Here is a 144,179-nt window from a genome sequence, read left to right as displayed (position 1 = left end):
CTGACACACACCAAAATACTTCTGCCCATCTTTAACGACATCGACGCAAAAGATGTTTCTTAAAACGCCAAAAATTTTACTTCGAAAGTAAGAAAATACAAAATTGTCTGCCAAACAGGCATAACTTGACTCAACAAATCGAAACTAACATGGATTATGTGTTTTTATAAACTACATCACATGGTGGCAGTAAATATTTAAAAAACTCATCGAGATTTTAAAAAATGATAATTTTTCAACTAACCCCGCTTTCCAACTAACCCCACTCTCCCCTATGTGTACTTAAGAAGTGAAGTATGTTCGGAATAATACGTTTGTTTGATAGTATCAAAACTGGCAACATGCTCATGAGAATTGGACGTAACCATTGTCTCGAACTTGAAATCAGGAATAATAAAACTTCTTGATTTGCATTTCTGATTTAACCAGTTATTTCGAACGCATTTCAAAAGGTGTACAGTGTCGAAAATAAAAAATAGAGGACGTTCAGAATTAGCTGGGTGCGGATACACAACAGAAAGAGCAGGCGGATCAGCAAATAACGACATCGCTTTTCCATTAATGGAATTGTTATCTGTTATAACAGTGATTACCATGAATCCGATTTTTTCAAGCCCGACAATAATTTTTTTCAATAAGTCAAACAATAAACAGTGCGACATTTTGTTAGTTGGCAAAATATGAACAACATCTTTAAATTTAGAAAACATACCAGAGATCATGAAAGCAAAAGCTGTTCTTGCAGCATCAGTGCTGTTAAAAGCTGCACCTACAATGTTACCCCCTTTGTAATCATAAAAGGGTTTTATGTGAATTTCGTCCACAAGCAGCATTACAGTTTTTGAACGAGAGTCAAGTGTTTTGTATTTTAACTTGGTATACGAAAGAAATAAGTTTTCTTCTTGCTCAAGAGAAGGACACATAGCACAGGATAGAGTTAATCTTCGAATTGTTGAATAACTTGGCAAAAGGCAACTTCCTTGTTCGCGAATAAATCTGTAAGCTCGTGGTGAAACATTATGAAATAATGACGAAAATATTGAAAAGTCTGGTGAATAAACCGGTCGCTTTTGTGTCATTAAAGTTAACTGTTGACAAATAAACCAAATAACATTTTCATAATTTAAACAACCTTTAATAGACATTAAAATACTAATAACAAGCTTGCACTTTAAAATAAAATCACTTTCACTTGGAAAGGTACAATTTTCAGAAGACAATAACAACAATTTTAATACACTCTCCAATGTGGATATGGAATTTACATGCAATGGAAAAACGTAATCATCAATTTTTGGCAAATTCACTGAGCTTTTATATACGGTCATGTTTAAGTGCTCATCTAAAACTGCTGCACATGTAACAGCAGGCCCAGTTATATCATGGCTCTTTATTTCACAAATCAATATTTTATCACGTTTGTCTACAATCTGCCATGAAGAATCGAATTTGAACTTTTTTCTCACATCTTCAATTGAAGTCAAACTGTCTTTTTCCTGAGCAAGTGCAAACTCTTCTTTGCTGTTTGCGATTGCTTGAGAGAGCTGAGCGTTTTCAATTGTCTCAAGTTTGTCATGACGACTTGCTATTTTGGATGTCGAAGGTTTGCTCAAATATGATGCACAATTTAGTAATTGAGATGGTATGGCGCCAGGTACTAATTTCGAAACTTTCAAATCATAGGACAGCTGTTTTCCTGTTCTCTCATCAAATGCAGAAACAGTTTTGCTGATTTCATGTTTGTGAAAGTGAAGTTCACATAGCCTACCTAAAAATTACAAATATTTTTAAACAAAACCGACATTGCATCCAGACTCATTAATTTGTTTTTACTTGCTTTGTACATATACGGCATTTCACATTTTGCAGTACAAGCATTCGTGAAAGCTGTAATCCAGCTGACATCTCAGAAGTCTGCTAAGAGTAAACACTAAACAGCTAACAAGCATCTGACAATGTAAAAACGCTGCAAAAAGGGAAACATTTGCTCGCTCGAAAAGGCACACACTCTTTCGAACAATTAATCTATATCTAAACAAGCAGAACAACTCTATTCAAGCGTAAACTTAAAAGGGATTGTTTCTTTTGCCAATTCGCCCTTTTGAAACGCTATTTCTGTGCTGGCCTACAGGGAACATATCAATAGGTACATCGAAGACACGTTGGAATCTAGACAGGATTACAAGAAAATTTCGTAATATCTCAATCAGAGCAAAGAAAGCAATCCCTGAATAAAATTTATTTGAAACAGTAAAACTAAACGGTTCAGCAGTCAGACATTACTTCCCAGACAGCAAATCGATCGTTTTTTCACATTGATTTAACGTCTGCAGACATTTCATAAACGGACTGATTTTCTGTTAGTGTTGAAACAAGTCGACAAAATAAGTGGAAAGTACATACTCGACTGGACTTTGTTGGAACAAAATCGTTACGTTTGATAGCATGGAGCCACCTCTTTTTTAATTCCTCGTCTTTTGGAAAACTGAAAACTTGCACTTTTAATCCACCATGATAATTTCCATCGCAGTTGGGAACACAGCACATAGCCTACTGTATAAGGCATTGCAAACTTTTTCTTGCTTTCTCACCAAACTTACAGAATTTATTTAAAAATAAATTTGTAGATATTATTTAAAGATAAATTCTAGCAACTAAACAATCTTACAATTCCTTTCAGTTTGCATTTATAACTAAGTTATCTAGCATTCACAATAGCCTACCTTGCAATAAGGTAACAAAAAGAGCCTGATAAATGTGTGAAATAACCTAATTGTTTAGTTTTCAGAATTATTAACCTGCTAAATAAATACTGCTATAATTTCTGCTAGACATTAACTTCTCAGACCTCGTACACTAATCAACACATGACACTGGAGCACTGCATTTCTGGTTTTGCCATGTGGTTAGGAAAAGAAAGCCTGCTTAGTGAGGCGTAACGATCTACCAGTGATGACGTCAATAAGCAATGAAAGGGCCTTCTTCCTCTAGGTGGCGTTGGTTAGGGTGGGTCACAGCATCTACTTTGTCCAGAGCAAGAGAAAATGATGAACAGAGCAAGATCCCCGGATGGGCAGGATACAAGTCACTCATCTCATCTTGCCAACCACTCACTCACGTTGGTGCACTGCCCCTGCTACCTGAAGTTGCCACGAGTGGCCTACTATGCTGACTGTGATTCTACAAGTATCCCAGCTGAAGACGTTAGTCGTTGGTCAGGGGTACCCAACTGTGATAACCTTCGACATGGCTCTCTACGAAAAGGCAGTATAGTTGCTAGACGCACTGGTCGTTCTGAAAAGAGAAATTGTTTCCAGACTGGGTGAGCTGCATGCTGTGATGGCTGCACTAAGAGCTCTCGGAACTTCCATAGAGAACTCGGGGGTTGATGATGCCTAAATCGAAGCCGATGTGTATAGATCTGCGATCACAAGACAAATTCTCAAGTGTGCGCACTACAAGAGAACTCTTCGTGCACACATCCACACTTACATAGCTTTGTAAAACTGGCCTTGGATCAGTTTTTCACAGAGAAGCCACATCTGAAGATTATCTGCTCAAGATCAGCAGATAAGGTTCAGGAGGCATGTACATCGTTATCTGATAACAGAAACATTACTCTTGAATCCATCTCGACTGCTCATAACCATCTGGAACGAATCCTCATAAATGAAGATGTGATGCAGCAATCGAAAGCATGGGAAACGGAAAACTCCTCTAATGCGATGTTCAAGTCAATGATGAACTATGTTCACTGTGTGGAAACGATCTTATTCTTTGTCGAGGCATCCCGGAATGCAGAATTCAATCTCCATTTGCAAGTTGGTGAGGAACTGAATAAGCCCTATACCGGATAAAGTACAAGCGCATTTGGCCACGGTATATTGCAGATATGCATGACCTGAAGATCAACCACCCAGAGACTTGGTGTGAACTTCAAGAAGGCAATGTGTCTGTTACCAAGGGTGAGATCCCATTTGTGTCGATTGGTGCAGATCGTGCATGAGAGCAGTTCAACAAGATGATGAAAGTCCGCTCTGGACTAATTGGCATTTCTAACAACACGAATGCCCGGCAACGATTTTTCCTGGCTGCACCAAAGATGTCGCGCCTCTAAGAAAAGTTCAAAGAGCAGTTTGGAGACACTTCTTCCAAAAAAAAAGTCACCCTAAAGTACAACCAGCCATTGTCAGAAAAGAGCATGAAGCTGTTGACAAGATAAAAGCTACCATACTGAGTCACGGAAATCCATTTGCAGTTGAAGGTGATGAGTTGTATAACTTCATCACACACGCATGTGTTCCAAAAGAAAATGTCAAACAGATCCTGACCGTCGATGAGCAGGGACAACAGCTCTACAAAGAGTATGCTGCAGAACGCATTAATGGTGATGTCAGCTTATGGACACCAGTTAAGAAGCAGAACAGCCCCATGTACATGTCAAGAAACAAGTAGGAAACAGTCAAGGTTCGTGACCAGTCGGTCGATCTGAAAGAAACAAAAGATCTCTACCGGCGCTTCATGGTCTTATCCAGATCAGGTCGGGACATTGACCAGAAGAACGCTATCGGTAACTATGAGTTCACCCTCACACCGAGAGCACTATTCGCTCCAGATGGATCAGTTCTACCATGCACTGATAATTCAAAGCTCATCCATTGCCTGCAGCATCTGGTTGAAACTGATGGAACAGAGCATGATGCGCATGAACCAGCATCGGGTGGACAGAGAGTTGACACTGCTAATGTAGAACTGTTACCATTGGCATCGCACATGAGTCAGAAAATTGCCATTGTCAATCGCATGGTGGTCGTCCAGAAGATGACAAAGAATAAGGGGCCATCACAACAGTCAAAGATCTTAGCCAACACTTCAATGACAAGCTCATGACGTTGACAGCAGAGTTTGACGAGATTATTCTGGTGTTCGACACGTAGGCTACAAGTCTGACTCTTTGAAACAGAAAACTAGAGCAAGACGACGAAAAGACAAAGATCCTGCCTAATACCAAATCATGGATGACACCAGAATCAAGCACACATCCCACTGAGTAGGTTCCTGTCCCATGACCAAACGAAAGCAGATTGACACAGTATCTTGTGGAAGAATTAATCGGATACAACAAGCATTCTCCAAAGCTGGTGATAACTTCAGCGTCAGGCCACACCAGAAGCAATCGGAACATCACGTTTGAAGTGAACAATCACGAAGAAGCTGACACCTTGATAATCTGCCTCGCAGCATCACAGCGGAGTCTTGGTGCGCAGTTAGTCTTCTTCAGTCTGGACACAGACGTTCTTGCTGTTGCAAACTACGACCAACTCTGCAAACACTCGTCCATTTCCATGCTATCAGGTACACTAGTGATCGCACCAATATGGAGAGCTGTAGGACAAGAGAAGGCAAAAGCATTACCCGTATTTCATACTTTCAGTGGAGCTGATAATGTTGGCAGATTCTCAGGATTGGATAAAACCAAGCGGTTCCAACAGTACTCGAAGGCAGGAAAGGAAACAATCAGTGCACTAATACACTTACCTGAGGACAGCACACTATCTCCGAATGTTAAAGATATGCTGGTCAACTTTGTCTGCACGATGTACTGCCCAAAGGGTGTCCACATAAACAACAATCCAGAATTGAGATGGCACCTGTTTTGCAAGAACTTGGCGGAGAATCAAAACTTGCCTCCAACAATTGGTGCATTAGAGGAGCACGTTGAACGCGTGCGAGTTCAGAGTCGTGTCTGGTGCCACACCACTGTTATGTGGCAGCAGCTCCTTGATCCACTTCGGCATGGCTACCATCAGCCTGAAAGTGGGATTTCACCTAACCCACAAAGATTCTACCTGCACCACAAGCCATTATTTAGCCAGACCGATGCCAATTCAAAACCAACTGCTCAACCCAGAGATGTTCGTGTCGAAGGAACAACTTGACCTGCACCGACTTGTGCCTGTGTGGGATAGACTGCGAAAATGACGTTGACTGTAATGCTGGAAATAAGATTCAGGACAGCTGTTAGAAAATGTTTGTCCAAAATATGACAGTGGCGTGCAGGCTTGCTTCTAATGAATTCCTTAGTCAACATAACTTAGTACTAGCATGTTATTGCTGAATAAAGTCTATATCTCAACTAGTAAGTACTAATGTAACGAAATATAATTTCGGCGGCCGTTTTGAAAACCAATATGGCGAATAATTGCAAAGTGGTTAACGCTAGGTATCTAGGTATGCTTCTAATGGATTTCTTGACCCTTAAAACATAGAATTAGCATGTTTCATAAAGTTTCTAAGTTTATTAGGAGCCGAGATATATCAAAATATGTATTTTGCGGCGGCCATTTTAAAAATTCAAAATGGCGGCCATGAGGACATCTCTGCAAATGTAATCAACATTTTTCGGATTCCTCATGATCTAAGATTTCCGAAAATGTATAGGTTTGCTAATCTCCAAAAAATTTGAACGAAACTCTTTTTTTGACATAGTGAACCTGACTAGCTAGTCAATGGCATGAGCAGTGTTTTTTTAAGGTGTTTTGGGGTCCAAAACGGTCCCTCAAATTTCACCAGCGGTTTCCCAAAATTTAGACTTGCAACTACAGTAGAAAAGTAATGGTTGTTTCTCGCTATGTCTTGTCAATAATTCGAATATAGCCTACGATCAATATTTCACGTCCGGAAAAATGAATAAGTGGAGGTACAGCTAACAGCTGAATCAAAGAGTTATCACAAAAGAAGTCCACCTTCGATACTCGTCAATGTTTATTTCTGATTTATGGCGCATAATGATCAGTTTTTACGTGTGGAAACATAACAAGCAAAAGCCAACAAGCACACTTTGTTTGATTGTGCAGCAAACTTGTTTGGCGGCCGTGTTGGGCAGGCTGTTTGGTCGCTGTCACAATCATTTAAGCTGTGCCTTGTCGAATAATTCATTTTATGTTGCGCTGATTGTATGTAGTTTAAATGCCTAGGTTTGTACCGCATCTTTAGAGATTAATGTTTGTCCTAAAGTAACCTTTGAAATCAGAAATAACGTAATAATTGCTTTTCTTGCGAAACCTAGATTCGAGGTAATTCTATTCCTTCTGGACTCTTCTCTGACTTAAACTGAATATTATGAATTTCGTTGAAGCAAATATGGCTATTTTTTGGTATTTAAATGAAACACTTGCGGTCTCTTAAAAGTAGGGTAGTGCGGGGCAAGACTAGTCACATTTTGGTATTATTGTGTATATCTTCACATAAAGTTAAAAATGTCTCAATTTTTAGTGTTTAACAGTTGTACTAAGGCTTCCTTAAACAAGATAGCACAAAAAAGTGAAATTTATTTTTAAGTTATGTTAATACAACATCATTTTTACGACAGAGTCAAATGACTGGTTTTGCCCCTAAGTAAGGGTAAAACAGGTCAGTGTTTTTTTGATTAAGGAAAGAGTATATTTACACATAAAAAGTGTAGTTACACATACAAAGTGCACTACTGCAGCACATTTGTTCAGAACAGACATCAGCAAACATGCTGGATTTTATTTTATGACATTATTTGTTCAATTGCTGTGCCGAGTATCCATGGTTCTTTTGGACGACAAAACAAACTGAGCAAGGAAGATTATGACAAAATTTGCCATTTTGTTCACTGACAATGAGGTCCACATGGTAGGGGAAGGTATGGACCCATGACCCATACCTGACCCATGAACCACCCCCTTCCAAATTCAAATAAAACCTTATAGTAGATTTTTTATCAAATAAATAAGTTGCATTTAGTTCAATTGTATTTCTTGGAAAGTTCTGGATGGAATCTTTTAAAATTTTGCAAGTTAGAGGGTGGGGTGTGATTTTGAGGTGTTGTAGTAAAATTTCTCGTTTGCGTTTGGAGCTTTACAGAAACTTAAATACAGCTAGCATCGAGATATAAAATTCAGAAATTGTAATGGGCTATATAGTGCAGGATTTAGTACAGTTCATTTAGACTTTACTTCATTCTAATTAAGTAAATCTAAGATGGAACTTTGTCACCAACAGTTCTGACCGATGATCCACCAAAAGTGTTGTCCCTTGAACCACATAGTTCATGGGTTAGCACAATGCCTATGTGAGGCACAATAAACATATTTCATTTATTTTTCATTTTAGAAATTATTGTGTATTGTAAGTAGAGTGTAAAGTATTTTAAAATGACTAGCGAAGCTGGTGACGCCTTATCAATTGTTTTTGTCCTCCTCCCACCACTTGCAGGAACGACAAAACAAACAGTCGACATTAAAAAGTTTTGAACCGACTTTTCGCAGTTTAATATTGTTTAATCTATTTTTGCAAACTGTTAGCAATGTGCACATTTGACAGTGTATTTATTGTATCATAAAAGTTTGCTCTAAACATCTTTAAGGTCAAACTTACCAGAGTGGTTCAAGGGTCCAAAGCCGGTGGTTCAAGGGTCCAAACGCGTTTGCACCCTTGAACCACTCTGATCACCGTCAATGTTGTCAAATATTTTTGTTGATCTTATAATTATATGTGGTTGAATTTTTTACACAATATACTGAAGTGATCACACTATGTTGTGAGGAAGTTTCGTCATCATAGAGTGATTGGTTAATCAACTATAGCTTTCAATGTGAAAAAGTGGCTCATCAGTCCATACCTTTCCCTACATTACAGTTGTCAAATGTTAGAACAATTGCTTTATGAACGATAGAAACACAATCAAAAATACACTTCAAATGTTTTCTAGTATCCTATAGTTCAATATTGTTACATTTATTTTAAATCTTTCATTTGGGATTTTTTGCGTTTTTGTCCAAACTTTGACGCACACTTTCTATAAAAAAACATTGAAAACCATTGATAAATTTTGCATGGTAGACTTACCATATCTTAGTGAATAAGTGGACAAAATTAATTTCAGTGCAAATTTTCACTGGGGTCATGGGCAACCAAGATATTAAAAGGACCCCAGTTTTTGCTTTTTTTTCACTTCGACCCACGTTTCACATTAAATAAGCTCCCAAACCCTTTAATATTTTGTACTGATATTTTTTCAGTTCATTGAGAATCTTATAAACAACATTTCTACCAAATTTCAGCAAAACCAATCAAAAATGAGGTCTTGGCAAGGTTTTAAATTTTGGAAAATCTTAGCCGAGAGCTGGAAACGGCCAACTTTGGATGTCTATGACCTTTGACCTTTTAGAGTGACAATGTAAACGATGTTGTTTTTTCAATATTTGGCAGAAGTACTATCACCTGTAAAAAGTTTGGGTTGTTACCTAATTTGGTTTAGCAGTGATAGGGCCTCAAACATGGCCAAAAAACAAAAAAATCGTGCCCCCTTGGCATACCCCCCCCCCAAAACTAAATGCTTTGCTCACACTAGGATAAGCTGATTTTTGATTTAATAGGCAAATAATACCCTATGAACCAAATGCTAAATTCTTTGGTTAAAGAATTTAGCATTTTCACCAATTGAGGCAAAAATTTGGCACAGCACTTCGTGACTGACTTGTGTTGCCCCAACCAAAATGGCCATGACTGAACAAAATTAAATACCCAATAAAACTAATTTCCAAGGAAGAACTACAAAATGAGTAGTTTTGAGACAAAGTACAATAATTGTAATTTTGTTTAAACTAGAAAGTAGGGTGTAACACTCTTTGACTTTTTTTCTTAAATTTGTTTTGGTTAGTAATTTTCTAATGCCAAATGGTCTAACTAAAAAAGTGGCAAAAAAATTTTTGAAAAATTTGGTCGTTTTAGCAAGCCCCACGGCCTGTTTCCATGGCAATCGGGCCCGATTTCATGAATTTGGTCTAACTCTGGCTACAAATGCCCCAAAGAGCTAAAATTGGTATCAAAATAATCGGAATAGCCAAGTTTATATATCACTTCAAGAGAGACTATAGGTGTAATCCTTTTAGTTTTTGAGATATAGCCAAAATGTCAAATTTTCTCCATTTTTTAGTTACCAGCCCAAAAATACAGCAGTTATACCATCAAAATATGCTTAATTGGCATTATTAATGTTTCACAACACTTGAAAATTACTACGCAGTCTTCCAAATTTAGGAGAGGTTCTGCGTGGCTATTTCTGGCAACAACATCAGTTGCAAATAGGTAAAGGATCCTCATATCAATCTCCCAATCAAGAAGTTGCTAAGTTGCTTGAACTTGATATTAAGAAATCATGGATATTGCTAGTTTGGGGGACAATTTACTCTTTTCACGAAGAATTCAAGAAAAGATTCTATCTGCTGTCAAAAATTTGAAAAAATTTAAAGATCAAGACAAAAAAGGCCATGGCCCAATCATATTTAGACAAGCTTAAACTATTTGAACAGGATTGTGAAATGCTGTTCGACATATCATCATGTAAATGTGTGTTTCCCTTCGACAGCACTATTGAAGAATCGGCAATTCCATGTGCTGATCCTTGGAAATCTAAAGTTCTTTGTTCTTGCCCGATGGAAAGCAGAATAAATCCCAAGAGAACTAAAATTTCTCTTGGATAAGCAAACCATTTGAAAGATGAGAATAGGGGAAGTTGATATGCAGGTTTCATCAAGAAACACCCAAATTCTTCGCAATCGTCATACTGCAGGGCAAAGTCTAGAGGCATCTTTTTCATCTGATGATGACTAGCTGTCACTGTCGGAAGAATCATCAAATGGATTAGGAGGTGGTGACACAAGCAAGTCCAGCATGGAATTGGAGTATGAAGAAAAAGCCACTCAAAAATCGATCTTTAGCTCTGGTGCATGCAAGATAAGCGACAAGCCCAATATCAGTCTGCGATCAACGAGTGATATTTTAAATGATGCCGCTGAAAATCTGTCAAGGGTTGGTAATAAACGAAGCCACATGACACTCTATCGAAAAAAGAAGAAGTGGTGTCGTGAAGCTACTGAAAAAGGAGCGGACAAGCTGAAAAATGCACCTTTTCAAATTGCAATTAACGGCAAAAAGGTGCTCAGTAAAGAAAGATTTGCTGTTCTAGCAGTGTTCAAAGAAGGGGAAGTATTTTCTCAATATTATAATTATTATTATTAAATGGTTCATTATTTGAATAGCATTTTAGCTAATATTATGCTTTATAGATGTGATGTCACTCCAACAACAAAGGCAAGGGATTATTTGTCACATATTCTTGACTACACTCTTAATCAGACTACAAGAGACAACATGATTCGAGATGATCAGGCATGTCTATTGGTGCTTGCATGTGCTACATTTCGAAGTGTTCCAGAAAAAGCAACAGGCAAATGCAACATGAAGAAATATCTTTTCTATGCTCAGGAAACTATTGGCCATGCTAGATGGCTAACATCTGCAAATGGCTATTTAAGAATCAAGCTGTTTGGCATTCAAGACTTAAATGCTGAGCAAAAAATCTCATTGAACAACATTGTCCAGTTTATAGTGGATGTCTATGCTCCATCATTTTTTGAAATACATTTCAATCCAAGCGCCATTCAAGGACCAAAAGTGGTGTTGAACATCAGGGATTTCATGAAAGCATCAACAGCATCATCACCTGCAAATAACTGTTTCATTGACCATGCTGCTACTTGGCTAAATCCAAAAACAGCTGCACTTGGAGTTTTAGGAGCAGACATGGATATAACTCGTTTGGCTGCTCGTAACCTTGTCACCAACACTTTACTGTGGTCAAACCGACCACTTGCTGCATACCTGAATGCTTCGTCTGCAACTTCACTTTGTCTAACCAGAGGAATTAAAGCCGATTGGTTGGCTTTCCGCAACAACAATACTTGTTGTGAAAGATTAATTGGGTGTATGAAAGACGTCTTGGTTAAGAAAATGCTGCATGATGATCAAGACATAGATCACAAATTGCAAGGATATACAGTATATCAATCATGCTTATTACCTTGATTGACATTCTTTTGGTTATGCCATTTTTTGAAGTGTTGGTGCAAAAATGTTTTCGTTAAGTAAAATAAATGTTAAATAAAAATATGTTGCTATTTGTCTGGTCATACAAGGCAGAAATTGCAAATAAAAAGGTAAATGGGGGTTCCATACTTGATTCAAGTGTCGGGTATGAGAAGATAAGGTTCTCATTGTACTAAGCCTTCGGCACTAAGGAGAGTAGGGTGGCCAGTTCCTTTCTCTCGGCCGCCTTTACTTCAGCAACTACGCCCACCCAATTTATTACACCCTGGGTAGAGGTGAGCGGTGTTTTCAACAACCAGCTGAAGTCGGGAGTCGAACCAGGTTTGCATGATTGGAAAGCCAACACCTTATCCGTTGCGCCATCCCACCTTAAAATAGTGATAAACCATGGAAATATCACATTTTGGCTATTATCTCAAAAAATAAAAGGTTTAGACCCATAGTTCCTCTTGAAGTGATATATAAACTTGGTTATTCCGAGTGTTTTGACACTAATTTTAGCTCTTCACGACATTTGTAGCCAGAGTTAGACCGAATTCGTGAAATCGGGCCCGATTGCCATGGAAACGGGCTGTGGGGCTTGCTAAAACAACAAAAATTTTCAAAAAAATTTTTGTCATGCTTTTAGTTAGACCATTTGGCATTAGAAAATTGCTAACCAAACATAACTTTTTTTTTTTTGTTACACTCTCCTAGAAAGTCTTGGTTTAATTAACAATTTTCATAGCGTAATGCTCTGTTCAGTCGAAACCACAAAAAAAAGTTAGTCCAAAATATGTAGGTAAAATTTTACACCAACTTACGTTTCGCAGCCTAGACCGAGACAGCAAGCAAAAACTGCACATCAGTTGCTGTTGTCGCATCACAAAAGAACCACTAAGTGCTCTAAAGCATTTGTTTGAGTGTATTATTTCCAAAAAAAAGTTATGCTTGATTAAAATCAAACTGACCGGTTTTACCCGACGATTTGTTTTGCCCCGAACTACCCCTACTTAGCGGTCACCCAAACCACACCTTAAAAAAAAAACTGGGCATGAGTAATATAAAACAAGATTAACTGTCACTAAGTTTTGCAAGTGATGAACTGGTAAACCATTTAATAAACAAAAACATTGAACTAGCTTATTAGGAGTTTACCACAGTTTTTGTAAATAACATGTCAAATGTCATGATTTCGATTTATTACATGAGACGTTTGATTAATACACCAAGTTTCAGAAAATATTGTGTTTTCGAAATCACTTTAATTTTTTAGAATTGTAGCTTTTCTCCATAGTGTTTTTAAATCTGATGCAGTTTTACTTTCACTGACAGCATCCGTAATTAAGGATCACAAGATATCATAGAGCAATGCTACAAACTTTAGAGTCAAAAGTGATTAACAAAAAACAAATGTTCTTGAAAAATATATTTACTAAACAAAAGCCTTAAAAGGTGAAAGAAGTGGTGTCATTTTATTTTCTTCTGTTTATAATAACTACTTTAAAAGTCTGATGATACAATGCGAATTATTTACATTTGCAAAAATAAAATTTCATTATCATCATCATGTGCCGTCTCCGAACAGAAGGTTGGCTGTCAATTGCTTCCACACATCAGGTTTTTCCACTATACACTTTTTGTTTCTCCGATGCTTGACAAGTCAGCCCACTGTTTTACATCATTTCACAAGTTTTTCTCTATTAATTATATTGAACAGACGTGGATGGAATCTTTGTTACTTCGTCAAGTGGGAACTTGTCGCACACATTGGGGTCCAACACACAAGGAAGACACGTTTGTTCGAATCTACTATTATATTATTCTTTCGGCTGTTTAGGTAAACTATTGTTGTGTGAGCATAATTGGCAGCAATCTGTCACATTTCCCTATCTTACACATTAACCATTAATTCAAAATTTATTGTTGAGCACGTGCAATTTCACTCTAATGTCCAACAAACTTTGTCAGTTTTATTATGTGAACAAAATGTAGGCTTTAAGTGTCAGTTGAATTCATTCATGTTCTTTAAAAATGATAAAATATTTATTGCTAAAGTCATCTGGGTGTCGTTGTCGTGTGTGAAATGTGCATCGGAAAGTCAAATGTGTTTCAAATGTCAACAAGGGTTTAATGTGTTTAGATGTCAAGGAGTTTCTTAATTGTACCGACAGCTGCCATGCACAAGCGACTTGTAACAACACTGAAGGAAGCTTTACATGTTATTGTAACAAGGGATGGAAGGGAAACGGCTTATTGTGCCAAGGTGAGTTGCTGTTTGCTACAGCAAAGCATTGAAAATCACAAATGATTGTTTTAAATTTATCACATCTAGCAGCTATATGTAACGAGAGTAGTTGGAGATGGCTACTAGGACCCTCGAATGTATCACCGGATGTGGTATCACCACAGGTAGGGTATAGGTAGGGTATCACCGGATGTGGTATCACCACAGGTAGGGTATAGGTAGGGTAGCAACGGATGTGGTAACAACAAAGGTAGCACCACAGGTAGGGTAACAACAAAGGTGACAACATCTGATTTCGGTGCGTGACGTCACTCTATGAAAGTATATTTTATTAAATACGATAAACGATGATAGTTTTTAAAATACGTTTTCTGCAGCAAGGACATGTACTAATTTTTTGTTCACAAGTTCGGCAACAACATAAATGCCCGCACGGTAAAAGTATAATATTGGTTCGTTTAGTGTTTGATCAATTGTTGTTACTGTAGCATCAATTATATTTTGCACAAGTAGGTTACTACATGAGAGTAGAATATATATTTGGTAACAAGGTTCTTTAAATATAAATTTCATTTTGTCAAAAGTAATGAAGTCGTTTGGCTTTACACAGCTGGTGTAATGAATGTTGGTTGTTCGATACGAACATTAAATTAATGCAAAAAGATGTTGATTCACTAAACAGAGGCTTGCCTATAGTAAGCAGTAGCCTATATGTGTCAGGATATGAGTAGCTTGGTTTGCATCCTGTAGCAGAATTGTTTAAACTAGCCTAGTAAGCAGAATGCAGGCATAATGAATTCATAGCCAGTTCACATTTTCCAGTTTTTCCTTGTGTTGTTCATTGCCAGAGTGTGTCAGAGGTTAAATGTAATAAGTTGTACCGAAACATGTCAGAAAAGTTTAAGATTTAAGATTGAGTCGGTTATGGAGTGGACTAATTAAAGCTGAAACATACCCCCAAGTTGATTTTAATTAGATGTTGAATCTGATTGTAACGTTTTACAAAGCTTAATTACATTTTTTTTAAACACTTTAGCAAGGAAACAACCTATGTTTGCGGTTATTTAATGTTACAGGATACCTTTGTGTCATCGCTTCTGTTTCATGATACTGCGCATTGAATGTTTTAATCGCGTAATCGTTTTAATCTTGTAGGCGTTCATAATTGTCTACAATACAAGTCCTAAGCACACCTAAAGCATATGCTTAAAGATCATAAAGGTTTATTAACGTTATTTATATTTCTTGCTCAACCAACATAAAATATCAACCGCACAAATATTAGCTAATGTAGTGTTGCTGATTTAAACTGCAGATCTTTTGGTTCTAGGTATATAGAGCATCACGATTTAAATACCATATGCTAACGAATGTTTGTTTTTCTTCTCGTACAATACGTAGTGAGAACTGATCGCGTGTAAGTTAGCAAACTCTCTGTATGTATATGTTTTGTATATGTTCTGTATGTGTCTGTATGTTTTGTTAATTTTTTATCGGTTTGGTTGCAGCCATGTTTTTCGTGAAGCTGTTTGCCTGCAGGAATAGAGTTTTCACTATTGATTCTGGTAAGTAGGTCTACTGGTTCGATTCCAGGTCTTTCCGAATACTGTGTTTCATTCTTATGGGCAGTAGATCTTTCGAGTTTCATAACTTGTCATTGATTGGTGGGATCTTTTGGTAATTTTATTGGTATATGAGGTTTCACTGTTGTTTCGAATGTTTAGGTTGATTGAAGATTTCGTTGTACTTTGATGAGTTTTTTGATCTGTGGATCGGATTTAGTTCATAGTACGGCAAATGATCAAAGGGTTGGTTATAATTATTATAATCTATGACTTGTCCAAAAACCTTAATAAATACTACATTTAATCATCTTGAATAATAATAAATACTGCATTTTTTCATCTTTTCGGTTAATCTTCGTTTCGGTTTATGTTAGTTTCGGTAAACCTTTATTTCTTTAGGTCTACGTTTCGCTAAAACAGTGGTTTCAGCTAAACCTTTATAGTAACGTTTGATACATGTAACTAACCTGGAGTAATAGCTTGGTCAAAACAACGTAACTTTAGGCTTATCATGCAGGAATAAATTTTACATTTTTATTTTAGATGATGCTAATACCAGCTAAACAATCAACATTTCTTTTAAACAACGAGAACACCCAAATGAACAGCTATAGAACAAATTGTTGCAACATATACTTCTACAATCTGAGGACTGGAAAAAAATCAACAAACCTAGCGCAATCTACATCACAAATTGTTACCTTAAGACAAGCATAAAAAAATACAAACTCCAGCAGAATGAGAGTACAAATTTTGCAACACGTAATGACACCTGCTGATAAAAACACACAAACAAATCTCCAAACACAGATTTTAACGTTACAAATTTTGCAATACGTAATGACACCTGCTGATAAAAACATACAAACAAATCTCCAAACACAGATTTTAACGTTACAAATTATGCAACAGAAACTTGTGATATTTTGTTATAGTTTTTTAAGCTTGTAAAAATAAAATTGCAATTTGTTGAAAATATTTTTTAAGTTTGTAAAAGAAAACTTAAGTTTGTCACTTAACATAATTTTTCATGTGTATGTTTTCATGTGTTAAACTTTCAGATTATAATTTGTTAAAACTACTTTTTTATGTTCAGTTTGTAAGTTATGGAACTAATAAGTTTGTAGTTTGTTAAAACTAATTTTTAGTTGTAAATTATGGAACATAAAGTTTGCACCTCGTTAGTTAATGTTTTTTTTTTAAATTTATTAATCATACAAACTGAAAGTTTGTAGCTTGTTAAAAATATTTTTGGTTGTTGGTTTGTGCAATTAAAAGTTTGTGATTTGTTAAAACTATTTTTCAGTTTAATAAAAGTTGAGTTTGTGATTAATTTTTCGTGTTTATGTTATTAGAATAAAACTTTTAGTTTACGATTTGTCAAAACTACTTTTTAGTTTGTAAAACAAAACTTAACTATTTTTTTTATTTAAAATAATTTTTCATGTTTATGTTGTTAGAATAAAACTTTTTAGTTTACGATTTGTCAAAACTACTTTCTAGTTTGTAAAACAAAACTTAACAATTTTTTTTATTTAAAATAATTTTTCGTGTGTATCTTATTAGAATAAAACTTTATGATTTATTAAAATTATTTTATATTTTTTAGTTTTGTAAATTGCAGAACTAACATTTTTAATTTCTTATTTTTTTTTCGTGCTAATGTTTTAAAAAAGTTTTAGTTTACAGTTTGTTGAAATAATTTTGTTTTCAGTTTTAAATTATGGAACTTAAAAGTTTGTAGTTTGTTAAAAGTATTTTTTAGTTGTTGATTTTTGCAATGAAAAGTTTATGATTTATTAAAATTATTTTTTTTTCAGTTTTGTAAGTTACAGAACTAACATTTTTAATTTCTTAAAATAATGTTGTTGTTTTTTTCGTGTTAATGTTTTAAAAAGTTTTAGTGTACAGTTTGTTGAAATATTTTTTTTTATTTCTCTCAAGAATAATATATCCGCTTATTTATTCTTTTCTTTTTAAGATGAAGTATTTCCAGCAACCATAAGCTTACTCCCAGCAACCTTAAGCGTATTTCCAGCAACTTAAAGCACACTTATGATTTGCATACTCTTAAGTTGTTTTTATAATCTTCATCTAAAAATTATAAAACACTTTGGATGTGTCTCATGAGACTTTTAAATGACAACACTGTTTACTTAGGGTTTCACCTACATTCGATTCTGAAGGTTTTATTGTTGAGCTGTTGGATCCGTGATCGATTCCACGCTTACATTTGTAAAACGGATTAGTGTCTTGTTTATACTATGGTCACAAGTATTTTTTTTTCACATTTTCAACCCCTGTTATTTTTGTTAAACACACGCATGGTTTACTTTGTAGATGATAAAATTTTATACTAGTAGCCTAGTTTTATGAAGCATATTACTTTAAGTGATTTATATTTTCCACCTGCTACAACTACAATTTAATTTCACATTCATTCTTAGCGATTTAGAGATTACTTATGTATATTCTTCCTATTCCATAAGTACAATTCATCTGTAAAGATAATAATTATCTATAACTAACTGTTTTGAAATAACAACACATTGTTTTTGAATCGTGGTAAGTTGTATTGCATAAATCAGTCTTAATGCTGTTTTATTAAAAACGTCTTTGGTAGGCTTCATATGCGTTGCATTTTACAAACTCCAGAACCACTCCACAAGATTGTTTAAGAAACAGAAGAAGTCACGGAGTTGCATTGTTTTGATGAAATGCTTTGACGGGTAAAAAATTTGTAGTATTGACGTAAATTTACCATTCAAGGGTTGGTAGTTTATAAGTTTATAACACAAGATTCACTTTAGTTATAACTTAAGATTCACTTTAGCTTCCTTGTTGACTTGCATAAGTAACTAATCAATGTTGTTTTATGAACTTTCATAACAGGTTGCTGTTTCGTTAGGGTTCTTCAGTTTTATAACGCTCAGTGCTTAAACTGTTTTGTAATTATATCTTACCTAATATGTAACCTCTAACAAATATACCAAACTATTTTATCACATTGAAAGATGTTTTTCTAGTAACCCATTGTTTTATACGTTCTATATGCCTCTAACTTTATGTAATGATTTTTCCACATCTACTTATAACCTAATTTCAGTGAGGTAAGGTATATTTAAGCCAACAACTTTCTATGAGTATCAATCCACAACTAAATTTTTTCACTTCAATTCATTGCTGGGTGAAAGCACACAGGCAGATCTCGGAAACAAAAGATTATTTTATACCAGTCCTAATACATTGTCTTGTATTACATCCAAACTTCAAAATTTATCTGTTACACTGATTGATCTGTATAAAAACGAACCCATAGTTCCTTAATTCCTATCAAATTCGTCTAACGAAGTGGATCTTACAACTTAATCGCTTCCCTTAATTGGATGATACCCTTTAATACACTGCTAGCATTTCCTGTTTGAAAAGCTTAGGCACCTGCTATAGCACATAATTTCATGATCTCGAGTTTTCACAGTTGAATTATGACTTTAAACGTCTTTGTTTTATCATAGTCAAAACATTTTTTAAATGAAATTGCAATAAACTGTTTTATGTTGTTTAAAACAGACGTAATATAACAATTTTTAGTTTGGTCATGCGTACTGAACACTAAGTTAAGGTGTTGATCTTAAGAACCAATGAACTAAAGTCCGCGTGGGATCGAATCTCACATCTAGTATTTCGATTTTTGGGTTAATGTTTAGCACTTAATTCTGTTTGTTTTGTTTCTTAACCTCACGTCAGTTGCTTGTACACACGGTTGTGGTTTTTCTTAATCACAACAAGATTCACTTTTTCACATAAAAAACATAGAAATCTAAAAATTTGCCAATAAGTCCCTTTTGTTTGCTCAGATTCCAACATAAATAGATGAAAAATCGCTTCACCTTTGATCTATTTTACTATTTTCTGACAAACAATCAGGTTTTAGCAACACTTTTGCAACAACTTATTAGGTTTTACGTGTTTTCTAGCTACAATCTACTTATCACGAGTTTACTTATAATAAAAACGGTGGATAAAAATAAAGAAACTCAAGTTAGAATAATGTAACCTTCGTGATTTGCGATAATTTTGTGCCTACAAAATGTCAATTTTGAAACTGAATCAAAGTTAAACACATATAACGAATAACATTTTACTTGTTTATATACAGAAATACCAAAAGTATTAATTATTTCCAACCATATAACGCCATCCATTCGTTTAGAATCGGCATAACCCTTTTTTTTAAAACAAGTCTGAACACGATTTATATGAAATTAGCGGTTTATTTTAAATCGACTACAATATCGTTTCAAATTGATTTTGTGGCAAAAATGTTTATTTAATAACATCATGTAAACGTACGATTTTTTTTTTTTCATTGTGTTATTGTTTGGTAAATTTTTGTTAATATCTCCGCTTCTTGTGTAACTTTAAGTGTTTTACAAGATCTAAACAAAAATCAAGCAGTCTGATGCATTTCATGGTAACTTTTGAACAGGTCTAAACCGGTTTTGATGAAAATATGCTTGAAAACACATGATGATGCTTTATTAAATGATCCACGTTTATCACCACGAGCCAAACCAGTTGCAATAATTTTGTTTCACAACATCAAAAAACTTTGTGTTTGTAGATTTTAACAATTGTTTGGTCTGTAATCGACTTTACCGGTTTGTTTACCATCAACTTACGTTTAAACATAAGAAAATTACTTGAACGTTCTACTTGGATACATAGTACCATAGCATTTACGCGTGATGACTACTTTTAACAACTGCAAACCAATGACGCCAATTTATTCAACAGATCCATTAAGCAAAGATTTGTTTATCATTATCCGCAACTATTTCTATTGTCTTTTCACCATTGAATCAGTTCCTCAGACTTTCTTTTGTCGTATGTTGTGTAATGTTTAATTCTTAAAAATATGTTATTTGAACAATTTTCCGCTTTTATGCTTATCCTCATCTCAAACAGATTGCTTGTGAAGACCGTATATTTTAATAGTTTCCATATTTTAGTAAAGATTTCCATGTTTCATTTAACTCTTTTATCTTACCCCTACATCTAAACTTATTGTTTGGTTCCTCTTGAACTGTCTTTTGGTCACATGCTCCTGGTGCTTCATCTTTATTACCTTATCTCACTTAGAATACACTGGTTTGTGGTCAGTCTATGTAATACTGACATATACACCTGGTACTAATTATTACTTCCAGACAGTAGATTCATCCTCTTTATCTTCACTTAATCTTACAGTACAACGGCTTTAATCTCTTCCAAACTCCTCTTCTTTAGTCTTTCCCTGACCTTAATTGCTCAAAACGTAATAAGTTTACCAACTAGTCTTTCTGTCGTTACATATCCATGGTATTTTACCGCCACTTGTGTGTTTTTCAAATATAAATCCAAAGGTAAAGCTTTAATTTTGTGTAACATTTTCAAAATAACGTCAAACGATTTTTTAAGACATGTACAAAATATCATAAAATTGTGTTTAAACCTAGAAACAAATGGAAAAAAAATGTATATCTACGTAATACTTTTCACTAAACACAGATGCAAAATTGTTAAATCACTCAGTTTTGATGATCACTGTCTGTTACACAACAACAATCTATCTTTTGCTTGAGTAAACGTTTTTTTTTTCTTTTATTTAAGTCACAATATCTGTACACACCTTTCCACACTGATTGTCTACCAAAGTGGTGCTCCTTCCACAACACTTGTTCGAAATATTTGTGGTGACGTACTTGTATTTAATATGATTGTGATATGCTAACTGTAAGCTATCAAACAAAATCTAAGACACTGTAATTTATATATCAAAGAGTATTTGCAGAAAAACATATTATAACTAGATTATGCTATAAAATTATACCTTTCTATTATATTTTTTATTATATATATATATATCATATTATACCTATTAAAAATTATATAGAATATGTTAAAGTAGTTTTCTATTATAGTATATTCTAGTTTTTCTTGATAAATGCTCTTTGGTATATATTTTACAGTGTCTTAGATTTTGTTTGATAGCTTACAGTTAGCATATCACAATCATATTAAATACAAGTACGTCACCACAAATATTTCGAACAAGTGTTGTGGAAGGAGCACCACTTTGGTAGACAATCAGTGTGTAAAGGTGTGTACAGATATTGTGACTTATCTAAAAGAAAAAAAAAACGTTTACTCAAGCAAAAGATAGATTGTTGTTGTGTAACAGACAGTGATCATCACAACTGAGTGATTTAACAATTTTGCATCTGTGTTTAGTGAAAAGTATTACGTAGATATACATTTTTTTTCTATTTGTTTCTAGGTTTAAACACAATTTTATGATATTTTGTACATGTCTTAAAAAATCGTTTGACGTTATTTTGAAAATGTTACACAAAATTAAAGCTTTACCTTTGGATTTATATTTGAAAAACACACAAGTGGCGGTAAAATACCATGGATATGTAACGACAGAAAGACTAGTTGGTAAACTTATTACGTTTTGAGCCAATAAGGTCAGGGAAAGACTAAAGAAGAGGAGTTTGGAAGAGATTAAAGCCGTTGTACTGTAAGATTAAGTGAAGATAAAGAGGATGAATCTACTGTCTGGAAGTAATAATTAGTACCAGGTGTATATGTCAGTATTACATAGACTGACCACAAACCAGTGTATTCTAAGTGAGATAAGGTAATAAAGATGAAGCACCAGGAACATGTGACCAAAAGACAGTTCAAGAGGAACCAAACAATAAGTTTAGATGTAGGGGTAAGATAAAAGAGTTAAATGAAACATGGAAATCTTTACTAAAATATGGAAACTATTAAAATATACGGTCTTCACAAGCAATCTGTTTGAGATGAGGATAAGCATAAAAGCGGAAAATTGTTCAAATAACATATTTTTAAGAATTAAACATTACACAACATACGACAAAAGAAAGTCTGAGGAACTGATTCAATGGTGAAAAGACAATAGAAATAGTTGCGGATAATGATAAACAAATCTTTGCTTAATGGATCTGTTGAATAAATTGGCGTCATTGGTTTGCAGTTGTTAAAAGTAATCATCACGCGTAAATGCTATGGTACTATGTATCCAAGTAGAACGTTCAAGTAATTTTCTTATGTTTAAACGTAAGTTGATGGTAAACAAACCGGTAAAGTCGATTACAGACCAAACAATTGTTAAAATCTACGAACACAAAGTTTTTTGATGTTGTGAAACAAAATTATTGCAACTGGTTTGGCTCGTGGTGATAAACGTGGATCATTTAATAAAGCATCATCATGTGTTTTCAAGCATATTTTCATCAAAACCGGTTTAGACCTGTTCAAAAGTTACCATGAAATGCATCAGACTGCTTGATTTTTGTTTAGATCTTGTAAAACACTTAAAGTTACACAAGAAGCGGAGATATTAACAAAAATTTACCAAACAATAACACAATGAAAAAAAAAAAATCGTACGTTTACATGATGTAAATAAATAAACATTTTTGCCACAAAATCAATTTGAAACGATATTGTAGTCGATTTAAAATAAACCGCTAATTTCATATAAATTGTGTTCAGACTTGTTTTAAAAAAAAGGGTTATGCCGATTCTAAACGAATGGATGGCGTTATATGGTTGGAAATAATTAATACTTTTGGTATTTCTGTATATAAACAAGTAAAATGTTATTCGTTATATGTGTTTAACTTTGATTCAGTTTCAAAATTGACATTTTGTAGGCACAAAATTATCGCAAATCACGAAGGTTACATTATTCTAACTTGAGTTTCTTTATTTTTATCCACCGTTTTTATTATAAGTAAACTCGTGATAAGTAGATTGTAGCTAGAAAACACGTAAAACCTAATAAGTTGTTGCAAAAGTGTTGCTAAAACCTGATTGTTTGTCAGAAAATAGTAAAATAGATCAAAGGTGAAGCGATTTTTCATCTATTTATGTTGGAATCTGAGTAAACAAAAGGGACTTATTGGCAAATTTTTAGATTTCTATGTTTTTTATGTGAAAAAGTGAATCTTGTTGTGATTAAGAAAAACCACAACCGTGTGTACAAGCAACTGACGTGAGGTTAAGAAACAAAACAAACAGAATTAAGTGCTAAACATTAACCCAAAAATCGAAATACTAGATGTGGGATTCGATCCCACGCGGACTTTAGTTCATTGGTTCTTAAGATCAACACCTTAACTTAGTGTTCAGTACGCATGACCAAACTAAAAATTGTTATATTACGTCTGTTTTAAACAACATAAAACAGTTTATTGCAATTTCATTTAAAAAATGTTTTGACTATGATAAAACAAAGACGTTTAAAGTCATAATTCAACTGTGAAAACTCGTGATCATGAAATTATGTGCTATAGCAGGTGCCTAAGCTTTTCAAACAGGAAATGCTAGCAGTGTATTAAAGGGTATCATCCAATTAAGGGAAGCGATTAAGTTGTAAGATCCACTTCGTTAGACGAATTTGATAGGAATTAAGGAACTATGGGTTCGTTTTTATACAGATCAATCAGTGTAACAGAGAAATTTTGAAGTTTGGATGTAATACAAGACAATGTATTAGGACTGGTATAAAATAATCTTTTGTTTCCGAGATCTGCCTGTGTGCTTTCACCCAGCAATGAATTGAAGTGAAAAAATTTAGTTGTGGATTGATACTCATAGAAAGTTGTTGGCTTAAATATACCTTACCTCACTGAAATTAGGTTATAAGTAGATGTGGAAAAATCATTACATAAAGTTAGAGGCATATAGAACGTATAAAACAATGGGTTACTAGAAAAACATCTTTCAATGTGATAAAATAGTTTGGTATATTTGTTAGAGGTTACATATTAGGTAAGATATAATTACAAAACAGTTTAAGCACTGAGCGTTATAAAACTGAAGAACCCTAACGAAACAGCAACCTGTTATGAAAGTTCATAAAACAACATTGATTAGTTACTTATGCAAGTCAACAAGGAAGCTAAAGTGAATCTTAAGTTATAACTAAAGTGAATCTTGTGTTATAAACTTATAAACTACCAACCCTTGAATGGTAAATTTACGTCAATACTACAAATTTTTTACCCGTCAAAGCATTTCATCAAAACAATGCAACTCCGTGACTTCTTCTGTTTCTTAAACAATCTTGTGGAGTGGTTCTGGAGTTTGTAAAATGCAACGCATATGAAGCCTACCAAAGACGTTTTTAATAAAACAGCATTAAGACTGATTTATGCAATACAACTTACCACGATTCAAAAACAATGTGTTGTTATTTCAAAACAGTTAGTTATAGATAATTATTATCTTTACAGATGAATTGTACTTATGGAATAGGAAGAATATACATAAGTAATCTCTAAATCGCTAAGAATGAATGTGAAATTAAATTGTAGTTGTAGCAGGTGGAAAATATAAATCACTTAAAGTAATATGCTTCATAAAACTAGGCTACTAGTATAAAATTTTATCATCTACAAAGTAAACCATGCGTGTGTTTAACAAAAATAACAGGGGTTGAAAATGTGAAAAAAAAATACTTGTGACCATAGTATAAACAAGACACTAATCCGTTTTACAAATGTAAGCGTGGAATCGATCACGGATCCAACAGCTCAACAATAAAACCTTCAGAATCGAATGTAGGTGAAACCCTAAGTAAACAGTGTTGTCATTTAAAAGTCTCATGAGACACATCCAAAGTGTTTTATAATTTTTAGATGAAGATTATAAAAACAACTTAAGAGTATGCAAATCATAAGTGTGCTTTAAGTTGCTGGAAATACGCTTAAGGTTGCTGGGAGTAAGCTTATGGTTGCTGGAAATACTTCATCTTAAAAAGAAAAGAATAAATAAGCGGATATATTATTCTTGAGAGAAATAAAAAAAAATATTTCAACAAACTGTACACTAAAACTTTTTAAAACATTAACACGAAAAAAACAACAACATTATTTTAAGAAATTAAAAATGTTAGTTCTGTAACTTACAAAACTGAAAAAAAAATAATTTTAATAAATCATAAACTTTTCATTGCAAAAATCAACAACTAAAAAATACTTTTAACAAACTACAAACTTTTAAGTTCCATAATTTAAAACTGAAAACAAAATTATTTCAACAAACTGTAAACTAAAACTTTTTTAAAACATTAGCACGAAAAAAAAATAAGAAATTAAAAATGTTAGTTCTGCAATTTACAAAACTAAAAAATATAAAATAATTTTAATAAATCATAAAGTTTTATTCTAATAAGATACACACGAAAAATTATTTTAAATAAAAAAAATTGTTAAGTTTTGTTTTACAAACTAGAAAGTAGTTTTGACAAATCGTAAACTAAAAAGTTTTATTCTAACAACATAAACATGAAAAATTATTTTAAATAAAAAAAATAGTTAAGTTTTGTTTTACAAACTAAAAAGTAGTTTTGACAAATCGTAAACTAAAAGTTTTATTCTAATAACATAAACACGAAAAATTAATCACAAACTCAACTTTTATTAAACTGAAAAATAGTTTTAACAAATCACAAACTTTTAATTGCACAAACCAACAACCAAAAATATTTTTAACAAGCTACAAACTTTCAGTTTGTATGATTAATAAATTTAAAAAAAAAACATTAACTAACGAGGTGCAAACTTTATGTTCCATAATTTACAACTAAAAATTAGTTTTAACAAACTACAAACTTATTAGTTCCATAACTTACAAACTGAACATAAAAAAGTAGTTTTAACAAATTATAATCTGAAAGTTTAACACATGAAAACATACACATGAAAAATTATGTTAAGTGACAAACTTAAGTTTTCTTTTACAAACTTAAAAAATATTTTCAACAAATTGCAATTTTATTTTTACAAGCTTAAAAAACTATAACAAAATATCACAAGTTTCTGTTGCATAATTTGTAACGTTAAAATCTGTGTTTGGAGATTTGTTTGTATGTTTTTATCAGCAGGTGTCATTACGTATTGCAAAATTTGTAACGTTAAAATCTGTGTTTGGAGATTTGTTTGTGTGTTTTTATCAGCAGGTGTCATTACGTGTTGCAAAATTTGTACTCTCATTCTGCTGGAGTTTGTATTTTTTTATGCTTGTCTTAAGGTAACAATTTGTGATGTAGATTGCGCTAGGTTTGTTGATTTTTTTCCAGTCCTCAGATTGTAGAAGTATATGTTGCAACAATTTGTTCTATAGCTGTTCATTTGGGTGTTCTCGTTGTTTAAAAGAAATGTTGATTGTTTAGCTGGTATTAGCATCATCTAAAATAAAAATGTAAAATTTATTCCTGCATGATAAGCCTAAAGTTACGTTGTTTTGACCAAGCTATTACTCCAGGTTAGTTACATGTATCAAACGTTACTATAAAGGTTTAGCTGAAACCACTGTTTTAGCGAAACGTAGACCTAAAGAAATAAAGGTTTACCGAAACTAACATAAACCGAAACGAAGATTAACCGAAAAGATGAAAAAATGCAGTATTTATTATTATTCAAGATGATTAAATGTAGTATTTATTAAGGTTTTTGGACAAGTCATAGATTATAATAATTATAACCAACCCTTTGATCATTTGCCGTACTATGAACTAAATCCGATCCACAGATCAAAAAACTCATCAAAGTACAACGAAATCTTCAATCAACCTAAACATTCGAAACAACAGTGAAACCTCATATACCAATAAAATTACCAAAAGATCCCACCAATCAATGACAAGTTATGAAACTCGAAAGATCTACTGCCCATAAGAATGAAACACAGTATTCGGAAAGACCTGGAATCGAACCAGTAGACCTACTTACCAGAATCAATAGTGAAAACTCTATTCCTGCAGGCAAACAGCTTCACGAAAAACATGGCTGCAACCAAACCGATAAAAAATTAACAAAACATACAGACACATACAGAACATATACAAAACATATACAATATACAGAGAGTTTGCTAACTTACACGCGATCAGTTCTCACTACGTATTGTACGAGAAGAAAAACAAACATTCGTTGGCATATGGTATTTAAATCGTGATGCTCTATATACCTAGAACCAAAAGATCTGCAGTTTAAATCAGCAACACTACATTAGCTAATATTTGTGCGGTTGATATTTTATGTTGGTTGAGCAAGAAATATAAATAACGTTAATAAACCTTTATGATCTTTAAGCATATGCTTTAGGTGTGCTTAGGACTTGTATTGTAGACAATTATGAACGCCTACAAGATTAAAACGATTACGCGATTAAAACATTCAATGCGCAGTATCATGAAACAGAAGCGATGACACAAAGGTATCCTGTAACATTAAATAACCGCAAACATAGGTTGTTTCCTTGCTAAAGTGTTTAAAAAAAATGTAATTAAGCTTTGTAAAACGTTCCAATCAGATTCAACATCTAATTAAAATCAACTTGGGGGTATGTTTCAGCTTTAATTAGTCCACTCCATAACCGACTCAATCTTAAACTTTACTGACATGTTTCGGTACAACTTATTACATTTAACCTCTGACACACTCTGGCAATGAACAACACAAGGAAAAACTGGAAAATGTGAACTGGCTATGAATTCATTATGCCTGCATTCTGCTTACTAGGCTAGTTTAAACAATTCTGCTACAGGATGCAAACCAAGCTACTCATATCCTGACACATATAGGCTACTGCTTACTATAGGCAAGCCTCTGTTTAGTGAATCAACATCCTTTTGCATTAATTTAATGTTCGTATCGAACAACCAACATTCATTACACCAGCTGTGTAAAGCCAAACGACTTCATTACTTTTGACAAAATGAAATTTATATTTAAAGAACCTTGTTACCAAATATATATTCTACTCTCATGTAGTAACCTACTTGTGCAAAATATAATTGATGCTACAGTAACAACAATTGATCAAACACTAAACGAACCAATATTATACTTTTACCGTGCGGGCATTTATGTTGTTGCCGAATTTGTGAACAAAAAATTAGTACATGTCCTTGCTGCAGAAAACGTATTTTAAAAACTATCATCGTTTATCGTATTTAATAAAATATACTTTCATAGAGTGACGTCACGCACCGAAATCAGATGTTGTTACCTTTGTTGTTACCCTACCTGTGGTGCTACCTTTGTTGTTACCACATCCGTTGCTACCCTACCTATACCCTACCTGTGGTGATACCACATCCGGTGATACCCTACCTATACCCTACCTGTGGTGATACCACATCCGGTGATACATTCGAGGGTCCTAGTAGCCATCTCCAACTACTAACAAGGGATCGATTTTTTTTGCGGGTTTTCAAAAGCCCGGAAAAAAATAAACCCTTGAAGAACACTGACTTCAAAAAATGCCAATATCACCATTGCGATAAGGACACAATAAGTGAATAGGCAATGTGATTGTGATGTAACAACACGAGTTTTTCGCATGCAATAAAATGACGCGACAATTGCTAAAAAGTTGTGTGAAGTTTGATGGGCATTTTCAGATGTTTTGAGCGGTAGCCACTTTAATAAGTCGAAATTCTGCCACTGCGAATAACTACAATGCAACCGCCAATCAATCAGAACATGTTACAAGAGGCTGCCGTCCAATTGTGACCCTCCTAGCACTTAGCCAGAGAGTTAATGCTTGTTTTGAACTTTATTTGGTAATTACAGAAGAAAAAGAGCAATAGCAGTGGTGGGAATCGAACCCGCGTATGAAGTGACTACTTTCTAGCCCTAACCCTAACCCCTAAGCCAACCAGCTGACAAAAAATCCATCACTTTATTTGCTTTCTATCATCTTCTTTTCGCCATTTTTTACGTCACTTAAACCGTAGCTTATGATTGGTTGGCGGTTTCATTCTACTCATTTTCAGTGGCAGAATTTCGACTTGTTAAAGTGGCTACCGTTTTGAGCAGTTTTAGAGTGCATTTTATCTTTTCGAGTCCATAGAAAAATATGAAATATATATAAAATATGTATAAATATGTATAAAATATAAGAAATATGTATGAAATATATATAAAATATGTATATATGAAAAATATTATAAATAATATATAATATATAAGTAAATATAAATAATATAAAATATATAAAATATATAAAAATATATAAATATTTATATAATAATATAATATAATATAAATATATAATATAAATATATAATATAAATATATAATAAAAATATATAAAATATATAAATAATATATTATAAAAAATAAAATATTATATTATATGAAATATATATTATATATGAAAATATGAAATATATGAAAAATATGTATGGTAGAATAATTTCAAAGTTGAAAAATGCATCAAGGGCCGAGTGTTTGAGACCCTTGGTCTAGATCTAGAATGTCAGTTGCGTTTTAGCGAGTAATTGACAATTATGTGCTAGTTATTTGCAACCAATGACTGAAAGATATGCAACATTTGCCTACTGAATATTTTTTATTGTTATTACTTATCTACATTTTAAGCTACAATATTTGTCACCAAAGTCATATGCAATCTTTTGAGAGACATATAAGACACGCGCATAAATCTGCGTGGTTAAAATCAATATCCATTGCAGTTGTGGTAACATGACGCAACTCGCAAACCCATCAACAGCTAAAAAATAGCAAGAAACTTTTTCTCACTCCAAGTGAAGTAACACAAACAGTTCAATAGTTGATTAGTAGCCTAATATTCTCTCTTGTGTCTTGTCTTGCGAAACTTGAAAACAATCACGAAAATTTGTGTTTGGGACATTAAGTGTCATTTCAACAAAATAACAGATATCCATGAGTGTGTGGATGGTTTGGATAATTGTGACAAACACGCCATGTGTAGCAACACCCTTGGAAGTTTTACGTGTACGTGTTTGGATGGCTACACTGGAAACGGAACCCATTGTTCAGGTGAGACGTTGTGTTTGTAAATAGGCTTGAACTTATCACAAACGATTCCTAAGTTTTTTCAACACAATGTTTCTAATTTTTTTTCATTAAAATCGTTTTCATCATAATTAACGAGAAATCGATTTTAATATATGAAAGCACTCTTCTTGCAGTTCTTGCTCTCCATACTCTTTTTATCCTTTCTTTTCTCACTCTTCTTACTATTTCTACTGTATTTACTCTTTCTGCTCTTGCGGTCTTTCTGTGCTTCATGTTTTTTTGCTCTTACAGTAATACCTTGTCCTTACCTGCTTTTTTTGCTTTGTGCCTTACCCGATCTCTATGTTCTTCCTACCCTTTTCGCTCGCATCTTGTTTTACATGTTCTTTTTCTTGTTGCTGTTTTTAATATTCCTTCTCTTCCTGATTTTTCTGTTCTTCCTACTCTTCTTGCTCTTCATGCTTTTCTTGTTTAACTACCCTTCTTGCCTAATTCTGTGAAGATTTAACACTCAGTTTCCTCTTAGTCTAGGTTTTTCCCTTTTTGCACCACTCCACTTCTTATTCTCATGGCTTTATTACAGCCGACAATAAATTATATTACTCTTTCAGTAATAGTTTACGATTAAAATTAATCTTCTCATCACTATTATGTGTGTTTCGGATATTTAGTGTCATTTTAACAAAATTGACAGATATCGATGAGTGTGCGGATGGTTTGGACAATTGTGACACAGAACACGCCAAGTGTAAGAACACCCTTGGAAGTTTTACGTGTGCGTGTTTGGATGGTTACACTGGAAATGGATCCCATTGTTCAGGTGAGACGCTGAGTTTGTAAAACAGACATGGACTTGTCACAAAAGATGCTTACATTTTTTTAGTGACATGAGCTAAAAAAGTTATTTTCACTCGTTTTCGTCATCATATTTAACGAGAGTACGATTTTAACGCATACGACTCTAATTCTTTTTCTTCTTCATTTTTTTCTTCCAATTTTTTTTCTGTTTGCTCTTGTTTTTTTTTCTTCTCGTTCTTCTCGTTTTCAGTTGAGCTTCTGGGACCGAGCTACACTGAGTTGACAATGTCTGTGTAGCTCGGTCCCAGAAGCACAATCATCAGTTTTCGATTGAAATAAAGGTTTCAGGTCATGGTGAAACGAAGCTACATCCGCCCTTTGGCTTATGCGTCACACTAGAAAGGTTACGTTTTTTTCTGAATAACGCATTGTAATCCCGCATTTTAAAAACAACTATTCAAATTCCATAAACATTGTTATGAAATATCTGCAAACAGACTTTTGTAGTTTTTTGCAATGCGGTATCAGCAGCTTATACCACAGACTTTGCGAAGGTTTAGGCCAAGCTGCCGGACTGCAAAAACTGTAGCCTTACGTTTGACAAAAGAAAGTGATAAAGTTGGCAAAAGAAATAAATTAATCTAGAACTGTCCAAGCAGAAACCCAGACGTTTGTTTTTATAACTTTTTATGTGTGGTACAAAATTAAAAACTTAATGTCATCTTTCCACAAATATGACTTGCCTGAAAATTTTTTGATTTTATTAAAATTTAACAAGCAATTTGCTCCAAGTGCAGGCTTCAACCTTTTTCCTTCTACACCACTGGACTCATTCTCATAGTTTTATTGTAGCCGCCCATAAATTAGCTTACCCTTGTAGGATTTGTCTACAATCAAAATAAAATATTCTCATTACAATTTCTGTGTTTGAGACACTAAGTGCAAAAAATTAACAGATATCGATGAGTGTCTGGACAGTTTGCACAATTGTGACAAAAAAAGCGCCACGTGTAGTAACACCTTTGGAAGTTTTACGTGTACTTGTTTGGATGGTTACACTGGAAACGGATCCCAGTGTTCTGGTAAGATGCTGTGTTTGTAAAAGAGACATGTCATGGACTCATAACAAACGATTCTTATATTTGTTCAGCATAACTTGTTTGATTTGCTAGTGACCTACGCTAAAAAAGTTATTTTCATTCATTTGGTTCATCAATCATATCGAGTGTACGATTTCAATGCATACGATTGTGCTTCTTCTTATTTTGGTGAAAGAGATTCAACCACACTAAGTTAGCAATGTCTGTATCCAAGCCTACCAATGTTCGATTGAATTATAAGAATTTTAGAGTAGGGCGAAGCAAAACTACATCCTCTTTGACTTGTTTGCCACACTAGAAGGGTTACGTTAGTGTTAATGCTATGTTAAAACACAATGTAGTCTTTCCACAAATGTGACTTGGTTGGAATGTTTCTAATTTTGGTAAAACTGAACACGTAATTTCCTCCAAGTGTAGGTTTCAAACTTATTCCTTTTTACACCACTGAACTTACATCCTCATAGTTTTATTGCAGCCTCCAATAAGTTAACTTACTGTAGTAGTATTTATGTACAATCGAGATACAATCTTATTACTAATTCCGTGTGAATCATTCAGTGACATTTAATCAAAATCAACAGATATCCATGAGTGTCTAGAGGGTTTGGACAATTGTGACAAACAAAATGCCATGTGTAGCAACACTTTTGGAAGTTTTACATGTACGTGTTTGGATGGTTACACTGGAAACGGATCTCAGTGTTCTGGTAAGACACTGTGTTTGTAATACAAACATGGACTTATCACAAAAGATTCTTACATTTTTCTGGTGACATAAGCTGAAAAAGTTATTTTCACTCGTTTCGGTCATCCTATTTAACGAAAGTACGATTTCAACGCATACGACTCTGCTTCTTTTTCTTCTTCATTTTTTTCTTCTGATTTTTCTTCTTCTGTTTGCTCTTGTTCTTTTTCTTCTTGTTCTTCTCGTTCTTCTCTATCTACTCTTTCTTCTTTTTTTCTCTTTCTTCTCTTTTTCTCTTCTCGTTCTTCTCCTTCTTCTCTTTTTTCTCTTTCTTCTTTTTCTTCTCTTTCTTCTCTTTCTTCTTCATGTTCTTTTTTTACGTGTACGTGTTTGGATGGTTATATTGGAAACGGATCCGAGTGTTTTGGTAAGATGTTGTGTTTGTAATACAGACATGAACTTATCACAAACTACATTTTTTCACCATAACTTTGTTGATTTGCTAGCGACCTTTTGCTTCATCATACTTAACGAAAGTACGATTTCAATGCATACGATTCTGCTTCTTTTTATTTTGGGGAAGGAGATCCAATGTGCCACCCCACTAAGTTAGCAATGTCTGTGTCCAACCCTCCCAATGTGCGATTAAATTATAAGAATTTTATAGTAGGGTAAAGCAATACTACATCTTCTTTTGACTTGTCTGCCACACTAGAAGGGTTGCGTTAGTGTTAATGCTATGTTAAAACACAATGTAGTCTTTCCACAAATGTGACTTGGTTGCAATGTTTCTAATTTTGGTAAAACTGAACACGCAACTTCCTCCAAGTGCAGGCTTCAAACTTTTTTATTTTACACCGCTGAACTTGTTCTCATAGTTTTATTATATCAGCTTACTCTTGCAGCATTTGCCAACAATCAAGATACAATCTTATTACTATTACAAACGTTTTCGGCCGTACTCATGTTAGCCCTTTTCAAGTCACCAACTGACTGATGTTTGTCAAAAATTGACATTACAGATCTGATCTACATACACAAAAATTGAAAAAAGAAACGGATAAGCATGAAACGGCAAATCAGAGGAGAGGCAAAACCACATGATTTTGTTTTTTTCCTAGGCAATTAAACGTCATATTATTTTGCCTCTCCTCTGATTTTCTGTTTCATTCTAATGTGTTTCTTTTTTCGATTTTTGTGTATGTAGATCAGATCTGTAATTCAATTTTTGAAAAACATCTGTCAGTTGGTGACTTGAAAAGGGCTAACATGAGTATGGCCGAAAACGTTGGTAAATTTTAGTTTATTTTCGTGTTATTATGTTAAATACTGTCTGGTTGTTAGGCTTTATTTCTCTTAAGTTTAGCTTGCATCAAAAAAAAATTCAAGAAGAATGATCACAATATCACGTGCTGAGTCACATGACGAGGAATCGCAGGCTATGTTACGCATAATTGCGTTACTTCTTTCGCACAGTGGTATACGTTAAATGCAGTGGCGTATATTCAGGGTGTTCAAGGTGTGCACTGCACACCCCAAGAAATCCAGAAAAAAAGAAAATTTCCATCGGTTGTCGATGTTCTTTACTTTCATGATATTCTAACATCTTGCTGCATGCTGATTGCTTTCTTTTCAATTGCAAAACTCTTCCCCTTCTAATTTTAATACTCCAACGTTTGAGGTCAATGCCTTTAATTTTTTTCGGTCATTACCTTTAAGCTGGGTGTGCACTGACAGCTTTGCGAGTGCTATTTAAAATAAACAATTAAGAAAAATGACGTCACAAGGCAGCGAAAACAGCAATGGTTTTAGGTCAGCCAGGCTGTGCACTCGCTGATCTGCACACCTTGGCGCGTCATTGGGGGAATCCCAGGCAATAGCAAGTTTTAGCTTGTTGGATTAGAGTTTGAGGTGATCAGCGTTGGAAACAACTTTTGCTAGAACTGAAGCAAAAGCAAGCTTTCTACGCAAGCTTTCTATTTTTATTGCGCAAACAAGAAGAATCGAATTATGCTATAGATGAATTTTCCTTCTGTAGTCGAGGTGTTAAACATTTTCGTTTTTACTAAGTAGTACGGCGGATAAAAGTACAGCCGACCAACATAGCAATCGACTTTCTTTTCTTGTTTATCATCGAGTTGCTTTTCTATTGTTTTTTGTTTTAACTTTCACCTGTTTGTTTTTAATTCGCTTGTACATTTCTCAAGGTGTTGCGATCGTGCCTAATCCTTGCATGAAGTAGCCTAAATCATTTCCATCTCGAACACGCTTTAACTTTCGCGTTTTTTCGGACTCCTGCTGTGTTATGGCAAGTAATATTGTTCGTTTTGATGGTCGGAAATAAAAAGTGAACTGAAGTATGTGCATAGGCGTAGCCAGGGGGGGCGAACGGGGCCATGGCCCCCCCAAATTTTCAAAGTTTGGATTCCGAAGTTGAACCCTTTGTTGAAAATATAATATAATTTGTATAAATTTATATTGTTTTCCAAGATATCTGACTATTAACACCCCCCAGGACTTGTTTTAGACACACAAAAAGACACCAATAAATTTTGCAAATCGTAAATCGCGCAAAGTTTACGCGATTTACGCTTCTTTTAACTAATCTGTGGAAGCAATTTCAGAATCGCTTACTCTGTAGGGTTTTTGTGTAGCTGAGTTTTTTGTGTTCTCTAATTTTAGCCGCAGTTTTTGCCCGTTTGTGTGTAGATAAGAGCTACCTTTAATAAGTTAATAGCTGTTTATCTGCTAATAAGTTTCATACAAATATTACCCTGAAAGTGTTTCCAGAAAGCGTTATAATCCATTATTTAAGTGTAATTTTGCAAAAATTTTCCGGGGGAGCATGCCCCCGGACCCCCCTAGAATACGCGTGCCTTCGGCACGCTCTAACCCCCACCAGCTTAATTGCTTCCCTTGATTAACCCACCAGGATGCGCCACTGCACATCAGGTGGTGATGTCTTAAATCAAACATTTTGTCGTTCTCTTCAATTCATCAAATATTTGGCCCCCCCCAAATTTTTTTTCTGGCTACGCCACTGAGTATGTGACTTTAGAAATGCAACTTAATGTTTGATATTATTAAGTCTTTCATTCAATGCGCTGTCAAATAAATATCTATTTTGTATTCTTCTCCATTCCGACAACATTATTTTTGTCAGTTTTGTTCATGTTCAGAATTTGTGCTGAAAATGCTCTCAGAACGCACCAAACTCAATGGTAATTTTAAAAATTTTCTGGGGGAGGCCCCCCAGACCCCCCGCTGTTGCTTTGACGTCACTGAACACCCTGTCAAAGTGGTCACGGTACGCCACTGGTTAAATGCCTACCGTGCTGTTATTCATCGAAACAACATTGAAACTTCAGACCTTTTTTTTCGTGCGTTGCTCTGCAACTAATTGCCTCGATTGTCTGCAACTAGTTGCCTCAGTTGGTTAGCGCGCGACTTTGTGAACAAAAAACGCTTCCAAATCAAGTGGAGCTGGTTCGACATTTGCAGCATTTGTCAACAATCAAGACACAATCTTAATACTATTTCCGGGTAAAACATTCAGTGTCATTTAATCAAAATTAACAGATATTGATGAGTGTCTAGAGGGTTTGGACAATTTTGACAAACAAAATGCCACATGTAGCAACACCTTTAGAAGTTTTACGTGTAGCCTACGTGTTTCGATGGTTACACTGGAAACGGACTACAATGTTCTGATAAGACAATGTGTTTGTAATACAGACTTGGACTTATCACAAAAGATCCTTACGTTTTCTGGTGACATAAGCTAAAAAAGTTATTTTCATTCGTTTGCTTCATCTTATTTAACGAGAGTACGATTTCAATGCATACGATTTTGCTTCTTCTTCTTCTGCTACATTTGAGCTTCTGGGGCCGAAGGTTTCAATTTGTTGTCGCACCAAGTTGACAATGTGTGTGTCCAACGTCGCCAATATCCGATTGGGATATAGGGATTAGTGAAGCAAAACTACATCCGTTTTTGATTTTCTGCCACACTAGAAAGGTTGCCTTAATGTTGATGTTATGTTAAAACACCATGTACGGTACTGCTTCTACAACTGTGACTTTGCAAAAAAATCCCATTCTGTTAAAATTTAACACCTAAATTCCTCTCAGTACTGAAATCATTCTCATGGCTTCATTATAGCAGCCCATAAATTAGCTTACTTCCGCAGTATTTGTGTACGATTAAAACAAATCTTTTCATCACTATTGTGTGTGTTTGAGGCACTAAGTGTAATTTAAAAACAATTAACAGATATCGATGAGTGTCTGGAGAGTTTGGACAATTGTGACAAACAAAGCGCCATATGTAGCAACACCTTTGGAAGTTTTACGTGTACGTGTTTGGATGGTTACACTGGAAACGGATCCCAGTGTTCTGGTAAGACACTGTGATTGTGACACAGACTTGGACTTATCACAAAAGATTCTTACATTCTTTTAGTGTTATAAGCTAAACAAGTTATTTTCACTCGTTTCCGTCATCATATTTAACGAGAGTACGATTTTAACGCATACGACTCTAATTCTTTTTCTTCTTCTTTTCTTCTTCATTTTTTTCTTCTCATTTTTCTTCTGTTTGCTCTTTTTCCTTTTCTTGTTCCTCTCGTTCTTCTCGCTTTTTTTGTTCTTGTTCTTCTCTTTTTCTCTTCTCGTTCTTCTCGGTCTTCTCGTTCTTCTGGTTCTTCTCTTTCTTCTCGTCTTCTCGTTCTTCATGTTCTGCTTTTACGTGTACGTGTTTGGATGGTTACATTGGAAAGGGATCCCAGTGTTTTGGTAAGATGTTGTGCTTGTAAAAAATATATGGACTTATCACAAGCTACATTTTTTCAGCATAACTTTTTTGATTTGCTAGTGACCTATGCTAAAAAAGATTTTTTGACTCATTTGCTTCATCATATTTAACGAGAGAACGATTTTTTCTATACATACAATTTTGCTTCTTTTTGTTTTGGGGAAGGAGATCCAATTTGTCACCCCACTAAGTTAGCAATGTCTGTGTCCAACCCTTCCAATATTCAATTAAATTATCAGAATTTTAGAGTAGGGCGAAGCAAAACTACATGCTCTATTGGCTTGTTTGCCACACTAGAAGGGTTACGTTAGTGTTAATGCTATGTTAAAACACAATGTAGTCTTTCCACAAATGTGACTTGGTTGGAATGTTTCTGATTTTGGTAAAACTGAACACGCAATTTCCTCCAAATGTAGGCTTCAAACTTTTTCCTTTTTACGCCACTGAACTTGTTCTCATAGTTTTATTAGGCTACATCAGCTTACTCTTGCAGCATTTGCCAACAATCAAGATACAATCTTAATACTATTTCTGTGTGAAACATTGAGTGTCATTTAATCAAAATTAACAGATATCGATGAGTGTGTGGAGGGTTTGGACAATTGTGACAAACAAAATGCCATGTGTAGCAACACTTTTGGAAGTTTTACGTGTACGTGTTTGGATGGTTACACTGGAAACGGATTACAATGTTCAGGTGAGATGTTGTTTGTAATACGGACTACTAAATACCAAAAATACCGACTAAAAATTCTTACGTTTTTCTGGTGACATAAGCTAAAAAGTTAAAACGGGGCTTCCATATCATGCATCGCATTCAACCTGTTTCGACATTTTGTTTTGACAGCAAGTGGTGTTGAAAATGATGTTTCACACCCGTAAATAATTGTTGGAAATGGAATCAGCAGTTTTATAGTAGTGCCATCTTTGCGATATCAGGATAAGACTGCGCTATTTCAAATCAAATGTCATTGAACACATCTCACGGAAAATACGTTTTACCTCTCTATCATAAACTGTTCTTGAATAAAGTTGCCTCCAGAAAGCAGATTGTTAACATTAGTTTTGAACAAGTTGTTGATGAAACAACAGCAGCCTACCGTACTTTTGATGATCCTGTAAGCCCGGAAAGGAAAGGTAAATTCAATCTCCAAGAATGAAAACGTGGAATGGCGTGTCTTGAAAACTTTCTTTCATGTTCCTTATTCCAGCCTGTTATTTACCTACAGTAGGCCTCTGTCATAACAGCAAAAAGTGCTGCCCAGTGTTCACCGCTCAATCTAGCGCTCTGATGAAGAGACTAAAAATGAGCCTCTCCAGCGCAAGAGAAAGCATAGAATATTTCTAGCTTATATATATAGAAAATCATCTCAATAGTTTATTGAAGTAAAACTCACAGCGTTTTATGACAGTGCTTTTCGGTCTCAGAATATTGCTTCGCGAACCCCACTGACAACCACTGATCTACAAGTATGCAAAACTACCAAGAATAACCTAGTAAGGCTTTGTCAGTCCGAGGATAAAGATTCAAAACCAACCAACCAGCTGTGAACTATTTGACTTCACGGCTTTTGAGTCATATTCTATTGAGTAATAAATTATGTTTTGTAGAATTTCTTTCAAGATCTTCGCTGTGCTCAGCGACCAAAGACAATGTCACAGATGACACAAGAAATGGGACAGAATCTTGTTCTGCATTAATTGCAAAGGTGCATGTTCGCTTTTTATTAATTTTATTAAAGTAAAAGCATTAAACAAAAGACTTTTTCATAAAACTAGTCAAAAAAGACAAAGTTGTTCTTTCAAATATTGATGGGTGTGGCACATGACAAAAAAAGGATACACAATAAATACACGCTGGCTTGCAGAAGCCTTCAACTGAACAATAACAAAGCAACTTTTGGTTGGAATTTCTTTCAAAGACGCGCCATAGCGTTGATTGTTGTTCAATTGTAACTTAAAACTAACTGTCAGTAGAGTTGACGGTAGAGTTCAGGCGGTACTTTTGGGTAAGGGCCCTAGATATTTTAAAGGAATGGAACCTTTTCAAAAGACTTGCGTAGGCTATTTAAAAACACACCCTGCAGTTTTTGATACACAGTACTATATTTGCATCCAATCAGTGTTCTTTGAAGACAAATCCTGTAATCTTATAAACAAATAATATCAACCATCTCTTTCCTTTGCAATTTTATAGGTATGTTTTATTTTTTAAAGAAGCATTTGCTTGTAGAGGTGTGTTTTGGTGCCGGGTATCTCATCAGTACCCGAGCCAAATATTCTTCCCAACGGCCATACTATTACTAATCACATGAAAACTTACCCTAAAAACCAACAAGTATAGGTAAATTTACTACTTTAACTGTTTGTTGTATAGCTTACAGCAAATGCAAACACTACAGAAGGGTTTGAAGATGCTACCACAAGCATTGAGGTTATAACAATGGATTCGGAGGATCTTTCAAGCGAAGAAGTTGAGATTGTAATCGAATTTATTGAACAAGCAGCGGAAAACTTGGAAAATGGAGACATTGAAGTGAATACTTTTACAGATTAATTCAGTAGGCCGATTAACTAGTTTCCAGATATATATGTAGCCCACGTATGCTAATTATGTTGGAAAATGTAAGTTTAGTTTCGTTTTTATTCACTTGTCAATGCTTGAATAGTTTACTTTTTTCCTGTATGATTGTCTATCGAATATTTTTAGTCACTTAAACATTTCTACAGAGGTTTTACTTTTTAGATATAAACCAATAATTATTATCAGCAGACCTTTATTTTAGGTTGCCCAAACCCGGTCGGTTGTACAAACCCAGGCAAACCAATCTACTCTAACTGCTTGTAGTAGCCTATTTCTGTTTCGAAAATTGAGATCCAAAGTTTTGATGACCTTTTTTCATAGATTTAATTGGTCTATGGGCTAATAAAAAAAAGATGGGCATCCGCTACTTTGAAAGTAGCGCGCTATTGCTGCCGCTACAATATGCCAAAAAAGGCGTTATCACTACTCGGACCAAAGGTAACACGCGCTAATGCTATTTTTACGCGCTACATTTGCCTACTGACACTAGAAAGCTCTATTCAAGTACCTTGTGAAGCTAAAATGATCTTGAAAAGGAATGATATAACCTTTCAGCACCACATTCATTCACGTTGCTGTTTCAACGCTGTTATGGAAAACAAGTTCTAAGTGATATTCTATTCATATTCTCCGATGTTTCCATCAATAATTTCTAAAAACGATTAATTTCTTTCACTTTAAATTGGAAAGTAGCGGCTAGCAGAAATACTACTGAAACAAATGTAGCGCATCTCCACTACTGCTACTTCAGGAAAAAAGTAGAACGCCAAGAAAAAAAAATGTAACGCCCCTACTGCTATGGCTATCAAAAAACCGGCGCACTGTAGTAGCGCTGCTAAAAATGTAGCGCGCTACTGCCCACGTCTGGCTAATAATCATAAAATTACAAGATGGAATTAAAATTTAAAAATCTATTCAAAATTTTGTTTTTGATCTCTTCTTTATTTCCATTTAATTTCCTACAATGGTTTTTGAATGTTTTTGAATTTGCTGCTTCAGGTTTCTGTTGGTTCATTTCAATTGATTCTTGACATCACCAGCCAACTTAGCGAAGGGTATTTGAAGCAAGCATCATCAAATGACTCATCATCTTCGCTTGAGCAATCAAGAACGTTCGAGAACAAGTTAACGAGAACTTTACCGAAAGTTGCCTTACAAGTGGAGCTCAATGAAACGATTCCAACGTATTCGTTGAGCAATGATTTAGTCACCGCTGAGGTAGGCAATGGGTAAATTATATCAATGATAAATTATATCTTTGTTATTTTGTTTTTTTAATCTGTTAAGATACTTGCAATGCTATATTAAACCCTCTAGCGCCCTATGTTGGATACATGCAACAATGATTTTTGGGGAATAAAATGAATATTTGTGAAAATATGAAACAAAAAATTACTTTCAATTTATCCTTTATACCCAATGTTGCAAATTTGCAAGAAGTTGTGCTGCTGAGTAAGCTATGCTGTGTTGGCTGTACTACACATTCCAAAAAAAAATGTGAAAAAGAAATTTATTTTAGGAGCTACGGGGTTTGAAGGACAAATGTATAGGACACGTTCAAAATAAAAAAAATTAAAAAATAAGCTCAAGGGTGTGTAGCGTCAGCTTCACTTATTCTGCAATAAAATATTTATTGAAGTACTTTGGTCAAGATAACTACTAAGACATTTTGAAGCTAATTGTGTTGGCAAATCATGTATGGATGGCAGACTGGTAAAAAAAACTCAATCAGTTTTATTTAGTTGTCTATAATTCCAACACTGGCTAATCAGATTGAATTTTTCAACACTGAGCGTAGCCTATTTTAGCATGTCTTCATGATTATGAATTGCATGTGATTGTGATGTAAGCTTATTATGTATCAGGCAAATTATAGAATCTAATTGGTAAATGAAATAAATTTTCTCTTGCCTAGACAGAAAGGGCAAACGTTTTAATCGTTTTTACGCGTGTACGGAATATTTCGGCTCAACAAAATTAAGATCGATATCAATCGAGAATGATTTTTGTTAAAGTGCGACTGGACAATCAAACTAACATTGGCTGGAATCGATTGCCAAGACATCTGGTACCGGTTGAAAAACTCACTTCCTTACAATTGAGGCCCACAGCTAAGAAACCGACCTTTTTCCACCCACCTCTAGCGCTTCTCTCTCACTCTTCCTGGAAGTGGAAAACTCGTCAACGCTATAACGAGCCAAGATAGGCTTGGCATCAAAGCACGGAAAAATAACGAAATGACTTGTAAAACGATTGTCGCTTCGAGGTCTGTCTCGAACTGACGTTATAATCCGGTGTGTTGTGTAATACTATCCGCCATTGCAACAACGTGGCCAAAAATACAAGCGCGTGGACTGTAGAGCCATGGTTTTGATAATTTTTATTGAGATAAACATAGCCTTAAAATGTAACGGCGAGGTTGGTATTTATAGATTGAAACATGCTTTTTCACATAAAGTGCGATAAATCATCGTGCAGTTGCACTTTAAGGTTCTGTTCGTGTAGCGATGGAAAACGCTGACAAACAACAGCATCAGACTAAACATTAGTTGAAATGCAATGGCTTGTCTGTGAGGCTACGCAAAACATGTGTACACTGTAGTGGTAAACTGAAGGCCCTTTTGTCCCAGTTGCTCCAATTTAAAGATTTGAAACAATCTTTTTGGATTTTAATGTAAGTTTCCAACACAACACAACCATTTTTATTACCAGTAATTGATAAAGATATATCACATTTGTCTTCTTTTTTCAAAGGTGACGCTTTATTTGGAGATAGAAGAGATTGTGTCTTCCCATGGAGGAACAGAAGTAATAGTTCCAAAGAGTGCTGTCGAAAAAGCGTTTGGGAAAAGTAGTGAAAGCAGAAGAAAGAAAGGGGAAGACAGGATGCAAGGAAGAAGATCAGCTTTTCTGTACTACAATGATGATTCTTTGTTTTACTCGGACAAAAACGTCTCCAAGGTATCTTTTTTATTCAAAACGATAGATATGTTCTGTTCTACTTTTATTGATTGAGACTTACAGTCGATAACTCGGATTACAAGCCATTGTGACCCAGCTGTTTTTTTGTTTCATGCACATATTCATAAAGCGACATTTAATCACTAGCCAGTTAATAACTTATAGTCTTAGACATTGTTTTTTGACATAATCTGAAACCTCGTTCTTATTCGAGCTGCATCTTTACGCTCCGTTTGTTGCGCAATATTTGCTCAATTGTTTCTTTGTCTGTTGATACAAATAAATTTCTTGAAGCATATATCCTAATGTATAACTGCAGACAGTGCACACTAGGGAGGGCCGTCAATGCACTTTTTTTGTCAAATCACTTAGCTACTCAGGGACAAATAATCTGAAAACCTTTTTTAGATCGGGCCGCGGGAAAACACCGCACAAAAAAGTAAATATCACCCTAATAACATAAAAAATTAAATAATTAAAAAATAGAAAATACACAAAACAACGAAAACAGTCAAAAACAATCACAGAACGTAATCTTTCTTTGACTCAAAACGTAAACGCTGTGAGCGAGCAATAGTTCGCGTCAGAATAAGTTTATGTCTACTGTCATGGCCGATGACTTCATCGCTCACTTCGTGTAACATTTTCCATTTGTGGAACCTAAGCGCAAAAAATGGCACTACCGCCAACTTTGCCAAAGTGCTCTAACTGCAAGCAGTTAGCTTTGCTCTATGCACAGCAAGGTGCCTCCAGTAACGTGCTCAATCCGCATAAGCCAAGAGCGTCCATAACTGCAGACAGTGCGTGCCGTTTCGGCCTTATCGAAATTTATTTACAAGCGCCAGTTTATTTCGTGATACTATTTTTAAGTTTTTTGTCCACAAACAAAAGTGGATTTTTATGAAATTTTTTATCTTAAACCCTTTGCAAACAATTGCACATTTCAGTCGCTTGAACAATGGACGTAAAACATGGGTTTTTATTTGACTGCACATGCTTAGGTTGTATCTGCTGACGTGGGTTTGAATGGAACTGTCACTGATCTGATTGATCCAGTGAAGATTCAGTATTTCAATGAATCGTCTAAGCACGGAAAAGTTACGATCAATAGCGAAGCTTTAAAGGTAATTGATTGACATTTAAATAACATGATGCGTTTTCTGGTGCAAATTGAGCTAAACTATCACAAGATGGATAAAGTGGCAATCTGCTTTTAATCTGATAGACATTTAATTTCCAACATGTTGATTTTAGTTCAGCCGATTTAACATTTGTGTTAATGTTGTTATGTTTATAAATTTGGGTGATATCTCGGGATTTTATATCATCCGCAGTTGTATTTGTATGCATGAGATCGATCAACCAAAAATTGTTATTTTTAGCAGAAGAAATACTGTAAAAAGTTTTTAACGTTATCTTTATGAAATGTTTAGCATAGGCTACCTATAGTTTTAAGTTTTATTTCTACTTGAAAAAGCCCACGTTTCTCCTTTTGGAAATGGCAGCAGAGGGCTCAAGAAAATTTCCCAACCTGCACCTAATATTTATTTTTAGCCATTAAATCGTAACCTATACTTGGGTCTAAAGGTCATTGACTTGTTTTTAAATAGACATGGCTGTCTAATTCTTTCTATTGATTTTGTTTGTCACTGCTTTTAGTTGAGATATTTTATACATCAACGTTGACTTTCTATACCTTTCGCAATAACTTTTTTTTGCATAACTTTAACATTATTTCTTTCAAAATACTAGATTTAATTGTGTATGTAGTAAGATGGATATAAATCATATACTGTAAAATTATGCTGCAGGCTTTAAAAACCACACTCACCTGCGCATATTGGGATTACGATGTCGGCGATTGGCTCACGGAGGGTTGTTGTTTGAAAGTACAATCCAAGATCCCAGAATGTCTTTGTAATCACCTAACCAACTTTGCTCTGATTGTAGTACGTGGTAGATGCTAAGTTTGCAATGTCGATCGTTTAGTGCTATGATTTATTAAACTTTTATTAATTACTTATCGTGTACCGTGTGGTAATATTACTACAAAGGTTTGATAATTGCAATTTTTTTATTGCCCACTTCGGAAATCTGAAATGAATAAGTATGAGAACATATTGAGACTGGGAATGATTTAAAGTGATACTAAAATAAACTGCCTTTCGCATCTCAACTCAAAAGTGAAGATAAAGCTATGCAGACTCAAATCCAGTATACAAAAGTTTCCGTTTTTCTGACAGATATTAACATCCTTCAATTTGGTTAAACTAGTATAGTTTTAACTACAAGACACTCAACGAATATTTATTCTCGGACTGAAAATGGTATTTATTAACCTTAATCCTTCACCTAGTACAACCGAGAAAGGCGTTGATCTACTATTGGTCTTAAGAGGTTGACAGTGTAAAGTTTCTACTAGTAGAGCGTAGAGGTGTTATTAATCTGTAAACTAGTAAAGTTACATTGATCAGAGCGATGCGCAACTGCACTTCTCAGGAATTGAACCAATGTAAATGGATTGGCTGCCAAGTCGGTTGTTGCTTTCGAGATAATCAAATCCATCACTTTTCGAGGCAGCAAACGTTGCTCTTTTAACATAACTTTGATAATTTTAACACCATTTTAACATTATCATTTTCCAGACATAGCAGTGGTGTAAAAATGGCAACGTTGGCAAGCTGGTTTCATAATCCCAGACAGCAAAATCCGTCATTTTTTACATTGATTAAACATTTGCAGACGTTGAATTAAATCAATGTAAAAACAACGGATTTTTCTCGATGGAATTGTGCTCTGAATGCTAGCATACATGCATACGGTGTTGATTAGTAACTAACTTGTGTTATGTTGTTAGAAATCTGAGAACGTACCTGCTGATGTAGTTTTGAGCATAGTGAGCTATGTTGGCTGTGCATTGTCCATAGTTGGATTGATTTTGTCTTTGCTGATTCATCTTTTCACTCCGTAAGTTAATTTTATTGCAACTTTGTCTAGCCGATTGTCTGCTATATTATTGAGTTGTTAGAGCTGACTTAGCAAAAGTGCTTGAATGATGACATGACCCATACAATTTGTAACAAAAATTGGCTGGGTTTTCAACCGCTGTGTATCAGAACTTAGGTTTTCAAACTATTAATTGCAAGCGCACGTATATGGATGCAAGATTATTTTTACCCAGTGATGTACGCGCATACAAAAAATATTGACGCCGTCAGCGTAAACGCAAATGTTCGAAAAACCATACACCGTATGCGTCAACGTAACTTGTAAAAAAAGTTGGCGGCGTCAGCGCATACACTAGCGTAAACTCACTTTGTTTGCTAGGTGCCAAACATTCACACGGTATAAACCACTCGAAACAAACAAGTTTTATTTTGAATTTCCACGAAGATACACATAATTATTACACAAGCATCTGAAATTGTTCATCTGACATTTTGCTGTGGATTGGTTCCAATATGTCTTTGCCCATTGAAAACATTCTTTCAACTGCAGCGCTGGAAGGAATTGGCGTGTTGTAGCGGAAAAAAACATTAAAAAGTATGCGTTGACGCTATGCGCTAAAAAACCGCGAAAACTTTACGGTGCAGCCTCAAGCGCAAACTATCCAAAAAAATGTGGCCGCAAGCGTTAGCGTAAACAAAAAGTCTACGCCGCAAGTATGCGGCGTAGAATTTGCTGCGTATACGTGCATCTCTGTTTTTACCTAGATTTAAACTTATCATGATTTTTTTAGATTGCATGTTGGTATGTAAAATTTTTTTTCTTGTAATTTTGCTACATGTCAATATTTATACCCATTAAAATCTACAATATGATTATGTTTTTGGAACTTTACCCACGAAGTAATAAAACAACTTTGACAAAGAAATTATTAATCTCTTTCTTAACTAGACGTATAACGTTTTCCTGAAACTAGTTTATCTTATTGAAAATAAGGTCTTTTTTGCAGAGAATTGCGTAAAAAATGGCCTTCAAAAATGTTGATGCATGTTATGGGTAACCTTTGCATATCCTACGTCATATTTGTTGGGGGAACTACTCACGCCCTTGAAACTCTAAGCTGCCTCGTAGTGGTTTTTCTTCTGCATTACTTTCTCCTGGTCACATGGTTTTGGATGTCTGTCTACTCTTATGACATGTACATTGCTGTTATGCAGGTAATTTTGATTTTTTAATGTATATTGTATAATGTGAAGTAATTCTATCACTGTTCCTTTATAAAATCAAAATATTATGATAAACAGAAGCACAATATTGTTAGGACAAGTAGGTTACATAATAGATCAAGTTTCGCTTTTAGCAGCATGATCGTTGTTACAAATGACCTATTTTAGCCTGAGCTGCGGGTTCGCTATGGTTGTAGTGAATCGTCATTGCACATGACTCGGGAACTGTGTTCCGAAAGCTAGTGATAAACCTCTATTAGCACAGCAAACTCGCAGCTTCAGTCTAAACAGGTCGTTTGTACTTACACTTGTGAAACCAGTACATTCTATGGACAACAGAAAAATAATTAGCAACAAATTGAGCAAGAAGTTCTAAGCGCCTCTCTGACCGGGTGACGGTGGAAAAGCTGTGATCCAGGCTTGGTATGTATCAGCTTAACTGTTTATCCTGTAGAGGGGAGACGTAGGTGGGGGCTTGTTACTTTCAAAGCAATATTACTAAATAACTACGCGACCAACACCTTTGACATTTGTTTTTTGTCGTTTATGTCATTTGGAGGCTGGAGCAGCGTTGTTTGTTGGCTTAACCCTATTATCCCTAGGTTCTGAGTTCCACCGAATCCCCAGGTGGTGCTGATTCAGCACCCAGTTTAAGCGCTTATAACTCTTTTATTACGAATCTCATCATTATCATCTTTTGACAAAAGATAGAAAATTTATCTGAGGTTATGAAAATTGTAAAATTGTCATTCAATTGCTTAAAAAACTCTCGCTTCAAAGCAATACACAAACAGTGTTTTTTTACCACATTCAAAATAAAGAAACACTGCAATCAAGAAAAAGTGTTCGTTTTTTCCCACTCTTTGACGTCATCACGGTTTGCGGTTTCAATTATCTCGAGAGATTGATTGCCAACAAACGAATTTGAGATTTTACTGTTTGCGGTTTTTCCGCTTGAAGTATTTGACAGCGCTCAGGGTAATGGTCACGTGCTGTTGATTTTACAAAGTTTTAACGTCCGAAGACGTTAGTTTGACAGAAACAATTCAAGCCGTTTACTTTTTTTTTATAAAAACGTCTTGTAGTTCGTTCGCCTCACCAGAATGAAAATATTTGTTTTCGATTTTATTGAACGTTCTAACGACAACAATATTGGTCTGATGTGCATCACGGAAGTTTTTAAAAAATGCACGAATTAAAGCTCAAATAAGTTTTGAAGTCCATGCCGACTTGCCTAGCACTTCCCGGCAAGAAAAATTTGTGCTTTTTGCATTGATTCAATGTCTGTAGACTTTTTTCTCAGTACTGAAAAGACATTATTTTAGTAGCTGGGTAAATGTTCATAAAAACGGCAACGTCACAGCAACTATACATCGATTTCATAGTCCAGCCACTCTTATTTATTCAATCAAAAATAAGATCAGAAAATTATCAAATTTTGTATTGCAATGCAGCACAAGCAGTTTATAATATTGTGCATTTAAAATTTTCTATTGCATGCCTGTTTTACTTTGCATTGAAACAAACTGCCCAATGGCGACAAAATAAAATTCGGCTTGAGACTCGCGGCGGTTGAACATTGCGACTTTGGTATAGCGCCTGTATTGCGAAGTCCACGCAGAAGTTATTTTCAAATGCAGAGCTAACTGTCATCAAATTGTGGTGATATTTAGCAGGTGGAAATATGAAAAGCACTGTGATACCTCTGTACTGCTGCTGGGTATAATGTGTTGCCAAAAAGCAAACCTTGTCATTGTTTTGGTTTTGTTTGACTTTTCTTTAGTTAATAGAACTAAATCATATTCGATATTCTTGATTCGCCATGAATGTTCTAGAATAGATTTAATCGTCAACTATTCGAAAATGTTGATTCTGGGCTTGTTCGCAACTCTTTTCGCGTGAAATTGATCAGATAATACTGTATAACGCAGATGATTTTCATTGTTGATATTAATAAATTAGCCTAATATCAATCAACAGAATTTGTTACAAGGTGACTAGTGAATATTACTTGGTAAAAAAATATGTAAGTAAGTAATCACTAAAATATAAGCACTGTTTAACAAGAAGACAGTAACCAACAGCAACAGCAAGACAACTAACAACAAGACAATAACTAACCACTAAAAAAATATACACTAACAAGCCAAATTGTTTGTAGTGCATTGATGCTTAAAGTACAATCATGACAAACATAAAAATAAAATAACTGAAATGTTTGCACTTGAAAAAATACAATTAAATTTATGGCAGCATATATTAGGCTATGTATGCCTACACGATAAGCAGCATCGGAATGCAATGGCAGTGGGCCTACTAATCAAACAAATTTTCAATCTTTAGCTTGGTACAAAAGGTTTTGCAGACATTTACATTTAGTCCGAAAGCTCATGTGTAAAACAAAAACAACTTTGACACAATCTAGTAGAATGTATTTGGTATACCGAGTGGCCACATCTTTGGCTTTGACTACATGGTTTGCCGGCAGCTGCTTTCTTTTCTTTGCACCAACTTCCCCAGTAGCCCCTTGTAAGCATTGTTTACATCTTCGCCGATTTCAGATTTGAATGGTAGTAAACCTGACGATGAACTTGGTGGTATCGTTTTTTTTTCCTTATTACCGTTTCTATTTTTCGACGTATTGTCATCAAAAGACCCCGCAAGGGACGGGAGTCAATTTGCGGTCAAACTAACGACATCGCCAGGTCCCAATCAAAATTAAAAGAAGAAACTTTGTTTGGGTCGTTTTGCAGACTCAAAGCTAATATAGTTGAAGTATTAATTCTGCAGGCGTCCAGCAAATAAGCAAATGCTGTGACTGTCCAGCGACGAGATTTGGGCTTACATGAGTGAAATCCGATTCTCTGGTCGCCTATGTCTGTACCGTCTTTAGTGAAGTCGTACAGCTTATAGATTGCTGGTTTTTTCTTTCCATCGTCTTTTGTAACGCTCAGTAATGGCTGCATGGTCGATAGGAGCAACACATTGCGCTTACCCGTACTTTTAGTGTCCACTACGTATGAATGGAGATTAAGAATCTTTTGATTTGCTTCCCAAAACACTTCATTGGAAACCTTTTCCCGGTTCTCTATACTACTAATTTCAGTCGGAATCCCTTTTCTAGTAGCCTTTATAGTTCCGGTTGATGTTATGCTTCGCTCTAAAAGCCACTCGGCTAAATGTTGCGTCCCTGTAAATCCATGTTTTGTGTCCTTGGAAAAGACATTTTGAAGCCAAAGCGAGCTGGGCTTAGCGATCAACATTTTGAAATGCTGTTGTGTCTGAAAGGAAATTAATGTTGTGCCTCTTCGCTCATTTTAGATACCGGTATAAAAGTATTGATACGGCCTACTGCTTATAATTAGGCTACGGATTGTCTTTGGCATGTCGTTTTTTAAATTTTTTATATTTGGTAGGCGGACGTTTTGGGCTTCGATTGTGGATTTTTAGAAGCATTATAGTATGTGGACAGCTAGCAGAGTGGTCGCTGTTTTGTAGCTAGACAACAGCTACGAACAAAGTATCATCTTGCCCTTTATATCATGTATTTTTCAACTTGTACTTCATGCAAAGAAGAGTAGTTGTAGGTCAGTAGGCCTACACATCCATTTCTTTGAAAAGTAACTGTAACAAGTTACTTTTAAAAAATCGGTAACTGTAACTGAAACTAGTTACTTTTTGAGCGAATTATCTGTAACTCAATTACTTTGAAAGTAACTAGTGCCCACCACTGGAAGTTATGCTTCGCTCTAAAAGCCACTCGGCTGTCGTCACCTATGTATACAGTCTATTTTCTAAAGTATAGCCTAGTTATCTAAATTTTTAGAAAGTTAAAGGCATAAAATATGTTAGAAATTGTTGCCCACATTCGATAAATGGATTTATAATTATCAAACTAACTTATAAAATGAGACCCTGATTGTGACTTAAAAAAAAAAATTATTTACATGAACATGAAAGACCAGCCACCAAATCAATCCTTTTTGGCTTTGATTCAACGTCTGCAAATGTCTGTCTGGGCGCTGCTTAGGAAAAAGAGGGTAGCTTCATTCCTAATGAATATAGGCGTCAGCCCTCCGCGATTTACAAGAAGGTATTTACGCTCACTTCAAATGCTTCCTTCTCAGCACTTATGTAAAAGTTGTCGTCTTTTCGTTGACATAAATGTTTAATCAGTGGGAGAAAGGTTTAAAAATATTGACAAAGGTTTAAAAATATTTGGAAGATTTTACTATGATGGATTTTATAGCCGGTGCATTATGACGGCAACAAATTATGATTTTCTTTTAGTCACGTAACCTAAAGCAGGTGATCGATGCAAAAAATAATAATAACAAGTACGTACACAGCAAAGAGTGATCAATGTTCTGATCTAATACTTCGAAAACCGTGCGTTATTAGAGTAAATACTCGTTTTTTTTCTAGGTATGGCAGAGCCAACAAATTCGCTCTCATAACTTAGATTCATTGTCTACAAACGCAAATAAATGCAATTGCTGACTTGGTAGATTGACCGAATCGGCATTTGCGTTGAAACGATGAAACTCGCACCAAGCACTTTCATGAAAAATTGAGATCTGTCCAGAAAATGTGGATAGATTTTGCAGTGGCCTTTGAACATTTAGGCGACTGGAGAAAATTCAAGTTTGCAGTGATATGACGTTTTTGAATGAAACCTTTTTGTGTTGTCATCGCCACTTTCCAGTTTTGAAGGTAAAGCAGATAAATGTGTACAGTTTTGTTGTTAGAAAAGAAATTCATAGATTGCGTTTGAAAATCAAGAAATTGTGACGTCATAAGTTACAATTGCTATGAATCTCACAGCAAACAAAAAGATTTTTTATTTAGCAATTCAATTCAATTTATTTTTCATTGTTGGCGCAAACATGTAGAGAACGGCAAAGTAAACTCACGAATTTGGCACCAACAAAAGGGAAAGATGGCAAAACCAAGAGGTTTAAAATATGCAAAAACAGTGTTGGGATGTCACTATCTTTAATTTGCACAGCCATCAAACCTGGAAATGAGATAGAAAAGATAAAAAATTTTATGTGAAAACAGTACAAAAATAGGGCTACAATTACCATCAACACTTGTCAGTGCAACAAGGGCGATTATACAAGCTGAAGTAAATTGACTAAAGATCAGCCTTGCGTTCAAACGATGAAATTGGTAGCAAGTGTTTTGTTAAAAAAGTTGACATCTACCAAGAAAATTTACTTTGGTTTTGCACTAACTTTGGTTTACTTCTAAACGTTTCCTGGGGATGTTACGTTTACTGCAGCAATATGATGTTATTGGATGAAAGGTTTGTGTATGAAGTAAAATTCTCCTTCAGCACAAAATCTTTGATTGACCAGAGATATAAATACAGAGATAGGCAAAGTGGCCAATTCGTAAATCGATGTTGAAAAATGATGACGTCACCGTCACGGTGCGTGGATATGGATCAACAGCGATAAGGGAAAGGCTACGAGGCATTCAGTACAGTATTTTCGATTTCGGAGTTCACTTAGTTCACGTTTTGAAAACGAAGGTTATAAAAGCATACGATATATTTTAGGCTATAGGAAAATGGAAGTTTTATATGTTCCAATACGTCTTATATGTTATATGTTATATGTCATATGTCTTATGTCATATGTCATATGTTATATGTTATATGTTTGTTTGTTTGTTTGTTATATGTTCCAATAAGTCCGCCCCGATAGCTCAATTGGTTAGCGCGTCACTTCTGGAACGAAGAAGCTTCAAGATCAAGCGGCGCTGGTTCGACTCTCGGGGTGTGCGCTTGAGCAACGCACGTTAAGGACTGCTCTCCATTCAGCGGCGTCTAATGGATGGAATAATTCCCCGGCAACAAGACTTCAACAATCGGAAACTTCACTCCGTCAATCTCGGTGACCGGGCCTGCGTCAGTGATTCAAAGCCTCTACAAGTATGCGAAACTGCCAGGATTAAGCTCTGCAAGAAGCTTTCCCAGTCCGAGGATAAAGATTCAATCAATCAATCAATCAATCTTGGCTCACACGTTTTGTACAAACAAATGGCATGTTGTTTGACAAAAGAAAAGGCATTCGATAATTCCAATCATGACATTAACTGATAATTTCAATCATTTAAAGGTTTGGTCAGATATGAATTTCTTTTTTCTAATTTTCCTGGAAACTTGAGTGTCTGCATTTATCTGTTCATGCCAATTATTAAGATACGGCAAAAATACACCTTGCAATTGTTCAAGTCTGGCATCAGTAGTTGAATAATATGTTTTTTTCGGTTTCCGATTTGAATACTAAATTAGATCGTAGGCTACTTTCATTTCATCAAACGTTATATAAAGGTATTTCTCAAAATCTTTGCATGAATCACTTTGATTTTTTAATGCATCCAGAATATGATTGCTGAATGTCCCGGTTTGGTTTTGATGCACATGACGATAATCAAATAAAGTACGTTTTGATGGCAAGCGCAAAACTCCACGAAGTTGATCCGAGTTGATCATATGCAGAGGAACTTTTTAACTGCAGGCTGAGAGCAAATCGGATAATCTCAGGATGATATTTTGTTTTACAATTCTTTTGATTAACTTCAAGTTGACTTTTAAAAAATATTTATTGAAAATCAGTCAACATTGTAATACATTGTATCCTACTATGCAATTAGTGCCAATGACCGGCTTTGTTGTAATACCGGGACACATTTTTGCTGGAAGTCAGGGATACTGCTGGAAGTGCTTCTAATTCTGTGATTTGGGCACCAAGCTTGTTACAGAACATTGTGTCCTGACTGTCCTCAGACACTTTAAAATGAAAGTTAGACACACTAAATTTGTATTGTAATGTTGAGATATTTACAATAAGAACAAGGTCGTTCTTTTGAATTGAAATATAGGCTAATCTGCATGTTCTTGAAATTGCCACCCAATTCGTTTTATCCTGTTAAAAGATTTCTTGACATCTCCAATGTTTTCATGTATTGATGGTGTAATTCGGTCTCGGACCAGTGTTAGACGCATAGTGGATACAGCAGCTTATCACCGGTTCTCTGTGGCAAGTTTAAGCATGGGACGGCACCAAACTTCAAAGATTTAGCCTACTGCTACTTTTGGAATTTATTATTATGTCCTCTGCATTAAAGTGTTTCTCACAAATTCCAGCATTTCCTTTGTGAAGAACTTGTTTAATATTATCTCTTGGATCACGTTCATTTCTGTACTTAAGTATGACATTCTTCAAAACTTCATTATGCCACACTGTACTTCCCTTTCGCATAAACATTGACAGTTTAAATATGGAAAAACCTTTTACTTCTATCCGTGTGACATTGAGGGATTGGGCGATTCGAAGCTGGCATTTATAATCTAATAAATAACTGCAAATAAATAGCATAATGATAACATTCCTGAAATTATAAAACAAATATGAATGATTATAACAACAGAATTCATAACTGTAAAATACACCACAATTCATAACCTAATCTTGCAAATGGTGATAAGAACTACCATGCCCATGATTAAGTATTTAGCTAGTTAGTTTAAAAACTGAAACTCTTGCTAAACCTGCATGTTGCTTCCTACATATAGCCACGGGCGGATCCAGGGGGGGGCGATTGGGGCGATCGCCCCCCCTAAAATCTAAGAAAATAGCTTTATTCTTCATTTATAATGTATACGATTTGGAAAACAACATATCGAAAGCAATGCTGAATAAGTCTTTCGCCATGTTCAAAGGTTAGGTTAGGCTAAGGTAGGCTATAATAATAACATAGCATAAGGCTATTATTTCGTCACAGAGTCTAATTACCGAACGAAATTACTAAAATTTAAAACGTTTCTAAACCTTTTACCGCACTGTACAGCATAGCGATAAATCCCTTAGCCTAGATAAGTTGGTTGACAGAGCAGGTTATTGGCAACTTTGGCGGTCAGACGTGGAACTAAAACCACTAGAATTCTTACTTATGTTTTGGGGTTGAAAAAGTGTAGTTAATACTAATTATGCAAACATTATTGAAACATCATGCAAAATTCCACAACATTGAACTGAAAAAGAAACCAGCTCTGGCAGACTGCTTTGTCGTTATTTTCGCCGAACAACCCAGCAAACAATATTTAGACATCGCTGAAGATAAATGGCTACTGGCTACATAATATCAAAGCCACCATTAACATAGGCTACAGAAGTTGATTCGACCAACCACTTAGTCTGTTTTGGTTAATCCTATGTCATCAGCAACCTCCGACCCCTGTAGTGTAGATTATTCAACCACGTCCATTCACGCTTTATTTTTTTTGGCGTTATATCAATGTAAACTTATGGCAGTGGACTGTAAACTAAATTGCGTTTTTCTTTGTATTCGTCTTGTTGAACTGTTGTAATTTACTTGATGGATGATAATGTTCATGTATTTCTTGAATTTTGTACCAGTAAAGTGTTGAAAATCGTGGCAGAACACCAGTTTAAGATTTAGGCTTGCAGCTTTTGAGTTTAATTTATGTAACTCGGAGTTTGCTTTATTTATTCGTTTTACGTATTTTTTAAATTTTCTTTTTTACATGTGCTAGCTGAAGATGCTATTACTATAGCGAAATCGATTCTTAATAAATTACACAAAGAGGTTAGATTGTTGAGCAAATGCCAGCATTTGATGAATACAAAATAGCAGCACCACCTTATGCAAGGTTAATTTATTTATTTATAAGCTTATTTTTGTACAGCATCTAATATGATATCTCTCTTATAGGAGCTGAAGAGCGACACCGTTATGAAACTATTGCAGTAGGCTATTACAGATGCTTTAAAAGTTGTCAGCATAATGAAACGACGCAGATCGCAGGGAACCTTGGATTTTTATCTAAAAAAAGTGACAGGTTGTGTTTCGAAAGAACAGTTAGAGCATGGTTGTGATGCCAGTTTTGTTAGCACTGAAACTGAACTGACTGGAGAATGTTCTTCTTCCGTCACTAATGTCAGTGATACTGATAAGACTTCCATTATTCGACAGAATGACGTCGGATGCCACATTGATTCGATTTCTAATATTGATGACTTAACAAAATGCGAGTTACTAGAGAAACCCTGGAGACCTCCACATGATTTTAATCTGCCATTTTCTACTCATCATAAAAAAGGAAAGGATGAAAAAAGATACTTGAACCAGTCCCACTTGGATAAATTCCCGTGGTTGGTGTATTCTGATGCCAAAAAAGGACTATTTTGTAAGTATTGCAGCTTATTTGTTATTGGCCGTGTTGGAGGATCTCACAAGCACGTATCCCTTCAAAAACTTGTTACAAAGCCTTTGACTGTTTTTGCGAAGCTTCTTGGAAAAGATGGCGATCTAACAACTCACGAGAGACAGCAGTACCATAGAGATGCAGTGGAAGGGGGTAAAGATTTTCTGAAGACCTTCCACACACCAAGACAACACATCGCGAACCAGCTTAGCTCGCAGCGACTAAAGCAAGTCCAAGAAAACAGGGAACGATTGAAACCGATTGTAGAATCTATAATATTTTTAGGCAGACAAAATATTGCCTTTCGAGGGCATCGAGATGACGGTGCGTTAGAACGAGAGACAGCAATGCCTTTAATCAACGAAGGTAATTTCCGAGAGCTGCTGAGATACCGTGTCCTCAGTGGCGATTCTACCTTGAAACTGCATCTAGAAACAGCAAAGTCCAATGCTACATACATCAGCAAAACTACACAAAACGAACTTATTGACTGCTGTGGAGAAGAAATTAGAAGTATCATTCTCAAGCGCATAGAAGAAGCAAAATATTACTCTCTAATATTCGATGAAACAACAGATATCTCGCATTCTTCCCAATTAACACTTTGTGTGTCTTACGTTTACCAGAACAGGAGACATGAAGATTTTGTTGGATTTTTAAATGTTCATGATTCCTGTTTTAAAGGCATGTCATCATCTTATGAGCCAAAGGTCAGTGGAAAAGTTCTTGGAGAGTTAGTCCTGAACAAAATGAAGGAGTTACATTTAGATTTGTTAAACTGCGTTGGTGTTGGAACAGATGGGTGTGCGCTGATGGTATCGGAGCAGCTAGGAGCCGTGGCTGAAATTAAGAAGAAGGCATCAAATGCATCCAGGTGCCTCTGCTTCAACCATGCGCTTAATTTGTCTATGTCCAAGACGTCATCAGTTTCCAGTGTCCGTAATGCAATTGGAACAATTAAAGAAGTCATGTCCTTCTTTAACGCTTCTGCAAAGCGAAATCATGTTCTTTTAAATGTGGTTAAAGCTCAATTGCGGAGCATGTGCGAAACCAGGTGGGTTGAAAGAACAGAATCATTGGCGCAATTTCTCGACCAGTTGCAGAAGATAATTGAAGCCCTTGAATACATTTCGAACTGGAATGAAACGAAAAGTGCTTCTCAAGCTAGAAGTATGATTTCATCCATACGAAATGTGGAGTTCATCATCACACTCTTTTGTCAATTATCTGTGTTTATGCTGTGTCTACCACTTAGCAGGTTGTTTCAGAAGAAGAGTCTGGATTTATCTGCAGCTACAACACTTGTCAGAGATTTAAAAAGCATTCTCAAAGCCCGGCGTGAAAATTGTGATGATGAATTCTGTAGTTTATTCCAAAAAGCATCCCAAGTTTTGTCAAATTTGGACATTACCGTTACCTTACCTCGAATTAATCAACGACAAGTTCACAGGACAAACGTTCCATCTTCATCACCAGAGCAATACTACAAAAGGTCGATCTACACTCCAATGTTGGATTCCTTCATACTTGACTTGGAAACAAGATTTTCAGCTGAGACTTTAGCATCTTGTCACCTAACATCATTGCTACCACGAAATTGCTTAAGTATCGACCCGACAGCATTGACAAAAGTCATTTGCAATGCCTACAACGGCTTGCTACGACATATATATAGTGTGGAATCAGTGGAGTCTGCTCTATGTTCAGAGATCCAACTATGGAAGGAGAAGTGGGCAAATATAACTGTTCCGGCGACTGCTGCAGTCTTACCGATGACTGTGGAAGAAGCTTTACAACAGTGTGATGAAGATGTGTACACAATCGTACACTCTCTTCTAAAAATACTATTAACCTTGCCAGTCAGCGTAGCATCAGCCGAAAGAAGCTTTTCATCTCTTCGGTCGTTCAAAACCTGGCTGAGGAACAACATCGGCGAGGAAAGACTGAGTGGATTGGCCTTACTATACCAGCATCGGGACATTTTAATTGACACAGACTCCGTGATAAATCGATTTGCCAACAGTAGAAACCGCAAACTTGACTTTGTGTTGTAGTCAAAGGTACGACACCTGTTAGTATTACCCGTACCGGCAAAGTAGCCTTTTCATTTTCGTTTTATTTGTGAAGTCCACAGAAATAGTTGTTTCTGTTATTGTTAGTTTCTTCCTTTGTCTGGTGCAGCGACCGTGCATGACACGTTTTAAGGAAGACTATATCCTTTGGTCGTCATTTCACTATGTTTAACTGCCACTCTATAGTTTTAATGTACAAATTGTAGTGTTTCGCTGGTCCAAAATAAAAATTTACAATCGATAGGCTACCTAGCCTATAATAGCGATTCTACGGGGGTGGAGCATGACCCAGTGTTTTGACCTGGCCCTCACTTTTGTTGCTCATTATGTTGAATGTATGCATAATCTTTCCTCATTGCTCTTTATAACAATTCAAAACTTGTCAGAGGAATAAAACCTCGAAGCTATACAGTAAGCCCGTAACAACCTCAATGTCTGTATCAATATTAGGCTATGCTGTGACATTGTGAAGACAGAATTACCTGTTATTATGTTTCCGTGGTCAATTTTTAAATTGCTGTGAATCAATCAAGATTGAAACCTTCAGTCTCAACTGTAAATGCGGCTAGGTTGTTCAGGCTTCAACTTGACATGGCAAGGGCACATCAATTCTTCATCTCTCCCTTTGTTAAACACAGGCCCGGATTTAGGGGAGGGGGCAGTTGCCCCGGGCCCCCCGACTTTTGAAGGCCCCCCCTATGTGGAAAAAATGTGATTTTGTGTTATTTTATTCCTTTTGACCTTTAAAGTTTCTGCAAAATGCTGTGCAGTACTGGACTGATGCTACTGTAGACGTAGAGATGGTTTTTACGCGCCGTAGGCGCGAAAAATTTTTTTGCACGGGGCCCCCCGATCTAAAAGTGCCCCGGGCCCCCCATAAGCTAAATCCGGCCCTGGTTAAACAACAGCATTGTTGAGGGTTTTTTAAGTTATAGAATTTCTCATAATTTGTGTTTGAAATGCTCTCAGAACGCACCAAATTCAACCTAAATTTTCTAAGGGAGACCCCGTCGTTGTTTGTGCCGGGCTGATCACTTGCCTGAATCTCAATGACATCGCCCCCCCTAAAGTAAATGCCTGGATCCGCCCCTGCATATAGCCTACTCGCAAAATAATCAATAAATCCAAAAGGGCTACCGTAATCTGCTAGGTTTATTGCCGACTGGTCAATAATACATACGGTAACTTAGCTTGATAGCAATTAAGTTATCTACCATATTTAATTTTCCAATAGACGAATATTAATGCAAGCTCTACAAAACTGAATTGGAACCATCAAATTCCATGAAACTTCCTCACTAAACCTGTAATCCTCTGGTAAACTGCTTGAAATTATCACGTTTTGCAGTTTGCGGGCATCGAGAGCTGCCGCTTGATCCCTATCCAATCAACCGTGACCGCTTTTCAACATCGCCGCCTGTTTAAAGCGCACGCGGATTCTATTGCCTATCTCTTGTATTTATATCTCTGGATTGACAACGCTAAAGCAGAAACCGCCAACCAGAAAATGAGTCACACATTTTTGCGGTTTTGTTTTCAGACAGTTCTCGGCCAGAGCGACACTCCATATGACAAATGCATATGTTTGCATGAAAAGTATAAGACATTGGAGGCCCAAATTTACACACACTAAAATTCGATGATATTTAGGAAAAGTCAAAAAATCTGGATGTATGGAGTCAGTGGTTAAGCCGCGACAACACATTTGAAGTGCTTGGTGCTGATTCAGCACCACCTGGGCAATATAGGGTTAAAAGAAGCTGAAATTAATGCCTCATTTTTGTGACGTATCGTAACGTAATCTATCAGCCAGCAGCTCTTGTGCCTTTTTGTTTTCTAATAGATTTCGGTAACAAAAGACTGGCTTTTGTTGTTACGCCATCAACCGCGAAGTTGCATTCTCTGACTGCATGTAAAACGCTATTGTAGACTATAACATGTGACTCAAAAATAAATTGAAGCAGTTTTTGCGGTGGTTTAGCTTAATCTCATTCTCTGCAAATGTTGAGACAAAGCAAAAGATCTTTACAATGCCTTCGGCAAAACAACAAGCAAACGCAAGTCCGACGCTAATCACAATTTCATTGAGTGCAGCGTGGACGACGTCTACGCGTAAAAGATTAAAATCGAACCCAAAAGAATTGGCCTGTCACACTCAATTATAAGGTAATTAAGAAGCGATTTCTCTAGTCTAATAAAAATAAAAAAAAATAAGACCAACCATCAAATAATTTGACTCATCAAGTTGTGCTGTTCAACAAATTGCAAAAGGTGTTCATTGCTGTGTTGTCAGATAAATTATCTCTACCATGTGAAAATTTGATTGATCTATCTTGGGCAGTTTTTGAGTTACACGAGCTTGCAAACAAAGAAAGTGATTATCCATGATAACAACCCTCGAAAACGTGTTAAGAAGCGTCGGTTCGACAATGCCCAGGATGATCTGTGGCGACATTTCGTCTCGATCGACCTTCAGGATCGGGTGGCATGAAGATGCGACAGAGTAAAAATTTGTTGGCGTCCAACCCTCGTAATACGGGAAATAAGAGACGTTAAATAGTTACAAGGCAAGTGTAGCATTGCGAGATAACGTGAAGTGAAAATATTAAAAAAAATAAAAAAAACAGCAAACGACGTTATAAAATGATAAACAAACAAAATTTTAGTTCAGCATGTATGATGCCCCTTCAACGAACAACTACTTTTTAAGATTGAGATTTCATCTTGTGTTTGAAATTTCTCATGAATTTTGCTCCCAAATTCTGATTAAACAAATTCCAATGATTTCAAACGAATTTAGTGTAAAACTGATGTTACAACAAATAGGTTACAATCGTTGATATAGTCTTTAATTGCACTGTGTGACGTGTGTTAGTTAGTAGCGTTGACGGGGGGGTTCAAAGAATAGTTTTGGATTCGCACCAGGGATGATTCCAGGGGCTTGTAGCCTTTCTAAGAATCCACCTCGTTATGTTTGGATGTAGTGCGTTTGTCTTAGAAGTATCTTGATTTGGAACCAAGGAATTCCATAAGTACCAGGCCCAAATCATTTTCTCAACGGCCCAGGTGTTGGTATTTGTATGTTAATTTATTGTATTTTTTTAATACCGGCATTCACTCACATTAGTTTGTTGCTAATTAACTGTCTGTGGTATTTCAAAATTACTTTTCTTCCAAATCTCTACCATAGATACCTGTGTATTTTGCATTAAATCTTTTTATATTTACGCCATTTAGCTGTCAACTAACAATTACGAAGTTCATTTTTCTGTTAAAACTCCACGTTTTTATAGTAGGCTAGTGAGAAAATTTATACCAGAAAGTAACTACTTGTTAAATGGTATAAATTAATACATCCTGCTAGTTTGAAAGTAAGCAGTGTCGCACATTTTTGACTGTGAAAATCTTTTAAACTCGGTTTGTTAGTTATGATGGTTAGATATGAAAAAGTAGCTTGGTACTGAAGGTTCAGTATTTGTTGAAAATTATTGTCTAAATTTTCCTTATGTATACCAAGTTATAAAGCAGTGGCCATTTTGGAAACCGATGAATTGCGATTCTTTTTGCAAAAAACAGTTTGTGTTTTTATTTGTTTAAATATTTTGCAGGTCTTCAGAAGTGACAAGAGCAATTACTTTCAGAAGCTTGGGGCACTGGCTTACGGAGTACCACTACTAATAGCAGCACTTACAATGGCTGTAGCATTTGGTTATTACGACCAGCAACAGCCAAAGCTAGTTTGTGGAGAAGGTACATTCAAGCTGATAATGTTGCAAGCTAACTATTGTCAATTATTCATTATTTGATAGTATTTTTGGGAAACAAGAACTGAAAAAGAATATCATGCAAGCTGCTTTGATAATAGCAGAGATGTACGTATGCGCCGCAAATTCTACGCCGCATACTTGCGGCGTAGACTTTTTGTTTGCGCTAACGCTTGCGGCCACATTTTTTTGGATAGTTTGCGCTTGAGGCTGCACCGTAAAGTTTTCGCGGTTTTTTAGCGCATAGTGTCAACGCATACTTTTTAATGTCTTAGTTGTTGTTTGCAATTTTTTTTTGTCAAAGTGCGAAATATTGACGTCTTGCAATTGCCCATTGTTCTAGTGTTGTGTCACAACGTCATCTATTGTTCAGTCAACTGGAGTTTGTTTGTAGCCTATATCGCACTACTGCCTTTGACGCTAGAGTCCCACGTGGAGACTGAAGTATTGCAGAAAAAAAGAAAGAATTAGTTAAAACAACTTAGGCCTACTGAGAAATTAGTAAATTACGGGTCAGAACAGGAATGTAATGTAAGCAAGCAAGTAGGTAGGTTGGTAATGTCGCTCCATGTAAAATGTAAACAATGACTTGGCTTCGTAGTCAGGGTTGCATTCCTGGGGGGGGCTCAGTCCCCCGAAATACGAAAAGGCTTGATGTAGGGGGGGGGCTCAGGGGGGCTCGTAAGCTTCCATTTTTCAACTTTTCTGGCTGAACAACAACTTCTCGACTGAACAAGTAACACTTTAACAGCTTTCTCACAACAGAACTGCAAAAAAACACGAACATAAGTTGATAGCAATCGCCAATTATCACTTTTGTCAGAAACTCTTCAGACTGGGAATATCAACTTCGTAGTAGCTAATCGTCATGTCAAATGGACTGTTAATTCTCTACTTCAAATAAAAAAAGCTATTCAAGAAGGAAAGTATTCGTTTGATGACGTTGTTAACTTGAGTCCCGGAAGTACAAAAAACTATTCCTTTAAAGGCAATAGGCATAACGTTGGACCAGTTCAAAGCTCGGCGTAGAGACTACCCTTCTTTTGATCGTAATCGGTTTATTCAAGCTTTGGTTGACATCATTGGAAGCAGGATGGTGGACACCAACAATGAAAATTCTATGAAGAGCTTGGAAATTATTGTACCAGAGTTATGGCCTGCTGCAGTCGAAGTTCCATGGCAAGAAGGGGAGCAGAGATTACGAAAATTAGAGGAAAGATTTCATGTCATCACTCCTATTTCCGATTTTCGATTGTATGTTGACAATCCTTGTCATATACCAGATACGATAAAGTTGCTCAAGAACGTAGTACTAAACATGATTGCTATAAGTTCTGCTGAAGCCGAACGTGGATTTTCACAAATGAACTTGGTCATCACACCGCTACGATTACGGCTGACCATATCACTTGTTTCAGCATTGTTGTTCATCAGCATCAATGGACCACCTCCTCATTTCTGGAATAGCACTGCGGCAACTCAGAAGTGGTTGCAGACTCATCGGTCGGCTGTGGATATTCATTGAATGAACTCAGATCTCTGCAAAAACTGTTTGCTGGCTAAAATCAAGGACTGTCGTGGTGCTTATAAATTAGCCCATAAAACCAAAGACCTGGCAGACAGGCTATTTGTTTTGTGTAATCTCGTTTGCACCAACTTGGAATATGCTTTTGCTGTAATTGGAGTTTTTTAAACTGTTCGTTAATAACTAAATGAGATTTTAGTGTAACTGTCACATTGGCAGCTTATTGGTTCTTATATAGCAAATCTGCAACCACAAGTGCTCATTTCAAGAATTGCATTTCCTTACTTTCCTATTGCAGTCAATGTTTTTGCAAGTGTGCTTAGGATTGGCTCATACAAATAAGTTTAAAATTGAGTTAAGAGATTGGAATTAGCTCATGCAAATTGAGTTTCAAGTGTAGGCCTACGCAGTAAAAAAAAAGCAAAGGAGATTGCAGTGTAGCAACCAGCAAGCCAAATTTCAAACTTATAATTTTATATCGGATTCAACCACGTTTTCACGTGTTGTTGCTTCTACCTTTTTCTGTACTTCAAGCTATGTTTTAGCATGGGTTGTTTTTCGACATGATGTTCAGAAGTAAAAACAAACGGAGCAGTGTTTCCTTTTAAAAAAGATAAACATTGTTGGCTAACCTACACCGATTACTTATACATACTTTGTCTATAACAACACAGCTAAGTGTTAGAGCCCCCCCAAATAAAATTTTAGGAATGCACCCCTGTTCGTAGTGTGAAGTATTTTTAGTCAAGCAGTGTTGAAGGCGTTTGTAAGCAATTGTGAGCACTTTAACTTATATTAGTCAAGTCTTGCATTTTGGGGCAAATCAGAAACTTCTCAGGCAATGAGCAGTGCAGCCTATGTATCTAAACAAACTCAAATATTTGGTCTCCGACCGCGATTGCTTGCATGATGTTGTAGGCCTACTCTGTGTGTTATATGTAGTACATTACTTTGCCTTTGCCGGCTATTCTTATTGTAGGCTATGTAGCGTAGTAATGTGTAGGCCTACATACAGTAGGCTATCAAGCTAAGGTAATTTTTACTTGACAATTTATACATTCTGTTGCGTAAGTATACTTGATGAGCAGTTCAGCAAAACATGCATCCAGGGGCCAATTGTGAGAGGCTTTTGAGTAGCCTACTGCTAATAACACCAGTAATGCTAACTATCCCTGAATGCTAATAACCAAGAGTTGTGCAGTTCAGAATCTAAACTTGCTTGTGTCTGGAAGTTTTGCCTTCCATTAGCCCACTTTTTAAAAATCTTATCAGAAAAAGCATAGAGCTTACTGAGAGAATTATGGCATTAATTGCTGCGGTTGAAAGAATGTTTTCAATGGGCAAAGACATATTGAAACCAAAACGCAGCAAAATGTCAGATGAACATTTTCAGATGCTTGTGTTTCTTCGTGGAAATTCAAAATATAACTTGTTTGTTTCGAGTGGTTTATACCGTGTGAATGTTTGGCACCTAGCAAACAAAGTGAGTTCGCGCTAGTGTATGCGCTGACGCCGCCAACTTTTTTACAAGTTACGTTGACGCATGCGGCGTATAGTTTGTCGAACGTTTGCGTTTGCGCTGACGGCGTCAATATTTTTTGTATGCGCGTACATCACAAAGTCGCTTTGATTGATAAGATATGATGATGCAGCCATAACATGTTATAATATATAATTATATATCGTTATGGTATAAATCCCTCTATCCCGAGTAGGCTACAGTTTTCAGGATCTGAGGATCTTATTGGTACCAGGCTCCAATCCTCTCATCAGCCTTGAATCCTCTTAAATCTCCCTATACCCTGACTGCTTCAGCCGAACGTACTTTCAGGTGCCTTCGGCGTCTCGAAACTGATTTGGTTTGGTTGGTTTTTGAATCTTTATTCTCGGACTGACAATGCCTTGATAGCTTATTCCTGGTAGTTTCGCATACTTGTAGAGGCTTTTGACGCGGGGCCGGTTACCCAGATTGACAGAGTGAAGTTTTCGATTGTTGAAGTGTTGTTGCTGGGAATTATTCCATTCATTAGTCCTTAACGTGCGTTGCTCGAGCGCACACCCCGAGAGCCGAACCAGCGCCGCTTGATCTTGAAGCTTCTTCGTTTCCGAAGCCACACGCTAACCAACTGAGCTATCGGGGCGGACAAAAAATACTTATTTTAAGAAATACTGTAGCTTACAATGGGCCAAGATAGACTGTCAGGTCTCGCAATGATGCAAATAAACAGAACTACAATCATAAGTGAACACGATGTAGGCTACTTGACGAACTTGCTAAGAACAGAAGAAAGATTTGTTTGCTGATGTAATATTTTTCTAGTTCGGAAAGTTTTCTTTAGCGTCAGCATAGGTAGCCATGGCGTCAGATAAACTGATTTCAGGTTTCTAACTTTTCTTTTAGCTGATTTAGGTATTGATTGGAATGTTCTATTAATTATTTAAGACTCATGAAAAAAAAAGTAAAAGCATCAGACCAGGGATATCTAGAGAAGAGGATATGAAGGCTCGCAGCGATTGCCTTATTCTCATGACACTACCAGGGAGGTAGTTTGTAGTGCTTTAAACAAGTGGTTCTTTTTAAACTCGTAGAAAGTTTTGTAGTGCAGCTGGTACAATGAGCTACAAAGGCGGTTAGCAAATGTTACATAGAGCATATTTAAAGAATACTTGTTTACAAAGACAGTTGAAAAGTTACCAGTAAGCCGTTTTTTTTAACAAAGTCTTTGCAGTAGGCTAGATGTAAAGCAACTAAGTTATATGGGTAGTTAAAGTAACAAGTAACCATGAGCATGCAGTGAGCATCCAGGCGTGATGCTAATAGCGCAATGCAAGTTATCATAACAAGATTTATTAAACTACTATCGGTACCAATTGTCATTTTACGATAAACACATATTATTTAAGATAAACAAAAGCCCTTCTGTTGTCAGACGTAATAAAAGCCTTCGTATCCCCTTTTTAGATGTCCCTCCATCAGACTCTCAGTCTTGTTGTTTAACCAATGTGTAGTCAGAGGCAATGATATGCTTTTGTGCTGTTTAACGTTTTCCTTACAGGTAGCGTAGCTGGTAATGGTAGCGTACTGTAATGCTGAATGCTTGTTTCTGCGTAAGATTTAAGATCTAACACGCACATTGAAGTAAGTAGTCTACTGTGTTATATTTTGTGCGAAGCATATTTATTTACAAAATGAAGCTTACATTAAACCAATCATTATAGGCCTATCATTACAGAAGCAATCTCCCTCTAAAACTACTTGCCATAATAAAAAGTATTTGATGCTATTACAAAATGCGGTTTAATAGCAATGGATTACATGTTGAAAGACGTTTCATAATGTTAGGCTGCATTCGGTAGCTATATTTTTAAACAACATAGCTATTTTATAACAAACAATACACTACTTTTTACTTCAAATATTATAATGTTTGCCCCCAAACAGTTGCTTTTGTCACCTCTAAAATTTTACTTTGGTTACATGACTGACCTACTAGTCTAGTGTACCGCAATCACAAGAATGGTGGACTAAATTCGCTTAGCCTATAGAAGATTATAAAAATAATGGAAGAAATCTGTTAAGACTTAATCTATTTCAGAATATGTCTGTTACGTAATTGTAATACAAAAAATAAATAAAACAAATTGGCATGTTTGTATTTTTGCTTTCTATAAGTGTAAGGTGTAGAGTGTTATTTGCCATTTATACTGAGGTGCTTGTAAGTTACAAAAAATATTTCTTGAAAAGTTTTTGAACTGTAATGAAATTCCGCTATAGGTTACAAATACAGTGTACTGCAGAACAGGCATGGAGGAACCATTTTAAAAGCAGGTGGGCCCAGAGGGGCAGCAGTCAAAATCAATCCAACAGGCTCACCCAGAAAATAAAGTAGGTAGGCCTTGCCCACGAGGCCCACGTGGTTCTTCCATGCCTGCACAATTCATTAACAAAATAAACCTACAACGATTACTAAAGCTCTTGTTTGCTGTTTAGAACGTGATCCCAATGCCGTGTCATCATACGTTGCTGAAAATGTGTGTTGGTTGAGAGGCTATTCCCTTTACTTTGGATTTCTTCTGCCAGTTGGAACCATGCTGCTCTTCAACTTTATCATATTCTGCCTTTTGTCAAAGCAGTTATCCAATAAAACAAAAGTAAATAAATAAATGAACCTAAAACTCATTTAACGTGACACCAAGAGCTATGATCACCTTTATAGCCTACGCTCTTGCTGGAAGTTCTGTTGCTAAATTGGGCAGCAAATTTTAACATGCATTAAGCGGTTAGGCCTAGTTTTCTTACTTTTAGAAACGGAATCTATGACTTCACAAGTAATTTGTAAACTTAACTGGTTTCAACTTAAGGGTTGAAATTTAATCGAATGACAAAGTAATATAGCAGTTTTGAAAACGTATGCCATGCTGAAGCACTAGATGAGTTTTTTATTTGGAACTTTCTTCTTTGATTTAAACGAAAAACGTATTCACTAGCTGGCTCCAATTAGTTGGTTGATTTTTGAATATTTATCCTCGGACTGAAAAAGCCTTGATAGGTTATTCCTGGTAGTTTCGCATACTTGTAGAGGCTTTTGACGCAGGGCCGGTTACTAAGATTGACAGACTGAAGCTTCAGATTATTGAAGTCTTCTTGCCAGAAAGTTATTCCATTCACTAGGTGCCGCTGAATGGAGAGCAGTCCTGAAATGCGTTGCTCAAGCGCACACCCCGAGAGCCGAACCAGCGCCGCGTGAGCGATCTTGAGCCGGCGCGTAACCACTGAGCTTACGGAGCGAAGAAAACTGTTAATTAATGTTTAAGATTTTGTTAAAAGCTTCTGCAGATTTAATGAATCAACCAACCTCGTATGATTTGCATCATAGATCCGATCCACAGCAACCAAGGACACTCCTCAGAGACGGTTGCTAAGAGCAGTTACTATGATAACCGTTATGGGCCTCAACTGGGTATTTGGATTTATCCTTTTGATATCGGAAGATCCCTATTTTTTTGCGATTCTAAGTTGGGTATTTGCCATACTAAACAGTTTGCAGGTACGGAATGTGAGCAAGGCCATTTTTATTGAAATTAACTTTTTTTTTTAGTTTGTTTTGTCACGTTTTGACTTCGTTTGTTTTATTGAAGGTTTTCATAACTCTGACAGGGGATATCTTCAAGTTACAGTATTTTAAGATTAAGAATCAATTCTATGTATAAAAAACAAGTTTTTTTTCCAAAATTTTGTTTCGTAAATGTGCATATGATTCTGCAACAAACCCTTAAAGGAAATGATATTTAGTTACTGCAAAAATCTTGTTTCTGGCCTTTACCTCATATCAGTGGTTCTCAACCTTTTCAATTGTTGGTATCACCCTGAACTCACCAACGAGTTCTCGCACCTCTTCCTAGAATGGCTGAAAAGTAATTTATCACCTACAATCAGGGCCATGGGGGGGAGGGAGAACAGTTGTTTAAGGGCCCACTCATTTTAGTTTGTTTAATAATTTTTGATTGTTTAAAAACGAAAAAAGCTGCTACAGAATCAATGGCTTATAACTCATCCAAGGCCGTATTTACTGCTTCCCAAACCCATCGGGAGGTCCATCTCCGTTTAGGGGCCGGCGCATCTTTAGTTCGTGCAACGTTTTTCGGCTTGTAATTTTAAACATTTAAATATGTAATATTTTTATCCATTTTTGCAAAAATTTCTCGCTCGTTTTGCTCGCTCAGCCACATTTTATTCAACTAACCAGCAATGTTGAGCATGCATAGTTTCAGAAAGTGGATTAAGGAAGTAGGAAGTTGTTTGTATCCCAAAACTAACAAAATTATGTAATATTCCAAAGTAAACAGTGCATATCCAAATAGCCTGGTTAATTAACATTAAATTGATAAACTTTAGTGTTAGCCCATGCCCACTTAAAGATACGGCCTGATTTGTCACATTTTGCAGAAATTTCCTGGTTTTTCTAACTTTGGGCAAACGTTTAAATAAATTGTTCTAAAAATTAGATTTTTACGCTTTCTTTAGTTTTTTTCCCAGATGACACAATTAGTTTTAACATCTTCACATGTTGAAAAACAAAGAAAATTTGATTTCGAAGGTTTTAGTCAGACTGTTAATTTTCAATAACAGTCTGATTTTGCGTTTTTCAACTTACTTTTTCTCATTTGCTACTGCTTCCCCAAGGCAACAAAAAATGTTTATGTCATTAGGAAACCGCAAGAAGTAACAAAATAACAGTCAAGCACTAGCAGTAGCTGTAATCAAAATCTGCAAAATGTGACAAATCAGGCCACATCTCCAGGTGGCCATGGTTAGCCTAATAGAGATAGGCTTTAAAGTGAAATGTAGATCGTTCAGATCGTACTCCAATATTTTGTCTTTTAGCTTACAACTCATATACTACTTTGTATTCAACTAATTTCATCCAATTAAAAAGTCGATTTCTGTAGAATTTTTAATAAGAATTTCAATAACTTACTTTTTAACGAAGTGTTACGATATAAATCAAACTAGAAACATAACTTGGCTCAACTTAAATTCGTGCTAAACAAACAAAACAAATATAAGGTTAACTAAATATATCTACGGTAGACATGGCTCTGCACAATTCTATTCTCCTCGTTCTGCCAGTACAACTGCAAGATGGATCAGTGGCAAGGCTAGAGTACAGAACTAGAAAGCGTACAATTACCTAGGGCACACATGATTATGTAAGCGAGTAAACAAGGTGAACTACAGGCAAGCAATCATTACATTCCTACCCGCTGATTTATGAACATGTTTAGAATTTCGATACTTGTTGTCTCAAGAATATAGATACATCAATGTTTCACATAAGCACCATATCGGTCAGGTTCTTTTCGTACCCGAGAGGATCTGCGAAGGGCAGGAACCTCAACATCTATCACAGCCGGTTTGTGCGAGTGTTCAACAACCGGATTTTCAGGTGTAGACTTTGGAGATTCAAGTCCGGACTTTGGTGATTCAGGTGCAGGTTGTGAATTTAAATCCAGTAGTTCGGGTGAGGCGGTAACGTTGTTGTCTTCTGCTGGTTTTTCTTTTTGCGGACAAGGAGCAAGGTCTGTAGTCGATACAGTTGATTCTCGGCCATTTGGATATCGAACATGTGCAAAGCTAGGGTTCGCATTGAGCAATTCAACTTCATCTACTAATGGCTCGTCCTTGTTCCTGACAAACCGACGAAGCAGGACAGATCCTGGTTGGAGCAACCAACCAGGTAAACTCTTCCCGAGCATTGAACGTCGTTCAAACCTAAGAAAACGTTCGTGCGGAGTAGCATTTGTGCTGGTGCATAATAATGATCGCGCTGCATGTAAAGCGTCAGGTAGGACTTCTTCCCACCTCTCCTGTGGAAGTTGACGATCATGTAACATTAACTGTACGGTTTGCCAAATAGTTTGATTCGTTCTTTCTACTTGTGAATTACCAGTGGGATGATATGGTGTGCTCCTACTGGTAGCCACACCTATACTTGTAAGGTAGGTTTTTACATCATTGGACATAAAGGCCGAACCTCTATCACTATGTACGTATCCAGGAACGCCAAATAGTACAAAAAGTTCTGATAAACACTTTAACACTGTTGATGAGGATTGGTCCTTGCATGCGAAAGCAAATGGATAACGAGAGTACTCGTCAATAACCATTAAAATGTATGGTTTGACACCTTTTACTGGACCCTTGAAATCGATACTTATTCTTTCCCAGGGACTTGTGGCACGTATTAAATGTTGGTTTTTATCCAAGCTGTGATAGCGAGGCTTCACTTCACAACACGAACGACAGCTTTTGCAAACATTTTTCACATCATCTAGAGAAAACGGCAAGTTTTTTGAACGAGTGAATTGCCAAAGACGAGTAACTCCTGGGTGCCCAAGTTGGCGATGAATGTCTTTTAGATTGGGTTGTTGAGAGTAGCTAGCGATCACTTTGGAGCGAGATAGAGTGTCAGGAGCAACGTTATCGACTCCTGGCCGATGCTCTACACTGTAGTCGAAGCAACCCAATTCTGCTCTCCAAAGTTGAATTTTGGCATTTTTGACTTTACCTTTGCTAGTTGGGTCAAGCATAAATGAAAGAGCTCGTTGATCAGTAATTAATTTAAACTTTTTACCATGAAGATAGTGACACCAACGTCTAACTGCTTCGATTATAGCTAAAGCCTCTTTTTCTACAACAGGGTACGCTCTTTCGCATTTTGAAAGTGTTTTTGAGAAAAAGGCTACCGGTCTCCCTCCTTGGTTTAAAGTTGCAGCTATTGTATGTTCAGATGCATCACAATCAACCTGAAAGGGCAAGTCATCACGAATAAACGATAGACAAGTATTCATAAGTCCTTGTCTTAATGATTCAAAAGCTTGTAACGCCAGTTGAGATAAGGGGAAGGTGTTTCCAGTAATTGCGAGGTTTAGTGGACGTACCTTTTGTGAGAATTGAGGTATCCAACGAGCGTAGTAAGCGAACATCCCAACGACTCTTTGAAGTTCAGTTTTACACTTTGGAACGGGTAAATCCAGTAGTGGTTGCAATCTTGTGGGATCGGGTTTGATTACTCCATGAGAAACCCTGTAGCCAAGTACGTCGATATCGTATTTGCAAATAAGAGATTTTGAATCGTTAAACGTTAAACCTTCTTCATCAGCAGCTTTCAAGAGAGCTTCGAGCTTATGATCATGATCTTCTTTACTTGTTCCAGCAACTGTGATGTTGTCTAAATATGCATATGTCCCTCGGAGTTTATGCTTTCGGATAATATCGTCTATAATTCTTTGAAATGCTGATACTCCATTTGTAACTCCGAAAGGGAGTCTACAGTATTGAAACAGTCTACCTGCGGCTTCGAATGCAGTGTATTCTCGATCTTCCATGCACAGGGGAACTTGGTAATAAGCTGACTTTAGATCTAATGTGCTGAATATCTTTCCGTGGGCAATGGCATTCACTTGGTCATCAATTCTTGGTAAAGGAAAGGCGTCAAGAAGTGTAAACTTGTTAATGGTGCGAGAGTAATCTATTACCATCCGCTTTTTATGGCGTCCGTCATCTGCGATTAAAACTTGAGCTCTCCAAGGTGAAGTAGAAGGCTCTATAACCCCATCAGCAAGGAGTTTGTTGATTTCCTGGCGAATAAAATTCTGATCTTCTGGATTAAAACGTTTAGACTTCGTGACGATTGGTCGGACTCCTGGATCCAGATTCTTGAATAGACGAGGTGCTGTGACTTTAGCCGCTGCAACACTACAGTTTGAAGGTGTTATTATGATATCATCTTTTTTACCATTGAATTCAAAAATCACCCGTCGATGCAGCGCCATGAAGTTTTGTCCGAGGATGATGTCTGCACAAAGTTCGCGTCCAACTCCCAGTTGTAAATCATATTCGCGATTAAATAAAGTCATTTTAGCAGCAGTCTTTCCAAGACACTCAAAATTTTGAGTTACGCGAGCTAGTGAAACTGAAGAAGTGGGTCCTGATGGAGGATCCAGCCCAAGCCATTTCGCAACCTTCCAGTCAATGTGGCTATGAGATGCCCCGGAGTCTAGAAGAGCAGTGATGTGTTTTCCGGCTATTTCCACGGAAACTGAAGAAGACGACAAACAGGATGGCACACCGGCTAAAACCGACAATAAGTAAGAAGAAACTGTTGAAGCGACAATGCCATCTTCAGATCCAGACGATAAGTGCTGATCTCCCAGTATTGAAGCAGATGTAGATTGTGCTTTGATACGATTGTTTTGTCTTTTTTGTGATTTTAAACAGGCTCTTTCGAAATGACCCTTTTTTCCACATGCTCGGCAAGAAGCGTCCCGAGCAGGACATTCCATCCTTCCGCCCGGGTGCAGTTTTCCGGAGCAAAAGTAGCATTTCCTTAGTGGGATATTGGCATTTCTTGACGATGCAGCGACGGAAGATTGAAGAGTATAGTTGAAAGACATCCGGATTGATTGTGCGCTTGTTCGAGTAATTTAGCCTTAGCTATAGCATCCTCAAGGGTGAGTGATTTTTCTTCTAGTAGTTTCTGCTTGATAGCTGAAGAAGAGATTCCAGTAATAAATGCATCTCGAGTTAATTCCCTTTTGAAATCTCCTGCGCTGACAGCTCGCCACTGGCAATCTCGGGCAAGTGCCTTGAGTGCTCTTGCGTACGATGTGATAGTTTCATCATGCTTCTGTTCCCTGGTGAGTAAAAGGTGACGGGCAAAAGTTTCGTTTTTCTCCTTTAAGTAGGCTTTATCGAGTACTTCCTTTGCTGCGTCGAAAGTAGAACAGTCCTCAACAAGGTCGTACACTTCAGGTGACAAATAGCAGTGCAGTAATGCTATTTTATCTACTGCTGAGAAATTCTGAGAGCTTTGGTCGCCTTCAGAGGGTTCACGGCTTGGCACAGAACGCTGAACTGCTTCAAGAAAGGCGTTAAACGTTTTCAGCCAATGTCTGTAGTGCTTAGCAGCAAGTGCGTCACTCGGGTCAAGGTCTAGCACTTTCGGTTTCAACAAACGTTCCATCACCAGATAAATAAGTTGATTAAATTGTTACGATATAAACCAAACTAGAAACATAACTTGGCTCAACTTAAATTCGTGCTAAACAAACAAAACAAATATAAGGTTAACTAAATATATCTACGGTAGACATAGTTCTGCACAATTCTATTCTCCTCGTTCTGCCAGTACAACTGCAAGGTGGATCAGTGGCAAGGCTAGAGTACAGAACTAGAAAGCGTACAATTACCTAGGGCACACATGATTATGTAAGCGAGTAAACAAGGTGAACTACAGGCAAGCAATCATTACACGAAGTTTTGCTTAGTTTTGTGTAACATATTTATTTGATAAAACTACCATTCAACGTTTTATAGGCAGAGAAAACTTTGTTAAAACAGACTTAATGTTCAAAGCAAAAAAGCCATCACAATGAACATCTACCGAAGTATACTAATTTACAGTACTTAGATAAGCAATGAAAATTAATAGACGGTATTGTTATTAATATCAATTCAAAATGATTTCAGTGGTTATAATACAATGTGATATAGTGGCGTATCCAATTATTAGCGACAACCTTTTAAAGTACACGTTAATTCGAAAAGAAATAAGAATTTATCAAAAGTCTCAGTCATTTTAGAAAATTTCACCAATGGTTACAGGACCATCTATGATTGTTACCTTGAGTCCTTGACAGAGTCAACTCTGATTTCTTTATTTAATGTTACCTATAAAACGTTGAATGGTAGTATTATCAAATATTTCAAAAAACTTCCTTGGTTTAGTATTATCTAAATTTTGTATAACATTAGCCCACCCCTACACAGTCTTTCATAAAATTTTCGAATATCCTTCCGCGGAGCCGTCAAAAAACGTTCAATGTACCTTAATTGTTAACTACTGTAGTTGGGTGAGCAATGTATTTTAATTTCGAATAATGTTTTTCAGAGGCACAAAACTTAGAAGTTTTTATATCTAGCCTACAGCTGAAAATACACGATTTCTATGCTACTAGATATAGGTCAATGAAATGTGATTGAGCGAGCGAAGCAAGGAAAAAAATTACAAAATAGGCAAAAAAATTTTATGTTTTCTTTTACGTTTTGGGGAAAACATGACCAGGTACCCCTTTTGGTTCGCAACTAGTGTGCACTCCGGATTAGGAATTCTCTTTCAACATCAACAACTCCCGTCAATCTTAGTGCGATGCTTTGCATCTTGTTTTCTTGTGTAGGTTGGTTACGGTGGTTTATCTTTTATTTGAAAAGTTACTTGTGCTTTACAGGGAGTTGGGCTGTGTGTTATATCGAGCTTGAGAAGACCAGAAATAAAGAAAATGTGGTTGAACTGTTTCAACGAAATAACGCAAGGTACCACCAAACCTTCTGACGGGAGCAATATACGGACTGAGCCTTCCACTAGTAAAAACAAAGCAGCCGAAATGCATGCAGACGTTGTACACCAACTTAATGAATAAATTATTCAAAAGATAACTGCAGAAGTAGAAGAAACAAAACTTCAGTAAAATGGTTTTCAGCCTTTTTACACTTGCTTACTCTTACCTATGTTTACACTTACACGTACTTAGTGCGTCCGCCTCTGATTCGGTAGGCATGGGTTCGATATCCTGTCGGGTCATACCAAAGACTTTTTAAAAATGGTACTGAATCTAATTCCTGCTTGGCAGAGGCGTCGACAGGGGGGTCTAGTTCGTACTTTTGGACCCGGACACGGAATCCTTAGGGGCTCGGATTGTCAGATGGTAATGCACCGGGGCCCCTTCCGGGCCCCCTTCCGGGTACGTACCAGGCCTACTTCAGCTCTCTGGTGGTTAAATAGCCACTTCAGCCACCAAACAGTAAAATAAGAATTTAGTTTAGTCTAGTAGCCTACGTAAAAACATAATATAGTACCATCATGTGTTTGATTTGTTTGTAGACATTACATTTATCGATACAATACATTGTAATAAAATATATTTTTCTCGTATTAGGAACTAGCACAATATCCGTGATCCCACTTAGAAATGGTTTGTCAATGGTCGGGCAACCAATCTCATATGCAGTACTAATTTTAAAATACAGAGAGCAAGAAAGATGAGCCGCAAGCATACAATTGTCTGTTCAAAGGTGGATTGTTACGTTTTATGTACAATTCTTCTAAGAATTTAGTTTGATACTCAGACCTGCCTCTGGACTCTGTCTCTTGTCACAAATAAAATGTTTACTGAAGCTCATTGCTTGATTTAGTTATATCATCAAGTGATGACAGTACGTTCAAAAAAATGTAGGCTATAACATGTGGCTCAAAAATAACTTGAAACAGTTTCTTTGCGGTGATTTTGTCTCATTCTTTGCAAGCGTACGGACAAAGCAAAAGATTTTTGCAATGCCTCGGGCATACTAACAAGCAACGCAAGTCAGACGCCAATTACGATTTCATTAAAGCGTGGTCGAAGTCCACGCGTAAAAGATTAATATTGAACACAAAAGAATTATCCCGTGACACTCAATTATAAGGTAATTAAAAAGCGATTTCTCAAGTCAAATAAAAAAAATATGATCAACCATTCAAATTATTTGATTTTTCAAGTTACGCTGTTAAACAAATTGCAGAAAAATTCGATGCTGTGTTGTCAGATAAATTATATGCATCATGTGAAAATTTGATTGATCTATTTTGCGTAGTTTTTGAGTTACACGAGCTCTAAATGCTAGTGTCGAACCGACTCTCCCCTCCCCGTCCGCAGGTCAACTGGCCAAAAAACATCACAGGAAATAGGGTTAACATAGTGTATTACACGCAAAACAAAATATATAACATAATAACTCAAACGCATTCGACACGTACGTGTGTCCTCATCAGGAATTAACACTTTAACTGCCACGGACTTTTTAAATCTGCAATATACATAAAATGAAAAATTGTAAAATTGACTTTGCACCATACCTTTGACGACACCCTTTACTGAAAAGCACAAACTGAACGAATGATACAAGAATGATTACGAGTGGGAAACAGATCACATGAAGTGTAAACTACAAGCATATGACAAACAGTTAGAACACACACAAAAGGAACGATGAACCACAGGCGAATAAATGTCGGTTGAGAGATGGATTGTTACGTTTGATTCTTAAGGCTTCCATGATCTTATTCAAAAAATCAGATCTGCCTCGAGAGATGGTTTTAACTCTTTGAAGGTTGGGGGGGGGGGCTGTCAATTAAACTTTTTTGTATCAACAGTTGTATCTCTAAAACCACTGAGGCTGCGACTACGAGATTCCTTGACTTTCCTAACTTTTATTCACCAGCTCTATTGAGCTGAAATTTTGAGTGAATAAAGGTTATAAATTGAGAGATAAAAGGCATTTCTCAGCACATCTTCTGAAATATTTCATATTCTACTTATATGTTATTTTGCATTATTATATTATTTTACATGAAAAATATAGATTCAAATTGAGATTATGTAAAAAAATTTTAATCACAAACATTGCAATGCATGTTCTTCATTACCAGTGTTGGGCGCGATAACTCATTTTTCAGTTAACACTTTGCTCCTCAAAGGGAGGCCAGATTTGGCCCCCCCTCAAATTTCCTTTAATTATTTGAAGCACAGTAACGCCATGCACTTGGTTTTTCTTGACTTTTCCTAAAATTGCCAGGCGGATCTGATGATATTAAATTTGATGCTAAAAGTTGTGTAGTTTTCTTGTAAATTCAAGATTTTAGTGAATTTTTGCTATTTCTAGCTAACTTCCAGCAAAGCGTGAAATGGATTACATTGCGATAACAAGCCATAAGCTCATAATTGCTTCGTGCATCGATATGCGCGAGCAGAGAGAAGCATCCTCTAGCTTTCCTTTGTTTGGTTTGACCTCAATAATACAAAGCGCGTTATTTCTTATGCTACAAAGAAAAGCCAGTGATCGCAAAGCTGTTAATTAGAAACAATAATAGCAAACGTTTTTTGCGTTATCAGCTCTACAAAGAAGAATAGCAATCCACGATCAAAATAGTAGGCTATGGAGGCCACAAACTATTCAAAACAGTTGTTTCAAGCAGATAATATTCATTGACGAATAAAAAACGTTACAATAAGAAATCTTTTCTTGGGTAAAGACACGAAAACCTGGTTTCGAAATAAACGTTCCATGGAAATGCTCTCATTGACAAAACTTGCAATTGAGGAAATGTATCACTGCAAATGCTTTTAGGAGAAGCCGGAGAAATAGCGTTTTTGCAAACAGTAATTGTGAGATACACTCAAAATTGTGAGATAGGCTCCATTTACACGTAGCAGCTAACTCGATGGCGTCCCTTCCCTGCTTTATGTCGCCTACTTGTTGTTGTGTCCTGTATTTTTGTTTCACAGTGTGTTTTGTTCCAAAGAGCGCAAAATAAAGATGATAATGCCTCATCTACATTACAAAATATTTTGTAATGTACAAACAAAATGTACAATGTACACAATGTACATTACAAAATATTTTGTAATGTAGACGAGGCATAAAGTTAGGCGTCACATAAGACAAACAACAAATCAGCTTTCTTCTTCATTGATTCAACATCTGAATACGTTGCCCCAATGTATAAGAGGCCGGCCATTGTGAAGACCCACCATTTATAAACGATCCGATTATACCAAAAGTGGGACAAACTAGTGGATCAAAGAATGAATAAACAATGCTGAGAAAACTAAATCTAAGTGACGAACAATACCGATGTCTTCATTTATCTTGGAAAAATGCTGCCTAAACTTATCAACAAAAAATACCGTAAATAACGGCAAGGATCCGGAAAGCAGAATTTGCTCAACTTTGGCATGAATTTAGTCAGACATCTACAGTAATAATTCCACACATACAATAACGGGCTCTCAGCGGCTGTAAGATACATAATAATCAACCTGGTTCTTGACGATTTGTGTAACAGTTTAGGGGAAGACACTACTTGAAATGATGCACCACACAAAAGATTTTCAATGAAGACTGAGTCTAAAAACCGATGTGGATTGTGATGCACAATAACTTCAAGTTTAGGACAGAAGAGGCAGAAAATATCACGATAAAAATAAAGACCTTGTGGGAAATTTTCAAGAATCATAACACGATCCAATTACCATAAACGCTTAGTTTGCATGCTGCTCTAAGCTGGCCGGCAACCACAAAGGCAGACAATACAGGCAGTTTATAATTCGATAACAGCGCAATAAACATTATAAATACGTAAACCGACAATTTTCTTTTACAAACGTTTTTCGTCTAATAGTAAATTTTCCACCAACAATTTTTTGTGAAGCGCTTGCAAACCACGGTTTTGTAAAATAATTCATCCTTATTATTTTTTACTTCTCGGATATTGTAAAACGTCATCAGCAAAATCACAAAAAAAAATTTTCATTACTTCAATGTAGTAGGCCTAAGAATTTTTTATAGAATTGTAGCCACGTTGTTTCAACAAAGAAGCCATTTTTTGGCAATATAAAGTTATAGAAAATAATTTGCAATAATGCAAATGTTTGGAAAGAATCTAGGAAGTCTTCTCACAATCTGGCACAAAGTGATTATGTTTATTGTATCTCTGCAAAATGTTTTACGACAAACTTTGAAGCTTCGTTATAATCATTTTTATCTTTGAAGTCAAAAGTTAATTTTTTTTTGGCTAGGAACATAATCACTGCCTTGCTGATGTTGTCGCCTTTACGCGTATTTTTTGTTCTTCAAACAATAAAGACCCAGTCAGCAATCCAGTCTATTTACATTGATTCAACATTTGTAAACGTTAAATTTATGTAGATTTGCTGACTGTGGGTTATTTCACATTTCCTTTGTTTACGCATGTTCTTCAATTCGCTGTTGCATCGTTTCGACGCTGGCGGACTAAAATTGTATTTTCAAATTGATTGACGCAATCTTCAATAAAAAGTGAGCTTCGAACTTAGCTTTGTTGATGTAAATGCTGTATTTTTTGTGGATGTAATTTATGAGTCATGTTTATAAACACCCGTAAGCGAAATGACTTATGATGGAGCCTGCATGATATTTGTGATGCGACTTGACACAAATCCACAATTTCAAAAGCACCTAATTTGAACTTAGAAATTTCAGATAATTTCAACAACTTGTTCAATTGTCTTCTCTCTACTAAAAATATTCATACTACAAACTCAATTGTAGACCTAAAATGCACAAACGAAGATGTAAACAGCTATTCAAGCAGGCTAAGGTGTTACTTATGAGAAATTTGGTTCCATAAAACTAGAAGCTAGCCATGAGTTTCGGAATGCATTAGTTTAGGACAAAAATGTAAGACAACAAACGCAGTTTTGTTTTTTTTCAAATTCGTGTAACAATATTACTCTGATTGTAACTATTTTAGAATCAGTGAGTAGCTTACAATAAGATTTGCTCGCAAATCTTTATCAATGCAATGATTCGGCGCATCGCACACACACTTCGTGCAGTCGATTGAGCTCTTTGTTATTCAGAACTTTGCATGAAATCGGATTAGCATGGTAATTAAATAGCGGCAAGATAAATCAAAATTGTCATTTTTGGGTACCTTTGCAAAAATTGAAATATCAAGTTTAACATATAAAATTTTAAAATAATGACTTTTCAAACTTATAGACAAATGATTTGTTTTCACACCAGTGCAACTTCTGTTGAAATAGCACCAGCGGATAACACGTACCAGCTGATTGAATTTGATCCAAAAACGGCCCACCCTTGAGCAGTTAACTTCCAAAAAAACGTTGAAAAGCAAAGGGTTAAGCGATAACGATAATAATCGATAAACGAAAAATGCCTAAAGCGATAACAATAAGCGATAAAATTATCGCCGATAATGTCCGATAACGATAACTTTTTTTTTCTTGATTAGCGCTGCCCCATCCCATGCAGCACGAACTGTTTTCATCAACATGACGAAAAATCGGACATAATATAGGCTACTGTAAAGGGACAAAACTTTTTGTAAGTTATGCATGAATAGAATCGCAGCAGTGGGTATCGACTCTACAACCTCTTGATCCAGAATCAAACTACTGAGGTAACCGCCGTGCTCATAATTATACCTTCAGATACCAGTTGGATGCTTTTATCAATTGAGTTACACTGCCGCTTACGTGCAGTAGACAAAATAATTAAATCAAATGAAAATACCATAAAAAATTGCAAACTTTGTATTTTGCTTTCTGCTTCTAGAGCTGTTTACAGCAAAGTCAGCAATAATTGAAAAAATTCCAAAAAACGCAAAATCAAACGAAATTTATATCGGAACAACAATATTGGATTTTTCAATGTTACAATTAGCCATTTAATGCCACAAACTCTCTGATAAACTCCCTGAGCTTCCGATCCTCGGATTCCACTGAGTGAGTTTGCAGCGCTTCCCCACTCCCCAGTTCTCTGGCTGAATTTTAAATGATTTTTCATTCAAATTCACTAGGCTATTATTTGTTACGTTTTTTGTCTCTGTGGCCTCTCCTTATAAACCGATTTCTTATTATGTTGATTAGTTATTTGTTAACTTTGATTTGCAAAATTACCATTCCGCATTCATAATATTGTTGCCCCACGAAAACTTATGGCTTTATTATGTGACCGGCTTTTTTATGACTTGTTCATTAGGTTAACATTTTGGTGCTCTCTCACTTTGGGCAGGTGCCCCCCTCCCTACTTTTTTCGCTCTGGCGAGAGCACTGAATTATAGGCTTACTGTATTGTTCACGCATCTTTTCTCGACGGTCATACATAGCCTATCTACTTCATGCTTCCTGCATTGCTAATTTTCTTTAACTTTAAACAGGAACAACTTTTAACTTGCTACGCCCCTAATCTAAGCCTATGCAATAAAATCCCACTCTCCAGAGTCTTGATCTTGAAAAGTGCGGTAAAATGCACGATGCTGCAATCAGAGTTGCGCTTGCGCTTTAATTGTAAAATTCACTCACGATTGCCGAGTGCAGCAAAACAACAAGAGAATTGTTGCATGCATTTCATTGCATTGCAATTTGCAACTGTAAAAATTATTGTGTTGTCAAGGCCGTCGCTGCAGGGTGGCTAGTAAAAATATTACTTTTCATGGTTTTTCCACTTGTGTGTTGATCCGAAATAAAATTTATCGGCGATCATCAAATATTTCCTTTGGCGATAACGATGAACGATAACTGAAAAAATAATTGATCGATAGTTATCGCCGATAATTATCGCCGATAATGCCCATCACTGTTCATTACTCTACCAAAAAATAATGTGTAAACTCACGCAATCGCAAAATAATCCAAAAGTCATAAGTCACCTCAACATTTCAACGTATATGAGCAGTTCTAAAATTCGCATACTTTTAATTTTCGGATATGGACGACGAGACTGCTGAGTGGCTGATTATTTCCTGCCCTCCAATCCAGCCTGGAAAGATCGCTCATACGCCGATGATTTCATATAGCCTACCTTCCATTATTAATTTTACTTTAGACATACACCAGGGTTCTATCCTCTCTCCTCTAATTTTTGCCATTGTGATTGATGTGATTGCAGAATGTATAAGAGAAGATTCATTGGTGATGATACTATACGCGGATAATTTGGTTTTGTTGAGTGACACAATGGAACATCTGAATGATTAATTTGAGAAGTGGAAGGAGTCGCTTCAATGTAAAGGTAGGCGTGTCAACATCCAAAAGACAAAGATTGTGATAAGTGAAACGGAAGGGGAAATTACAATGAGCAAAATTGACCCATGTGGTGTATGTGGAAGAAGAGTGATGGCAAATTCTGTTAAGTGTGCAAAATGCAGGAAGTGGATGCATGGAAGATGTGCAAAGATGAAGACAGTGACACGCAGATCCGGAGATGGGTTTGAATGTGAAAGCTGCAAGAAGATTGAAAAAGGAAAGGTTGGTCCTGTTGAAAAGCTGAATGGCGAAGTTGAATCAGTGAATGTCTTTTGCTATCTAAGAGATAGATGGAATGCCAGTGGTGGTTGTGAAGCGGCAATGATTGCAAGAGTAAGGTTTAGTTTGGTGAAATTTAGAGAGTGTTGATAGTTGTTATGTGGTAGAAGATTTCTGTTGAAAAGGAGAGGAAGAATTTATACTACAGTAGTTGTGTGAGATCTGCGATGCTGTACGGAAGTCAGACATGGTGCTTACGGGAAAACGAATTGGCGATTTTAAGAAGAACTCAGAGAGCGATGGTGAGAGCAATGTGTGGTGTGAAGCTGATGGACAAAAGAAATACCGAAGAACTTATGAAGTTGCTTGGGTTGAATGAGAATGTTGGTTGGCGAAGTTGGCGAAAGAGAATGGAGTGAGGTGGTATTGGCATGTTTTGAGAAGGGATGAATATGATGTTTTGAGAAGAGCACTGGGGTTGCAAGTGGGGGGTCGCAGAAAACAAGGAAGACCAAAGAAAACGTGGAAAAGGCAAGTTGAGAAGGAAAGCAGCAAGGTGGGCTTGACAAGAAAGGAGGCGTTAGACAGATCGATGTGGAGGCAGGGTGTGAAGGCGATTGCAACACTTGGAGGTGAATCTGGCCACCCTCGGTAACGGGAACATCACCGGATTAAAACTGGACCCATTATTAAAATTATTAAGACTGGATTAATACTAAACCTGGACATAGAAAGTATATAGAGATGGCAACCAAAGGTGCGTTGGAACCAGAAAAAATGCCACTAACAAGCAGAGCAGATTATTACCATGCTCTTCGTGCACATCATCAAGTAACCATACAGAAATTGTTAAGCAATAAGGAAGTAGAGTCGAAGGAAAAGGAGTGGGGCTGGAAACTTGAAGACAGCAACTATTCTCCAATAATGACGGACAGTGAAGTTGCTCCAGTGTGTGTCCTGCAGGTTATAAGATGCAAATGCCAATCAACGAAGAATCAATGTGGTACAAAGAGATGTTCATGTAAGAAGTATGACCTCAGTTGTGTAACAGCATGCAGTGGTTGTCGGTTTCATTCTAGTCATTTTTAGTGGAAGAATTTCGACTTGTGAAAGTGGCTACCGTTTTCCAACGATGTATTTCAGGACAATCAAGCTTTTAGTCAATAGTTCAGTTCAGTTCAGTTCAGTTCAGTTGTTTTTTTATTTCTGACCATCATATCAACACAATATGTGACCATTATGTTAGTTGTACAGAGTGACTTTATCTATATGTCAGGAGACATGCAGTCAGATCAGATATTTCATACCTTCAGGTCAATGTTTTCACAACAAAGCTGAATTTATTGATCTGATTTCGCTATAGCGAAATCGATCTATGATTAAAAAAAATGAGGCTGGTAGGCTACACTGTTTGTTGCATTGAGTAAAAAGTCTTATAACTTCAAATGTGTGTATTTTTTTACCATAGTTCTTATGTCAAAGCGATTCAGCATTAAATTATCTTTCTAATGAGGTATAGGCCTAAATGATCAATTTTAGACAACTGCGAATTTTTGACCTATGGGAGCTGCTGCCATAATAGAAAAACGGTCAAAACTCACTATTCTCAAAGAGGAACATGGGGCTTTTTTTGGTGACTCCACATCACCAATCGAACCTCTTGACAAAGTTTCAACTATAAGTTTTAAGGTTGTGTATTGTAGGAAAACCAATCACAAAACAGTTTTAGTTATACAGTCCACTCCGCTTAATCTGTTCATGTTTAATCGGACCGTTTGCGCTGGTCCGCGTTGAAATCAATTTTTCTAAACGATTTTTCTCGCTTAATCGAACTAGCCTCCCAGTCCCACCAAACATAAGTTTACTGTATGGTTCACGTTTTTGTTTTTTACTGGTGGTGTATTTAACAAGATTGCAGATCAAGTGTTGATGTTGGGCGTTGTACTATGTTTTTACAAAGATATCAGCGGGAAGGTTGCCAGATACCTTTTATATTTCCCCCCCAAATGCAACTAAAAAGTAGCACAATTCAATTATAAATTGAGACAACCCCAAAAACAGCTTAAAAATTTGAAAGTTTTTCCAAACTAAAGTCAAAAACGATATTTTTAGCTAGAAGTGTATTTATTTGTGAAACTTGGTTTGAAGTGAAACCAAACGAAATCAACCCTCACACAACTCGCAACTGCTAAAATTTTTTCGACTGGCAAAATTTATAAATTTTTATTTGTGTTTATTTTACTTTATTTTGTGCGGATTACAATACCGCAACGTGAAACTCCAACTGCCTAACAAATGAGAATTAAGATACGATTATTACATAAGCGAATGATAACAAACCTAATGTCAAGCACATAGGCTTGTCTGCGTTATTTTGGCTTGTTAGTCTTGCAGGTTAAAAAAGTGCCTTTCTACTGTATTAGGATACAAGTTTTGAAGCTTATGACGCTTCAGCGACAAAAAGTCCATGAAATCCATCTACAACAACTAAGTTTTCTTCAGCATATGATATAACTTTAATAGATTATGAACATAAGACGAGGGCCGCAGGTATTGTTCTTGCAGCGACATGCGGCCCACAGGCCGCACTTTGGGCACTCTTACCATAGACTTTCGTTTCATAACAAATTCAGTCAATATCGTCTGTAATCGATAAACGACTACAGACGTCCCATCTTTTGGGCAATTTGGTACAAACGTGACACATAGGCACACAAATGTGGAAGTCGCTATAGCAGATGGACAGAAAGCTAGTAAAAATTTGAAGCGTGCCGCCCACGTTGAGGCCCAGGGTATAGGGCACGGACAGTTTTAGTTAACACATGTGTTTTGTTTGAAACTCAAACAGTAAAATAGTAATCATTAAAACTTGTGTTATTAAAATATATTCATCAAATTTAAGCTTTTATTTGTAGAAAATTTGCGCATAGTCAATGATTGGTTGTGCAAGCCAAAGTTGCAGTTTGTTGTAGGTGCAGCTTAATTTTTTCTACTGTACAGTAATTTGTCATTTTCTGAAGTACTCGATGTGTATTCGGATTTTGAAATTGTGATCGAAATTGAAACTGCGACTTTCACAAAAACTGACAAGATCAAACACTTTTATTTTCTAGTAAAGTTTTAGAGCGCAATACGGAGAACAAAAAACAAAATTGTAAAAAAAATGCAAACAAAATTTTTGCACAACCTATGGAGCGTTTCATCCATTTGGAGACTGTTGGTACATAAGCCTCCATGCTAGCCCAACGCAGGTTGGAAGGTGACTGTTTGTTGAAAAGTTATCTCTGTTCATTTACAGTACCCATAGTTGGAATCCTAACAGGTGCTACCACTCCGGACTATAGTGAACCAGGGTGGGCCTGTGAAGAATGTAAATAAGGAGCAGATCCAATCAATTTAAAGCCTTTACACTGGATGCAGTTTACCGTCTTGCCCAGGACAACAACAACAGATAGATTAACAAATTAACAGCTTGGATACCCTGGTAAAACAAATACAAATGAAGAAAGTCAAAAATGAGATGGAGAGACGAGATTGATAAAGAATGTGGAACAACAAACTGGTACATAAGAACACACGATTAACTGGATTGGCAAGAAAAGGGAGGGGCTTTCGCTCAACAGTGGGCTACCACATGCTGAATATGATGGAGCGTTTAAGTGGAGATGAGTAACCTACTCCCGTTTTGAACGTAGTAAAATAGACACTGAAACAGTAACCTCATGTATGTCTAGCCTTTTTTTGAGATGTTTGATAAATGTGATTACGTGCATTCAGATAAAAGTGCTTCGTTTATGTTTTTGCATCGTATAAGGATTTTATGTTTATTGTACATTGTACAATGTACATGGAGGATACAGTTTGCGCCTTTTTACCATCAGAACCTTCATGTGCAATCTCCAGGCTAATGGCCAGTGCAAAAAAAAATTGAGGAAGCAATTTGGACTTCGGTAATACTTGCCTTGAAAACTCGAAGTCTTCCTGTTTTGAAGTGAGAGTGAGTATTACTTGATGTTTTACATTCCATGTGCTCTTTATCATGCACTGCCATAAATGTGACACCACACAAGCGATTTTTTAATTTGCAATATCGTTCAAGTTTCGGTCTTTCGATACTTACCAAGTTTCGGTCTTTCGATTATTTGGGATAAATGTCCTTAAAAATGTATTATTGCGACGACATGTTCACACCAGTATCGGCTGCGTAGCATGAAGGCTATATTTCTCTTCGCTGCTTCCTGTCGTCTGTTGTATCGCATCTGTGATCGCAATGTTCTGTGTGTTATCTCAATGAGCGCAAATAAAAGCATGGTGTTTATTATTACCAGCAAGTATGAACCGCTTGTCGAAGAAGTGGAAATGAATCATGCAACCTCCATCTACGCTCATGTTCGTTTCGCAAACAGACGCGAAACCACTGTGTCACTTCGTGACACTTCAAGCTCTTGCTGCTCGTGATTGTCTGAACGAATCAAATTTTGGTCTGCCAGACCTCGGGAACCTTTCGAACTCAAATAACCTTTCTGAACATAGAAATATGAGCGAACCGTCTGATGAACCTACTCAACAGCATTGGTACACTCTGCTTTGTAAAGCGCTAAGCAGCAACGCATACCTGTGATCGACACAGCGCTATACAAAAACACGCATTATTATTAACACGCAACATCTAATGAAAACCTGTCAATGACGATGCATCTACTAGATACTGGTGGTCCATTATATCAGAGACCCCTAAAACCAGTAGCGTTGACAAAAGAGTCCAGGAGATACTTTGGACCAAGCCCGGGATAATTTAAGAGGCCTAAATATAAGGAAACCATGGCGTATTCTTTGGGATGCTGTACGTTTTATTTATAAATGTCTTGATTTGGGCCCAAGGATATGAAAAACGCCAAAGAAAAACTATGGTACCGATTGTGTTCTTTTTTGCATAACTCATTGAGGCTAAATCGAGTAATAATATAATGACATCGTAAACCTGATATAAAATTAAACATGAGCCCTGTTGTTAAAATACCTTAGCTGTTGTAAAGCGACAATAAATAAAACTATAACATTATTATTATTCAGTTTCAATTAGTTTGCTCCGATAAACTTCAAGTGAGGATATGTTGTTGATTTCATATTACAACCCTTCGTAAAGATATTCGTTATCACAAGAAAGTCAATTTCAAGAAGTGTGTTCAAGAAAATTAATGATGCTCCAATGAAATGAATTTAGATTTTTCAGAGTTTTAATATCATGGTCCATATATTAGGGTTATTAAAGCACCATTTAAAAAAAAAAAGCTTTCTAAGTTCCCTTCATCTCAGGAGGAGAACATATGTTTGGCCCGATACTAAACAAATCTCACGGACCCCAAAGCAGTATAACAAAACAGATTGAATGCAAACTCACTCTAGAAAAAGATAACGTCTTATTTTTTAAGTTCCGACTCCCTTATATAGCTACCTAAAATCATCCCGGATCCAAAAGAGTCGCTTTTGGCCAAGCCTATTGTTATTTTTGTACGATCGGGAAAGCTGATCTTGTTTTGAAAATTATGACGTACAAACTAAACGCGGTTCATTTTTGCAGAGAAACTGCTAGCACTTCACGTTTGTTCTTAGCTACTCATGCAGTCAAAACTTCCTAAAAGAACGGCTTTTGTTATTTCCCTTAAGCAGAGACTAATTCTATGATTAATCGACTTCCTTCCGGCAACTTCAACCAAACTTTCTACTTTCTGTTTTAAATTTGTTGTCAAACTTCACATATTGACTGTATAAGAGACAACTCTGCATTTGCATTTTCTTGTAGTTATAACAAACTCCAGCTTCGAATTAAATAGAGAAAAGAGAGGAGGTTGATCAATACAAATATCCAGGAAAAATGATGGAAATGATGAAAACACAAGGAAAGGACACCAAAACTAAGATCACCCAAAGGATAACATCAAGTTGAAGAAAATTTGATCAAAGTAGCACTTTTTTAAAAAAGTATAAGAACATTCTAATTACTGCAGCTTAAAACGAAAAATCATAGACAGAGTAATGTAGACAACATTAACATATGAAGCAGAAAAATGGTCACTTACAAAACAGAAAACAAGAAAACTGGCAGCAATGGAAAAAAACAATATGAAACATAAATAGAAAAGACGAGATTGGGAATTGAAGTTATCAGAAACAAAACACATACCAAACATGTCATGGAAGCAGCAACATATCCAAAGTGGCAATGGGCGGGACATGTAGTAAGAATGACAGACAACGGACTGGCTAAAATAACCACACAATGGACACTGAGATTAGCAAAAAAACTAGAGGGAGACCGAAAAGAAGATACCTAGATGACATTAAACATAGCCAACAATATACTTTGATTAACCGAAGAGTGGTAAATAGCTAGGAGCGCACGTTTCTTTAAATTTAGTTCGATCTTTTATGTTACACAAAGTCATGATCGTAGCTTTCTTAGTTTGATCGCCTGAACTTACCTATAAACAGACATAACTAAGCAACAACACTACATTTAACATTATAAAAACAAAAAACAACAAGCGAACGTTTTCGGCTAATCATCTAGCCCTTTTCAAGCCTATAAGAAAAATACATTATTGAAAGAAATGCTAAAGAATCATATAGTATCACAGCAAAAATATGGTCAAATCTAAACATTTGAGAAACTGCCTCGCTCACACAAAATGATAACTGAAAATTACACAGCGCAACGGGTCAAGTATTTCAGAGGTAAAATTAATTGATTGTTCAGACAAGGACTCAGGCAGATTACGCAAGAAAGACAGAAGCACAAGAGATAGTGGCACAAAACAAAGTAATGCGAAAAGCACAAGACGTGATAATTTAATCAAAAAACTGTTAAAAGGTAAGAAGCTCCGCAAGCAAATAATTGCCTGTTGAGCCCTGGGTTTAAAGATTTGATGATCAATGCCTCATGAATTTTGGTTTCGAATTCGGACAAACACTTACGTACAATTTTGAAAGACTACAATGACGGTTTATTATTTGAGCACGATTGGTAGTTTCTAATATGGTCTTTAATTGCACTGTTTTTATTAAAATTAGCCAAATTCAAATGCTCTCCCACTCTCGTCACCAAATGTCGCGTGGTCATACCAATGTATGACGATCTCGCATCATGCGAGCAAGTGAACTTATACACGACGTTAGAACATAAGCGGAAAGGAGTTTTGGACTTTAACTGAAAATAATAACCAGCTTTAAATGTTTTATAAACGGGAAAAATCTTAACGTTAAACTTCAATGCAATAAATCTGGACAAACTTGTGGCAAAACGTTTGGATTCCTTGCCAACAAACGGGATTGTTAGAAAGTTTTTGAAATCAGGCTCCTCAACTGGAGACGTAGTGGAAACCGAATTCAAAAACCCTCTAAGAACCTTATTAAAAAACCAAGTCGGATAATGATTAGCACCAAAGTATGAGCGTAATTTATTAATTTCATTATTGAAACAGTCATTGTTCGAGCAAATGTCTCGAGCTCGCGAGATAAGGCACTTGATCAAAGCGGATTTGTAATTAGACGGGCAAACAGCGCTGAAATTAAGGAAAAGATTAGTGTTTGTCGGTTTACGCCAGACCCAAGTATCAAATCCATTACCATTTATTTTGATTTCTACATCCAAAAAAGGTATAGTCTCCGTGGCTTTTTCTACAGTAAAATTTATGTTTTGATGTTGCGTATTGAGTAGGCTACTTCAAGAAACTGTGAACAAGAATTATCGTCATCAAATATGGCAAAAATGTCGTCAATATAACGTAAGTAAAGCTTGGGAAAGAATTGGGAAGTATTTTCAGAAAAAATCTTATTTTCAAAGTGGGCTAGAAAGAAATTGGCAAGAGTGGGACCCAGAGGCGAACCCATAGCCACTCCGTCAATTTGCTTGTACAATTTATCTTTGTATAGAAACATGCCCTCTGTGGCTAAATGCATCAATTTGATAAAAATGTCTTTTTTGATGAGCGGATGGTTTGGCTGGTCTTCTGCATATATGTAATTCGCGATAATGTCGATCGTTTCTTTTAAAGGGACGTTAGTGAATAGCGATTGTACATCAAAACTGACCATTACTTGATTTGAAGCACATTGAAAATCTTTCAGCTTGTCCAAAAAATCGTTGGTTGAGTCGAGCATGTACTTTTTTGGCATGTAAGGTTTAATAATATTGTCTAAGAATTTAGCCAGAGCATATTCCGGAGTCGAAATCATTGACACAACTGGACGGGCTGGATTGTCCTTTTTATGTACTTTAATCAAACCATACAGCTTACCTGGGCTGCTGCCCGAGGGAATCAGTTTTTGAGTTACTTCTTTTCCAAATTTCTTGAGATATCTTTTTACATAATACTCGATGGCCTTTCTTTTGAAATAAATGGATGAACTTTAGTATTCTCATTGATTATAGCAAATTTAGTTTCATCGCTCACAATTCTGTCCAATTTTGAAAAATAATCTGCAGTGTCCAAAATTGCCGTTCCTTTTCCTTTATCAAATTTGCATACTTTAATAGACTGATTTAAAGACAGGGACTTTAGTGTGCGATGAATTGCTTGATTTCTTTTGGATGAACAAACTCTTTTAGCATTACACATAAAACGTTTTACAATAAATTTAACTTCGTCTTTATCATCAGAGTTGATTGAAATATCTCCATTTCTTTTCAGAGAACTCATAAGTTGTTCTATACTCGCTTTCATATTGTTTGAATCAATTTGTTTTGGAAGAATTGGGTGGTTTAGGCCGAATCGTAAGACTTCTTCTTCTAGCAAACTGAGCTTTATTGAACTAAGGTTAGTGATACATCTAGGACTTCGTATTCTCTGTCTTCTCCAAAGGTTTGTGAGTTTTGACTGATGAGTTTTGATGGTATTGGTTGCTAACTTCTTAAACTCTTGGGTAAGCAAACAAATTAACCAGGTCTTTTCACAAAAAGTAAGTTTAGCCAAAATCTGTCTTTTTAGTTCTTCATATTTTCGCTCTGCGATACGCAGCTCTCTTCGCGTTTCTGTCAACTTCCTTTTTAGTAGAATTTGAAATATTGTATCTACGTTCTTCCATACGCTAAGATTTGGCGTCTTAAATTTTTAAAATTCTGGGCAGATGTTCAAATCAATACATGTTTCAAAATATCTGTTGTCAAGCTTTAATTTTACAAGTTTCTTTCCAAACGTTTCCAATTTCCGAAAATCCTTAATCGGTATTCCTTCTCTGTTGCTAACTTTATAATACAATTTGGGTAGAGAGGTAACTTTTTTAAACCATAAACAGACATAACTAAGCAACAACACTACATTTAACATTATAAAAACAAAAAACAAAAAGCGAACGTTTTCGGCTAGTCATCTAGCCCTTTTCAAGCCTATAAGAAAAATACATTATTGAAAGAAATGCTAAAGAATCATATAGTATCACAGCAAAAATATGGTCAAATCTAAACATTTGAGAAACTGCCTCGCTCACACAAAATGATAACTGAAAATTACACAGCGCAACGGGTCAAGTATTTCTAAGAAGGTTCTTAATAGGGTTCTTAGGGGTTCTTATAAGGGGTTCTCTAATTAATAAGGTTCTTAGAGGGTTTTTGAATTCGGTTTCCACTACGTCTCCAGTTGAGGAGCCTGATTTCAAAAACTTTCTAACAATCCCGTTTGTTGGCAAGGAATCCAAACGTTTTGCCACAAGTTTGTCCAGATTTATTGCATTGAAGTTTAACGTTAAGATTTTTCCCGTTTATAAAACATTTAAAGCTGGTTATTATTTTCAGTTAAAGTCCAAAACTCCTTTCCGCTTATGTTCTAACGTCGTGTATAAGTTCACTTGCTCGCATGATGCGAGATCGTCATACATTGGTATGACCACGCGACATTTGGTGACGAGAGTGGGAGAGCATTTGAATTTGGCTAATTTTAATAAAAACAGTGCAATTAAAGACCATATTAGAAACTGCCAATCGTGCTCAAATAATAAACCGTCATTGTAGTCTTTCAAAATTGTACGTAAGTGTTTGTCCGAATTCGAAACCAAAATTCATGAGGCATTGATCATCAAATCTTTAAACCCAGGGCTCAACAGGCAATTATTTGCTTGCGGAGCTTCTTACCTTTTAACAGTTTTTTGATTAAATTATCACGTCTTGTGCTTTTCGCATTACTTTGTTTTGTGCCACTATCTCTTGTGCTTCTGTCTTTCTTGCGTAATCTGCCTGAGTCCTTGTCTGAACAATCAATTAATTTTACCTCTGAAATACTTGACCCGTTGCGCTGTGTAATTTTCAGTTATCATTTTGTGTGAGTGAGGCAGTTTCTCAAATGTTTAGATTTGACCATATTTTTGCTGTGATACTATATGATTTTTTAGCATTTCTTTCAATAATGTATTTTTCTTATAGGCTTGAAAAGGGCTAGATGACTAGCCGAAAACGTTCGCTTGTTGTTTTTTGTTTTTATAATGTTAAATGTAGTGTTGTTGCTTAGTTATGTCTGTTTATGGTTTAAAAGAGTTACCTCTCTACCCAAATTGTATGAACTTACCTAGTTTTCGTTTCATGGTAAAACCTTCCATGGTAGCTTTGGTAAGGCCTTCACGCTTAATTGCAGCGACCTTTACGACTCGTGAAACGGCCTGCACATGCCGAGGGTCAGCACTCAGCAGCATAATGAATTCCTCTCGCTGGATATTGAGGCCGATATCTTAGAAGCCTTGTACATGAAATGTAACAATCCACCTTTGAACAGATAATTGTATGCTTGCGGCTCATCTTTATTGCTCTCTGTATTTTAAAATTAGTTTTTCTCACCTTGCCTTTCTTCCACATCATGTGATCTTTTCAACACTTTTTGATGCAGTTACCTTCGGTTCTCGTAGAGCCTATATCGTAGAGTTTGAGCTAGTCAAAATTACTGTGCAGTTTTTGTTTTTTCCTGTTTATAAATTTAATAAACCATTGTATTTTAGTCAGATGTAGTTAAATTGTATATATGATATTCCTGAAGAGGACATCTTGTGATGTCGAAAACGTTCTATATTTAATTTGTTTCGTAGTTTTGTGTTTCTGTAAATGTAGTAAACTTGAATATGTTAAACTTGATAACGTTGCTTGCCTATGGTTCAACAAGACAAACCCTCTACCGAAGCTCTATAATTGCTCATTAATTTCGCAAGTTTCACTTGCTCTTTCTTTGTTTTGTAAAGTTTAACCCTATCTTAGTACGAGCTGTTTTCGTACGCGGAAAGCACGTCACGGCTGTCTTAGCCTGTGCTAATTAATCGCTAACAGAGATATAAGTATACGCCGTAGGCTTGCGGCGTAGACTTTTTGTTTGCGCTAACGCTTGCGGCCACATTTTTTTGAATAGTTGTCGCTTGAGGCTACGCCGTAAGTTTTCGCGGTTTTTTAGCGCATAGCGTCAATGCATACTTTTTAATGTCTTAGCTGTTGTTTGCATTATTTTTTTTTAAACTTTCCAAATTTTGAATAAGTTGAAAATGAATGAATGAATAAGTTGAAGTTGAAAAAGAATGTTTTTCAATGGGCAAAGACATATTGGAACCAAAACGCAGCAAAATGTCAGATGAACACTTTCAGATGCTTGTGTTTCTTCGTGAAAATTCAAAATAAAACTTGTTTGTTTTGAGTGGTTTATACCGTATGAATGTTTGGCACTTAGCAAACAAAATGAGTTTACGCTAGTGTATGCGCTGACGCCAACTTTTTTTACAAGTTACGTTGACACATACGGCGTATGGTTTTTCGAACGTTTGCGTTTACGCTGACGACGTCAATATTTTTTGTATGCGCGTACATCACTGATCGCTAATAACGGGAGCTATGAAAATCACAGAGCCAAAATATTTTACAAGGTAACAGTCAAATGTATTCTGCATATAGAAGTTAAATTTTTACCCAACAAATTTATTGAAATAAAGTGTTTGAGATGAAAAGACGTCAGAAAGTCGATTTTTATTCTAATTTCCCAAAAATAGCCTCAAAATTGACCGTTCGAACGCATATTGTTGAATTATAACATAGAGTAATGCTAAACATAACAACAAATTACTTTTGCTCACAAATATAAGGCATTTTTGGGCGTTTATACGTTTCAAAGATATATTGGATAATTAGATCACACAGCGGAATAAAAACTTCCCATGACAATTAACTGCTATAATGTAGGCAGTTTCATGAAAATGTCAAGCCACCTGAGACGAAATGCTTATTGTAAAAAGGGCAGGAGGGTAGAAAAATGACAAGTGTAGGTTTAGAAAATTCGCAAAGAATAAAACCTGTAAGTCAAAAAATTTCAAATTTTTAGCATATTTCCTTCTGTGAAATATTTCACTACTAGAGTGGGGCGTTCTCATAAAACCCCGTGTCGCTACCGATAGGGTTAAACTTGTTCTACGATGTTATAACCTTCCCAAATTATTATTAACTGATTACCCTATTTCGGTCTCAGGCACGTTAAATGTTCGCGTTTTATCGCTTCTATCTTTTTTAAACATCTGCTATGTTTGGCATTTAATATTTTTGTGGTGATGGCTAGAAATGAAAATAAACTGAAATGAAATGAAAGGAGTGAACCATAGGTAAATTATTAAACTGCAGACTATGTAAATTATTTTTACACGTTTGATGTATTAGGCCAGATAACTCACGGATTCACATATAGGCCTACTTTAGGTGGACATAAGCAACCAATATAATTTTTAAATGACCACAAAAATAAGAAACAATAAGTATAGAACTGTAAGTGCGTTCACTCTGATGATGGAATTGATTTACTTTTGTGGATTGTTAGCTTTAATTTTGGCTCAAACCAACAATGCAGGTAAAGTTTCGTTTCAATATTTACAATCATTTATTGACTAAGAGTGCATTGCATAAGCCACGAGATGAGTCAAGAAACTAGTGGAATATTGAAACAATCGTGCTGCTGCTTGAAGTGACGTGACATTGTTTGACTCCCGGCTTCAGCTGGTTGTTGAACAACACCGCTCACCACTACTCATTATAGGGTGGAGTGAATTTCACTTAATGTTTTGGATTTTGATTTAAGGTGTTGTAATGTTGTCTTTGGGCCTAAAAAACAACCCCGAACATAATTTTGGTTCTCCTACCCCTAAATTGACCCTCCTACCTGAGGTCAAAGGTCACGCAAGGTCAAAATTGCTCTATCTCCACTTTTACTGGTGCTAGAAATCTGTTTAATGGCTTAAAAGATTCAAAAGACCCATATTTCTATCTGTTCTAAGAGAACTTTTTCTTCTATTGCTAGTAGAATTTGACTAAACAGCAAAAATATAGTTTTTGTGGTATTTTTGCTTATACAACATTATAGTTAACAAACTTCAACAGCCAAAATAGTAAATTTCAGCAATTGGTTGGATTGTTGTTTGAGAAGAAGTGTATTGAACATCGAAATATTGTTATCTGCAGCATTGATGAGGAACTGAAGTTTGAACTAAGTATGAAATTAATGTTTTGATGCATTTAAGATGACATTTCAATGGTTGAAAGGCATGAAAATTATTGAGAGAGAGATACATTTTTGTCAAGTCACACTACGTACAATAATAATTATTACACAATCAAAATTTAAATTGAGCATGAACTAACCAGCAACAACAGGAAGGCTGCGAAGAGACCACCGACAGGTCTTCAAGTCAAGCAGCACTTAATGAAAATCCCATTGCTTGAAAATGAAAATTCAGTTGCACTTTTAAACACTCAAAAAATGTCACAAAACATTTTACCTCCCTCATATTTAGGTTCCGGCTATGCCCCTGGTAACTATAACGAAAAAACAAGTGGTTATTATGCAATCGTATTCAGCAGTAAAATTGCTTTTTGGTGTTGAAAGAGGACATCAACTTCCGGGATTTGATCTTTTTGCGGATCACACCATCCCAGGCATCTTTCGAACCCAGCCACATGCATGGAAGCTTCTGTTACGAGCTTCACATGACGCTCTACAGCTTGATTGTGGCATGGGTGATCAAGTTCAAGCTTGTTTGTTTTGAAATTTTGTATTGCATCATCATTTATGACTTTGGTTGCGGTAGGTTCTGTGACATGAATTTCATCAAAATTTGCCATGTTGTGGTAGAACTCGGCGTTGATATTGATCTCCGGTATGATGAATTTTCGAACAGTTACTGTCCTCTCTGCAAAAGAATTTGCCTTTGCACTTTCATCATCTGGGGTCATTTCAACATCTTTGCTTCTGCGTAGCGATAGCACAATATTGACAGCTTGCAATCGAATTGTATCATCATCATCAGGCGTCAGCCATCTTCGAAAGAAGAATGTTTTTGGGGTGAGCTGAGAAGCCATTACGTATCAAAGTTTTTGGTGCAATGTCTCTTGCTTGCTTCTAGGGAAATTGGTTGATTCGTTTGAGCATGCGAAAATAGTTGACAGCTACTTTATTTAGTTAGAGTTAAGCTATTGACATCAAACCAACTTAGGAAGTAGACTTTTAAACAAATTCTACCAGAATTGTAAAATTTTGGCTCGGCTTTGTTTGGGAAGTGTAGTATCTCAAAAGACGACATGCAAGTGTCAACCATCTTGCATGTGACAAGCCACCTACTTCAAACTGTGCTAAGTCATTCTCAAGTTTTCCAGATATGACAGCCAAACAAATTTGGTATGCATAAAATTGATCGGAATTCAAACTTTCCATAACTTCTTTTGGCGTTTGAGGAAATTCAATAGAAGATAATGGCTTAAACTTAACCCCATGCCAATCAGACATTAAACTATTTAGCTCTTTGCCAATTGGCCCTGAAAACGAGTCGGAGTTTAAAGAGACTCCATCCAATTAGTGCTTAAAGACATGCCTGAGAGGTAGTTCGTTGGTATGCAGGACACAGATGACCTATTGCGAACGTCTTTGCACCAACTCTTCTAATGTGGCAATGCTGCAATGGTGTTTACCTGTCATAATTGCGGTTCCATCTGAGTCTATAATTCACAAATTGTTCTGCAGGTCGGTATTTTCCAGTGCTTTGTGATTCTCAAACAACAATCCAACCACTTGCTGAAATTTACTATTTTGGCTGTTGAAGTTCATTAACTATAATGTTGTATAAGCAAAAATACCACAAAAACTATATTTTTGCTGTTTAGTCAAATTCTACTAGCAATAGAAGAAAAAGTTCTCTTAGAACAGATATAAATATGGGTCTTCTGAATCTTTTAAGCCATTAAACAGATTTCTAGCACCAGTAGAAGTGGAGATAGAGCAATTTTGACCTTGCGTGACCTTTGACCTCAGGTAGGAGGGTCAATTTAGGGGTAGGAAAACCAAAATTATGTTCGGGGTTGTTTTTTAGGCCCAAAGACAACATTACAACACCTTAAATCAAAATCCAAAACATTAAGTGAAATTCACTCCACCCTACTACTCAAGATGTAATAAACTGGGTGGACATAATTGCTGAAAGAAAGCCAGCCGTGAGAGAGCAACCGGTTACCGGTCACCCTACTCTCGTTAATGCTGACGGCTTAGTACTATGAGAACTTTATCTTCTAATTCCCCGATGCTTGGTTCAAGTATTGGACTCACTCTTTTCACCAAGTCAACAAAATCTTTTATATTATTATGAGTCAGCAAAGAGTAAAAAAATCTTAAAAATTTTCAGACAGACATTAGCAATAGCGGTAATCAAAATCTGCAAAATGTGACAAACCGCATTTACAGATTACCGTCATGGACATATCTATAAAAATAAAATAAATCTTTTGCACTCCTTAAGGTTGCCTTTTGAAACTTATTAGATCAATATCGCAGATTAATAGAAGTCCCTGTTAACTTTGGACTACTTCATTACATCTACAATAAAATATAATACAAAACTGATAAAATGCTAATGCCAGTCTATCAACTTTAGCGTATCAGACACAAGCGACAAAACCAAGTGGAAGCATTTCCAGCAGCAACCAGTCAGAAGAAATAACTTGCATCAACGTGAATGGATCGTGTTTGTGTATGAGTGGGATGACATTTGACCTATTCAATTGCCTTGGTAACGCAATTGTTGCATCAGTTTTGATAAATTACTGTTAACCAAACCAAATTGTCAAACAAACAAAAAATCGTCATAGAGCATTTGCTTTCACTGACAAATATTTGCATCATTGGAGGCAAGTATTCCATCCAAAGTGTGCTTGGTGGAGTTGAATATCTTCAACCTTTTCATTGTTCATAGCTCTCGTATTACACTCTTTGGTAACGGTCTGCTGCTGTTCACAACTGGGCAACGACACAAGTGATATAAAAATCGAACGACAGAGTTTTGCAAGCGCCTTATTTAAACAAGACGCATTCTACAGGTGTAAAATAATAATTTGTTGAAAAAAAGCTTCACGTGATGAAAAGAAATAACATCATTGTGTTTTCTTCTATCTACAAAAATACTGTAAAATCTTTATGGGCCAGTTCAAATTATTTGCATTTGTAAAAATAAAATTAATACTGCACAAATGTGACCAATTCGTCGAAAAGAAATGACCACCATGCATTATATTGAACAGATGAAGATGGAAGCTATGATATTTCAACAATTGGGACCTTGCGGCACACAACGCTGATCAACATACAAGGAAGACACGTTCGTTCGGATGTATTCTTACATTATTGTTTCAGCTGTTCAGGTAAACTATTGTTGTGTGAGCATAATTGGCAGCAATCTATCACATTTCCCTATCTTACGCATTAACCATTAACTCAAAATTTAATGTTGAACACGTGAAATTTCACTCTAATATCCAACAAATTTTGTCAGTTTAATTATGTGAATAAAATGCATGCTTTGTGTTAGATGTTTGCATTAATTTTCCAAAAAAATTATAAAATATTTATCGCAAAAGTCATCTGGCTGTCGTTGTCGTGTGTCAAATGTGCATTGCAAAAGTCAAATGGGCTTTACATATCAACAAGGGTTGTATGTGTTTAGATGTGAATGAGTGTTTTAATCGTACGGATAGCTGCGCCCTACAAGCGACTTGTAACAGCACTGAAGGAAACTTTACATGTTCTTGTAACGAGGGATGGAAGGGAAACGGCTCGTCGTGCCAAGGTGAGTTCCTGTTTGCGATGACAAACCATTGAAAATCCAAAATGGTTGTATTCAATTTAGCACATCCAGTAGCTATATCGAGAGATCGATTTCAATATTTCAGCTTTCCGATTCTAATTCTCCTAGCAAGGAGATTAGCTTTAGTCGTTTGATTATACTTAGTTAACTGGTAGAGTATGTATTTGTAGTACACGTAATAGGCTACGTCAGGGGTCACCAACTGGCGGCCCGCGAGCCGCATGCAACCGCCACGCTGTATCGCTGCGGCCCGCGGAAAGCATCAGCAATCAGCATACAAGTATAACCAAAAATACTTTTCTTGAGGAGTTAAAGAGCACGAAGGCAAGAAATACTTTCCGGGAAGCATATTTTCGCTTTGCATACGATTCCACCGACCGACCAATCAGATTATAGTTGTAGGTGGGGGTTGTTTAAAGTTATTCGAATGCGATGTCCAGCCACACTGTCCCAGTGGTTGATTAAAACGTCTGTTTTCGAATTTTTGTTTTCAAAGTATTATATATAAATTTAAAGAATTTTTCTGATTGTATTATGAAAATATTTAGCTTAGTGGGCTACTGCAATTTTTTTTTTTTTATTTGGAACGCTTCACGATTTTGCGTGTCATCCTTGCGCAAGGGCCATGCTAATCTTCTCTGTATCGTTCCAATTTTAATATATGTAGGCTGCCGAAGCAAGTACTGCTAAACGTTGTTAATCAACAAATTCTTGCCACGCTGATAAGCACCGCAAGTGACAGTTGACTATAACAAAAGAAAGACGGTTTTATAGACTCTCACAAAAAGGATGAAAAACCAACTCATTGCTTTTTTAGAGGGAAGACTGTTCATGAATTACGATTTTTCGGTGATTTTCACAAGCGTTTGTTTCATGATGCCTGGTTTCTTTTTCCCTGTTATTGTAGCCTATTTTTCTCTGATATGTTTGCAGGGCACTATTGTTGCCTGCATTGCGATGTGTCAAACATCTCCTTGTTTACTGAAATTGTTAATTGCAAGATATCTTTTGTGAAGCGAAGTGGCAACACCACTCTTGCTTGGCGATGAATATTCTGATTAAACCGCTAGCCTCGCTATAAATGCGCAAAACAAGTGGCCTCGTTTACTAAGCATTGTTAAAAAAGTCAAAAGTGTTGTAAAAGGAGCTTAGCCTGGCACTCTGGCAGTAGCGTTGTTCGATTAATTTTGTTGATGCGGTATTCTAACATAAATATGAACAACATATAACGCTGGATACTGGATACGAAATGCGTTCTTTTCTAGAATAAGAGTCAACCTACCTAACATTTTATTAGTGCGGCCCGCCACAGCTCTTCCTAGTGCCAAAGTGGCCCGCATGCAAAAAAGGTTGGTGACCCCTGGGCTACGTTAACAGAACTTGAACATTACATGAATAAAATTGTTTTGTATATGAAGTCATAAACAATTGATTGATAGACATTTTTCAATGGTTTAGAGCAAGGGCCTCAAACTTGTAGTGTACGTATTACATGAGGTTGCACTCATTAGTATCGAACCCTAATTGCTCATGATGAGCCCAGCTTTAAGGGCGAAACACGTGTCTTATATCGTTGTGAACTCTTGCTACACTCGACTGCCGAAAAACAATGTTTTCTGCAATCTTTCGAGAGACATACAAGACACGCGCATGACGCTGCGTGGTTAAAATCCGTATCCATTGCAGTTGTAGTACCTAACATGACGCAACTTGTAAACCCACCAACAGCTAAAAAATAACAAGCAACTTTTCTTCACTGCAAGTAAAGTAACACAAACAGTAGTTGATTAGTAATACTGTGTCTTGGTCTTGTCTTGCGAAACTTGAAAACAAGCGCGAAAATTTGCGTTGGACATTTAGTGTCATTTCATCAAAATAACAGATATCGATGAGTGTCTAGAGGGTTTGGACAATTGTGACAAACAACACGCCATGTGCAGCAACACCTTTGGAAGTTTTACGTGTACGTGTTTGGATGGCTACACTGGAAACGGATCACAATGTTCAGGTGAGATGTTGTGTTTGTAAACAGGCATGGACTTATCACAAACGATTCCTAAGTTTTTTCAGCTTAATGTTTCTAATTTGCTGTTCACATATTTAAAAATCATATTTCCAGTAAAGTCGGTTTCATCACAACTGATATTAACGAGAATCGATTTTAATATATGACAGTATTTTTTTGCCATTTTTCTTTTCCATACTCTTTTTCTCTCTTCTTTTTTCTTCTAGCTCTTTTTTATCCTTTCTCTTCTTACTTTTTTTGCTCGTTTTACTCTTCCCGCTCTTTCTACTGTATTTGCTCTTTCTGCTCTTACGGTCTTTCTGTGTTTCATTGTTTTTTGCTCTTCGTGCCTTACCTGGTTTTTCGCTTTGTGCCTTACCTGATCTGTATGCTCTTTCTAAGCACTTGAAGGTTTATTTTTAAGTGGAAAAATATTAGGAAAACGGTCAAGAGGAGCTCAAAGATTGACATTTTTGCACAATTTTCAACCACATATCAAAAACCCTACTAAAATTTGGCAAAACGCACGAGATCGATCAAACTGGAACATCATTGTACATCGAAGGCTGCATCAGCTATGATACCTACAGAGAGATGCTCTTTCTACCCTTCTCCCTCATCCTGTTGCACATGTTTATTTTTCACTTCAAGCTCTTCTTCTTGTTGCTGTTCTTGATATTCCTGCGCTTTTTATTGTTTTTTTTTATGTTCTTCTTGCTCTTCTTGCTTCCCATGCTGTTCTGCTGTTCCTGCTGTTTCGATTGTTCCTGCTGTTATTGCTCTTTCTACTCTTCTTGCTTTTCATGCTCTTCCTCTTTAACTGCCCATCTTGCTCTTTTTGTTCTTCTTGTTTATTTTGTTCTTTTTTAACTTTTTAAGTAGGAAACAAAATTTAAACACATTGTAATGCTTTTACAAACACTTTTACAGGTTTTTCCCTTTTTGCACCACTGTCCACCACTAATCTTATTCTCATGGTTTTATTACAGCCGCCCATAAATTATATTAGTCTTTCAGTGATAGTTTACAATTAAAATTAATCTTCTCATCATTATTATGTGTGTTTGGAATATTTAGTGTCATTTTAACAAAATTGACAGATACCAGTTTAAATTTCAAACAAAGCTATTTCCAACGCTTCGTCAGTTGTACAGAATTGACTTGTTTAAGGAGAACGCTTCCAGCCAGCAAATCAGTCATAATGATATCGATTCAACTTTTACAGACGTTATATCAATGTACAAAACGACTGTTGTCTGTCTGGGTAACACCCTAAATCACATCCCAGAGAATACAGCATGCTTTGGATGCCTGATAGAGAGTGTTATCTTCTTCATCATGTTGTATTTTATTTTCATTCAGACGTTTTCTAAAATGTGGACCAACTTCACAGCATTACAGTTTTGTTAATTGTGTTGATTGTATTTCTAATATGAAATTAAAACTGAGAAGAAATTTCTAAATACATTTGCTATGTTCAGTGTAAGACACTGAGCTTTACTTCAAAAAATGAACTATGATAAACATAACAAATGTTAACCAAACTACCATTGCTGATAATTGATTAGATGTGGATGGATTGAATGTTACCACGAATGATGGAGCCGCTGCATCCCCGCAATGTGTAGACAAAGATCAAAACTGCAAATGTTTGGACGTTTTTATATACCCTGTGGTCAATTGTACAGGTAAATAATATTTTTCCATGCAGTTCATTCGATTGGTTTAACTACTTCAAACCTATTGAGGAAATTTCGTGGCGTAGCTTATTTATTGCTTACAAGTGAATTGCGTACGTCTGACGGTTTGATACTCCAACACAAATAGTTTCTTTTAAACTTTTTGTACAGTTTGCCGATTGAGCACTTTACTGGAGTCACCTTGCTGTGCATTGCGCAAAGCTCACTGCTTGCAGATTGAGCACTTTGGCAAGGTTGGCAGTAGTACCATTTTAGAGCTTAGGTTCCACAAATGGGAAAACGTAAAACGGAGGTATATATCTCCGTGGCCATACCCAGTGTACCTACTGCACTGAGAAGGTCGGAATGCCGTAACGGTGTGCACTGTCTGCACATATTTATTGCAGGTATGCATACTAGGGCTGGTTGAAACAAAATTATGCCAAAAATCAAAAGTTTTTTAGTCATTTCGCTTTGAAATGAAAAACGAAACACTAAAAACGACCAAAACTTAAAAAGCGCCCCAACAACCAAACCGTATATCCAATGTGTTATTGCGCAATTTAGAGTGCAACCCACTATTGAGATTGTGTCAGTGAAGTGGGGTCTGGAAATTATTCTGAAATAAGTGAACAATTACTCATTACTGTACAAGTCATTAAACTGTGTATTGGTTATATATTTGTGACTACTTGACCACTATGACTTGTGAATATTATTTGTAACGACCAAGCAAAGAGAATCCGACTTCGGATGTTATATATATGTGTGATTGTTAGAGGACAGCTTAACTTTTCCATGTCAAGTACTCTTTGCTTATTCACACAAGAATATCAAGACTTGCAAACAAAAGAATGGTCTCACTTCATTGATTTCGTAGGCTATGGATGCTTTTCCTTTTAACAGCTAGAATAGACTATTTTCATAAGGACGTTTTTATGAAAATAGAGGTCCAAGGTTATGGACGACGAGACTGCTGATTGGCTGATGATTTCCTGCCCTCCATTCTAGCCGGGAAAGATCTGCACATACGCCGATAATGAAAAAAAAGCTAGATGGAAAAAAAATGCCTTTTTTGTTCCTTATTGTTGCCTCTTGAAACATATGAGACTGAAACCGTAGATTAATAGAAGTCACTGTTAACTTGGAACTACTTTGTCGCCTCTACCAGATAAAATATAATAAGTTACATACCGTAATTGATGAAATGCTAATGAAATACATAACTATTAAAATGCTAATGCTAGAGTGTCGACGTTAGCGTTTCAGACACTAACGACAAAAAGAAATGGAACTATTTTCAGCAGCAACCAGTCAGAAGAAATAACTTGCATCAACGTGAATGAAACGTGCTCGTGTACGAGTGGGATGATATTTGAATCATTCAATTGCCTTGGTAACTCAATTGTGACATCAGTTTTGAAAAGTTATCATTTACCACATCAACGTAAAATGGTGATAGAAGAACTTTAGTTTTACCTTGCTTTCACTTACAAAATTTTGTAGTATAGGAGGCAATTTTCCTTCCCAAGTGTTCTTGGTGAAGTAAAGTAAATAGAGACTTCTTTATTGTTTATAAACTCTTTGGTGACGGCCTGCTGCTGACAACTAGTCAATAGCACGAGTATTATAAAATAAGCTAAACTATCATTAAGTTTTGCAAGCGATGAACTGCTAAACTATTTCACAAACAAGAACAACTTGAACTGGCTTATCAGGAGTTTACCACAGTTTTTGTAAATAACATGTTAAATGTCATGATTTCGATTTATTACATGAGACTTTTGATTAATACACCAACTATCAGAAAATATTGTGTTTTCGTAATTAATTTCAATTTTAAGAACTGTAGATTTTCTCCATAGTGTTTTGTGATTCGATGTAGTTTTGTTGTCAACGACAGCATTTGTAATTTAAGATTACAAAATATTTTTGAACAATGCTACAAATTCTTAAGTCTAAAGGGATTTTAACAGTTAAAATTTTAAAAGTCAAATGTTTTTCAAAAATGAATTTACTAAACAAAAGCCTCAAGTTGTAAATTGAAATGATATCATTTCATTTTGTTTTTATGCAAAGAATGCAATTTGGGTAGAAAGTTTACTTTTATAAACCATTAACATTTGGTAGTGGAAGGTGACCATAGTTGTGCAATGTGCAGGTTCCATAGTTGTGCATGTGCCATTTCCCGCCATTTCATGCATGGTTGATCAAGCATGACACCCCTCATGTGATGCCTCTAAGTAATGTGCTAATTTCTTATAAGTAACAGATTTCTCGTGCGTACTGTTTGCGAGCTGTTGCTGTAAATGTTAGTTTGTTGCATTTTTCCCTGGTTTTTGAGATATCAGATAAGTTGTCATTTTGAATAGATGTTGGTTCTCTAAGAAAGTGAGCTTATTTGTGGAGCTTGAGCTTCATAGAGCTTGCATTGCCTGCACTTCGTTGTACTGCAATATTAAAGTTAATACACAAAACCGTTGCACAATTAAAGAATCAAAATGCACAACTATGGACACCCATGACCATAGTTGTGCAATTTCAGTCACCGTTTTAAAACGTCAAAAGCACCTATCAATTTATTTGCAAAACTTTATTTTTGTAGTTTTTTTTTTGGTAAATGCTTGTACTATAACCACATCGTAACGTTTATTTGCTAACTTTACTCATGCTTCAGTTTTTGATTAAAATGTTAAAAATTGCACAACTATGGTCACCTTCCCCTATGTGAACAAAATAGGCAGTTTTTCAAATGTTAATATTATACCATTTTGTTGTTGTTTCGGTGGACTGTATGTTTCTCTAGTATTTTTTTATACAATAATTTTTATTACAGGCTTAATAAGAGCTATATTCATAGACGAAACTATTCGCCATTTTGTTTGTTTTTATAAAGTTAAATGTTGCGTTGTGGCTCACTTATATCTGATTACGGTTAGCAAAGCACTATTGTAAACCCCTAACAAATCAGTTCAAATTATTTACATTTGCAAAATAAAGTTGACATTGCACAACTGTTACCAAATCGTAGAAAGGAAATCATCATTATTAATTATATTAAACAGATGTAGATGGAATCTTTGTTACTTCAGCAAGTGGGAACTTGTCGCACACATTGGGAAACTACACACAAGGAAGACACGTCTGTTCGGATCTATTATTATATTATTCTTTCAGTTGTTCAGGTAAACTATTCTTGCGTGAGCTTGATTGGCAGCAATTTATCACATTTCCCTATCTTACACATTAACCATTAATTTAGAATTTATTGTTAAACACGTGAAGTTTCACTCTAATTGCCAACATACTTTGTCAGTTTATTTATGTGAATAAAATGTATGCTTTACGTGTCAGTTGTTTGCATTCACTTTTCTTAAAAATAATAAAATGTTTATCGCAAAAGTCATCTGGCTGTCGTTGTCGTGTGTCAAATGTGCATCGCAAAAGTCAAATGTGTTTTACATACCAACAAGGGTTGAATGTGTTTAGATGTGAATGAGTGTTTTGATCGTACGGATAGCTGCCATGAACAAGCGACTTGTAACAACACTGAAGGAAGCTTTACATGTTCTTGTAACAAGGGATGGAAGGGAAACGGCTTGTTGTGTCAAGGGGAGTTCCTGTTTGCGATGACAAAACATTGAAAATCACAAATGATTGTATTAAATTTATCACATCTAGTAGCTATATTTAACGTGAGATCGATATCAATATTTCAGCTTTCCGATTCTAATTTTCATCTTACTCATCTTGCTCTTTTTGAACATCTTGCTCTTGCTCATTTTGATCTTTTTGCTCGTCTTGTTCTTGATGCTTTTCTTGCTCTTCTTGTTTTTCTAACTTATGAAGTAGGAAACAAAATTAAAACACATTGTAATGTTATTACGAACATGACTTTGTTTGAAATTATCTCTGTTAAAATTTAACACCCGATTTCCTACCAGTCTGAAATTCCTAAAATGAAAGATTTCCGTGTCGGTTCATTTGCGACACACGTAATGAATATCTACGAGATGACCGATACGAGATTCGTGGAGGTCTGGATTTCATATCGGTAGTTTTGACAGAAGGGAAGCCGATATCAAGTTGTTGCGGGTGATGTAACCACGCCTCACTGAGATCCTAGCAATGAGATTAGCTTTAGTCGTTTGTTTATACTTAGTTAACTGGTAGAGTATGTATTTGTAGTACACGTAATACGTTAACAGAACTTGAATATAACATGAATAAAATTGTTTTGTTTGTAAAGTCATAAACAATTGATTGATAGACATTTTTCAATGGGTTAGAACAAGGGCCTCAAACTTGTAGTGTACATATTACATTTTTAAATCCATAGAATAAATATTTACTGTAGAATAATTTCAAAGTTTAAAAATGCATCACGAGCCGCACCAAAAGTCCTCGCGAGCCGCGTGTTTGAGACCCTTGGACTAGACTGTTAGTTGCGTTTTAGTGAGTAATTGACAATATATGTTCCAGTAATTTGCAATCGATAACTGAAAGATATGCAACATTTACAAACTGAATATTTTTTATTCTTGTTACTTATGTACGTTTTAAGCTACAATATTTTTTACCAAAGTCATCTGCAATCTTTCAAGAGACATACAAGACACGCGCATAAAGCTGCGTGGTTAAAATCAGTATCCATTGCAGTTGTAGCAACATGACGCAACTCGCAAACCCACCAATAGCTAAAAAATAGCAAGAAACTTTTTTTAACTCCAAGTGAAATAACACAAACAGTAGTTGATTGGTAATATTCTCTCTTGTGTCTTGTCTTGCAAAACTTGAAAAAAATAGCTAAAAATTGTGTAATAAGTTCAACAAAATAATTTCAATAAAATTAACAGATATTCATGAGTGTCTTGAGAGTTTGGATAATTGTGACGAACACGCCATGTGTAGCAACACCCTTGGAAGTTTTACATGTATTTGTGTGGATGGTTACACTGGAAACGGAACCCATTGTTCAGGTGAGATATTGTGTTCTTGTTCTCTCGTGTTGTCGCTATATGTCAGGGCACTCGTTGGTTAGCCACTGCCTGGTGTCGTCATCAATGGAAGCCAGACCTTCCATACCATGAGGTGATCTGTATAGCCGGCAATCCTTGATAATGTGGGCTGCCGTCTGCATTTCACCACACTCACAAGCAGCACTATCTGCCAAGCCCCAGCGCAACATATCTGCACCATAGCGTCCAACACCAGTGAGCAAACGGTTACGCCTTGATGAGGCAAGTCTAGAGAGGCCATGGCCCAGCTGGTTCTCAGGCGGGGATCTAATTACTTGGCGAAGTGGGGATGTGCTGCTTGACCATTGTTCACACCATGCCGCGTGGCACCACTGTTTACTAGGGTTTCCACCAGAGGCTGCCAGAAGGTCTTGTGCAGCGCGTAATAATGGCTTTCTTGATTTTAACCGCTGCTTTGGAGGATATCTCAGTGTGGTTGCGTGTAGCAGATGGCCAGGGTTTAGGGCTTTACGGCTCAGGGAAAGAACAGCACGTTGGCGCCGTAGTGCAGCTGGCTCAATGTTTGCGAGGACAGGCAAGCAGTCAGTTGGAGTTGGACGGAGGCAACATGTGACAGTTCGCAGGCAAACGTTGTGTTTGTAACCAGGCATGGACTTATCACAAACGATTCCTAAGTTTTTTCAGCACAATGTTTCTAATTTGCTGTTTACATACGTAAAAAATAAATTTTCATTAAATTCGGTTTCATCATAATTAATGAGCAATCGACTTTAATATATGACAGGTTTCTTCTTGCACTTATTGTTCTCCATACAATTTTTCTTTCTTTTATTTTCCTCTACCTTGTTTTTTATCCTTTCTTATCTTTCTCTTCTTACACTTCTTACTCTTCTTACTCTTCTTACTCTTCATACTCTTCTTACTCTTTTTACTCTTCTTACTCCACTTACTCTTCTTACTTTTCTTACTCTTTTTACTCTTCTTATTCTTCTTACTCTTCTTACTCTTCTTACTCTTCTTACTCTTCTTACTCTTTTTACTTTTCTTACTCTTCTTACTCTTTTTACTCTTCTTATTCTTCTTACTCTTCGTACTCTTCTTACTCTTCTTACTCTTCTTACTCTTCCTACTTTTTCTACTTTTCTTACTCTTTTTACTTTTCTTACTCTTCTTAATCTTCTTACTCTTCTTACTCTTTTTACTTTTCTTACTCTTCTTACTCTTCTTACTCTTCGTACTCTTCTTACTCTTCTTACTCTTCTTACTCTTCTTACTCTTCTTACTCTTCTTACTCTTCTTACTCTTCTTACTCTTCTTACTCTTCTTACTCTTCTTACTCTCCTTACTCTTCTTACTCTTCGTACTCTTCTTACTCTTCTTATTCTTCTTACCCTTCTTACTCTTCTTACTCTTCTTACTCTTCTTACTCTTCTTACTCTTTCTACTGTATTTGCTCTTCTTGCTCTTACAGTCTTTCTGTGCTTCATGTTTTTTGCTCTTAGTGCCTTTACCTGGTTTTGTCGCTTTGTGCCTTACCTGATCTGTATGCTCTTCCTACTCTTTTCGCTCGCATCTTGTTTTGTTCATTTTCTTGTTGTTGTTTTTAATATTCCTGAATATTTTTGCTTGTTCTGTTCTTCCTACTCTTCTTGCTTTTCATGCTCTTCTTGTTTAACTGCCCTTCTTGCTTAATTCTGTAAAGATTTAACACTCAGTTTCCTCTTAGTCTAGGTTTTTCCCTTTTGTACCACTATACGTCTTATTCTCATGGTTTTATTAAAGCCGCCCATAACTTATATTGCTCTTTCAGTAATAGTTTACGATTAAAAGTAATCTTCTTATCACTATTATGTGTGTGTGGGATATTTAGTGTCATTTTAACAAAATTGACAGATATCGATGAGTGTGTGGATGGTGTGAATAATTGTGGCAAACACGCCACGTGTAGCAACACCCTTGGAAATTTTACGTGTACGTGTTTGGATGGTTACACTGGAAACGGATCCCATTGTTCAGGTGAGACGTTGTGTTTGTAACCAGACATGGACTTATCACAAACGATTCCTAAGTTATTTCAACACAATGTTTCTAAATTGCTGTTCACATACCGTACGCAAAAAATTATATCTTTGCTAAAGTCGGTTTCATTACAACGAGTAATCGAGTTTAATATATGACATTATTCTAATTGCTCTTATTGCTTCTTTTATTTTTTTTCCTCTTTTTGCTCTTAATGCTCTTGTTGATCATCCGGCTCTTAATGTTTTTCTTGTTTTTTTTTTTTATCATTTTTTTGGTTTTAATTCACTTTCCTTTCTTCTTTCCTGTCTTTCTCTTCTTTCTGTTTATTCTTATCCTGCTCTTCCAACGCTTTCTTTCACTTCGTTTTATTCTTCCTGTTTTTCTTCTTGCTTTTCTTGCTCTTCTTGTTTTTATAACTTTTGAAGTAGGAACAAAATTAGCAGGCTGCTTATTTAATGTTTTTACAAACATGAAGTTGTCTGACACTTTTCTAATTCTGTTAACTTTAAAACTCAATTTCATCTTAGTGTAAGTTTTAATCTTTATGCACCAATAAACTGTTTATTTCCTTGGTCTTATTACAGCCGCCCATAAATTAACTTACCGGTACTCTTGAAGTATTCGTTTACGATTAGAAGTAATCTTCTCATCACTATTGTGTGTGTTTAGGACATTTAGTATAAATTCAACAAAATTAACAGATATTCATGAGTGTCTGGAGAATTTGGATAATTGTGACAAACAACACGCCACGTGTAACAACACCCTTGGAAATTTTACGTGTACGTGTTTGGATGGTTACACTGGAAACGGATCCCATTGTTCAGGTGAGACGTTGTGTTTGTAAATAAACATGGACTTATCACAAACGATTCCTAAGTTGTTTCAACACAGTTTATCTAATTTGTTGTTTACATATGTAAAAACCTATACCATATTTTCCTTAATTTGGTTTCATCATAATTAACGAGCAATTGACTTTAATATATGACATTATTCTTTTTTGCTTTTCTTGCTCTTCCTGCTTATGATTCTCATCTTTCTCCACATGTTCCTCTTGCTCTTATTGCTAGTTTTATTTTTGTTTTTGGCTGTTTCTACCCATCTTGCTCTTCTTGCTTTTCGTGTTCTCATTGTTATTCTTATTGTTCTTCAAATCAGCTTGTGGTGTTGATATTTATCTATTTAAAACAAGCTAATTTCACGTTTCGTGAGTTACATAGAATTGACTTGTTTAGGGAGAACGCTTCCAGCCAGCAAATCAGTCATTATAACATCGATTTAGTTCTACAGATGTTATATCAATGTACAAAACGACTGTTGCCTGTCTGGGTAGCACTTTAAATCACACCCCAGATAATACAGAGTGCTTTGGATGCATGATGGAGAGTGTTATCTACTTTACAATGTTAGCTTATATTTTATTTTCATTCAGATGACTAGTATAAAAAGTATGAATGGGCTTGTAAATGTAAGAACCTTAAGTGGTGACGTCACAAGCACATTTGATTTTATACCACAAGCACATTTGATTTTATACCACAAGCACATTTGATTTTATACCACAAGCACATTTGATTTTATGTCAGAATTGAAAACCTAAATTGTGTTCTCACGGGAATTAGCTCACCACATTAATATTTCTGATAAAAAGGCTGATAAAAAGGTGTCATATTATGAAATAAGCGGGTAATTGAAAAATGCTCATAACATATATAAAACAGAGATTTTATATAGAGTTGCGTGGTGAAAAATGAATCTTCCCTAGCTAAAACATATAATGCAATCAACAGGCATACGCATCCAAGCATCAAAAATGGTGACTCTAACCGGTGAAGCTATAGAGAACACTCAAATGAACAGCTATAGAACAAATTTTTGTAACATATACTTCTACAATCTGACAACTAGAAAAAAATCAACAAACTCAACGCAATCTACATCACAAGTTGTTATCTAAACTTAAGACAAGCATGAACAAATACCAACTCTAGCAGAATGCGGGCACAAATTTTGCAACACGTAATGACACCTGATGATAAAAACACACAAACAAATCTATGAACACAGATTTTAACGTTACAAATTATGCAACAGGAACTTGTGATACTTTGTTGTAGTTTCTTAAGCTTGTAAAAACAAAATTGTAATTTGCTGAAAAATATTTTTAAGTTTGTAAAAAGAAAATTTAAGTTTGTGACTTAAAATAATTTTTCATGTGTATGTTTTTAGAGGTAGACTTTCAGATTACAATTTGTTGAAAACTATTTTTTTTTTATTTTAAGTTTGTAAGTTATGGAACTTGTAAGTTTGTAGTTTGTTAATTTATTTTAGTTGTAGGCTTTGCAATGAAAACTTTGTGATTTGTTAAAATTATTGTTCAGTTTGTAAACGAAAAGTTAAGTTGTGATTTAAAATAATTTTTCGTGTGTATGTTATTAGAATAATTTTTTTAGTTTACAATTTGTCAAAACTACTTTTTTTAGTTTGTAAACAAAACTTGACTATTTTTTTATTTAATATAATTTTTCGTGTGTCTTTGAGCAAACCTTTCATCATGTTTCCTTATTTCACATTTATTAACTTTACAAAATTATATTTGAATAATGTAAACTTGATATTCGATTTAACTTATAAATTAATTAAGATAATAATAACTCAAATTGATAGTTTTATTGTACATAGCTTCGTTTGAAACAAGAAAAAATTATGATAATGTTTAGTTTACAATAATTTATTACTACTTATTGCAAATTAATGTGAGTTATTCTTAGATTGATATTAGGTTTTCTTATTTCTAAAAAATAATACATCGGCTTATCTATTTTTTTATATGTTGCACAATTCAGTGTTTAAAGTTTTTAGAGTAAAAAATCAAGATGAGATATTCCAACAACTTTAAGCGTATTTCCAGCAACTTAAAGCACACTTATGATTTGCAAACTCTTAATTGCTTTTGTAATCTTAATCTAAAAGTCATAAAATACTTTGGATGTGTCACATGAGACTTTTTAAACGGCAACACCGTTTACTTAAGGTTTCACCCTCATTCTGTTCTGAAGGTTTCATTGTAGAGCTGTTGGATTCGTGATCGATCCCACGCTTACATTTGTGAAACGGATTAGTGCCTTGTTTATACCATGGTCACAAGTTTTTTTTCACATTTTCAACCCATGTTATTTTTGTTAAACACACGCATGGTTATTTTTGGTTATTTTTGCTATCAAACAAATTCTAAGATAATGTAAAACATTCACCAACATATTATAACTAGATTATCCTATAAAATTATATCTTTTTATTATATTCTTTATATATAAAATCAAATATAGTTATTAGTATCTGAATCCTTAACAGCCTGTTTAACCTTTAAAGGATCATCAGAAGGTCTTATTCAAATAGAACATTATTATTCTTATGATATATATATATATATAAATAATAAGAATATATATATATATGTATATGTATATTTTTTTATTTTTTGGGTTGAAAATGTGAAAAAAAACTTGTGACCATAGTATAAACAAGGCACTAATCCTTTTTACAAATGTAAGCGTGGGATCGATCACGGATCCAACAGCTCAACAATAAAACCTTCAGAACAGAATGAGGGTGAAACCTTAAGTAAACGGTGTTGCCGTTTAAAAAGTCTCATGTGACACATCCAAAGTATTTTATGATTTTTAGATTAAGATTACAAAAGCAATTAAGAGTTTGCAAATCATAAGTGTGCTTTAAGTTGCTGGAAATACGCTTAAAGTTGTTGGAATATCTCATCTTGATTTTTTACTCTAAAAACTTTAAACACTGAATTGTGCAACATATAAAAAAATAGATAAGCCGATGTATTATTTTTTAGAAATAAGAAAACCTAATATCAATCTTAGAATAACTCACATTAATTCGCAATAAGTAGTGATAAGTTATTGTAAACTGAACATTATCATAATTTTTTCTTGTTTCAAAACAAAGCTATGTACAATAAAACTATCAATTTGAGTTATTATTATCTTAATTAATTTATAAGTTAAATCAAATATCAAGTATTCAAGTTTACATTATTCAAATGTAATGTTGTAAAGTTAATAAATGTGAAATAAGGAAACATGATGAAAGGTTTGCTCAAAGAAAATACTCACGAAAAATTATTTTAGATAAAAAAAATAGTCAAGTTTTGTTTTACAAACTAAAAAAAGTAGTTTTGACAAATTGTAAACTAAAAAAATTATTCTAATAACATACACACGAAAAATTATTTTAAATCACAACTTAACTTTTCGTTTACAAACTGAACAATAATTTTAACAAATCACAAAGTTTTTATTGCAAAGCCTACAACTAAAATAAATTAACCAACTTACAAGTTCCATAACTTACAAACTTAAAATAAAAAAAAATAGTTTTCAACAAATTGTAATCTGAAAGTCTACCTCTAAAAACATACACATGAAAAATTATTTTAAGACACAAACTTAAATTTTCTTTTTACAAACTTAAAAATATTTTTCAGCAAATTACAATTTTGTTTTTACAAGCTTAAGAAACTAAAACAAAGTATCACAAGTTCCTGTTGCATAATTTGTAACGTTAAAATCTGTGCTTGTAGATTTGTTTGAGTGTTTTTATCATCAGGTGTCATTACGTGTTGCAAAATTTTTGCCCGCATTCTGCTAGAGTTGTTATTTGTGCATGCTTGTCTTAAGTTTAAATAACAATTTGTGATGTAGATTGCGTTGAGTTTGTTGATTTTTTTCTAGTTGTCAGATTGTAGAAGTATATGTTAAAACAATTTGTTCTATAACTGTTTATTTGGGTGTTCTTTATAACTTCACCACTTAGAGCCACCATTTTTGATGCTTGGATGCGTATGCCTGTTGATTGCATCAAATGTTTTTGCTAGGGAAGATTCATTTTTCACTACGCGACTTTATATAAAATCTCTGTTTTGTATTTGTTATGAGCATTTTTCAATTACCCGCTTATTTCATAATATGATGCTTTTTTATCAGCCATTTTATCAAAAACATTAATGTGGTGAGCTAATTCCCGTGAGAACACAATTTAGGTTTTCAATTCTGACATAAAATCAAATGTGCTTGTGGTATAAAATCAAATGTGCTTGTGCTAGTGGCGTCACCACTTGAGGTTATTTCATTTACAAGTCCATTCATACTTTCTATACTACTCAGATGTTTTCTAAAATGTGGACCAATTTCATAGCATTATAAATTTGTTAATTGCGTTGATTGTATTTCTAATATGAAACTAAAACTGTGAAGAAATTTCTAAACACATTTGCTATGTTCAATGTAAGACACTGAGCTTTACTTCATAAATGAACTAAGGTAAACATAACAAATGTTAACCAAACTACCATTGCTGATAATTGATTAGATGTGGATGGATTGATTTTTACCACGAATGATGGAGCCGCTGCTTCTCCACAATGTGTAGATACAGATGGAAACTGCACATGTTTGGACGTTTTCATATACCCTGTGGTCAATTGTACAGGTAAATAATATTTTTCCATCCAGTTCATTCGATTGGTTTAACTACTTCAAACCTATTGAGGAAATTTCGTGGCGTAGCTTATTTATTGCTTACAAGTGAATTTTGTACTTCGTCTAAATCAAAGTTTTTTGTTGTTGCTTCACTTTGGAATCGAAAACGAAACATTAAAAATGATCAAAACTCAAAAAAGTGCCCCAACAACCAAACCGTAGTTCCAATGTGACTTTGCGCGATTTAGAGTGCAGCCCACCATTAAGAGATTGTGTCAGTGAAGTGGAATCTTGGTATTTTTCTGGAAAAACAAAAATAATTACTGTACAAATCATTAAACTATGACTACTATGATTTGACATTAAACTATGACTACTATGTGAATATTGTTTGTAACAACCTAACAAAGAGAATCCGACTTGTGATGTTATATTTGTTTGTGATTGTTAGCGTGCAGCTCAACTTTTCCATGTCAATTACTGTCTAGCCTACTTCTTCGCAAAGACTTGTAAACAAAAGAATGGTCGCATTTCATTGAATTTGTATAAGCTATAGACGCTTTTCCTTTTAACAGCTAAAGTAGACGATTTTCATATGGACGTCTTTATGAAAATAAACTAAACGTGCTTTTTTATTCCTTACCGTTGCCTCTTGAAACTTATGACTGAAACCGTAGATTAATAGAAGTCACTGTTAATTTTAAAATACTTCCTTGCTTCTACCATATCAAATATAATTAATACATAATTGATGAAATCCTAATGAAATACGACAGTGATAAAATGCTAATGCTAGTCTATCAACCTTAGCGTTTCAGACACTTACCACGGAAGAGAATGGAACTATTTTCAGCAGCAACCAGTCAGAAGAAATAAATTGCATCAACGTGAATGGAACGTGTTCGTGTATGAGTGGGATGACATTGGAATCATTCAACTGCCTTGGTAACTCAATTGTGAAAACAATTTAGAAAGTTATCATTTATCAAACCAACGAAAAATGGTGATAAAAAATCTATAGTTTTACCTTGCTATCAGCTACAAAATTTGTAGTATTGAAAGCAATTATTCCTTCCCAAGTGTGCTTGGTGGAGGTAAGCAAATTGACTCTTGTTTATTGCTCATAGCTCTCGTTTTACAGTCTGTGGTGACGGTCTGCTGCTGCTGCTGACAACTAGTTAATAGCACGAGTAGTAACTTAAAATAAGCTCAACTATCACTGAGTTTTGTTAGTGATGAACTGGTAAACTATTTAACAAACAAAAACAACGTGAACTGGCTTATCAGGAGTTCAATACAATTTTAGTTATTAATATGTCAAATATCATGATTTCGATTTATTACATGAGACTTTTGATTAATATACCAACTTTCAGAAAATATCATGTTTTCGAAATCATTTTATATTTTTAGAATTGTAGCTTTCCTCCATAGTGTTTTTTGTGATCCGATGTAGTTTTACTTTCACTGACAGCATCGTAATTAAAGACCACAAAATATTATCGAGCAATGCTACAAATTACAAAGCCAAAAGTCGATTTAACAAAAGTCAAATGTTTTCGAAAAATATATTTACTAAACAAAAGTCTTTAGAGGTGAAAGAAAAAGTGTCATTTTATTTTTTTCTATTTACAAAGAACTACTGTAAAACCTGATGAAACAATGCAAATTATTTACATTTGCTAAAATAATGTTTCATCATCATCATCATGTGCCGTCTTCTAGCCGAAAGTTAATTACTTCCACACGTCACGTTCTTCCGCTACTCTTTTTGTTTTACCGATGCTTGACAAGTCAGCCCATTGTTTTACATCATCTGCCAAAGTCGTTTCTATTTGTTATTTTGAACAGATGTAGATGGATTCTTTGTTACTTCAACAAGTGGGAACTTGTCGCACACATTGGGGAACTACACACAAGGAAGACACGTTTGTTCGGATCTACTCTTATATTATTCTTTCGGTTGTTCAGGTAAACTATTGTTGTGTGAGCATAATTGACAGCAATCTGTCACATTTCTCTCCATTAACTCATAATTTATTGTTGAGCTCGTCAATTTAGTCTAATGTCATCTGTAGTGACACGGGGCTTTATGAGGACGCCCAACTCTAGTAGTGAAATATTTCACAGAAGGAATTATGCAGGAAATGTGAAATTTCTTGACCTTTAGTTTTTATTCTTTGCAAATTTTCTAAACATACACTGGTCATTTTTCTACCTTTCTGCCCTTCACAATAAGCATTTCGTCTCAGATAGCTAGACACATTCGTGCAATGCTTGTTATATATATGTTAATGTTAGTGCAATATAAATGTTAGTGCATTTACTGTCATTTTAAATGTAAAAACACCCAAAAATGCCTTATATTTATGAGCAAAAGTAACTTTTTTGTTTAGTTTAGCATTACTTTATGTTATAATTCAAAAATTTCAATTTTGAAGCTATTTTCTGGAAATTAGAATAAAAATCGACTTTCTGACGTTTTTTCATCTCAAACAATAAATTTCAAAAAATTGTTTGGTAAAAATTCAATTTCAATATGCACAATACACATGGCTATTATCTTGTAAAATATTTTGGCTCTGTGATTTTCATAGATACCGTTATTAGCGATTAATTAGCACGGGCTGAGATAACCCGTGACGCACATTCCGCGTATGAAAACAGCTCGTATTAAGATAAGGTTAATTATGTGAATTTATTGTATGCTAACTGTCAATAGTTTTCATTCATTTTCCTTAAAAATGATAAAATGTTTGTCGCAAAAGTCATCTGGCTGTCGTCATCGTGTTTGAAGTGTGCAAAGTAAAAGTCAAATGTGTTTTACATATCAACAAGGGTTGAATGTGTTTAGATGTGAATGGGTGTTCTAATGGTACGGATAGCTGTCATGTACAAGCAACTTGTAACACCACTGAAGGAAATTTTACATGTTATTGTAACAAGGGATGGAAGGGAAACGGCTTATTGTGCCAGGGTGAGTTCTTGATTGCTACAACAAAGCATTGAAAATCACAAGCAATTGTAATAAATTTATCACATCTAGTAACTATATTTAACGAGAGATCGATTTCATTATTTCAGATTTGAACTTCTAGATCTCAGTTTGCTCTTGAACATAGTGCTCATCATGATCTTTTTGCTCGTCTTGTTTCTCATGTTCTTCCTGCTCTTCTTGCTTTTCTAAATTTTGAAGTAGGAAACAAAATTAAATACATTGTAATGTTATGAGTTTCATGACAAACGTATTTGAAATTATCTCAATTCCGTAAAAATTTAACACCCAATTTCCTACCAGTCTACCGGCTACGTTTGCATAACGTTTCATTGGTCCCGGAATGAAAGATTTCCTTGTCGGGTCGTTTGCGAGACGCGTAATCATTTCCACGCGATGACCGAAGCAAGATTCGTGGAGGTCTGGATTTCATGTCAATAATTTTGACCGAAGTGAAGTCGATATCAAGTTGTTGCGGTTGATCAGATCCTAGCCATGAGATTAGCCTTAGTAGTTCGATTATACTTAGTTAACTGGTAGAGTATGTATTAGTAGTTGCCTAGACCAGGGGTCCACTGTGGATGGTCTCGCGACCCAAACTTGGGTTGCGAGACCATCCACAGTGGGTCGCAAAACGGTTAAAACTTACCATAAATATAACTTGTATGGCAAAAATAATTACAATCATATAGTTTTTGATGTGCTGAGTTTTGTACAATTTGGTAATTTAGGCTACAAGAAAATTCATACTTTCGATTGCAGTAGGCTACAGTAATTAAGCCCACGGTTATATAGCCTGGAAGACACCTTGAGGCATGGCATGAAAACTCTCTCAGCTTATCTCCAGAACTGGCGATTGAAACCAAGCGAAACCAAAGCATTGGCGACAGCTTTCCTACCTACAAAATCGGGAAGCTGATCGTGAGCTACAATGGAAAACTTCTGTCTTTCTGCCCCCGAACCAAAATATCGTGGGGTGGCACTAGACAGATCGTACACATACCTCCAACATTTGGTGTCACTGCGCAAGAAAATTACATCCCGCGCTGCACTACTCAAGCGCCTGGCAGGCCACAACTGGGGGCCGAGTGCTGACACTTGCGTATAGCAGATTTAGCTCTTGTCTACTCTTCAGCAGAGTACTGTGCACCTGTTTGGTGCTGCAGTACTCACTGCCATAACACCAACACTGCTATAAACAGCGTCCTGGGCACAGTGACCGGATGCCTGCGTCCAACACCATTGGACAATTTTGCCATTCTCGCTGGCATCCAACCTGCTGAGCTTCGTCGCGAAGAGGCCACTCTGTTTCTTGGCCGACGGGCACTAGAGCCTAACCATCTTCTCCACCACAAGATCTCTGCTCCCCCAAACCAGCACCCCAGTCGACTGAAATCAAGACACCCATTCGTGCTAGTCGCTCAATTTCTGATCAACGATGCAGATGAACTTCATCTCTGCGGCTACTTGGGCAGACTATAATTGGAATTATGAAAGGAAGTCAAGTACCACCAGACTCCATTCTTTCATTTCCGACGCCGACACATGCTCCATCGGCCTGACACTACAAAGACAAGCATGAGTGCGCCTCAACTGTCTTCGTACGGGTGTCGGGTTTTTCCGCGCATCCATGCACCAATGGGGAATCGGCCTCTTTCTCCTCCTGTGATTGTGGTGCCAAGGAACAGACTGCAGACCACATCATCAATGATTGTACCATTTTCAAACCATCTAACAGAGTGGAAGGTCTGTGTGTGATGGATGATGAAACTAAAAACTGATGACTGCTCTCTATAGTAGCCTTAGTAGCCTTCCAGTGTAGTCTAGTAGCTCTAGTAGCCTTCCAGTGTAGTCCGGGAATATCTTGGGTCAGGGGCGGTAAAAGGATTGAGTAAACCCTCGGCCCAAGAGGCTTGCACGACAAAGCACAAGGTTAACATGTCCACCCGCTTATTAAGCCTAATTTGGCCCATTCCGGAATTACTGAAGGTATAGAAGGTAGAAAATTGTCCCCTGCTTAATAAGCCAAAATCGTCCGGTCCCGATGTGGCCTTCATAAGCGGGGACCACCGTATTGGAATTGATATTAATTTGCAAAGTGTTTTGCGCAAAATTATGTACTTCCGAAACGTTTGAGTCGCGAAGATTTCGAACGATTGCTTTTTGGGTCGCACCAAAAAGTATTTGCGGACCCCTGGCCTAGACAATTTTTTGAAAGAAATAAAAAAGTCAAAAGTACTTGAGAGGTTACTGTTATTTTTTTATTCACTTGTCAACTTTCAAAAGCCCGGAAAAAACTAAACACTTGAAGAATTGACTTCAAAAAATACCAATGTTTCCATTGCGATAAGGAAACGATAAGTGAATATGCAATGTGATTGTAATGTAACAATACGAGTTTTTCGCACGCAATAAAATGACACGGCAGTGGTGCTAAAAAGTTTTGTGAAGTTTGATGGGCATGTTCAGATTTTTGAGCAGTTTTAGAATGCATTTTATTTTTTTAAATCCATAGAAAAAATATCTACCGTATAATGATTTAAAATTTTAAAAAATGCATCACGAGCCGCACCAAAACTACTCGCGGCCGCGTGTTTGAGACCCTTGGACTAGAATGTTAGTTGCGTTTTAGCGAGTAATTGACAATTATGTGCTAGTAATTTGCAATCAACGACTGAAAGATATGCTACATTTGCAAACTGAATATTTTTTTATTGTTGTTACTTATGTACGTTTTCAGCTACAACATTTTTTACCAAAGTCATCTGCAATCATTCAAGAGACATACAAGACACGCACATAAAGCTACGTGGTTAGAATCGGTATTCATTGCAGTGGTAGTAACATTAACGCTACTCGTAAACCCACCAATAGCTAAAAAATAGCAAGCAACTTTTCTTAACTGCAAGTGAAATAACACGAACAGTCGTTGATTAGTAATATTCTCTCTTGTGTCTTGTCTTGCGAAACTTGAAAACAAGAGCGAAAAATTGTGTTTAGGATATTTATCGTCATTTTAACAAAATTGACAGATATCGATGAGTGTCTGGATGGTTTGGACAATTGTGACAAAGAACACGCCATGTGTAACAACACCCTTGGAAATTTTACGTGTACGTGTTTGGATGGCTACACTGGAAACGGATCCCATTGTTCAGGTGAGACGTTGTGTTTGTAACCAGGCATGGACTTATCACAAACGATTCCTAAGTTTTTTCAGCACAATGTTTCTAATTTGCTGTTTACATACGTAAAAAATAAATTTTCATTAAATTCGGTTTCATCATAATTAACGAGCAATCGACTTTAATACATGACAGTATTCTTCTTGCTCTTATTGCTCTCTATACTATTTTTCTTTCTTCTATTTTCCTCTAAGTCCTTTTTGATCCTATGTTTATCCTACTCTTCTTGCTCTTCTTACTTTTTATGCTCTTTCTACTGTAGTTGCTCTTCCTGCTCTTTTTACTGTATTTTCTCTTCCTGCTCTTATATTCTTTCTATGCTTCATGTTTTTTGCTCTCAGTGCCTTACCTGCTTTTGTCACTTTGTGCCTTATCTGATCTCTATGCTCTTCCTCCCTTTCTCGCTCGCATCTTGTTTTGTTCTTTTTCTTGTTGTTGTTTTTGAAATTCCTGCTTTTTTTGCTTTTTTCTGTTCTTCCTACTCTTCTTGCTTTTCATGCTTTTCTTGTTTAACTACCCTCCTTGCTTAATTCTGTAAAAATTTAAAAGTCAACTTCCTCTTAGTCTAGGTTTTTCCTTTTTCCACCACTATACGTTTTATTCTCATGGTCTTATTACAGCCGCCCATAAACTATATTACTCTTTCACTAATAGTTTATGATTAAAATTAATCTTCTCATCATTATTATGTGTGTTTGGGATATTTAGTGTCATTTTAACAAAATTAACAGATATCGATGAGTGTGCGGATGGTTTGGACAATTGTGACAAACAACATGCCACGTGTAGCAACACTGAAGGAAGTTTTACGTGTACGTGTTTGGATGGTTACACTGGAAACGGATCCCATTGTTCAGGTGAGACGTTGTGTTTGTAAATAGACATGGACTTATCAAAAACGATTCCTAAGTTATTTCAACAAAGTGTTTCTAATTTTCTGTTCACATACCGTAAGCAAAAATTATATTATTGCTAAGTCGGTTTCATTACAACGAGTAATCGAGTTTAATATATGACATTATTTTTATTGCTCTTATCGCTTCTTTTATTCTTTTTCTTTATTTTGCTCTTAATGCTCTTGTTGACCATCCGGCTCCTAATGCTTTTCTCGTTTGTTTTTTTTCTTATCATTCTTTTTAGTCTTAATTCACTTTCTTCTCTTCCTACCTGTCTTTCTCTTCTTTCTGTTTATTCTCTTCCTGCTCTTCCAACGCTTTCCTTCACTTCGTTTTAGTCTGCCTATTTTTCTTTTTGCTTTTCTAGCTCGTCTTGTTTTTATAACTTTTGAAGTAGGAACAAAATTAGAACTTATTTAATGTTTTTACAAACATGACGTTGTCTGAAACTTTTCTAATTCTGTTAATTTTAAAACCGAATTTTCAGCCTAGTGTAAGTTTTAATCTTTTTGCACCATTAAACTTTTTATTTTCTTGGTCTTATTACAGCCGCCCATAAATTAACTTACCGGTACTCTTGTAGTATTCGTTTACGAATAAAAGTATTCTTCCCATCACTTTTGTGGGTGTTTGGGACATTTAGTATAATTTCAACAAAATTAACAGATATCGATGAGTGTGTGGATGGTTTGGATAATTGTGACGAAGAACACGCCATGTGTAATAACACTCTTGGAAATTTTACGTGTACGTGTTTGGATGGTTACACTGGAAACGGATCCCATTGTTCAGGTGAGACGTTGTGTTTGTAAATAAACATGGACTTATCACAAACGATTCCTAAGTTGTTCCAACACAGTTTTTCTAATTTGCTTTTTACATATGTAAAAAGCAATTTTGCTGTTTATTTATGCAAAAACCTATACCATATTTTCCTTAATTTGGTTTCATCATAATTAATAAAATATCGACTATAATATATGACATTATTCTTTTTTGCTTTTCTTGCTCTTCTTGCTTATGATTCTCATCTTTCTCCACATGTTCCTCTTGCTCTTATTGCTACTTTTATTTTTGTTTTTTTGTTGGTCCTTCCCATCCTGGTCTTCTTGCTTTTCTTGTGTCATTGTTATTCTTATTGTTCTTCAAATCAGCTTGTGGTGTTGATATTTATCTATTCAAAACAAGCTAATTTCACGTTTCGTGAGTTACATAGAATTGATTTGTTTAGGGATAACGCTTCCGGCTAGAACATCAATCATTATGACATCGATTTAGTTCTACAGATTTTATATCAATGTACAAAACGACTGTTGTCTGTCTGGGTAGCACCTTAAATCACATCCCATATAATACAGAGTGCTTTGGATGCCTGATGGAGATTGTTGTCTAATTTATCATGTTAGCTTATATTGTAATTTCATTCAGATGTTTTCTAAAATGTGAACCAACTTCATAGCATTACAAATTTGTTAATTGTGTTGATTGTATTTCTAATATGAAACAAAAACTGAGAAGAAGTTTCTAAACACATTTGCTATGTTCAATGTAAGACACTGAGCTTTACTTCATAAATGAACTATGGTAAACATAACAAATGCTAACCAAACTACCATTGCTGATAATTCATTAGATGTGGATGGATTGATTGTTACCACGAATGATGGAGCCGCTGCATCCCCACAATGTGTAAACAAAGATCAAAACTGCAAATGTTTGGACGTTTTCATATACCCTGTGGTCAATTGTACAGGTAAATAATATTTTTCCATGCAGTTCATTCGATTGGTTTAACTACTTCAAACCTATTGAGGAAATTTCGTGGCGTAGCTTATTTATTGCTTACAAGTGAATTGTGTACGTCTGATACTCCAACACAAATAGTTTCTTTTAAACTTTTTGCACAGTTTGTTTGTTCGTACATATTTATTGCAGATATGCATACTATAGGGCTGGTTAAAACAAAATTATGTCAAAAATCAATGATTTTTTTGTCGTTTCACTTTGGAATCGAAAACGAAACATTAAAAATGATCAAAACTCAAACGTGCCCGAACAACCAAATCATAGTTCCAATGTGACTTTGCGCGATTTAGAGTGCAGCCCACCATTAAGAGATTGTGTCAGTGAAGTGGAGTCTTGGAATTTTTCTGAAAAAAACAAAAACAATGACCATACAAATTATTAAACTATGACTACTATGTGAATATTATTTGTAACAACCAAAAAAAGAGAATTCGACCTGTGATGTTACATTTGTTTGTGATTGTTAGCGGGCAGTTCAACTTTTCTATGTCAATAACTATCTAGCCATATTTCTTCGCAAAAGATTTACAAGAATTGTAAACAAAAGAATGGTCGCATTTCATTGAATTTGTATAAGCTATAGACGCTTTTCCTTTTAACAGCTAAAGTAGACGATTTTCATATGGACGTCTTTGTGAAAATCAACTAAACGTTCTTTTTTATTCCTCAACGTTGCCTCTTGAAACTTATAAGACTGAAACCGTAGATTAGCCTAATAGAAGTCACTGTTAATTTTGAAATACTTCTTTGCTTCTACCAGATCAAATATAATTAATACATAATTGATAAAATGATAATGAAATAGGAAAAGTGCTAATGCTAGTCTATCAATCGTAGTGTTTCAGACACTTACCACGGAAGAGAATGGAACTATTTTCAGCAGCGACCAGTCAGAAGAAATAACTTGCATGAACGCGAATGGAACGTGTTCGTGTATGAGTGGAATGACATTTGAATCATTCAACTGCCTTGGTAACTCAATTGCGAAAACAGTTTTGAAAAGTTATCAATTACCAAACCAACGAAAAATGGTGATAAAAAATCTATCATTTTACCCTGCTTTAACCTACAAATTTTTGTAGTATATGAAGCAATTATTCCTTCCCAACTGTGCTTAGTGGAGTTAAGTACATAGACACTTGTTTATTGTTCATATATCTCGGTTTACACTTTTTGATGGCGGTCTGCTGCTGCTGACAACTAGTCAATGGCACGAGTAAATAAAGTTTCACCATCACCATCACCATCACCATCACAATCACCATCACCATCACCATCACCATCACCATCACCATCACCATCACCATCACCATCACCATCACCATCACCATCACCATCACCATCACCATCACCATCACCATCATCACCATCACCATCACCATCATAATGTGCCGTCTCCCAGCCGAGGGTTGGCTGTCACACGTCACGTTCTTCCGCTACTCTTTATGCTTTTCCGATGCTTGACAAGTCAGCTCATTGTTTTACATCATCTCCCAAAGTCGTTTCTATTTATTATTTTGAACAGCTGTGGATGGAATCTTTGTTACTTCGACAAGTGGGAACTTGTCGCACACATTGGGAAACTACACACAAGGAAGACACGTTTGTTCGGATCTACTATTATATTATTCTTTCGGCTGTTTAGGTAAACTATTGTTGTGCGAGTATAATTGGCATCAATCTGTCACATTTCCTTTGCTTACACATTAACCACTGATAAAGCTTCTGTATAGAGTTTGTTTTGTTGAACCTTTTCATACGAAGCCGAGTAACGTGATCAAGTTTAACATCTTCAAGTTTAAGTGTTTTTGTTTTTGTGTTTCTATATGTAATAAACTTGAAGATGTTAAACTTGATCACGTTACTCGGTTACGTATGCTTATGGTTGAACATTAACCATTAACTCATAATTTATTGTTGAGCAAGTGAAATTTCACTGTAATGCCAACAAAATTTGTCAGTTGAATTATATGAATGAAATGTTTGCTTTAAGTGTCAGTTGTTTTCATTCATTTGCCTATAAAATAATAAAATGTTTATCGCAAAAGTCATCTGGCTGTTGTTGCAGTGTGCCAAATGTGCATCGCAAAAGTTAAAAGTGTTTTACATACCAACAAGGGTTGAATGTGTTTAGATGTAAATGGGTGTCGTAATGATACGGATAGCTGCCATGCACAAGCGACTTGTAACAACACTGAAGGAAACTTTACATGTTATTGTAACAAGGGATGGAAGGGAAACGGCTTATTGTGCCAGGGTGAGTTCCTGATTGCGACAACAAAGCATTGAAAATCACAAGTGATTGTATTAAATTTATCACTTAACGAGCATCGATTTCAATATTTCAGATTCTAGTCCTCATCTTGCTCTTTTTTCAAATCTTGTTCTTCATTTTCCTCTTGTTCCTCATGCTCGTTCTGCTTGTCTTGCTCATTTTGTTTTTTATGTTTTTTGTCCTCTTCGTGTTTTTTGTGCCCGTCTTGTTTTGTGCTCTTGATACTTTTTGCGCTCTTCTTGTTGTTTTTGCTTTTCTTGCTTATCTTGTTTTTCCTGCTTTACTTAATCTTCTTGTTGTTTTTGTTTTTCTTGCTGTTTTAATTTTTGAAGTCGAAAATAAAATTAAAACACATTGTAATGTTTCTCGGCAGCCCATTGTAGCAAGAATTGACAGGGATAGACAGCGTGTTTTGCCCATGAGGCTTGGCTCGTAAGTATTGCATCACCCGTTTGTAGCGATAAAACGTGAGTAACCACTGACACAAAATAAAATGATCCCGACGTGAAAAAAATGGCCAACCGCGCTCCACACATGCGGAGCGCGGCGTGAGGGGACGGACGACTTTGCGCTCAGATGCGTTTGGTCCACCAGCTGAGAACGCAGGGCTGGGGAGACGTGGTTCATGTGAGGAGAGAATTGGTGGCCGAAATTCTAATTGATGTGGCCGCGTCACAAAAATTTAGGATGTTGGGACGAACCAGAAAGATGGATACGAATCGCCCTTTTTTAATGGGGGTTCGTCTTCCAGCAGGCTTGGGTCTGTCGGGGAGAACGGCTTACTCGCGCAGGAACGATGGCTCATGGAAATTGCTCATGGAAAATCCTTCGCGTCTCTCTCTCGATGTCATCCTCTAGACACTCACCTGAGTTTTAATTCCTGGGAGATCCAAGCTGGCTGCTTTTATAAGTGGCCGGGAAGTAAAAACTGTGGTCTCCTGCAAAACGGAAGATTAATTTGATTGAAAATGTGGGGCGTTTTGCAGGGGCTAATAAAACGTTTAAATAAATTCCCTCAAAATTAGTGGGTGGTTTTGTTTCAGAAAATTGTAATTGAAGTGAATGAATGTTGCCCGCGGAGCACAGAGAGTTGTGCACAAGTTGAGTAAAATGCATTCTTGCTGGATTGTGAGAGCTAGACAGAACCTAAAACACACAAAAAAAGACGTTTACATGAAGGAAAATCAGGGGACCAGTTTTGGGGAGAGTCAGGTCAGATCAAATGGATTTTCTGAGACCGTTCATGCTGAGCAAAATTTTTGAGAACCTAACACGTGAGGCAGCTGGCGAATACAATACACTGGGACGCGACCAAGTACAATAATAAAAGAGAACATCGATGTTGGGGCACATGCGGAGCTAAATGTTCATTCCGCTGCCAAGGCCTGGTGTAGGGCCTTGACTTTTGAAGATTGCGGAGCGTAGGCGAAACGTCCTTTCCGCTGTAACGGCACGTTGTCCGGCCGTGGCTGTCGATGGTTGCGGAGCGTAAAAAAAACATCCCTTCCGCTGTCACGGCATGTGATCTGGCCGTGACATTTGTGAGCCGATTCGTGCGGCAACAGACACGTGTTTTTTTTAGTCTTGCCCATTGGGCCTCTGAGAAGCATTGCGAGGTCTCTGCCGCTGCCTTGTCGAGGCACAGACATTACATACATAAGGGTTTGGTCGCGCCAAATAGAGATGAGGTTGCTGCCTCACGTGTTCGGTTCGCAATTATTCTCCAATGTGAGGTGGGGTCTTGATCCGCTGGTGTCGTCTTCTTTGTATATTGACGTAGCTCTTCATCGAAAAAGCAAGCAGGAACTTTCAAGGCCATCAGAGCTCTAGAGTTCACCAGTGGGTAGATCACGAGAAAGACCATGACGATTGGGTCGTCCAGGTCTGGGGCGTTTTTGGGCAGTCACTATGTTGACACATAGTTCACCGTACTTGGTACGTTTTCTGTTGGCGGCTCTTATGAGTGATCGGCACCATACTCATACAGGAAGTAACGTCACACACAACCGTGACAGCGTCAGGACGTTGCATGACGATGTCAGGCCGCAGATCGACCTCACCCGCCTCCACATGTGGAACCGAGCGGTGGGCGGAAATGCCGAATTGCCATCAATCAGTCACGTTCCTCACGAGCTCCTCCAACACCGAATTGTGCTTTTTCGTCATGAGGCCCATCATCTCCAGGCAGTGGTTCAGTGTGTGGGGATGCGTTTCCTCCGCACTTCCGCATCTTCGGAAAATTACGGGCTTGTATGGACTTTTCATGCTAGAGTTTTTTTTGTTTTTTTTTAGCTAAAGGAAACAGGTTCAAACAGGCCTTGTACTCGAATATCTGTTCGGCGGATCCAAAGAGCTCCTGGTGCCGTGTCCAAACGTTCGAATAATTGGACAAGCAGTGGGTGTAGACCGTTTTTCCTTGGTCAGGTTTGGTCTCTCACTGCTTCCTCCATCACAAGTCCGTGAGCTGGTGGAAAACCGGAACTAATTTCTTTCTGGTGGAGGGGATAACTTTGGAACTCCCCGCATCCAACTGAAGGCCGTCGCCCTGCAGCGCGGACCAGCGCACGTTCAGTCGACGGGTGACCGCCGGATTCGATCCCACGGGCTTCCGCCTGCGGGACTCGGTAACAGACATCGTCTGGGGCTTTCTCTTCATTCAGGAAGCTGGCCAGGGTGGTCGTAGCCGGTTCTTTGGTGCTGAACTTCGCACAGGCGTGACGTGGCAGTTGACCTCGGTCGGTGGCGGACACGACGCCGTCGGGTGACGAAAACATCTTGAAAGCCTGGGCGATTGTCAGTATAAAGCTCCTTTCTTCACAATGTTTTCCCCTGGCGCTTGCTGGTTTTATTGGCTTTATTCTTTTTACAAGGATAAGAGTTAAACTGACTGGTAAAGGTTGTGGTGGAATACTTTTGTGGAATGAAGTAGTGGTGCAATTTTGACGAGCCCAGTCTCATGGGCGATACACGGTGTCTATTATCGAGGTAAATTCTTGCTACAATCGTCTGCCGAGAAACATACAGTTGATTGGATGGTCTAAATGGCTAACGTGGAAGCTACACCGTTGTGGTTATTTAGAGAATCACAATCGCTTGCTGCACTAGTGAGCGCTCAGCATTGTGCTGATAGCCAGGAAAATCGCTTCTTTCTTCACAAAGCACATTGTAATGTTATAACCAACATGACTTTGTCTGAAGTTTTCATAATTTCAGTTAAATTTAAACACCCAATTTCCTTCCAGTTTACCGGTTACGTTTACATGACGTTTCATTGCACCCGAAATGAAAGATTAGGGAGTCGGTTCGTTTGCGAGACGCGTTATCAGTTTCCACGTGATGACCGAAGCGAGATTGTGAAGGTCTGGACTTTGTGTTAGTAATTTTGACCGGAGGAAAGCCGATATCAAGTTGTTGCGTGTGACGTAACCACGTCGCAACGAGATCCTAGCCATGAGATTAGCCTTAATCGTTTGATATATATATATATTTAACTGGCAAGGTAAAGGTGAGTCCCATACTTGATCCAAGCATCGCGGCTTCGGAGATTGAGAAGATGAGGTTCTCATTATACTAAGCCTTCGGCACTAAGGAGAGTAGAGTGGCCAGTTCCTTTCTCTCGGCCGCCTTTTATTCAGCAACTACACCCAGTGCTGTGTCAAGGGGGTTGCCAAGGGGGGCCCGGCCCCGGGCCCACCATCTCAGGGGGCCCACAAATAATAGATTCTTGCGTTTCAGTCAAGTGTTTTTTGAGTTGCTAAAGTTCACTGCGTGTACTTGTCCAGTAAGAAAATGATTTAGGCCCTTATTATACTAAAACATCTCAAATTTGGGCCCTAACTACAATGAAACATCTCTAAAAACACCATTACTATCTAAAACCAAAGTTAAAATGCGATAACGTTAGTAACATGATCTGCGGAGATGCATTTAATATATATATAACAGGTGGGATGCAATTGAATAATATGAATATGTGAATTCAAGAAGGGCCCAATTGCCACAAAGTGTTTTTGGCACAACTGTTTTAATTATTTTGGTCATTTACTTTTGTGGTGAAACTTGATAACGATTATATGCTTAAACATAGGCTACTGATAAGAAGCATCATAACTGAAAAGTTCACTCGGTGAAGATTCTGTGGAGAAACTATGGAGAAGTTTAAAAGCAATTGCTGTAGTTGTACCCATTTAAAAATCAATGGAAATATTGATAGGGTATTTTTTATGTGCTTACCGATATGTTTGAAAAATTTGGCTGTTTTTTTTTTAGTATTATTTAGAAGCATGGAAAAAAAATCGGAAAGCACAAAAAATGAAATGAAAAAAAATGGAGTTGGGCCCTTTGTGAATTCACATATTCAATTTATTTTTATCAATAAAAGTGTTTTACTTTAAAAAATTGTTAGTTGTAAGCAAAATAGCATTTCTGATAGTTTAATTAATTATCATTTCATTGTGAAGAAAGGCGTTCTTCCCGGCTATCAGCACAAGGCTGATTACTCACTAGCACAGCGAGCTGCAGTGACGCTTCGCTAACCAGAACGGTGTAGCTTCCACGCCAGCCATTGAGACCTCCAATTAAACGTTTAAGTTATTTTGGCAGCCGATTGTAGCATAATAGTAGCATTGTAGCATAATTCGGCTGCCAAAATAACTTAAACGTTTAATTGGAGGTCTCAATGGCTGGCGTGGAAGCTACACCGTTCTGGTTAGCGAAGCGTCACTGCAGCTCGCTGTGCTAGTGAGTAATCAGCCTTGTGCTGATAGCCGGGAAGAACGCCTTTCTTCACATTGACCTACCCCTGGCACCTGCTGGTTTTGTTGGCTCTTTCTTTCCACAAAGATAAGAGTTAAACTGACTGGTAAAGCGGCGGTCGATTACTCAAGTGGCAAGAATACGGTGCGATACTGATGAGCCCAGCCTCATGGGCGAAACACGTGTCTATCGCTGTCTATTCGATGCTACAATCGGCTGCCAAAATAACTTAAATATCATTTCATTTTTAACATTTACAATATCGTAATTATAAATATCCTTGACTAGTGATGTCGTGAGCATGAAAAACCTGTCCGGCGTCCGCTGCCGCACTGCACATGTCTTCCCGTACACTGCAACGCAAAACATCTCAAAATGTCACACTGCCCCTACACCACCAAAAGTAAGAGTGCACTTGCGCAAGTACACAGCAAATGCAAGGGAATCTATTAAACATAAGCAAATTTTGGAAAAAAGTTTAGGGCCAATTTAGGCAATTGAGTAACTTACTGCATTTATTATCCACATTTGATACCGTAGCTCATCTAAGTTGCCTTTTATTGAATGCTGCTGGGAACTTTTAGCAGAAACGTTCTTCTGTATTTAATTTTTTCTGAATATATGCACATGAAATTGCTCTTATCTTCAAATACCTTATTATAGACCTGGCATATCACATGTTGTACGGTACTGAAATTGTTTTGATCCAAAACAAAAATCATTCTTATCACAAGTGACCTGGAATGCCTGCATAAAATAATGAAAGCTTTGCCTTGGAATGAAACAATGTTGAATAAAAATAATCGAACACCTGACCTCAAAACGTTTTACACTGCTTTTGTTTACAAATCCTTGGTTCTTCTTCTTCTTGCGTTTGAGGCCGCCTCAGATCACGTTGTTACATCCAGGCGCTGCAGCCGATGGATTGTGTATTCATCGAGCGTTGTTAGGTCCACATGTCTATCTTGTGGTCGGTATACAGGACATTGATAGATAATGTGGTATGCAGTTTGAAAATCTGAGCCACACGCACAAGATGGTGAATCGGCGAGGCCCCACTGGAACATGTTGCTGCTAAAACGGCCCACTCCAGTCCGCAGGCGATTGAGCTTTACCCATTCCTTCCGGGGAAGTTCTGCTCCAGGTGGGGTGTTGGTATTGGGAAGGACCGTAATGTTAACAAGTAATGTTGCCAGATAAAACATAAAAATGGTGAAAAACAATAATGTTGCCAGATGACCAAATCTGAATGGAAATTAATAATTTCTACAGTTTTGGTTTTATCCTCAGATTTTATCTGCGCGGTACCGCACGACAAAGTTCAAACAGTCGAAATTTTGCGCGGTGCGGTGGTAATAACGCGTCATGACCATACTCCATTGCCAGTATTTTTTTTATTAAACATTGTTAACACTTTTGGCTTTCATTCCAAAGGCGTAGCTAAGAAATGATGGACTTGTGTTTGCAATTACTTACACTTGTGTTGTTTTCTAAACTGGTGAGAAAGTCTATTGAAGTGAACCATATTTCCATATCGGTGCAGTGAAAATATACACAATATTATAGGTTTGCTTGACGATAAAGGGCCCAAAATTATTCTGGTCCCGGGGCCCACAAAGGGTTAACACAGCACTGACTTCACCCACCCAATTTCTTTCACCCTGAGTAGAGGTGAGCGGTGTTTTTCAACAACCAGCTCAAGCCGGCAGTCGAACCAGAATTGCATGATTGGAAAGTGAGCGCTTTAACTACTGCGCCATCTCACCGCTATCCCACCTGCAGTTAACTGATAGAGTACATATTTATAAAGTACGTAAAACGTAAAAAAAGCTTTAACATTGCATTAAGAAAACTCCTTTGTTTGTGAAGTCATAAAAAATTGATTGATTGATAGAAATTTTTTAATAAACTAGAACAGGGATCCGCAAATAGTGGGTCGCGACCCAAATTTGGGTCGCCAGACCATTCACAGTGGGTCGCAAAACGGTTTAAAATTACCATAAATATAACTTCTATGGCAAAAATAAATATAATCATATAGTCTTTGATGTGCTGAGTTTCGTACAATTTGGTAGACGACAAGAAAATTTATACTTTCGATTGTAGTACAGTCCTTAAGCCCACGGTTATATATATAGCCTGGAAGACAGCTTGAGGCAGGGCATGAAAACTCTCTCAGCTTATCTCCAGAACTGGCGACTGAAACTTAGCGAAAACAAAACTTTGGCGGCAGCTTTCCATCTATACAATCGGGAAGCTGATCGTGAGCTACATGTTCAGAACAATGGAAAACCTCTGACCTTCTGCCCCAAACCAGCATATCTTGGGGTGACACTAGACAGATCGTACACATACCGCCAACATTTGGTGTCACTGTGCAAGAAAATGGCATCCCACGCTGCACTACTCAAGCGCCTGGCAGGCCACAGCTGGGGAGCGAGGGCTGACACTTTGCGCATAGCAGCCTTAGCTCCTGTCTATATTTCAGCAGAGTACTGTGCACCTGTTTGGTGCTGCAGTGCACACTGCCATAACATCGGCACTGCCATAAACAGCGCTCTGCGCACAGTTACCGGATGCCTGCGTCCAACACCATTGGATAATTTTGCCATTCTCGCTGGCATCCAACCTGCTGAGCTTCGTCGTGAAGAAGCCACTCTGTTTCTTGGCCGACGGGCACTAAAGCCTAACCATCTTCTCCACCACAAGATCTCTGCTTCCCCCAAACCAGCACCCTAGTCGACTGAAGTCAAGACAACCATTCGTGCCAGCCGCTCAACTTCTGATCAACGCAGCAGATGAACTTCATTTCTGCGGCTACTTGGGCGGACTATAAATGGAATTCTGAAAGGAAGTCAAGTACCACCGGACTTCATTTGTTCATCCCCAACGCCGACACATGCCCCATCGGCCTGACACTACAAAGACAAGCATGGGTGCGCCTCAACTGTCTTCATACGGGCGTGGGGCTTTTCCGGTCAACCATGCGTCATTGGGGAATTGGCCTCTTCCTCCTCCTGTGATTGTGGTGCCGAGGAACAGACTGCAGACCACATCATCAATAACTGTACCATCTTCAAGCCACCTAACGGAGTGGAAGGTCTGCGTGTCATGGATGATGAAACTAAATACTGGCTGCTCTCTAGTAGCCTTCCAGTGTACTCCGGGAACATCTTGAGTCTGCGCTGATAAAAGGATTGAGTAGACCCTCGGCCCCAGAGGCTTGCACGACGACGAAGCGCACGGTTAATAGGTCCACCCGCTTATTAAGCTCAATTTGGTCCAATCCGGAATTACTGAAGGTATAGGAGTGGTAGAAAATGGCCTCCCGGAGCCAAAATCGTCCGGTCCCGATGTGGCCTTTATAAGTGGGGACGACCGTATTAAAATTGATATTAATTTGCAAAGTGTTTTGCCAAAATTATATGCTTCCGAAACGTTTGGGTCGCGAAGATTTCGTACGATTGCTTTTTGAGTCGCACCAAAAAGTACTCGCGGACCCCTGGACTAGAATGTCAGTTGCGTTTTAGAGAGTAATTGACAATTATGTTCCAGTAATTTGCAACCAATGACTGAAAGATATGCAACATTTGCAAACTGAATATTTTTTTTGGTTGTTAGTTATGTACGTTTTAAGCTATAATGTTTGTCACCAAGGTCATCTGCAATCATTCAAGAGACATACAAGACACGCACGTAAAGCTGCGTGGTTAAAATCAGTATCCATTGCAGTTGCAGTGACATGACGCAACTTGTAAACCCACCAACAGCTAAAAAAATAGCAAGAAACGTTTCTTAACTACAAGCAAAGTAACAAAAACAGTCGTTGATTAGTAATATTCTCTCTTGTGTCTTGTCTTGCGAAACTTGAAAACAAGCGCAAAAAATTGTGTTTGGGATATTTAGTGTCAATATTCAACAAAATTGACAGATATCGATGAGTGTCTGGATGGTTTGGACAATTGTGACAAAGAACACGCCATGTGCAACAACACCCTTGGAAATTTTACGTGTACGTGTTTGGATGGCTACACTGGAAACGGATCCCATTGTTCAGGTGAGACGTTGTGTTTGTAACGGTGTCCGACGTTTTCTTCGTAAACAGTTCTTCGTAAAGCAATTCTTCGTAAGCAATTTTTCGTAAAACAATTCTTCGTAAAGTTAATTCTTTGTAAAACAATTCTTCCCAAAGCATTTATTCGTGCATGCAATGGAGATTTGGTGTATACGAAGAAATGCTTTACGAAAAATTCTATTACGGATTTCATTTCACCAACAACTGTTTACGAACAATTGTTTTACGAAGAATTGCTTACGAAGAATTGCTTTACGAAGAATTGTTTACGAAGAATTCGCCTATAACCGTTTGTAACCAGGCATGGACTTATCACAAACGATTCCTAAGTTTTTTCAGCACAATGTTTCTAATTTGCTGTTTACATACGTAAAAAATATATTTTCATTAAATTCGGTTTCATCATAATTAACGAGCAATCGACTTTAATATATGACAGTATTCTTCTTGCTCTTATTGCACTCCTTACTATTTTTCTTTCTTCTATTTTCCTCTAAGTCCTTTTTTGTCCAATGTTTATCCTACTCTTCTTGCTCTTCTTACTTTTCATGCTCTTTCTACTGTAGTTGCTCTTCCTGCTCTTACGGTCTTTCATGCTTTTTGGTGCTTCATGCTTTTTGCTCTTAGTGCTGTACCTGGTTTTGTCGCTTTGTGCCTTACCTGATCTGTATGCTCTTCCTTACCGTTTCGCTGGCATCTTGCTTTGTTCTTTTTCTTGTTGTTGTTTTTGCTTTTGCTGTTCTTCCTACTCTTCTTGTTTTTCATGGTCTTCTTGTTTAACTACCCGTCTTGTTTAATTCTGTAAAGATTTAACACTCAATTTCCTCTGTCTAGGTTTTTCCATTTTTTCACCACTATACGTCTTATTCTCATGGTTTTATTACAGCCGCCTATAAACTATATTAGTCTTTCTGTAATAGTTTAGGATTAAAATTAATCTTGTTATCATTATTATGTGTGTTTGAGATATTTAGTGTCATTTTAACAAAATTGACAGATATCGATGAGTGTGTGGATGGTTTGGACAATTGTGACAAACCACAGGCCACGTGTAGCAACACTGAAGGAAGTTTTACGTGTACGTGTTTGGATGGTTACACTGGAAACGGATCCCATTGTTCAGGTGAGACGTTGTGTTTGTAAATAGACATGGACTTATCACAAACGATTATTAAGTTATTTCAACACAATGCTTCTAATTTGCTTTTCACATACCGTACGCAAAAAATTATATTTTGCTAAAGTCGTTTTCATTGCAACGAGTAATCGAGTTTAATATATGACATGATTCTTATTGCTCTTATTGCTTCTTTTATTCTTTTTCTTTATTTTGCTCTCAATGCTCTTGTTGATCATCCGGCACTTAATGCTTTTCTTGTTTGTTTATTTTTTATTTTTTTTGGTCCTACTTCACTTTCCTCTCTTCCTTCCTGTCTTTCCCTTCTTTCTGTTTAATCTCTTCCTGTTCTTCCAACGCTTTCCTTCACTTCGTTTTATTCTGCCTATTTTTCTTTTTGCTTTTCTTGCTCGTCTTGTTTTTATAACTTTTGAAGTAGTAACAAAATTAGAACTTATTTAATGTTTTTACAAACATGACGTTGTCTGACACTTTTCTAATTCTGTTAATTTTAAAACCGAATTTTCAGCCTAGTGTAAGTTTTAATCTTTTTGCACCATTAAATTGTTTATATTCTTGGTCTTATTACAGCCGCCCATAAATGAACTTACCGGTACTCTTGTAGGATTCGTTTACGATTAAAATTAATCTTCTTATCACTATTGTGTGTGTTTGGGACATTTAGTATGATTTTGACAAAATTAACAGATATCGATGAGTGTGTGGATGGTTTGGATAATTGTGACGAACAACACGCCATGTGTAACAACACCCTTGGAAATTTTACGTGTACGTGTTTGGATGGTTACACTGGAAACGGATCCCATTGTTCAGGTGAGACGTTGTGTTTGAAAATAAACATGGACTTATCACAAACGATTCCTAAGTTGTTTCAACACAGTTTTTCTAATTTGCTTTTTACATATGCAAAAACCTATACCATATTTTCCTTAATTTGGTTTCATCATAATTAATAAAATATCGACTATAATATATGACATTATTCTTTTTTGCTTTTCTTGCTCTTCTTGCTTATGATTATCATCTTTCTCCACATGTTCCTCTTGCTCTTATTGCTAGTTTTATTTTTATATTTTTGCGGGCCCTACCCATCCTGGTCTTCTTGCTTTTCTTGTGTCATTGTTATTCTTATTGTTCTTCAAATCAGCTTGTGGTGTTGATATTTATCTATTCAAAACAAGCTAATTTCACGTTTCGTGAGTTACATAGAATTGATTTGTTTAGGGATAACGCTTCCGGCTAGAACATCAATCATTATGACATCGATTTAGCTCTACAGATTTTATATCAATGTACAAAACGATTGTTGTCAGTCTGGGTAGCACTTTAAATCACATCCCATATAATACAGAGTGCTTTGGATGCCTGATGGAGATTGTTGTCTAATTTATCATGTTAGCTTATATTTTATTTTCATTCAGATGTTTTCTAAAATGTGGACCAACTTCATAGCATTACAAATTTGTTAATTGTGTTGATTGTATTTCTAATATGAAACTAAAACTGAGAAGAAATTTCTAAACTCATTTGTTATGTTCAATGTAAGACACTGAGCTTTACTTCATAAATGAACTATGGTAAACATAACAAATGTTAACCAAACTACCATTGCTGATAATTGATTAGATGTGGATGGATTGATTGTTACTACGAATGATGGAGCTGCTGCATCCCCGCAATGTGTAGACAAAGATCAAAACTGCAAATGTTTGGACGTTTTCATATACCCTGTGGTCAATTGTACAGGTAAATAATATTTTTCCATGCAGCTCATTCGATTGGTTTAACTACTTCAAACCTATTGAGGAAATTTCGTGGCGTAGCTTATTTATTGCTAACAAGTGAATTGCGTACGTCTGATACTCCAACACAAATAGTTTCTTTTAAACCTTTTGCACAGTTTATTTGTTTGTACATATGTATTGCACAGTTCGTGCATATTTATTGCAGATATGCATACTATAGGGCTGGTTAAAACAAAATTATGTCAAAAATCAAAGATTTTTTTGTCGTTTCACTTTGGAATCGAAAACGAAACATTAAAAATGATCAAAACTCAAACGTGCCCCAACAACCATACCGTAGTTCCAATGTGACTTTGCGCGATTTAGAGTGCAGCCCATCATTAAGAGATTGTGTCAGTGAAGTGGAATCTTGGGATTCTTCTGAAATAAGCAAACAATTACTGTACAAGTCATTAAACTATGACACTATGATTTGTGAATATTATTTGTAATACCCAAACAAAGAGAATCCGACTTGTGATGTTATATCTGTTTGTAATGGTTAGCGAGCAGCTCAACTTTTCCATGTCAATTATTATCTAGCATATTTCTTCGCAAAAGAATTACAAGACTTGTAAACAAAAGAATGGTCGCATTTCATTGAATTTGTGTAAGCTATAGATGCTTTTCCTTTTAACAGCTAAAGTAGACAATTTTCATATGGACGTCTTTATGAAAATAAACTAAACGTGCTTTTTGATTCCTCACCGTTGCCTCTTGAAACTTATAAGACTGAAACCGTAGGTTAATAAAAGTCACTGTTAATTTTAAAATACATCCTTGCCTCTACCAGATCAAATATAATTAATACATAATTGATAAAATGCTAATGAAACAGGAAAAGTGCTAATGCTAGTCTATCAATCTTAGCGTTTCAGACACTTACCACGGAAGAGAATGGAACTATTTTCAGCAGCGACCAGTCAGAAGAAATAACTTGCATCAACGTGAATGAAACGTGTTCGTGTATGAGTGGAATGACATTTGAATCATACAACTGCCTTGGTAACTCAATTGTGAAAATAGTTTTGGAAAGTTATCATTTACCACATCAACGAAAAATGGTGATAAAATCCTATCGTTTTACCTTGCTTTAACTTACAAATTTTCTGTAGTATTGGAAGCAGTTATTCCTTCCCAAGTGTGCTTAGTGGAGTTAAGTAAATTGATACTTGTTTATTGTTCATATATCTCGGTTTAAACTCTTTGATGACGGTCTGCTGCTGCTGACAACTAGTCAATGGCACGAGTAAATAAAGTTTCATCATCTTCATCATTATCACCATCACCATCGAAATCACCATCACCATCCAAATCACCATCACCATCCAAATCACCATCCAAATCACCATCACCATCATCATCATCATCATGTGCCGTCTCCGAGCCGAAGGTTGGCGGTCAATTGCTTCCACACGTCACGTTCTTCCGCTACTCTTTATGCTTTTCCAATGCTTGACAAGTCAACCCACTGTTTTACATCATCTCTCAAAGTCGTTTCTATTTATTATTTTGAACAGATGTGGATGGAATCTTTGTTACTTCGACAAGTGGGAACTTGTCGCACACATTGGGGAACTACACACAAGGAAGACATGTTTGTTCGGATCTACTATTATATTATTCTTTCGGCTGTTTAGGTAAACTATTGTTGTGTGAGTATAATTGGCAGCAACCTGTCACATTTTCCTAGCTTACACATTAATCATTAACTCATAATTTATTGTTGAGCAAGTGAAATTTCACTGTGATGACCAACAAAGTTTGTCAGTTCAATTATGTGAATGAAATGTATGCTTTAAGTGTCAGTTGTTTTCATGCATTTTCCTATAAAATAATAAAATGTTTATCGCAAAAGTCATCTGGCTGTTGTTGTAGTGTGCCAAATGTGTATCGCAAAAGTTAAACGTGTTTTACATACCAACAAGGGTTGAATGTGTTTAGATGTAAATGGATGTCGTAATGGTACGGATAGCTGTCATGCACAAGCAACTTGTAACAACACTGAAGGAAAATTTACATGTTATTGTAACAAGGGATGGAAGGGAAACGGCTTATTGTGCCAGGGTGAGTTTCTGATTGCGACAACAAAGCATTGAAAATCACAAGTGATTGTATTAAATTTATCACATCTAGTAGCTATATTTAACGAGCATCGCTTTCAATATTTCAGATTTCAGATTCTAGTCCTCATCTTGCTCTTTTTGCAAATCTTGTTCTTCATTCTCCTCTTGTTCCTCATGCTCGTTTTGCCCTTCTTGCTCATTTTGCTCTTTTTGTTTTTTCTGATAGATTTTCTTATCTTGTTTTTCTTGCTGTACTTGTTCTTCTTGTTGTTTTTGTTTTTCTTACTGTTTTAACTTTTGAAATCGGAAATAAAATTAAAACACATTGTAATGTTTCCCGGCAGCCCAATTTAGCAAGAATTGACAGCGATAGACACCGTTATTCGCCTATGAGGCTTGGCTCGTAAGTATCGCACCACCCGTTTGAACTTTTATTTGCATCTGTAGCGATAAAACGTGAGTAACCACTGATGCCAAATAAAATGATCCCGACGTGAAAAAAACGGCCTAACGCGCTTCACACATGCGGAACGCGGCGTGAGGGGACGGGCGACTTTGAGCCCGGAAACGTTTGGTCCACCAGCTGAGGACGCGGGGCCAGGGCTGGGAAGATGTGGTTCCTGTGAGGAGAGAATTGGTGGGCGAAATTCTAATTGATGAAGTCACGTCACGAAAATTTAGAATATCGGAACAAACCAGAGAGATGGATACGAACCGCCCTTTTTTAATGGGGGTTCGTCTTCCGGCAGGCTTGGGTCTGCTGAGGAAACGTCTTACTCCGCGGGGAAGATAGCTCACAGAGACCTTCTCTCGCCTCCCTCTTTTGATGTCATCCTACAGATACTCACCTGAGTTTTAATTCCTGGGAGCTCCAAGCTGGCTGCTTTTATGAGCGGCTGGGAGGTACAAACTGTGGTCTTCTGCAAAACGGAAGATTGATTTGATTGAAAATGTGGGGCGTTCTGCAGGGGCTAATAAAACGTAAATTCCTTCAAAATTAGTGGGTGGTTTTGTTGCGGAGGATCGTAATTGAATTGAATGAATTTTACCCGTGGAGCACAAAGAGCTGTGTATAAGTTGAGTAAAATGCATTCTCGCTGGGTCGTGAGAGCTAGAGGACAGAACCGAAAACACAAAAAAAGACGTTTACATGAAGGAAAATCAGGGAACAAGTTTTGGAGAGGCAGGTCAGATCAAATGGATTTTCTGAGACCGGTTGTGCTGGGGCAAGGTTTGTGAGAACCCAACACGTGAGGCAGCTGGCGAATACAATACACTGGGACGCGACCAAGTACAAAAATAAAAACGAACATCGATATTGGGGCACATGCGGAGCGTAGCAAAACGTTCATTCCGCTGCCGCGGCCTGGTGTCCGGCCGTGAATTTTAAAGATTGCGGCCTAGGCGAAATGTTCTTTCTGCTGTCACGGCACGTTGTCCAGCCGTGGCTGTCGTTGGTTGCGCGGCGTAAAGGCAACGTCCATTCCGTTGTCACGGCATGTGATCTGGCCGTGACATTTGTGAGTCGATTCGTACGGCAAAAGACACATTTTTTTTAGTCTTGCCCATTGGGCCTCTGAGAGGCGTTGCGAGGTCTCTGCCACTGCCTTGTCGAGGCACAGACATTACATACATAAGGGTTAGGTTGCGCCAAATAGAGATGAGGTTGCTGCCTCACGTGTTCGGTTCGCAATTATGCTCCACTGTGAGGTGGGGTCTTGATCCGCTGGTGTCGTCTTTGTATATTGACGTAGCTCTTCATCGAAAGAGACTGACTTTCAAAGATTTTAAGACCTGGTACGACCCCTCGATCGAAACAGCGGCCGTTTTACCTTTTTAATTACTCGAGCAGGAACTCCCAAGGCCATCAGAGATCTAGAGCTCGTCAGTGGGTAAATCTCGAGAGAGACCATGACGATTGGGTCGTCCAGGTCTGGGGCGTTTTTGGGCAGCCACTATGTTGACACATAGTTCACAATACTTGAAACGTTTTCTGTTGGCGGCTCTTATGAGTAATCGGCACCATACTCATACGGTAAGTAACGTCACACACAACCGTGACAGCGTCGGGACGTTGCAGGACAATGTCAGGCCGCAGATCGACCCCACCCTCCTCCACGTGTTGTCGAACTTGGCGGTAGGCGGAAATTCCGGATTGCCATCTATCAGGCACGTTCCTCAC

The 144,179-nt window shown here is 36.4% G+C and overlaps 4 protein-coding genes and 1 non-coding gene across 5 annotated transcripts in view; 4 read left to right on the top strand and 1 right to left on the bottom strand.

Annotated features, from left to right (window-relative positions):
• Positions 1-30,529: 30,529 nt before the first annotated feature.
• On the top strand, positions 30,530-126,553 carry LOC145780668 (uncharacterized). Its single transcript, XM_082592289.1, has 18 exons — positions 30,530-30,605; positions 31,279-31,404; positions 32,339-32,464; positions 33,064-33,189; positions 37,441-37,566; positions 38,552-38,677; positions 100,690-100,812; positions 102,713-102,838; positions 108,004-108,120; positions 109,371-109,493; positions 110,278-111,036; positions 111,387-111,509; positions 112,217-112,342; positions 123,050-123,175; positions 123,934-124,059; positions 124,765-124,890; positions 125,732-125,851; positions 126,507-126,553. The coding sequence occupies exons 1-18, from the start codon at positions 30,530-30,532 to the stop codon at positions 126,551-126,553; spliced, it is 2,748 nt and encodes a 915-aa protein (XP_082448415.1).
• LOC145781231 (adhesion G-protein coupled receptor G6-like) lies at positions 38,946-76,784 on the top strand. Its single transcript, XM_082593007.1, has 13 exons — positions 38,946-39,117; positions 39,592-39,689; positions 40,358-40,516; positions 41,564-41,782; positions 43,319-43,525; positions 44,527-44,649; positions 45,337-45,474; positions 46,383-46,492; positions 47,481-47,688; positions 62,616-62,757; positions 68,288-68,448; positions 69,174-69,344; positions 76,087-76,784. Exons 1-13 carry the CDS (start codon positions 38,946-38,948, stop codon positions 76,276-76,278), a joined length of 2,100 nt encoding a protein of 699 aa, XP_082449133.1. The 3' UTR covers positions 76,279-76,784.
• Positions 56,515-58,989, top strand: LOC145781232 (52 kDa repressor of the inhibitor of the protein kinase-like). Its single transcript, XM_082593008.1, has one exon. The coding sequence runs from the start codon at positions 56,515-56,517 to the stop codon at positions 58,987-58,989; it is 2,475 nt and encodes an 824-aa protein (XP_082449134.1).
• Positions 101,406-101,514, bottom strand: LOC145781465 (U6 spliceosomal RNA). Its single transcript, XR_014290757.1, has one exon. It is a non-coding gene; the product is annotated as a U6 spliceosomal RNA (small nuclear RNA).
• Positions 126,554-133,309: 6,756 nt separating the features above from the next.
• Positions 133,310-144,179, top strand: part of LOC145780667 (uncharacterized) — a 13,458-nt gene continuing 2,588 nt past the window's right edge. The window contains exons 1-5 of the mRNA XM_082592287.1: positions 133,310-133,337; positions 136,866-136,991; positions 138,007-138,132; positions 138,835-138,960; positions 141,876-141,998. Of these exons, the coding sequence (XP_082448413.1) occupies positions 133,310-133,337; positions 136,866-136,991; positions 138,007-138,132; positions 138,835-138,960; positions 141,876-141,998 (529 nt within the window). The remainder of the gene's footprint in view (positions 133,338-136,865; positions 136,992-138,006; positions 138,133-138,834; positions 138,961-141,875; positions 141,999-144,179) is intronic.

Source organism: Aplidium turbinatum, chromosome 12, assembly GCF_918807975.1.
Source record: "Aplidium turbinatum chromosome 12, kaAplTurb1.1, whole genome shotgun sequence".
Classification (NCBI taxonomy): domain Eukaryota; kingdom Metazoa; phylum Chordata; class Ascidiacea; order Aplousobranchia; family Polyclinidae; genus Aplidium; species Aplidium turbinatum.
Note: the sequence above shows the minus strand (reverse complement) of the source record. Positions and strands in the feature narration are given on the sequence as shown.

Excerpts from the sequence above, each read along its gene's own strand:
- LOC145780668 (XM_082592289.1), top strand. The coding sequence starts at position 30,530 with ATGTGTAGCAACACCCTTGGAAGTTTTACGTGTACGTGTTTGGATGGC. Across the intron at positions 32,465-33,063 it reads AAACGGATCCCAGTGTTCTG|ATATCCATGAGTGTCTAGAG; the intron begins GTAAGATGCTGT and ends CAAAATCAACAG. Across the intron at positions 102,839-108,003 it reads AAACGGATCACAATGTTCAG|ATGTGAATGAGTGTTTTGAT; the intron begins GTGAGATGTTGT and ends GAATGTGTTTAG.
- LOC145781231 (XM_082593007.1), top strand. The coding sequence starts at position 38,946 with ATGTCATTGAACACATCTCACGGAAAATACGTTTTACCTCTCTATCAT. Across the intron at positions 43,526-44,526 it reads CGGACAAAAACGTCTCCAAG|GTTGTATCTGCTGACGTGGG; the intron begins GTATCTTTTTTA and ends GCACATGCTTAG. Across the intron at positions 68,449-69,173 it reads AGTTATCCAATAAAACAAAA|ATCCGATCCACAGCAACCAA; the intron begins GTAAATAAATAA and ends TTTGCATCATAG.
- LOC145781232 (XM_082593008.1), top strand. The coding sequence starts at position 56,515 with ATGAAACGACGCAGATCGCAGGGAACCTTGGATTTTTATCTAAAAAAA.